Source organism: Nannobrachium achirus (assembly GCF_963921795.1).
Source record: "Nannobrachium achirus genome assembly, chromosome: 1".
In the NCBI taxonomy this organism is placed as follows: domain Eukaryota; kingdom Metazoa; phylum Chordata; class Actinopteri; order Myctophiformes; family Myctophidae; genus Nannobrachium; species Nannobrachium achirus.
The window spans coordinates 19,639,377-19,783,555 of record NC_137810.1 but is presented as its reverse complement, the minus strand read 5'-3'; the positions used below and the strand labels follow the sequence as shown (position 1 = coordinate 19,783,555).

The 144,179-nt window shown below is 41.5% G+C and overlaps 6 protein-coding genes across 7 annotated transcripts; 3 read left to right on the top strand and 3 right to left on the bottom strand.

The window, feature by feature from the left end:
* Window positions 1–33,504: 33,504 nt before the first annotated feature.
* Window positions 33,505–44,138, top strand: LOC308286570 (regulator of G-protein signaling 21-like; the record flags this gene model as incomplete). Its single annotated transcript, XM_080727645.1, has 4 exons — window positions 33,505–33,569; window positions 42,831–42,886; window positions 43,381–43,547; window positions 43,920–44,138. 4 exons carry the CDS (start codon window positions 33,505–33,507, stop codon window positions 44,136–44,138), a joined length of 507 nt encoding a protein of 168 aa, XP_080583771.1.
* Window positions 44,139–50,798: 6,660 nt separating this feature from the next.
* Window positions 50,799–52,613, top strand: LOC308285392 (regulator of G-protein signaling 13-like; the record flags this gene model as incomplete). The annotated part of the gene is made up of 5 exons (XM_080726127.1): window positions 50,799–50,878; window positions 51,360–51,419; window positions 51,722–51,786; window positions 51,956–52,122; window positions 52,370–52,613. 5 exons carry the CDS (start codon window positions 50,799–50,801, stop codon window positions 52,556–52,558), a joined length of 561 nt encoding a protein of 186 aa, XP_080582253.1. The 3' UTR covers window positions 52,559–52,613.
* Window positions 52,614–62,684: 10,071 nt separating this feature from the next.
* LOC308286563 (regulator of G-protein signaling 2-like) lies at window positions 62,685–64,196 on the top strand (the record flags this gene model as incomplete). The annotated part of the gene is made up of 4 exons (XM_080727637.1): window positions 62,685–62,743; window positions 63,236–63,297; window positions 63,535–63,701; window positions 63,993–64,196. The coding sequence occupies 4 exons, from the start codon at window positions 62,685–62,687 to the stop codon at window positions 64,194–64,196; spliced, it is 492 nt and encodes a 163-aa protein (XP_080583763.1).
* A 5,451-nt stretch (window positions 64,197–69,647) lies between these two features.
* On the bottom strand, window positions 69,648–84,646 carry uchl5 (ubiquitin carboxyl-terminal hydrolase L5). Its single transcript, XM_080738221.1, has 11 exons — window positions 84,436–84,646; window positions 83,086–83,149; window positions 82,893–82,998; window positions 79,820–79,945; window positions 79,519–79,584; window positions 78,433–78,559; window positions 77,520–77,583; window positions 76,667–76,769; window positions 73,158–73,271; window positions 71,583–71,681; window positions 69,648–70,323 (listed from the first exon to the last, which is right to left on the bottom strand). The coding sequence occupies exons 1-11, from the start codon at window positions 84,509–84,511 to the stop codon at window positions 70,279–70,281; spliced, it is 990 nt and encodes a 329-aa protein (XP_080594347.1). The 5' UTR covers window positions 84,512–84,646; the 3' UTR covers window positions 69,648–70,278.
* A 1,310-nt stretch (window positions 84,647–85,956) lies between these two features.
* On the bottom strand, window positions 85,957–89,175 carry glrx2 (glutaredoxin 2; the record flags this gene model as incomplete). Of its 2 annotated transcripts, none has more annotated exons than XM_080733199.1 (4): window positions 89,171–89,175; window positions 88,255–88,312; window positions 87,762–87,938; window positions 85,957–86,121 (listed from the first exon to the last, which is right to left on the bottom strand). In XM_080733199.1, the coding sequence occupies exons 2-4, from the start codon at window positions 88,309–88,311 to the stop codon at window positions 85,957–85,959; spliced, it is 399 nt and encodes a 132-aa protein (XP_080589325.1). In that variant the 5' UTR covers window position 88,312; window positions 89,171–89,175. The 2 variants fall into 2 exon arrangements, with proteins under 2 accessions (XP_080589325.1, XP_080589324.1); XM_080733198.1 differs by lacking the exon at window positions 89,171–89,175 and adding an exon at window positions 88,937–89,025.
* Window positions 89,176–121,897: 32,722 nt separating this feature from the next.
* b3galt2 (UDP-Gal:betaGlcNAc beta 1,3-galactosyltransferase, polypeptide 2) lies at window positions 121,898–123,241 on the bottom strand (the record flags this gene model as incomplete). Its single annotated transcript, XM_080726143.1, has 1 exon — window positions 121,898–123,241. The coding sequence occupies one exon, from the start codon at window positions 123,239–123,241 to the stop codon at window positions 121,898–121,900; it is 1,344 nt and encodes a 447-aa protein (XP_080582269.1).
* Between the last annotated feature and the right edge of the window lie 20,938 nt (window positions 123,242–144,179).

Genomic DNA, 144,179 nt, shown 5'->3' with positions numbered 1-144,179 from the left:
AACAAGAATAAAATATATAAAAATGCATCAACACTGGCCGTGGCAGTCCGTGCAGCCGAGACTGCAATGCTTGCCAGCCTGACGGCATGTCGCGGGTTCAAATTCAGATCCCGACGACCTTTGCTGTATGTCACTCCCCATCTCTTTCCCCAATTCCTGTCAGTCTACTGTCCTATCAACAATAAGACGCCTTAAGGGCGAGAAGCGACCGCAGGGCACCGGGAAACAACAGAATTAAAAAAAGAAATAGTTCCCAATGCCGCTCTAAGGGGCTTTTAGATGGGCTGTTGATGATGCTTTAATTGGGCAAAAATATTCATATCATCACATCTTTCACAACAACAGGAGCATGCACAATCCCCACCGGACCCGTGATTGAGTGCTGTGCATGGTGACTCTGCTTGGGGGCCGAGGGGTGGTCCGCGACTCTGTCCTCGGGGCCCGCAGAAGGTCTCCTCCTCCTCCTCGTTTCCTCAGCATTGTGGTCCGTGGCCACTAACGTTGAGGTTAATCTCCCTTGCCGGTGAGAGAGGGAACCGGAGGGTCCTTCGTCCCTGCTCATCATGCAGCAGGGAGGGAAAATATCATTTACCCTTCCCCCCGCAGCTGGACTTCACCCTCCCGGAATACTAGACAGCATGTCTGTTCATCAGAATGTTGAGCTGGACGAGCCGCTTCACTTCTGCCATTTGAGCGGAGTGGGCTTCTCACCTGCCTCTTGGAGCAGGACAGCAAGGGAGCCATGTAGCAGGCAGGCTGCATTAGACCTTCTCGAGGCCCTCTGACGCTGCCTTGTCTTTGCTGTCTACAAAATACGGTTTGGTTCCAAGGGCGAAGGGGGCCTCCCCAGTTCCCAGTGCCCTTGAACTGTCTCACAAAACTTTCTGCCAGCACTGGGTCCATCGGGCGCATAGCCGAAAGGCCGGTCTCGTGTGCCTTCCAGAAGTGGTGAAGCACCGCACTGAAGTCTTTGGCCAGCGGCAGCTTCTTAGCCCTGGCGGACGTGGGGGCGGCTGGTCCGAGCGCGGAGGTTCGAAGGCGGCGCCGAAGAAAATCCTCTGGCCAACGGAAGCAGATGGCAGATGGGACAGCTGTCCGGGTGTCCGGGAAAAAAGACTGTTGCTTGAGCGTGTAGTAATCCAAGGCAGGCGATGCAGACCGGGTGTTGGTCTGTGGCGGATAGAAATCTGCGTCAGAAGGGGGTACTGCATGACCTAGCCAGAAGAATGGTGCCCCCGTGTCCGTGCTGGGCGGGAGGTACCGGTTGTTGGAAATCCATGATGAGAAAAAAAGAGTGAGCGGCGGGTTAGACTGGGAAGCTAGGCTAGTAGCGGCTAGGCTCACCACGTGAAGAAGAAATCTTCAAACTTCACCGCAACTCTGAGGTGGAGAAAAACAGCAGATAAACGGCTGATTATCGAGAAACTTGTGGACGAAAAAAGGCGGTCCAACACTTAAAAGAGCTAAAGTTGTAAAACTCGAAAAACTAACTAACTAACTGGAGATGTGTTTTTTGCTGCTGTTCAACACGGAGAAGGAAGCGAAGAGGGAGTACATTACACGGGCCGTGGCTTTATACTCCTGGAAGGGGAAGATCCATAGGTCGTGATCGACAACACCCGCCACCAATGGAAAACTTGTCTAGGATTTTGTGTTGGCTTCTGTACATCGCCTGAGGGCGCTGTTATCCCATAGTGAGCCGTTCTAGCAAATGGCTTTTCGTTTTTTTTTGCAATGGCAAATTCGCCTTTTCATGTTCAGTTGTTTCCAAGCTAATTCCCTATTCAGATGAAAACTAAAAGAAAAAGAAAAATGTTAGCAGTAAAAGTTGTACACTCTCAGGGCAAGACAAAAGTTATAATGATGAAAATGCCAGTAGCAAATTACAACATGATTCACTGGAGTACATGAGAGGCTTTTTGACAGATGAGACAACCATGCTTGAGTCAGAAGAGAAAAGGAAAAAGAAGTAAAGCCTGATTAAAATGGCAACTGATTTCTATTGGGAAGGGGGGGTAGATGTGTCAAATATTTTTTTGTATAAACTGGAGGGCAACTTAACCCTTAAGTAACTTGAAAACTGGGACATACGTGTGTGTGTGTGTGTGCGTGTGTGTGTGTGTGTGTGTGTGTGTGTTAGGGCTGTCCTCGACTCAGGATTTTTGAAGTCGACTCGAGTCGAGGGGTTCATTCCGACGCGTCGACGAATCGTTTTATACTTTGTGTAAAAAAAGAAAAAAAAGAAAAAAGTGTTGCTTTAAACCACGTCAACATAATACAATAATACATTAAGATGAATTGAATACACAGTGTTTTCGGTGATATCGGTGCGCGAGCACACGCGTTATCTGCACAGCAGTGCACACCGATAACACCGTTAAAACAAATAAAACGTCTCCGCTGTTCAACTCTGCCCCGTCTCGCAGTAGAGATGAGACATTCGCGAACGATTCGGCTTTTAAATGAACGATGGGATCCAGTCTGCAGTCGCGAGACACAGAGCACCAGCTGAGTAATAAGTCAGTGTCGAGAACCGATTCAGAAAAAACGGATCATGCACAGGGGGAGGCACAGCTCATCCACGACATGTTCCAGCCTTCCATCTAAGAGCTAGCAGTGTGGACATGTCATGGACGCAAACATAGCGAAACACAAACAGCATGGATTACAAAAAAACACTGGAACAATTCAGAAGCACTTAATTAGAAAATGTAACAAGTAGCCTACACTTGTGTATGTTCATCTGACTTTAGTAGGCTAGATTGTTTACTTCTTGGACTTGGACCTGCGTTTGTGCTGTGGCAGGTTATTGTCTCCACCAGCCGAAGGCTGAGGGAGAGTATGTTTTCCCCTCCGTCCGTGTGTCCGTCCGTGCGTGCGTCCGTCCGTCCGTGCGTGCGTCCGTCCGTGCGTCCTCGCAGTTTGTGAGCACCTAATCTCAGTCGCCGTTGGCCCGGTTGCTGCCAAAGTGAGCACACACATTCCCTGGATGCCAATCTAGAACCTCTGCCCTAAATTTTTCAAATGGGCCTTTTCTAGCGCCACCTAGTGGCCGATGTTCGCAAAACACATTTCTGTGCACTACTCTTACAGATTTTGTCCAAAAATCCTACAAATCGGTAGGCAGTATCTCGACAGTCATGTGATCGACACAGATCTGTCCGATTTTGCATATTGCATCCTGATTGGCTAAGATTGGCTTCCAAAGTTTGTAGGATTGAGCCGTTTTGAACAAAATGCCTCAAATCACAAACGCAAAGTGCAATTATCATGAAATCGCGCACACACGTTCCCACTAGGCCGAGGAAGAAATGCCACTTAATTTTTTTTAAATCAGCCTCATGGTGGCGCTATAACAGGCCGATTTGTGGTTTTACCTATAACTCCACCGATCAGTTTCAAACTTTGTAAGCGCACTCCCTAGAGGCTAAGGATAAACCTTTGCCCTGCATTTTTCACATCAGCCTTTTATAGCGCCACCTTTGGGCCGACATATGTAAAACACATTTTTGGATATTACTCCTTGAGATTTTATGCAAAAATCACGCAAATCGGTACACAGTATCTCTATAGTCATGTGATCAAGTCCGATCAGTCTGATATTTCATATTTCATCCTGATTGGCTAATATTAGCTTCCAAATTCTGCAGGATTGCTCCACTTTTGAACAAAATGCCTCAAATCATCAACGCAGCTTGCGATTACCGTGAAATTTGCCACACATATTCCCACTAGGTCAAGGAACAAATGCTACCTTTTTCACATTGGCCTGTTATAGCGCCACCATTAGGTAGACTTTAGCAAAACACATTTTTGGAACACAATGCTTCAAATCATGCATGCAGCGTCCGATTGCCATGAAAGATCTACGGTGAGGAACATATGCCACCCTTTTTACATTGGCCTATTATACAGTAACACCACCAGTACGCACGGCCTGGTGGAGACCTGTGCTCGGAAGAGCACTGCTTCTAGTTTAATATGGGATTTTGACCGCTTGCTTCTCCTCCTCTTAACAGAACACCGTCCCGGCTCTGAATGTTTTAACGGAGCGGCGGTTGGCCGTTCCGTCTCACTTTCACCCCTGCGCTGGTGCGAGACAATAAATAACTGTTCGCCAATTGCTACTTCTCTCAATTGGAAGTACATGTCACCAGCCCAGCGCACCGCAGTAGTAGGCTAACTGGTGATATAAAAAATATATATTTTCGACTCCTCGACTCAAACAATTGGCGTCAATTCCCGGGGCTTAAAACGACGCGTCGATTCGTAGATTTTTAGAGGACAGCCCTAGTGTGTGTGTGTGTGTGTGTGTGTGTGTGTGTGTGTGTGTGTGTGTGTGTGTGTGTGTGAGTGTGTGTGATTCTTCATATACTGAAAAAAATCTGCTATTTTCACCACATTTGGAGACATATTTACATTTATTTTTAAATAAATAGTTTAATTGTTTTATTTGGAAAACATTTTGAAAATGTTTGCTTACAATACCAAAAATAGGAACATGAATGAAAGTAGCTATAAGGAATACCTGATAATTCGAAATGTTTTCTTTCCAGGCACCAAAGATCCATGAGGGGTTTGTCATAACACTTACACTGCATATTACTCATTCGCTTGCTAATGAAATTAATCTCTTTAATGCAGAGTTGAGCCTTTTCTCAAATGCATCCATCAAACATGGTGCTGTAGACTTGGTTGAATGTGGCCACTCTGTAAGGGGGACCAACCAACACACTCTCTCATTAACTCTACTTAGACATCTCTGACTAATATTTACATGTGGCACAGCTAGATAAACACCCAACTCATTTCAATTATTCCACACCTCATAAGGACCCACAGCGGGAATTAATGTAAGGTCATTAATCGTAATTTGCATCATTAAAGGGGGGAAAAAAACGAAAACACAAAGGCATCGTCATTAATGAATACTCAATCAGAGGATAATTACTGAGTCTTTTAAGCTAGAAAAGATTATGGGAAAATGAAATGTAAGGAAGAGTCTTTGGTGTTCTTCAGAACAAAGATCTGTTTCCTGTCTCTCTTTCTTTCCTGAGCTTCTCACCGAACATAACAGATCTACAGGCTTACAGTGCATTGCATCCATGACACACTGTGAGCTTTTAGATAGGCTATCTTTGACACATGACACTGTAATATGAAGTATGAATCTGACTTAAAACTGTTTTGTCACTCACACTGCAAATCTTCGGTCTGAACTAGGCTTACGTCTCGGTAGCGTGAACAAAATATACAGAGAAACAAGTTGTCATAAATTATAATCTGTGTGAGCAAAATGGCAGCCTCTCTGTTGATTGTGGAAGGTGAAGATCTTCATTACTGAGACCAAGTAATGAAGAGAGCAGTGGTATGGGAGTGCATGCAGTATCTGACCATAATGTATAATATGTACAGTACACATCTATAGTTATGGTTATGCATGTTTAATTAATCATACAAGACTGTTGCACAAAACTAGTGAAAATAGCAGATCTACAAGCAGTCAAGCACACAGCGAGGCATTGTCTGTTGTAGATCTGCTATTTTCACTATTTTAAATCATATTTAAAATTATAAATTCAAATGAACGGTTTGGGACATACAAGGTTTACACCGACAACGACGATATGATGTATGTTGTCATGATATCTTACAATAAATGCGAGAAGTCTCTGTGAGTCTGTCTGTCTGATCATAACTAGTAAGACGCCTCAGGGTGACACGTGACCTCGCGCCAATTCTTGGCCATCTGGCCATTGATGTATATCGGACCAGTTACCCATATATGGAGACCCCTGGTACCCATATATGGAGATCCATGTACTGTATATATAGTATATCCCTTTTATGCCCATACATGGAGATCCCTGTCTGAACCAGCCACACAGATATGGGCTGTCTTCCTCCATATAATGGGCATTCCCATATGAAGTCCTGTTAGATACCTCCACTCCATGATTGCCTGCCTAGGTACATTCCAAACCACCCCCTCAGGTCTTCTAATGCAGACCTGCTCGACGTGCCCAATATGAAAGTGAAGCAGCTTTCTGCTTCTACGGACCGACAGTCTGGAATAAACTCCCACTACACCTAAGACAGGCAGCCTCTGTGGATAGCTTTAAAGCACAGCTCAAGACCTATTTCTTTACTCTTGCTTTTAGCTGCATTTTTACATTTCTGTGCTATTGAGGTCCACACTGTTCTTAAAATGTTTTAAATGTTCTTCAATGTTTTATGTTTTTCTTTTTTTCCTCTGCTTTATTGTAATCATGTGTATTTTTTTCTGTTAAGCACTAGCTTGTGCTTCATTTTCTTCTCTGTAAAGCGCTTTGAGCTGCATTTCGTGTCATGAAAGGTGCTATACAAATAAAGTTTTATTATTATTAGATATGGGCAAAAAAGGGATTATGTTAGAGTGGTTCCCATGACATCACATTCACAACATACAATCCCTTTTATGCCCATACATGGAGATCCCTATCTGAATCAGCCACACAGATATGGGCCATGTCTTGGCCATCTGGCCAGTGATCGATGACATTAGAGATCTTCATATAGGCCTATGGGCATAGAAGGGATTCTGGGGATACAGACTTTTACATAGGTGATGTCACCTGTGATATCACCTGTGATGTCACAGTGATGTGTCAGGGGAACCACAGTGTCAGGCGCGACCTACAGACAGACAGACAGACAGACAGACAGACAGACAGACAGACAGACAGACAGACAGAGATATATGCGGACAAGATGTGCCGGTTTTCATGGTAAACTCGCAATAATAACACGTGTAAAGCACTTTTCATCTGACACAAATCTAAAAAGGTATAGGCTATTAGTACATGAATGTATTGTATAAGTGGTAAGATTAGGTTTGCTGATAGAGGCAAGAAACTGGCTGAGAGAGGTTGTTATGAACGCACAGCAACCTCCCACACACCTCAAACAGTCAAGGCTGTAAAACGCATTGTCACTTTAACACCCTTCAAAGAATTTACATAGCCTACTGCCCCCACATCATGAAGGTAAAAAAAAAGTACAAAAACATAAAATTACTTAAACTCATAAATGTGAAGAGTACACAGACCAAAACCAAACCAAGCCCCCCCACCTCTCTCTCTCTCCCTCCCTCCCTCCCTCACACGCACACACACACACACACACACACACACACACACACACACACACACACACACACACACACACACACACGCACACACACACACACACACACACACACACACACACACACACACACACACACAGCCCACCTCCTGCCATCCCAGCATAATCCAGATGGTCTGTCCAAGCTACGACTATGGAGCCAAACACTAAGGCCACAGAGCACTGGTCCAGGAGACTAAGACTTCCCAGCTGAGCTTTTAACATGAGCAACGTCTCAAAGCCACTGCATGTAATGCTCTATGCCAGAGAGGGCAAGGAGCAGGTAGAGAGACAGAGAGACACTGTGGGGGGAACTGTGGGAGGGAGAGACTGTGGAGACAGGGACACAGCTCCCCTTAGTGGACACATGTAGAACAACCTATACACTCTTAAAAATGTTGGGTCGAATGTTCAACCCTTTTGCTGGGTTGACACTGTTGGGTCAAAGGTTGGGTCAGTTTGACCAAACATTGGATTAAAAATACTTAAAATTAGTAAACCATCTGTTGGGCTATGGATGGCCCGCCCACATCATCAGATAAAATGCATTGAGTTCATAACCCAAGTGTTGGTATAGGCTTTTGAATTCGAGTTTACCCAACACATGGTTCACTGCATTGCACCAACTTGGGTTAAAATAGACCCGCCCTCTCTGTCTATCAACACATTGGTTTGTGAATTGCACCACTATTGGGTTAAACTAAGTGGGTGGGCAGTTACCCAGCATGCAACTGTGCTCCCATACAGATATTTTTTACAAACTTTTCCATTATTTTATGGTTTTAGATAGAGAAAACAACATTGTATTGTAGATGATCGCAGTGGATGTAGCCCAGTCATAATCCCTAATTAAAAATATATAAAAAAACATAGTTGCTTACAGAAACAGAAACCATGACTAAGATGGTCCAGACTGACACATACAAACATGTTTGCTGTTCTTTTAATGTGAAGCACCACATAATCTGTTGTGTTTAAAGTTGTGATATATTGCCACGACTAAATGCATAATTTACTCCGCATGCATTCTTCCTTGAGTAGATTAAGCATGAAAAATGTCATTGAAGAAAATGTTGTAAAAAAAATGAATAGATTTAATGTGAATGAGCGTACAATCCCAACAACAAGGTCACTTTTAAGCCATTTTTTGGTGTTAGATTCCAACCCATCAGCAGTATCACATTAACCCAACAGCAAAGTCACTTTTAACCCATTACTTGGTTGTACAATCCCAACCCAACATGCTGGGTCACAGCCTTAACCCAACCCTGTTGGTCTGCAATAACCCATGTTGGGCTGGTCCAAAACAGTGTTACGTGTTGGGTTACATAAATAACCAACTTGGGTTGTTTTTGACCCAACAATTTTAAGAGTGTACTAATAAAACTATAATGACCAGACTTTTTTTTTCACTGAACGAAACAAGATGTCAAATAACCAAATAAACCTACAACACAGTCAACACAGTAAAACAATATATAAAAGGGAGGGCTGAAGAGGCTATGCTATACATGCAATAGAACCACTTGTGAAGGCTAGCAAGGCTATATATGCTGTAATATTGTACATATAAGGTAGCCAAGATAGTAGTCTCTGTCATTACAAGCCATATAGTACATATTAATATTTCCCACTTCAGGTGGAACTGGTCTATTTTTCCCTTCATAGATATGCTGTCCAAGTTATGCCAATCTACGATTGATGGTAAATGAGCTGACTTCCATGGTTGGACTAGCAGTCTCCTATCCAGAATTATAGCTGTTTGGACCCAATCCACATTATGTAGACCTTGATCAACAATTATTTGAATACTCCCATAAGACAGGCCAGCATACCTTCATCCAAGATCCTTCTTAAGCTTTGCTTTTAAAGGGGACCACATTCTGTTGACAATCTTAAACTGAATTAACCTAGTGTGGATGTTGCCTGAAATAATGCTTTTTAATTGAGTAGTACTTCAGGGCACTGCGGTGATGTATTTCTGCTGTAACTTCGAGTAGTAAAGCAATGCTTCATGACGCCTACTATAACTTGCTAATTAACTAATAAAGAAGGTATCTCTACATTTTGAGGGGCCAATGAACTTTTCGACGTTGCTTTCAGCAAACTATGAATTTGTAAATAATGCCAATATTGTTGTTTATGAAACTTACATGTAGTCATTAAAAGATTCAACATCCTGTTCTCTGTGGAACACCAAGCACGGTTGCCCCCGTTTCCACTCATTTCTTCCGGAAGCAATTTAAAATGTATCCAGAACGACTTGGTAAACACATACATCAAATGCTTAGAGACAGTGTAGTGCATCAGTCTAACAGTATAATATAAAATAAACAAATCTATAAAATAAATCATACAAACTATAGGATGCCAGGTCAACTGATGAACCTAAATTACATGTACTGTAGGGATGGGACGATAAGCGATATTATCGTTTATAGTGATAAAAAACACTCACGATAATCGTATTGTGGAGATTTATTTTATCGTGATATCGTCCTCCGTCATGCACTGGGATCATTTCACCTTTTATTTGCCGAGCTGCATATCCAGTGCCACTTAAACCCTCTATAATTGCTAAAGGGTACTTACAATACGTAGTTGAATTTTTCACTCTCTATCAAATGTCTTGATCTACAAGCTCACAACGCGTCTCGTTGCGAGGCATTGTGAGCTTGTAGATCGGCTATTTTTTGGCAAATGTTCCACCTCAGGTTAATGGATTTTGATTATCGCGATAATATTGTAAATCGTGATTTCTTTTGTCGCAATAATCGTGATATGAAATGTTCATATCGTCCCATCCCTAATTACATGCTATCCAGATTACATTTTAACCTTTGTGTAACTGCATGTTTGTCAAGGCTAGGTTAAGTGCTACAGTATGTGGGTACCCACATACTGTAATTGGCTAAACACTAAGATTTTAACAATAACATAACATAATTCTTTTTTTCACACACACAGTTCTTTTTTTCCCCCCTTAAAACCCAAGGAAAAAAGAAAAAAAGGAAAAAGGAAAAAAGGAAACCCAAGGAAAAGGAAAGGAAAAGGAAAGGCACTTAAAGTATACTATGTTAGCTCCATTGATCCAAGCTGGAACCAACACTGGAACACAACAGATTGATTGATCATTAAACTAAACACGCTCTGACAATGTTTTTGACATTTTCAAGTGGGCCCTGATTCAGAAAAGGTTGAGAACCACTGATTTAGAATAAATAATCAACAAGCCAGGGTCTATAATAAGGGCTTGTTCTCGCTGTCCAATCTTTAGCTATCGAGTTGTCCTGTAAAAATCTGTTCACAGGCTGGATGCTTGTGTCCTCGTGGTGACAGTCTATGCCTCATTTGGACAAGTCAAAATGGAGAGCTTAATAAATACATCACCCGTAGCAAGAACACATTCTTCACAAGAAATCTAAGCACAAACTAATTATACCCAGTAAGACGCCTAACGCCGAAAGGGCGAGGTCGTGCAGGACGGAATTTGCACAGAACAGAATTAATTTGCAAGTGTGATTTGAGTTGCGGTTGGTTGTTTATTCATTTGGACAAAATGTGGACAAAATATTTTCCCAAATATGGATATGACTGATGTCTGACATCATAGATATAGACCACATGAGACTCACACAATATGTCCATATATTGGCATTCCAAGCTATGGCCTTTAACATTGATAACATCATGGATCTCCATATATGGGCATACAAGGGATTCTGTTAGTGCGATTCCCCTAACAGGACTTCATATGGGAATGCCCATATATGGAGGCCACGTCGGCCACATTCAATCCCTTTTATGCCCATATATGGAGATCCCTGTCTGAAGAACCAGCCACACTGGTTAGACTGACATGTATAGTATAGAGGTTAGAAAGGCGACATTTCCCTTTAGGACGAGGTCACTTTTCGCCCTTAGGCGTCTTACTAGTTATTAACTGCAACATATGATCGCAATAATAATTTGTTATATACATTGATATGATGTTCAGTGGTGATTGTCTGCATTTGAGCGAACACACTGCATAAAAATAGATTCACATACTGTACTTATATACATACATACATACATACATACATACATAAATACATACAGTTGTTCCCTATTGAGCGTGCAAGCTGCCCAGATCACACATGTCACATGTGTCTTTTTTTTCACTCTCAAAAAACGCCTGCAATGTAGTAGCATTTGAAACTACATTGCAGTGCACATCATGGGGTGATCACTGCTTGCCTCCTGTGAATTGTTTTATTTTTATTTTTGTTTATTTTCTGTTTATTTCTTTGCCGAGTGAGGTCAGCAGACACAGTGAAGTGAGTGAGATGAAAAAACCTGTGTGAAATGTGCCAATCTCAACAGGAAACAACAGTACATACATATATATATACATACGTACATACATACAATACATACAGATAGATGTACAGAAATACAGGCAAATTGGGTGGACAAGTGGAATTCAAAATCGCCAAGACATGCAAACAACACAAGACAAGAACACAAAAGAGTGATCGAGGGGGAAAACAAAGTAATAGAAACAGAGAGTTTGAATTACTTTACTTTGCCATTTATGTTTTAATATTTGATCCACGTATAGGCTGGTACTGCTCAGTATTGTTTGTCTTTCAATGGACCGTATACACGCTGTTTATTGCATTACAACAGAACTGCTGATTGGATTACAGTGAATAAAAAGAAAAAAAGAGCTTTTGTTTGTGTGACGTGTGGCCCCTGAGATGCTTTTTTTAGTCTGAAAAATAACTTGTTTTTATTACATTATACCCGTATATACAGACTTTTATGTTCTTTGTTTTGCTTTTCTCTCATGCACGCACGCACGCACGCACGCACGCACGCACGCACGCACGCACGCACGCACGCACGCACGCACGCACACACGCACACACACACACACACACACACACACACACACACACACACACACACACACACACACACCATTATTGCTCTTAATACATCATAAAGAGTTTACCTTTTTGGATTTAGTTGAACATACTTTTTTTTCAGAGGGGCGAGGTGTGGGTAAAATGGTGTTCATTATTGGAGGGTTTTTATACACATATCCAACATAATGTGGAGTTTGGAGGATCAACCTTTCCAATAACGCACATTTACAAAGGACATTCTAATAATTTTTTGCCTACTGCTATCGGTGTAAAGGGTTGTCAGAGGTGACCCCACCCTCTCCTTTGGTCAATTTTCATCAGTTGTCCATACAAGTACTTGACCTCTTGTAGTTTCCCCTCGTTTAAAAGAGATTTAAAGATAGAAATCTTTAATCATCTAATAAAAGAAAAAACATATAATACACTTGATTTGGGGGGCTTTGTTTTGTCACACACAAGTCATGATGAGTAATTTAACCAATGTACAGTGTTTATGATTAATACATGTGTAATTTGGCTACCGCGTCGATTGAGCTACAGTACTGACTGTGCCTGGGTATAGTTCAGTGGGTAAAGCACTCGTCTTTGGACCACAATGTCCTGGGTTCAGTCCAGGGCGCTGCCAGCTCTGCTCAGCACAGCAAGCTATGCTGTAGACACAGACTGACTGAAGATGGTACCATTGCTGTTGACAGTGAGGACACACACATGATCTGTGTCTGTATGGAGTGATATGGCATCCCAACACAACATTGAGCTACTGTAAATGCATGTGAAATAATTTGTGTCAGAGCCAGCCATGCATTTGGATGCAGAAATGAGCACCATGGTCGATGACTGAATATAAGCACAAATTGTCAAATTGGGCATATACCTCCGTAAAATGCTACACAAATTATGCTATGGGATTAGGACATGGGTTTACAATTATGTAGAGTATGCATAATGCATTATCCTCAATGTATATTGTATTTCAAGCTTGGTCTCATTTACGCCAATGTGGACATATAGACACACACAAACACACACACACACACACACACACACACGCGCGCGCACGCACGCACGCACGCACGCACGCACGCACGCACGCACGCACACAAGCACGCACGCGCACGCACACACACACACAGGCTGTGAAGTATGAAGGCTCTATGTCCTCGGATGCAACAGCAATGACAACACAGATACAGTATGTGTTTGGTGAGGAATTAATTGGCATAACAACTAAATTGGGGCAAACAAACTAAAAACTAATTAAAGTAATCAGTATTGCTTTTCCTTCTGTTGTCATCTTCATTTTTCTCCTTCTTAACTCAATACTTTGCTCAAAAACATTAGACACATCATGAATTTTAAGCATAATTATAATAGGCACAGTCTACCTCATTACATTTAAATCACATGCTTTGTAACAATTTATGGAACTGTTAATGGTGTTTCCAGTTAATATATGTTCTTGTATTTGTTTGCATGCAATAGCACATACAGTTGCACAATTTCTGACTGTCTGTGACTATACAATCTAGCTATATACTGTGGCAATATGTATGCACGCATAACAGTGCAACCAAATGACTTCAGACTTGGCATGTGTATCGATAAGGACAAGGGAGTGATGTGCCGGTAAATCTTTCTATAAATCCACAAATCTCTTGTCTGTCTGTCTGTGTCCCATTTAAGCTCATATCGTCCAAATGTGTATGTTTTTTTTTAAGTAAAGCCCTGCTTCATCATACAAGACTGTTGCACAAAACTAGTGAAAATAGCAGATCTACAAGCACACAACGCCTTGTGGTGGGTATTAAATGGGAGGGTATAAAATGGGTATTATTAACGGGTATAACCGGAGGGTGCCATGGCATTGGTCCGACATTTCAATGTTCCTACATCCCATTAGTCCGAATCTGGTGAATGTTAGTTAACCTGGTGAAAATACTATGCCTAAATGCCTAAACCTAAACCTAACCCTAACCCTAACCTCAGTAAAACTATGCCTAAACCTTACCTAACCCAAACCCTAACCCTAACCTCAGTAAAACTATGCCTAATAAATCTAACATTAAAACCTAACCCTAACCAAAGTAGGACTAATGAGATGTAGGACTAATGAGATGTAGGCCTTATGGGCAGTCCCCTAACCAGAGAGGCATGCGTTCCCAACAGGCTTTGCCCTAGTTAGTATCTAAAAACCTAAACATAATGTATTTTAAATTCTTTGGTCTTTGGTATTTTCTACTAGTAAACTAGTTTCATAATAGCATAATGATGTTGCACTAAAACCCTTCAATTAGTTATAAAGGAACATATTTTGAAATAAACTGATAATGATGCTATACATTCATACTTCAAGACTTGATCCTCACCCTGCAGTGGAAGACTGTATGTTTAATATCAGACAAGCATGACATGAGAAAATAAATCAATTCAATGTATTTAGCTGATCATCAATTACCAACACATTTTGAGAGGTATTGACTTAATGCAAATAAGAATTGCCTGTGGTGACAATTTAGCAATTATCCTGTTGTCAGGATTGTATGTTGCCAACAATTTTGTGTGTGCATCCTACCATCTCTTTAGGGCTCGTCTTAGTACCAGCTCCTATGCCTTAACTTAAAGGCCTGTCCATACTGTCTCCGACCACCAAACTTTTTGTCGGAAAGGTCCGGTTCAACTACAAAATGACGTCACTCGCATCTTCTGAAAAGCATTACCCCGAATTAGCGTTTGGAAAGCTGCACGTCGGAAAGTCGGAACTCTCCAATGAAAAGTTCAATGGTCGGAGACGTTGTGAACAGGCCTTTAAGTTAAGGCATAAGAGCTGGTACTTAAGACAATCAAAATACAGCCCTTTAATCACTTAAGGCTTTAGGCCCATTCCCACTGGGCCAGATAACAGATAAAACAAATCTCTTTCTCCAGATATTTTTCCATTCAAAGTGGATGGTAGATACAGATAAAAATAATATCTGTCACAGATATTTCTTTTATCTGTGACATATATTTTTTATCTGTATCTACCATCCACTTGAATGGAAAAATATCTGGAGAAAATGTTTTTTTTTATCTGTTATCTGGCCCAGTGGGAATGGGCCTTTAAGCCCTATAGCTTCATTTTGTATCTCCAAATTTGTATACTTAAAATAAATATTCCCATAATAATCACAGCGACGGGGGCAGGATTGATCTACAATGGAGCGTCCGACCTACAGACACCAGCTGTATTATGCACATTTTACCCTGGGGAAATGTTGCAGTGGTATATCGGAGTGTGGCCTTGTGTTTTCACCTTGTTCCAATGATTGACACACTGGAGTGATGTTGTCAAAAATGAACACTGTCATGTGTAGTATGAGGTATTAGAGGGCACACTGTAACAGTAGTATATGATCACTGTCATAAGGGAATCTACATCACTACCAACTGGAGACCTGAAGGATGTATCACTATAGATTCTGAAAACTGATAAACCTTTTTCCCATGCTCCACGATTTCCTATGCTCTGGGCGGGCGAAACAGAAAACAATATGTCACCACATTCTGCGCAACACTTCGAAGCGTAACAACTAGGGCTGCAAATCTTTGGGTATCCCACGATTCGATTCAGAATCGATTCTTGGGGTCACGATTCACGATTTTTTTTCTCTCGATTCTTTCAAATCAAACGATTCGAATTCAAAAACAATTATTTTACGATTTAAAAACGATTCTCTATTCAAAACGATTCTCTATTCAAAACGATTCTCTATTCAATTCATATATGAGGATCTACTCCAGCATGAAAGCTTCTGCTGGCATGAAAGCAGAGTACATTTACGTAGCTTTTATAATTGTAAAGGTTTTATCAACTTATTGCAATAATGTAAACACACAAAGGTAAATACAAGACATATACAACATGTCTGATTTATTCATGCTTGCCTTGCACACATTCTTTTAACTTGTACAAACACAACATAATGTCTAATAAATTATCGTAATAAAGAAAAAATCATAATAAAAAAAGCATAAAATAATAAATCATGAAAATCATGATCAATCGATTTTTGGAAAATGAGAATCGATTCTGAATCTTACCATGTTAGAAACACGATTCGAATTCGAATCGTTTTTTTCCTGCACCCCTAGTAACAACTTGTTCTTGGCTGTTCTCACCGATATATATCTGCCATTTTGGGGCTTTTTGGACAACATCGGCATTACTAGTTTTTCCACCGATGTGACCCGATGTTTTTTTATCATCATTAATTTACCCTACTCTTGTATTTTTTTTTTTTTTTTTAAAGTTGGAGCACTTCGTTTGTGACTTCACAGAGCAAATCTTACTTATTCCTGGACTACCAATATTGTACTTTACATTTATTTGAACACTTTAGTTACTAGTTACTTACTTGTAGATTTTGATTATTATTGCAGAACATACAATAACCACTTTAGCCCTATATACATTTCAGCCATTTGAAAATAGCCGATCTACAAGCTCACAATGTGTTGCGATCCAGGTTTAACAACATAGCAGGTCTAAATGGGTTCTGTCCATGGGCAGATAAATGCTCATCAGTTCTCGCTGGCAGCAAGCTAGCTAACTGTTAGATCATCCACTGTATGCAAGCTAATTACCTTAATTCCATAGTGGAAAAAGGCTGGCTCATGTTTATTGGCTGAGTCTATTGTTATCCAGGGTCATCATACAAAATGTTGGTCTCAAGACAACAACTACTGCACTATTGGCTATACAGAATGAGTTCCGGTCCAGCTGGCAGTGCATGAAACAGCGTGTGCACATCACTTCAAAGTCCTCAAACATACTGTACAAAGTCTTTGGCAATTCTGATAATGTCACCGATAAAACAAATGCATCTGCGGCAGCCTCTCTCATGAATCAAACAGGTTTGGATGCTGGTGGACCGGGGAGGTGAGCAATAAGGAAACCGAGAATTCAGTCGCTTTACTGCCACAAATAAGTTAGTTTTTTTCCTTGCTATGTAATCAGACACTGATTAAGACCTGGGAAAGCAGGTGTGAGCTCTTTCACGGTAGACATTGCTGTCGGCAAAACGCAGCAGGCCCACAAGGACAGAAAACAGCTACGGCAGATAGGTTGCAGCCCAGTTAGTGATGAATGCTGCTCAGAGCTCATATCTGACAGGTTTTTGTTTTGGAAATCACACTCTCAGCTTCTCTGGCGGGGTCATTACGAATGCAAATCCCAGTCGCAGCGGTGTTTTACGACACCTGTTCTTGTTTTCCAGGCCGTCCCTGGCGAGTGCCCCGTCGAGGGCTCACAAATCAAGCATAAAACGAGAGAGGGGCGGACAGGTAGACCCACTCAGCTGTCGTCGCCGTCCCCCCCCACCTCCCCCCGGTTGCCCCCTCGCCCCTCCTCCCTCTATCACAGCTCTGCCATTTGTTCTGTCATCAGTCATTTTCATAGGCCCATCTCTCTCTCCCCCATCTCTATCTATCACTTCATGCTTCCCTGTTTCCAAACTCCCCCTCCCTCTCTCTCTCCTTCTCTCTCTCTCTCTCTCTCTCTCTCTCTCTCAAAGTGAGATAAGGACACTCCCCAGTCTCCCACCCCAATCTGTTCTTTTTGTGTCTGGATTGTGATTGGAGGAGGAATTTGCCATCTAATAATCATTTTCTATATAAATTGAAATATTACAACTGTTGTAATTATTATTATACAAGGTTAATTATACAAGGTAACTTATGTTAGAGATTGTGTCGTTACAAAAACCAAAACGTTTCAGATTGTTTCAGATTGCACGCCGACTGTAGTTGTGGGCTCGCCTATAAGGCGAGCACACTTTAGATATTGTCATTATTTCTTTCTATACTATATCAAGTATCAAAAAACTTCGGTTCCTTTCTACTCCTACATACTTAGTGAGAAAATGAAAATAAAAACATCAATGTGTTCGGTTTACAGTGGCGAAGTGTGCTATTATTTTTTACAGCAATCGGCCAAATGGTGGCGCTGTAGGAAGCCTTCGAAAGTGCAAACTTTGAACAGGTATAGCTCATGCTCTGTTATACGTACAGCCATGAAACCTGTATACACGTATGCGTCTCCTCATGCCAAACAACTTTTACGCTCTGACTTTTGACCTTTGACCTTTAGATCCCCCAGAATTTTGAATTATATGAAAAACAGTAAAAATCTATCTCCTCCTGGGTTTTTTTCGTTACGCGCACGAAACTTTTTTCACATGAACTTTGGACCAATACGGTCAGATTGATCAACCAGATTTGTTTTAAAGTGAAATATAATTTTTTAATAATTCAATCAATATTGCGGTTTTATGCAAATTATTCTTCGGCCTCTAAATCATACATGCAAAGTTACACGTTCATGGCATTTGGCAAAGATGTAGAGGGTTAGTCAAAGAATCACTAAAACCAATTTTATTCCAATCGGCCAAAGGGGGGCGCTATACGAAGCGTTTGAAAATTCAAACTTCAAACGGGCATAAGTCATGACTTGTTTCGTTTTAAGACATGCAACTTGCTTACACGCGTGCTTTGACTCGAGCGGAAGACATCTGTGTCTTTGTTAAGTAAGCTCCGCCCTTAGATTTTCCGCCATTTTGAGCAGTTTGTAAAACGCTTAAACCCGCTTTTATTCAGGAATTTTCGCGTCACGTCCACAAAACTTTTTTTACATGAACTTTGGAGCAATATCTAAAGATCTGTCAGATCGGATTTAAAAAAAGAATTGAAACATGCTTTTTTAATAATTCAATGAATATTGTAGTTTTATGCAAATTATTCTTCTGCCTCTAAATCATACATGCAAAGTAACATGTTCATGGCATTTGGCAAAGATGTAGAGTGTTAGTCCAAATATCACTAAAACCAATCTTACTCCAATTGGCCAAAGGGGGGCGCTATATCATTTTGAGCAGTTTGTGAAACGCTTAAACCCGTTAGGATTTTTTTTTTTGCAATTTGCATGAAACATTCTACACACAGTCTAAGGACCTTTATCTAATATGCCTATGAAGTGCACACACAAAAAAAAAATATATATATATATAGCTGCAAGCAGCGATAAAGTGTCCAAAGCCAAAAACACCTCAAATCATGAACACAGCCTGCAATGTGCGTTAAATCTTGCAAGCACATTCCCAATAGGTCAAGGAACAGATAGCACCCTTCTCACATTGGCCTGTTATAGCGCCACCAGCGGGTCAACTTTTGCACAACATATTTTTGGAACAAAATGGACCAATCTTTGACGTCAGTAACGTCAAAGAGAGCACTGCCTGCGATCTTGACATTTTGTACTTTTATAGCGATTGTTTTCTGGCTTGAAGCGAGCCCACAATTGTTTCGAAGGAACAATATTTTCTAGTTACTGTTTCAGATTGGTGACTCTGCCTCTATAAGGTCACTGGTGGACGATCCATTCGTGTTTGTCTGAAAGTGTGCACTGCTGCTTACACCGTGGGACTTGTCTCTGGGATGTAATGGACTATAGAATGTCATGTACAAGGCTGCTGGTCCACAAGGCCATGATGGTTATTATATATCGTCATTGTCGTGTGGAAACCTTGTATGTCCAAAACCTTCCTTTTTTTGTTATTATTTAAAAAATAGTGAAAATAGCCGATCTAGCGTTGATGTGAGGCGTTGTAGCGCTGCTTGTAGATCTACTATTTTCACTACTTTTGTGTGACACTTTTGTGTTATGAAGTAGGGCTTTAATTTACGAAAAAAAAAACATGCAAGGTTTCTGCCCGACAGTGATGATATCATTGCTGTCTGGCAAAAAACCTTATCTATCTTTTTATGTTTTTGTAGGTTTTTGAGCGGTGGTCACAACGCTCCTATACGTGGCCGTGTGTGTGGGTCTGTCTGTCTGTCTCCGTGTCTCCGTGTCTGTCTGTAGCCTGCAGTAACCTTTTCTGACCACACATGTTAAGGGAGGGGCGCTGTTGCACACACACACACACACACACACACACACACACACACACACACACACACACACACACACACACACACACACACACACACACACTGCAAGGGTTCCCAAACTTTTTTGGCTCAGGGCACCCCTATAAATATTATTTTCATCTGAGGCACCCCTACAATATATTCATAATGTTCACTCCCAACACTTTATATTTATGCCTTATTTTAGTCATTTTGGACTCGAGTTTATAATGATACTAAATATGCTTTTAAGTGTCCAAATAGATTCCAAATATTATCAAATTATCTCGCGGCACCCCTGGACTGCCGTCACGGCACCCCAGGGTGCCCCGTCACCCACTTTGAAAACCCCTGGTCTACTGTATATGAGGTTTATATAAAGTATAAGCCTAATGAATTAAAAGTATTAATTAGAGCTTTTAACTAAATAATAACCCATTAGACCCATTAATTGGAACACAGGCTTTTCCCCAAACATTTTACATTCTTTTAAAATAACAAATGAAAATATATTTTATTAGTATTATTTAGTTTAGTATGAAAATGCACAGCTCATGTCCGTGAATGAGTCACGCCTCATGAGTCATGTCACGCTCATGTCCTGTCACGTCGGTGAAAGCCACAGGGAGGCAGCACAGAGCTATGTGAGTGAGTGTGAAAGCAGCAACACAAGAAGGACATCTTAAACCAGGGCAAGTACACCACGCGCCAACTGCGATGATGACAAGTTTGTGCTTCGTATTTAGAAGCTCTGCTGACCTGACAGTTGCTAATCGCCATTAGGGCGTTTTACTTGTCTCTAGAAGTTGTTAAAAAATTACAGTTTTTGTTACATTGTTACATTTGTTACATTGTTACATAACTAGAAGTTTGGGCGGCTTCTCCACGCTCATTCTAGTATTCGTGCGTGTTGCGCGCTCTCTGTGGAGCTACAAGACTGCAAGACTCGACCGAGAAAACAAACATCCACCAGCCCTGTTTCTGAATTGTAAGATACGATAATGCTGAGAGCGCCTCCCCTTTCTAAATATTCTTTGACAAATTCTGTAAAGATTTACATAGATATTGTATTACACAGCAGGATTATGTTTTGTTCCACTGTTCATTATTCAGACCCTGACACATCCTCAGACCCCTCACACAGCACTGTGTGACAGGGATGTCATGTGGTGGTCATTGTGTCTCTATGGTAATGGTTCTCATACTTTGCCAAGGGCACCCCTGTAAATAACCTTTTCATCCACGGCACTCCTGAATTACATTGTTACTTTATAGCACCTTAGATTTATGTGATATTAATAACATAAATACTTAAAATGTAAATCTTTCCCCCTAAAATACAGTATATTATGAGGTGAACTTGAGAGATTAGGACAGACTGTAACTTTATTTAAATAACCACTTGAACCCCAGCATCCCTATTCTGGGTGGAACATCAACCAAGAGCTTGTAGATTGGCTATTTTTGGCAAAGAGATATAACATAAATGTAAAAGAATGCACTAAGTACAGTGAAACTTTTCCATTTTCTAAATATATAGGTGGTTAAACTAAAGTGATATGATTGATTATTCCAAATATTATCAAAGTATTCTCTGTGACACCCCTGACTTGCGTCACGGCACCCACTTTGAGAAACTCTACTCAATGGTACTGGTCATTGTTTCTATGAGGTCATTGTATCTCCATATCATGGTCAGCATCACATCAGCACAGGTAGGCTAAAACCATTACAAACCCAAAGATTATACTGTAGCTGGCACTAGCTGCCCTCCATCGAATAAACAAAGTCTGTTTATTTCAGATTTAAAGAGCTCTTCCAGTGACCTCATCCTCCTATTCAAATGTGTGAGCTTGTCTGCTAATAGTCCATTTCGAAAGGTATGATTATCCACACCACTCACAATCCCAACCAAAATGTACAACAGGGGATTCAGGGCAGGCATACACAGCTGTGCCTGTTTCAGTTGGTCAGTCATGATCATTGCTTTTCTTCTGAATGCAAATGTTGAACAGTTTGATACTGCTTGTGGTCCAGCGATATAGGAGCATTCCAGACATGGAAATCCAATAATCGTATGCAAACATTGGCAGAAACTATAATAATACATATTATTATTATTGTTGTTGTTATTTGTGCGTGCGTGCGTGCGTGCGTGCGTGCGTGCGTGTGTATGTGCGAGGACTCCAACTTGCTGGACTGGCAAACAAAAGCAGCAAAACAGCTAGCTAAGTTCCGCTCTGTGTCTGCCATCATTGCTGTCACTTTATATGGAAAAGACGGTGCCATCTATACCCATATCCTAATGTTTTTTTTTTATTTATCTGCCCTATAGCCTAAGGACATTGTGAACATGATCTTTTGCACTGTATAGCATTGTCTCTTACCACTATTGGATTTTGATATGATTTATGTCTTTAATCGTAATCCAATAAAGAAATTAAAATGTGCATGTGTGTGTATGCATGTATGCATGTATGCATGCGTGCGTGCGTGGGTGCGTGCATGCGTGCGTGCTTGAGAGCAAAAACACTGGACCAATGGTTTGGGCACACTGCCAATAGGCAAACTTAGTACCTCCTCAAAGTTTTTCCCTCCACATGTGAGAGAAAAGTGGCATATGATGTCATCGATATACCAGAAATAAATAATAAGAGCTGCAAGTGCATGAGCCTTTTTATTGTCATTTTACTTACAACACAATGCCTTGCTACAAATCGAATCATGCAAAGCACAGAAAGTAAACAAAGGGCTTGCATGACAGAAACACCCACCGTATCTCATATTGACGTCATTTTCAATATGATGTCAGACAGGGGCGTGCAGAGAATGTTAGAGAGGCAGGGGCTGACATTTCTAAAAGGGCCCTTTGGTGAAAATATCAAAAATAGCCGACCTACAAATACTGGATATGTCAATACTGTCTGAATTGCCCTCTCTACACAGAGAGGGCAATTATTTCAACATAAGATGCTGCATTCAAGTTCAGGAGAGTTTGGTCAAGGCAATTCTCTTGAATACTGCCTTCAGGTATGTCATGGGAAGAGGGCATTTGCATTTCTTAGTAAAAACTGCATTCATGGTCTGGAGAGGACACTTTTTACAGACGGATAAAAGGGCAGGGGCTCAAGCCCCCTTTGATGTGTATGTATGTGTGCACGTGCCTGATGTCAGAGATCCACACCGTTATTAGCCCCTGTCTTATTATTGCACTTTGGAGACTGTCACTTGTTGTCCTACACAAGAACACACTGAAAACACACCTTTGTCAACCATGGGCTTGCCTGTACCACAGCCCAACATGCATGGGCTTGTATAGCCTGTAGGGTATGTCAGGTAAAAGCCTTTTCAGGAAAATAATCTGATCTAGCTAAGGGTGCCGTTGAACTGGTTTGTCACAACTCAAGTCTGCATTTGGGAATACAGTTCAAGTAATAAAACCGATGATAAAACCGATGTTGTAAGTATCTCCAAGTTCTTTTCTTCTTCTGATAAGTCAGAATTGTGATTGTGTTGGCCTTTCTAATGTCAGTTTCTTCTCCTTTTTCATCCTCCATCTGTAACAATTGGGTTTCCCTGGTCTTGTTCAACCAGAATGCATGTTCTTAAAATAGAATGCTTGTTTCTGGGGCGATTCTCTTGACTGTAAGTTTGGAGGCAGTTGTTTCTGACAGGGCTCCTAATCTATATCTACAGTAGTGTTTGTATTGTAAATTGTTCTCTCTGTGTGTTTATGTTTTCTGTCCACTGTTTGTCTCTGTTGCTTTACTTGAGTATTTCCAATTTCCAATACTTTTACTTCTACTCCACTACATCTCGGATCCAAATATTGTACATTTACTCCACTACTTTTATTTGAAAACTTTGTTACTAGTTACTTTGCAGAAATAAATTATAATATTATAAAACATACATAAACCACTTTAGCCATATTTTACACCTACAAGCATTCTACATTGCCGTATTGATACTTTTACTTAAAGGGGTACTGTCACCCAAAGGGGTTGAGGGGCAGAGTAACATGAGCTTCTCTGAAAACGGTCTGAAACAGTCTGAAGCTCATGTCACAGTGTAATCTGCCCCTCGCCCCCCAACAACAGCTGACCAGTACAGTAAGTAGTCATACAGTCAGGCTATACAGACAATTAATCTGTATAGCCTGACTGCGCATCCCCACAATGACATCATACAAATTATTTACTTGTTTTTAAGATGATTCTTAAAGTGAAAGAACCCTTTAGGTGACAGGCCCCCTTTAAGTAAAGAATCTGAATACTTTTTCCACAACTGGCTGCAATGAAAAAAGCATGTCTAGCTCCATGCACTCATGCAAACACCCCCTTTCCTCTATTCCTCTAACTTCTAAGGGACTTCTTGTTCTTTGTTATACCACTTAAATGTAATAGTTTGAATTACGTGCTCTTAGTTATCAGAACTTTCCAAAAGGTTTTTTGTTCTATCTTTTCAGTGAGTTTCTTTTAATGAGCTACTTTTAATGAGGAACTATAGCCTACTATTGGGAGCCGGTCGGGGGACTAAAGTATAAATTGATTTTCAGTAGGAATTGAATTTTAAAAATGTTTTTTTTAAATTCAATTCCTACTGAAAATCTAATTATACTTTAGTAAGACATTCTAATGATTGATGTTGTAAATACTTTTATAAAAAAGAAGACTGAATAATCAAGACATAAAATCAGAAGATTAAGATGATTAATTTGTGTTTTTCCTGGGTCACTTCTATAATTCTTCCCAATCTAATGTATCTTCAATTAACATTGGCACCTTAGTAACAGGGTAACCAAGAGGATAATAAAGGTATCTATCTAGGAAGCACCCTCTGGTGCACAAAATACGTGGATAGAGCGACGTACTGTGCACACAGACAGACGTGACTTTTACATGCACCTAATTTTCATGCTCCGTTTAGTCACAGTACCCAATGTATCACTGGATAGACTGGATGCTAATGGTTACACATCGGCACTCTGAAACATTGCTATTCCGACCACCTAACCCTAACCTCAGTAAAACTAACGCTGGTGAATGCTAACCTGGTGAAATGCTAACCTGCCGACGCTGGTGAATGCTATCCTGGTGTTCGAAATGGGGATGTTTCGGAAAGGAAGCCCCGCCTGCCCCCGGATGTAATATCAGCTTAATGTTGGTTATTTTGCAGGACTCCCATTGATCAGGTTGTGGCGTGGGGAGAGTCACTCGACAACCTTCTGGAGTGTAAAAGTAAGCCATTGTATTAAACTTCAGTGCTCTTCCTTCCTGAACCCTTGCAGTCGTCTCCAGCTCTGCCACACGCTTCACCTACAGGAGGACTGTCTTCAGGCTGCTGTCAGAGCTCTATAGGAGGCTATATAGAGCACAAACCCATCCCTCAAGTTCATCATATCTATTTAGAGAGATGGGAGGATGAGGGTGCTGTTGAGGTCGTCTAAACCAGTGGTTCCCAAACCTTTTAACGCCTGACCCAAAAGAGAGATTAGACGTTTGCCCGGGACCCAAAACTATTTAAATCTCCATATATGGGCATAAAAAGGATTTGTTCACCCTGGCATCACAGGGATCTCTCTAACAGGGCATCATTAATATTGATGACATCAGGGAATATATGGGCATAAAAGGGATTATTAGTGTGACATCACAGTGAAGCCAGAGCGTGATGTCAGAGCGGCAAACCCATTCTGTTAGAGTGGTTCCACTGACATCACAGTGACATCAGAGCATGTCCCATAGACCGTAGAAATTTACAAAAACGGACACGCTGTGGCGTTTCTCATAGTAAACTACGACGATCGGTCGCAGTAATAATAATATTTAAAAAAAAGTAGGAAATAAAAAACAAAGGGACCCATACAAATCTGTCTGTGACCCACAAAAGGGTTCCGATCCACTGTTTGGGAAACAGTGATCCAAACTAAGCTGCCAGAGTCGATAGGATGACTCCAGGCTTCTTCTATTCCACACACCTCTACTTGAAAATGTCTACTATGGAAGCCTCATGGTTCCATGCCTCTAGCAAGCCTCTTGGGGGGAGGGCGTCGTCGCTTTAAGCCAAGAGGCTTGCCAGAGGCATGGAACAATGAGGCTTCCGTAAGGAATGAATTGGACGACGCCCTCTCCCCCTCATCCCCCACAGAGAAGGAGAGGGCATATCAATCTAGTCTATGAATTCAGCCTAAAGGGGCAAATGAGTTTCTACTCTCTATCTCACTGCAACGCCCATCCCTCTCTCGTTCTCTTCCTCTCTCTCAACAGCTGCTCACTCCTCCTCCTTTCTTTCTCATAATTTCATGGAAATGGATTCAGCTGAGCAGTAATATTACCCATCGTCTCCTGTTTCTCATGAAAACTCATGAAAGCTGAATATTGTTTTACATTCCAGTATAACGTTTCCCATTACAGAAACATTACGTGTGACAAATAGCAAACAAACATTTACGGGGGGGAAAAAACATGTACCTTCACACATCTTTGGACTAGTGCCAGGCTTTCATACACTGCTGTTACTCATGGGTTTTGGTTCTCTGAAGTATTGTGTAAGTGAAGGTGGAGATATGGGTCAACACTCATTTGGAGAAGAAAACATGCTGCCAGTGGATACATTTTGTTTCCTGTTGATTACTGTCAGCTCAGCTGCAGTAACTTATTTAAAGCAATTTGTGTGAATAATGCTGGACATTGCAATTACAGTAGCTGTTTGTCTGTGCTCCCAAAAGACTTCCAAAGTATTTCACACCTGCTAGAATTACTGTTCCATGAATAGACTGGTAAATAGGCTGAGCTTGAGTGTAGATATACTCTAGGTCTAGTCAGTGTGTGTGTGTGTGTGTGTGTGTGTGTGTGTGTGTGTGTGTGTGTGTGTGTGTGTGTGTGTGTGTGTGTGCGCGCGTGCATGTGTGCATATGTATTACGTATGGTAATAGTAATACAAATTATTATGACATACAGTGAAACGTTTCACATTTGTGGCGCTCTAGTATGAGCAGAAGTGAAATTGCTTTTGGGCGTGCGTTAGAGGCCCCATAACATGCGCTTCCAATTACTAACTAAATACAGTTTCAGTTAGTTCTCATTCTTTTGTAGCTCGTTTGGATTTTTATTTACGTTTTATTTTTATTATTTTTTTTCAAAGAAATCTATTCTAATTTTAGTTATTTCATTAGTTTTAGTTACCTTGTTCTGTACTTAAAAAAACGATTTCAACGTGCCCTGTTCCCTATCCAGCAGGCAGGCTGGTGTTTGAAAACTTCTTGAGGACAGAGTATAGTGAGGAAAACCTTCTCTTCTGGCTGGCCTGTGAGGACTACAAGCAAATAACCAGTGAAGCAGATAGGACATCTGCTGCCAACACAATCTATGCTGAGTTTGTCCAAGTTGATGCTCCCAGACAGGTATTTGGAAGACCTGTATGTTCACATCAAGCTCAACCTCTTTTCCTGTGTTTGGAGTATGTGTCACTCCTATAACTGTATTTGTTGTTGGAAACCTTGCATGTCCAAAACCGTTTCGTATTCATCATTTTAAAAACTATTTAAAACTAGTGAAAATCGCCAATCTACAAGCACACACAGCCTTGTACCGCCTTGTAGATCTGCTATTATCACTAGTCTTGTGCGACAGTCTTGTATGATGAAGCAGGGCTTTACTTTATACGAAAAAACGTACACGTTTGAAACTTGGAGATACAAGGTTTCTGCGCCGACAGTGACGATATCTTATTCTCTCTCTTAATCACTCATTCTCTCACCCTTTCTTTATCAGTTCTGTAATTTCTCAGAGTAATGGTTGTAAAAGTTCTGGAACATGACATCTAATTACAATAAAGTCAAATCCAATTTTCTCCAAATGCAGATAAACATTGACTGCGGGACCAGAGAAGACATCAGCGAGAACATCTCTCAACCAAGCTCCAATTTCTTTGACAGAGCACAGAAACTAATATTTCGTCTGATGGAAAAGGATTGCTATCCTCGATTCTTAAAATCAGAAATCTACCAAGCTCTTCCAGAAAAATCAGAACACCAATAAAGTCATATGAGGTATAAAGTCCACCTAATTCCTTGCTAATTGATGGATTTGGCACATGCACTCCAAGTAATGGGACTGACCCCCAGGGCCACCTGCCATGGTAGCCTTACATTAAGACGCATTCTGCAGAGACTTTCGCATTGTGATGTTGGGGCGACGGCAGAAACGTCTTACCGACTTGTCAGACAGGTCGGGGGCATGGTCGGCAAAACTGCCATTGCGGCTCTACACATGCACAAATGCGAAATATAGCACACCGCCGAAGTTCTGCAAGATGTATGTGACTTCTTAGGAAGCCTTGTTTAATGTATTAGTCTGTATTTTTAAATGAAATTAGTTTTTACTAAGTGTGTGTCGATTCCAAATCGAGCATCACTGGTTTGGTTAAACATGGCTGCACTTATCACGTGACGTTCATCCATTCCCCCATTCGCTCATACAAGGACATGATGTGCCCTGTTGTGAAGTGCACAGAGACCCCTCGGGGTGATTTTGTACTATAAATAAAAATAAACTGAAAAACTGAAACTGACGTATACGGAAGAATGCACAATAATGCTTTCCAGCTACCAACAGGCGCTGTTGCAGCTAACATTGTAGCAAACGAGGAAAAGCAGTACACTTGGTAAAAACTAATTTTATTTAAAAATACGGACTAATACATTAAACAAGGCTTCCTAAGAAGTCGCATACATCTTGCAGAACTTCGGCGGTGTGCTTTATTTCGCATTTGTGCATGTGTACTTTTGTTTAGAGCCGCAATTGCAGTTTTGCCGACCATGCCCCCGACCTGTCTGACAAGTCGGTAAGACGCTTCTGCTGTCGCCCCAACGTCACAATGCGAAAGTCTCGGCAGAATGCGTCTTAATGTAAGGCTACTGCCATGGATACGCACGCAGTGATTAGCAACACGTGGTATAGACAACGTGTGTATGACGTTTCACGTGCCGATTTGGAGTTAACTCCGCCCACCTCGGCCGCCATTGCTGAGGGCGACCAGTTTGACAAGTCAAAAAAAAAAAGAAAAGAAAAGTTGCTTCTTGTCAGTGAGGTGGTGTGTAGGCTGGCTCTGTACATTGTGTACATGTGTACTGACTAAAGTATTCAATCAATCAAATAACAGATGGGCACAGCAGGTATCTAATACAAAACAATTAATTCAATTAACTAAAGACAAAACAGAGCAACAGGGCGACTGGAGAAAAATGACAACAGACGACAAGAATTGGAGATTTCCACAAGAGCTGAGTGTGTGTGGCTTAGAGATAGGAGAGTGAAGAGTGATCTAACTTGGGTGTCCGTGTCCGTCACTCTAATTTAGTAATAGGTGGACAGCGCTGCATTGTTGGTGATTTAACAAGTGCACTGAAGCATTAATATGTTCTCATTTCCAACTTGAGGCAACATTTTCCAGTGACTAAATATAAAGCACAATTAAAAAAAGTGTCCCCAACAACATTCGATTGTCGTTTAATAAATAGGCTTAGGCCTAAAGAGATTATATTTTAATCGGCAATGCAACACCATTGACAACAGGTCCCGTCTTACTCAAAATGAAGCTCACTCGACCATTTCTCTCTCTCTCTCTTTCTGATGGATAGTTACCATGGTTTTTGAATAGAATGTCTGTGTAACTGTGAGATGATTATGCTGGTCTAGGATCAGATTAACGGGGGGAAAAGACCTTCTGTGCGTAATGCATGGGTGATGCGTAGCTGCTGTCCGGCTGATGAGAAAGCACCAGCGTACAACTATGACAAACAAACCGAAAATGACTTACCTCTGTAGATAGAAAATAGCCTAAAAGCATTCCTTTCCCCCTGCTTTTGTTTCAGTGTTAATATTATAGATTCCTAGGCAACCAACCAGCAGCATTGGACAATAATAAGTCTACATTACATGAAAGAGTTTACACCTCCGCTCTGACTTCTGACAGTGCCTGTCAATCAGTTTACAGCGCACGGCTGCAGACAGTGAGTGAGACTGAGTAGACCTCGCCACATGAAAGGCAGAGGCACGCACAAGGGGCTTTTAATAGCCTAATCATAGGCTAAATGCTCGGGTCTCTCGGAACCTCGGAAATAAACGGATTTCGGGACAATGTTACGGGTTTTGGTCCGTAAAAAAAAAAAAAAAATCGGAATGGGACGGAATCGGACGAGACCGTTACGGGCCACTCGGGTTTGGTTTTGTAATTTGGCATAAAAATATATATTTCTATTGAATATATTATAGGCTATTAGCCTACAATGAGATTGAGAGAAAGGATATCTGGCGTGGCTGAACAAGGACGCTGTCTGTCAGACAGACCCATGATGTTTACCAGGATAAGAAATAACACAGAAAGGTTGTTATTTTGAGAGAGAAATGTCCCGCAGACTATTACATTTTGATATGGTTAATTTTGATGATACCTGTTGTAGCCTACAATCTATCACAATATTACATACAGTAATAGTATCATCATGAGTAGGTTATGTAAACGTTATGTAGTGCACTTGTTATTATTATCATAAGTGACGTCCCTCAAACATGGCAACCGGAAATACGTCATCTGGAGCAATACTCCGCCCTAACTCCGCCTTACGCACGCTGTCTATACTGTAAGCAACACTCATCCGTGGCCACTCCGATCCTTGATTTCCTCGAGCAGTAGCAGAAGTCTATGCATCTCTTGGCATTTGAGTGTTTTTGTTTAGCGTGTGGTTTAGCAACAGCTTACGTTTTGAGAAGGAGAGTTGTTCTACGGGGCTCCTCTCTGTATCACTCTATATTCTGATAGTTATCATTGCAACAGAGTGTTTGTTCAGTAAGGCTCTTCCTAGCCTTGCGTAGCCAGGCTTACTCATCTGCAAAGAGAAAAGCCTGGTCAAGATTTGAAGCAGATAGTTCTAGGAGGTGGGGCTGAATTTTCCTGAAACTTCTCCGCTCCGTCGGTTGGGCTCGCAATAAACAATACTACAAAAACATTGATTCGGACAATGTTACACCTATTAAAGGAGTGATACAGACCAAAATGAGAATGTTTCCACAGACCTTCTTACCTGGTTAGGTTGATATGCCTTATTTCTGCCCCTGTTTTGAGATTTGTAGATTAGTCCCCACAGCTAAAACGGGCTTATCGTCATTATCCAAAAGCGCCCATTTCGGCCGCTTCAAAACATATATATTTTCTTTTTTAATGAATCGTCCAGACATGCTTCCTACAGACACAACGCACGGTGTTTTAGCGTTTGAAGGGTTAATAGCTTGTTTACTGGGCTAAGGAAACCGGAGCAGAATGTAGATCTGCTATATTTGTCTTAAGTTCTCCTCGGAGGGTACAAGTTGATCATTTAAAATAATTATCCTATCACACAAAGATTTGGCAGCCCCCCTGTAGTAACTCAAAGGACCCTCTAGGGGTCCCGGACCTCCTGTTGAAGACCCCTGATGTATACAGTGAATCAAGCGGAGTGAGAGCTAAAGTGATATGAACTGAAGCTCATCTTTCTCTCGTTCAACTTCACTCTCACTCTCCTGAATTCACTAGTAATTTATTTCTCGATGTTCATTCATGTAAAATAAATCACATCACATCTCTCATTGTATTGTACATGAAAGTCATCAACAAAGTGAATATATCTGTGACTCAGACGGGCCAGGATATCTAGCAAAATTGAGGAATAGAATACATCCAACACCAACAGAAAGACTCATATAACATACTGTGAGATTTGCATAATACCCCCTGAGAGGGGTGGTGTAGAGATTAAGACTTCTACAACAATCTCCCCAGTACATTATGAAACATCTATTAATACATTGCTATTCCAAGGTGGGGATAATGCAAATGTAGCCCACCCCCCGCAAAGCAAAGAAAGAAAAAGTTACTGCAAACACTTTTCTTTGTCTCCTGGGAACAGAGTCCCATGAACTGCGAGAAAAGGGGGATTATGTTGCAAAGCAGGAAAGATATATAGAGAAGGGGTCTTGTACAAAGTTCTGAAGAATCCACAAACAGAAGTAACTTTATTTTAAAATATAAATGTACATAAGGAACATTTCCCAAATACACAACATATTTGAAGTGTGTGTGTGTGTGTGTGTGTGTGTGTGTGTGTGTGTGTGTGTGTGTGTGTGTGCGTGCGTGCGTGCGTGCGTGCGTGTGTGTGTGTATGTGTATGTGTATGTGTATGTGTAAGTGTATGCATGCGTGCGGGCGTGCATGCATGTGTGTGCGCGCGTGTGAGTACATGTGTATACACAAATGTCGTGCATAAGCGTGTCATGTGTGCAGAACTCAGTGGAAGTTACTTACTCTATCTGGTCTGATTGAATAGGCAGCATTATCTGCTCATATTTTGGTTTCCTGGAGGAACTCAGCATGAGGGGAGGACAGAATGGAAGTGAGGGAAGGGAGGGTCGGAGGGAAAATAAGAAAAGGGGCAAGGGCAGTACGAAGTGTTGGAGAGAAATGTTTGGACAGACGACTTGGAGGGGTGAAGAAAGGAAACGAGGATGTGAGAGAGGATTAGGATTGTGGAACACAGTGAACAGAGCAAGGAGACGGCTGGCATGGTCATGAGAACGGCTGCAGTTTGAAGAGACCGAGTGAATGACATGGGAAGGAGAAGGTGAGCTTTAAGGAGCGGGTGGTGAGAGAGGGATGGACACAGGCCAGTCTGGATGGAGGAGAGTGATAGAGAGATGGAGAGATGGCCCGGGAGGTTGGAGAGGAAGAAGGGACTTAAACAGAATACTAACAGGAGAGAAAGATAGAATGGAGAGCAGGGGTGTCGCACCAAATTCTGGGCCCTGGGTACAAGGATTTACTGTGAATGTTCTTCATAGGGGGAGGGGGTTTAACCCATTTAGACAGCTGGGAACACATTATTACGTGCTATTTTGTGCTTTAACTATTGAAAAATAGCATATATACAAGCTGGTGCCGCGCTGCAAGCTTGTAGATCTGTTAATTTTGAAAAATCTTGAAAATGTGTGCAAGTCTCTGAATATTTTTTTGAAAAAACTATGTTTCTATGTCAGTGGTGCTCAAAATCTTTCATGTGAAGGACACCCAAAATGATATGTATTTGGCCACAGACCCCCATCTCAAAATATTTAGTTCCAGGGACCCCCAGAAGCAAAATTTGATATACAGATGTTCGCTTAAAAAATACATGTACATTCAAAGATTTGCGCACATTTTCACGACTTTTCAAAAGTAGCAGATCTACAAGCTTGCAGTGCGGCACTCGGTGCCGCGCTGTGAGCTTGTATGTTTGCTATTTCTCAATAGATAAAGTATAAAATAATGAAGGCCCCTCCACCTTGGGCCCTAGTAACTCAGTCCCACTTTTACCCCCCTTGTGACGCCCCTGGAGGAGATGCAGGGAGGGATGAGAGTGGGGTGTTTTTGACAGCCAGTAGGCCTACTGTGAGCAGCGGAGGCAGAGATAATGGCCCAGGACTTTGAGTCTGGAGACCTCACCAGCAGCAGTGCTCACAGCAGGTGTGAGATAAGGTACCGTAGACTCTGCTGACTGCCACAAACTATTCTGTCTCTCCCGCGGGCGAGGTGGGAAGTTTACTCTGTCTGATGCACAACCCAGCGAAGATTAACTCCCACGGAATACTTCTGTTGCTGTAATGCCCTGGCTTTAAAGATTTGGGATACTTTTTTTCACCCCTTCCTCTATCTCAGGATCTCAGGGTGTCGACACTGTTTTATATGTGAAATGTACCCAAGAGCCTCACTCAGTATGCTGTGCATGTCCGCACGTGCGGATGTGTCTCTGCATGTGCTCCGGGCAAGAGAAACAAAGGGAGAGAGAGGGATAAAGTGAAGCAGAGCGAACACTGCTGACAAATTGATCGCAATTGAAGTGATTAAATGACAACCATGGTGAATTGCCCGTGACACTGATTTATATTGCATGTCAAAAAACTTCACGAGAACATTTATATGAATTTGACGAGGCTAACAATTTTTCAATGTTTCCGTCACTACAGCAATTGACAAACCACACTGACTCACCCATTACAGTAATGCTCTCTCAGGAATACATTAATTTATACGCCTGTACACTTTTTTCCAGTGGTGGAAAAGGTACTCACAATATAGAAATTCTCCGTTACAAGTAAAAGTCAGGTAAAAGTCAGCTATTTTCAAATAGCCAGGGTATAAAATAGGGCTAAAATGGTTTATTTTATAATATTATAATTTATATTGGCAAAGTAACTAGTAAGTAAAAGTATTGGAAATTGGAAACAGTCAAGTAAAGTACAAATACCTCAAAAGTGTACTTAAGTAGGCCTTCACTTGAGTAAATGTACTTATAGTTACTTTACACCACTGCTTTTTTCTAGCATGGTAGAGGTACATTTCTCTATATGGGCAGTGAGGAGTGGGCTAAAAAATGATGGGCAAGTTAGTTTAGAGCAGGAGTCTTTTTTCATGCCGTGACCCCACTTTGGGTTGTGACCCATAGTTTGAGAACCGCCAGTTTAGAGCAATAGGCTCCACGAAGGCCTTATTTGACCCTGTTTGTATGGATCTGATTGGTTGTATGCCTTAATTATGTATCTAATTATTTAATTGTTTGTACATTGATTGTATGACTTGTGGTCGTCTCAGTTTTATTAGGATAAACAAAAGATATATAGATAAAAGTATCATTTTTACTCTGCCTGTCTTTTAATCACTTTACAGGACCACAACGGAAATAAGTACTATGCACTTTTGTGAATGTATCTTCAATTTTCATTGCACAACCTCCATGATTATCTTACTTTATAATGAGTGTTGCCTAAACATGGCCACTAGGTGGAGGCATATGTCTGTTTTATATCATGTGGGTCCATAGACTACATTTATGTTAACCTCAATAAGCATACATTATAATGCTATGGGGGAATATGCAAGGACAAGGACACATGTACAGTCTGTATGGTGTCTATGACCTTCTTTAACCCTTACAAAAATTACATTCAGTCAAGCATGAGTCAAGTAAAACTCATTAGTAATTGAGCAGTGTTGCCTAAAGCTTGGCCTTCTTTCTTTGGGGGGATAGTAGATGACACAATGGAACATGTCAGTCTGCCTCTTTCTGGCTCTCTCCCTGGCTGCCTAAAGCTGTTTCACTTCTCTACGGCACAGTTTGAGACACATACTGTACTGTACTCGTACAGGCCTATGCCAACCCCACCCTGCGGATGTTGGAGGCACTGACACACACACACACACACACACACACACACACACACACACACGCGCACGCACACACACACACACACACACACACACACACACACACACACACACACACACACACACACACACACACACACACACACACACACACACACATACACACACACACACACACACACACACACACACACAAATAATTGACCCATAATTGAATTGTATTTATTTGTATCAAAATACCAGTTGATATATTATCTCTGTTATGATACCCGGGAACAGTCAACTAGCTTCACATTGGGATGGAAGTGCTTTTCTGAATGTCATTATACATCTGTTACAAGCCATGGCAAATGATTTGTACTCTGCTCAATACTACATCCCATAGCCTGGAGGGATGATTGATCTGGGAAGTGCTACTGTAGTTAGGCTAGTTGTTACAGTATGTCAACCGACGATAAACTACATCCCATAGCCTGGAGATAAGATTGTTCTGCAATTGGCTAGTCCGTTGTTAGGTAAACCCACTGATCAATGTCAATCACTCAGTCATCTCCATCACTCAGCGTCAGTGACATTCACAGATTTAAGGCTGTTCTACAATTAGAGATACAGTACTGATATACAGTATATACTGTAGAACATTTGTGTGTGTGTGTGTGTGTGCGTGCGTGTGTGCGTGCGTGCGTGCGTGCGTGCGTGTGCGTGTGCCTGTGCCTGTGCCTGTGCGTGTGCGTGTGCGTGCACAGGCGTGCGCGAGGGCTGCAATATCTCCAGACTACTATAAATAGTCTATGTCTCTACAGTATGGCTGTCTGTCACTGGCCTCTATCTTCTCTGCCTCTGCTGTTTCCCAATCTCTTTCCTTCTCTTCTGCTCTCTAGCCGTCAGTCTGCCTGCATGTCTTTCTTTCCATCTCCTCCCAACCAAATTAGAATTATAATTGCTCTCCCATAAAGAGCATTCTCCTGGTATTAGCCCTCTGTGTAACCTAGGCTTCAGTAGCACAGACTAATCAGATGACATATAGAGAAACTCTGGCCGTGAGATAATTGGATTCTACAGAAGCTGTGATTCTCAGCCTCATGTCCAGGGCCCAGCGTCAGTCTATGGCAGGGGTCTTCAACAGGGGGTCTGGGACCCCTAGAGGGTCCTCAGAGATACTAATGGGTTTTTTACATTAAGCACTTAACCCTAGATTCCCTATTTAGTCAGGAACCTTCAAGTAGATTTAACCATTTATTGCATAAATGGAATACAGTTAATCTTGGTGTTTAAAGGGCTCCGCGTTCGGAGCAATACCCCCCATAGGGATACATTAGCAGAACAATAGCAATACATTGACATGTAACATGTTTCCTGTGTAAATAAGCCAAGTGCTTTTCTAGGATCTCCTTTTAGTTGACCTTGTACCAGTGAACTGTACCGTCATAAAACTGTACCTTTTCCTATGCAAACTTATTCCAATAAAGTCTTCAATCAATCAAAACTTAGTCGAATCACAGTATTTGAGCTTAACAACATGGACATGTAACTTAATCAGACAATCACAAGTATTTGAGCTTAGCCATACTGATCGTGCAAAGGTGAAGGCTGGGGTGGAGGAGGCAGCTAGCAGCGAATGATTCCAAAGCTTTGGAACCAAGCATAGGCAAGCATAGGCAAGCCGTATTTAAAGGAGCCTTCTCTACTGATTGAGAGCCTTGATTGGAGTATGGCAGTCATGTGACGTAATGACCAGCAGATATGAGAGTGAGGAATGAAAACAGAGCTGACTGACATCTGACTATGGCTGGGCGGTGATTTGACTCCCATAAACTAACGCTGACCCTTCATTTCAGAGGGGAACATTACCAGAAAATAGAAGATCGAGGTTGTGAGCTTGTAGATGGCTATTTTCGGCAAAGAGGTTTGGTGTAGGCGTGAAAAAGGTCCAAGGAGCAGACCAAGTACACATTTTCTAAGTATTGAGGGTTTTAATTAGTTAACTGTCCTTTTCAGACCCTGGTCTGAAAAACATTGAAGACCCCTGGCCTATGGCATGCTGTAGACTAGAGCTTGGACCAGTAAATCCCAATAGCTGATCTACAAGCTAATAAAGATCTGCTATATTCACACCGGCGCACAACTAAGTGTTAAGAGCAACTATCACACTCTGGTATGAGTGCAGATGCTGATTTTACACAACGATGCCAACCATCATGTGTCCAGATACAATAGGTGATTATTGAGTGTGGGTGTGTGTACATGTGTGTACAGTATGTGTGCCCAAACACATACTGTAGAACTGTGTCAGTACCTCTGGTATGACAGGAAACGTAGCTTGTTGTGAAATAACCAAGGTGTACTGTATCGGCCCCACCTTTAATGTGGTGCTTAAAAAAGCTATTTTAGAAAAATGTACTCCAAAAAAACTCCGGATGCTCTTGTTGATTCATGTCAAAATGTCATCAATGCTTAGGTCCAATAATCTAAAAACAGACACATTATATGGTCTAATCCAAAACCAATACATCAAAATACAATACAGTTTCTGCAACCCATATCTGAGATCTGTATCTCATTGTGTCAGTATGAAGACATTTTCTGATCTCACTGCGATGACATCAACTTTTTGTCTTCCTGCCAGCACAGAACAATAAGGCCTGTCTGTCACCAGTACATGCCATTCATGAATATGCAGTCACAGACTGCTGCCTCTCCTCTTCAATCTCTCAATAAACAGTCATCATTATAACACACCTTTATCTCCCTTTATGCGATCAGAAACAGCGTGCAATCAGGTGAAATTTACACATGAGTTCATCAGCAAAAATGATGCAGCCTAAATGTTAATTTGTGGAGGTGGCCTTAAAGGCCATGGCTGGGCAGAAAACTGTGACACAACACATTAGTTAAACAAAGATTTTATTTGTGAAGAAGCTGCAATCTAAAGGGCTACAAAAATATCCTTCACGGTGGGTTACAGTATGTTGATTTAAATTCACCATTGTAAAAATAACTAATTCAATAAAAGATTTCTCACAAGCGATACCTTTTCTAGTATCAGTGGTTACAATCATCAGCTATTTTCCCACTCCTACAGAAACAAAGAACTCATGACTCAGCTATTCCTTCTTGCTCAGAGCCTCAGACCCAATTAGCCAGTAGCTATGCCCCTCCCAAAAAGCTTTTGTACAATGCTAGCTTAGAATAACTTCCTGCTTGCCAAGGTTTGCCTTGGCAACAGCCTTGGCAAGCTGCCGGTTGCTAAGCTAGCATTGGACAAAAGCTTTTAGGGGAGGGGCATAGCTACTGGCTAATTCAACAAGACAAGTCTCTAAAGACACGCCTCTATCTATTGAAGGTACTCAACCTAAGGTGGTTGGAAATGTTTTAAAAAATAGAAAAGTGCTCTTCGGAGCACAGGTCTCCGCCAGGTCAGGTAGGTTGTTGGCCAGCAATGTTGGAAATTCACCAATCAGGATTGAATATGAAAAATGGGACGTGAGAAATGTGTTTTGCAAAAATTGTCCTCCTGGCGGCTGATGTGAAAAATGCAGGACAGAGGTTTTTCCTTGGCCTCTAGGTGTGTGCAAAGTTTCACATCAATCAGTCTGGTTATAGGTAAAACTGTGAATTGGCCTGTTATAGTGCCTCCATAAGGCAGACTTGAAAAATGTAGGGTGGCATTTCTTCCTCTAGTGGGAATGTGCACGTAAAGTTTCACTGAAATCACTCTCTGTGTTCATTATTTGAGGCATTTTGTTCAAAAGGACGGCTCCTGGAAAATGCAGGCATACCTCTGCTACTGTATTTTTGCTGAATATCACCTACTTACTGTAGGGATGCTAGGTTCATGTGAGTTGAATTCGACTATAAACTCTACAACAAATCTCTTTGCTGAATATATCCCATCAAGCTCACGAGTTGCAGAATGACACATTGTGAGGTTGTTCGCCTGATTTTCACCCCAGCATAAGGGGTTTCAAGTGGTTAACTTTGAAAATGTAGAAACGGAAAATTGTCCAATTTTTATGTCCGCAAAGTGAAATGAACACAGGATTATACCGTGTATACACACAGTGTACTGTAGATGGAAACCACTATCCAGCTATGGCCATTCACTTATAGCAGTGTTGTGCTTTCAAAGCAAATCCTCTTGAGATTAGAGCAACCAGCACAACAACATGGATGCCTGCAGGACAGGACATTAAGCATCTTTGCTATAAAGAAATTGATGATGTGATATGATAGTTTTGATGAGTGATAGTTAAGCAATAGTGCCGGTTTGAGTGCATAAATAAATCACATTGCATGATGCTGCTGTACCTGTAGATGCCTTATAAATGTTTTGCGATGCATTGATGCCACAGTCATAGAAGTGTAGTGAATGTGTGTAGAGTGCCTATGTGCTATACGCAACTACATTTTGTTTTAATTTTATTTGACGTAGAGCTGCTTGTTTTGCACAGTGGACTTAGCATTCGGTGTGGAAAGTTTCATATACCCTCTCTTCAGCTGTTGTTCTCTGCAGTCACCCCCAACCACAAACACACCACTTAGACTATACACATTAGTGTAGCCCTGAGGGAATCTTCAGAAGTTCCACGAGCAGATAAGCATTATGTTTTGCTTTTCATAAAATTTCCATTCTATTTCACTCAGTCTATGTCTGGAGCTAGCTATGGCACTGCTGAAAAGATCAATTTCAAATCAATAAAAAATAACAGTGAGGGTTGTTGCAGGTGTGTGTGTGTGTGTGTGTGTGTGTGTGTGTGTGTGCGTGCGCGCGCGTGCGTGCGTGCGTGGGCGAGCGAGCGAGCGTGTGTACACATGCTCAATTGTGACTATAAATCAATGGGCAAAATGGGTTAATATAGCACCAAAATCAGTTTATCCACTTTAACCCTATCAGGGCCTAATCAGCAATCATTAGAATATAGCTGATTTACAAGCTCACATCACGTCGCAATGTGTTGTGAGCTTGTAGATATGCTATTTTTAAACAAATATTGAAATATGTAAAAAATAAAATAAAATAAAATAAAAATAAATAAAAATAAAAACACAAAACTTATATTGGGTCCAAATATTTTCAAGTGGATGCATCAAATACATATTAATTTGGGGGTCCTTGACATGAAATACTTTGAGAAGCACTACTATACAGAAAGTATAGTTTGTAGTTACAGGTAGGAGGCGTTCTAATAGCACAGATATTCTGATAAGGGACTTTGTAAACGTAGTGAGTGTGTTGTGTAGCAACCCGTTTTTCACTTGAAAATGTGTTATTTGTGTACAGTATACAACATGAGTTCTTACTCTGCAACGCCAGATGACACTGTGACACCAGTGGACTCTACGTGACACCAGGTGGAATGTTTTTACCTTGTGCTGTCTCTACCATTTTGCTGGATAAGGCATTTTCGAAGTGAAGTCATAAAGTCTGACAAAAATTGATGCACACACACATTTTAATATACTGTACTGGACATGAAGGCAAATGAGGGCAGTGACACATTTGTCAGTTGGAAATCTGTTATTTTTGTTGAGTGACACGGTTGTTTGAAGAAGTATAATTAGCCATTAATTAATGTGTGACACCAGATGGCATGTTATATGAATAGATACAGAACTTCATGTGCTCCTGCTTCGCTTAATGCCCTCATTTGGCTGCATGTGCTGTACGTGTGCATTAGGGCTGTCACAATTATTACATAATCGTCTAATCGTGATTATTTGACATTATCGCAATTATTTTGTCATAATCGTCATAATCGTGAATGTTGAAAAATGTCAGAAATAGTGGAAATAGCAGATCTACAAGCTCACAACGTGTCGCATCGCGATGCGTTGTGAGCTTGTAGATCGGCTATTTCCACTATCAAATGTTATTTTTTAAGTAGTAAGTTGTCAAATATGTCAGTAATGTATTTGTATATTTAGGTTATGTGTCATATCTACCATATGCAACTTCAAAGCCTAAAAGTCTAAAAGAAATGTAATTATCAACGACAAATACACAATTAAATCGTTAATCGCCAATTATTTGAGTGACAATTAATCGTCATGTAAAATATCATATCGTGACAGCCCTAGTGAGCATGCATTTTTTTATCAGACATGAATATGAGTTTCGATCCAATCTATGATTGATACAATGAAATTAACTACATGAATCCTAGTGTCCCTATCTGGGAGGAACTACTATGTGAAAATAGCTGATCTAGCTATAGGTCGTATAGCTTGTAGACCACTTTCAGCGAAGATAATTTAGTGTATAGTGAAAACAGGAGGGGTAGTAGAGTCCTTGGGAATCTGGTCAAATAAGTATAGTATAGGGTTTAAATGGTGAAAGTGAAATCAAATGTTAAAACAGTAAATTACCTTTACTTGTACCCACCTTATAAAGGAGGGTAGTAACTTAAGGCATCAGAAATCATAATAAATCACAAATTACAAATATAATGTGCCAGTTTACCACAATATAATTATAAATGAATGAATGAATGAATGAATGAATGAATGAATGAATGAATGTACTTCACAATAATAAACAATGAATTAATAAAATAAAATATCTTCCTGTATAAATATGTCCCAACCATATTGGCTAGCCATCACAGAATGTCAAAGAAGGTACTGTTGGAATTCTACTGTGAACTGCTCACAGCTGTGGTATTCCATCAACCTGTAGCAGCAGGCCCTCAGCGTCACATAGCACACCTTGCCTGCCAGGTTAAATATAAAAGGGGTTTGCGATTTACCAGAGATGTTAGTAACTCTGTGGAAGGTGGAAGGAATTACCAGCTATGTCAAAATGCCCAAACTTTTGTTTTCAAAGATTCGGCTCTATGAATTTAAGGATCTAATTCAGAATGGGAGACAGTCTAGAAGGTGAGCCAATACACGGTATCATCTCTGAGTGATAAAGAATACCAATAATAATGACAATGGCAATAATGGTTATAATATGGACACATTTCTGCTTTTGTCTATATAGTATTTATTTGTTATAAATGTGTCATCATACCACTTCATTGTACAGTTCTATAGGTGCTTACCTTGTTTAACTAATTTGATAAAGTTTAAATAAATAAACTGTCGCACCAGCTGTTAACTATTTATGTTATTTGACATTGTTGTCTGTTCACATATATTTCTTGATGTTATAGTGACGAGCTCTGGTCTTGTTTTACAGGATTGATATTGTTGTGAGCCGTAAAACACTGAAGAGGGACATTCAGAGTATTTTGCACAATAAAACAAAGGATGACACATACCCCTCAAAGATCAGGTATTGTACAGTATGTGCCTGGAATAGGCCTAAAGCAAAGATACAATCTCATGACTGAACCATTATTTTAGGCCAAGTCCCAATCTGTGATTTGTGAAACTAACAGCGTGAACGGAGCATGTTTACTAAACAGTATGTAAAATGATCTGAGTAAAATGTAAAATGAGCTCTTTAGATATTATCATTCTAGACCTAACCTATCCTGCTGCTGTTCTGCATACAGCCCACCTGTTGAATAAATCACAGATTGAGGCGTGTTTAATATGGTCATTAAATGTTATTTTCTGTCATCATTACAGCTCTCTGGATAACATCAAACACCACCCGAATCTGGAAAGACTGTTAAGGGATAAAAGTAAGAGAAGCTACTTGCACTACTATGCGTGTCATGGTAAAGTGTCTGAAACTAGTTCCAAGAGGAGTGTGCACATCAACCAGCCTTTAGATGCCAAAAGACTGCTTATTTGATAGTTTGGGAATTTTAGCTTATTATGAGTGTCATAAACAGCATCTCAAATGTATGAACTGTAGGCAACTCTTTGTCGATTAAATTTAATGGTCATTAAATAGAGTTTGTGTGTGTGTGTGTGTGTGTGTGTGTGTGTGTGTGTGTGTGTGTGTGTGTGTGTGTGTGTGTGTGTGTGTGTGTGTGTGTGTGTGTGGTCTTAACCTGCTCTACAAAGACCTGTAGAGTTGGCCTATAAGGCCTAGATTTCCTTGAGAATACTTTGTGATTTGGCAAAACAGTACCTGAATAATGTAAAAAAATAAAATTCAAGTATGATCATTTGCATAAAGCTATATAAACTAAGTGTATAATTCCTCATTCTAAATGCTCTCTCCATACAGAGTGTTTATCAGCATTCCGCTCCTTTCTGCAATCAGAGTTCAGCGAAGAGAATATTGAGTTCTGGCTAGCATGTGAGGACTTCAGAAAGTCCCCCTCAACGGATGGGCTTTCCTCTAAAGCAGAGGAGATCTACCAAGACTTCCTCCACCCTAGCGCCCACCGAGAGGTCAGTTCCAGATCCATATTTCATGATTTGTGGAAAGATTTAAGTGCATAATGAGAGCTCTTTTTACACAAACAAGACACTTAGAGGCCAGCCTTAGAGGCCAGTAGAGTACTCCAGTACAAACACCAGCATGAAAAGGCACTCAGCTTTCCTGAATCAGTGGGGAATTTGAAATAGTTGCTTTGGTTGGGGGGTAACTGGGGAGCCTTACGCTCTTTGGGGTTTGAAACCAGCTAGGTTCTACTCACAACAAGCCCAGATATGTATGCTTATTTCATAATTGATCATTGTTACACAGGTAAACGTATAGACCGTTTGAGACAGGTTAGCCTGTGGTATGTTTATTCAAGTTCTGTCCCCGTCCCCCCACAGATCAATGTTGATCATTATATTCGAGAGAAGATTCAGAAGTCCTTAATGAAACCCAGCCTCTCATGCTTCGATGATGCCCAGAGACATGTGTATCAGCTAATGGAAAGAGACTCCTGCACCAGGTTCCTCCGCTCTGATGCTTATCAGAGTCTGAGACACAAAAACTGGACCTCCAACGGAAACAAGGCCGCAAGGGCTTTTTTGGGGTGTTCCTTTTAGGCAGTGTTTGACTACTTGTCAAACAAGTACAGTCTGTACTGTCTGTATTTGTCAAACAAGTTTTTTTTTTACTGTACTTGGACTGTTCTAGATACATTTTTGTCTAATAAAAGATTCAATCAATCAATCAAACACAAAAACAGCTAAGAGAAACTATCATTCAATACCATTAACAGTTTTTTCTTTCTTTCTTTTTCTACTTTCTGTAAACTTCAGTGAAGATCACAGGGGCACCTGTGAATATTTTTAGTCATGTGCTATATTGTTACTTTAGCTTCATAAAATGACTGTCATTTCACATTGTTTATTTTGTATTCATACATTTAGAATAATTGAGCCGACCTCTAAATTTTGCTATGATTGCAGCAATGACTATTCACTTTGTTGTGTTAGTTTTATGGGTTTGCAAAGAAAGAGCTGGAATAATAGGATCAATAAGAACGTTGAAGAAGTGAAGACGTTATGAGGAGATGAAGATATAGTATTTGACAAGAATGTGAAGCAGATGATTGTGCAGAGTTTTTATACCGTTATATCCTACACAAATCACGATAAGTGTCATACATGATGTAACTGATTTAAAAACATACTGTATGAGGCGCAGTGTGCTGGCTGACTATTGAATTAGAAATGGCTACAGGAATGTGAAATGAAACGACCTTGGAAATGTTCATTAAAAGTGAATCTGGCAAAAGGTGTTTTCACAAAATTCTTCACAACATATATATATATATATATATACTACTTATATACATATACTGTATAATGGAGATATGCTGTGAGAGCCCAAAACATGCTTACTCAGTTATTCGTTACGTGAAAGTTCTATGACGTCTATGACATCTGACATCATACCCTTTTATGCCCATACATGGAGATCCCTGTCTGTAACCAGCCACACAGATATGGGCTGTCTTGGCCATATATGGATTATGATAGTGTGGTATGTGGCCGATGTGGCCTCCATATATGGGCATACCCATATGAAGTCCTGTTAGATATGTGCTTATATTGATGACATCAGGGAACTCCATATATGGGCATAAAAGTGATTCTGTAAGTGTGACATCACAGTGTAGCCATTGCGTGATGTCAGTGCAGCAAACCCATTCTGTTCAGAGTGGTTCCCCTGACATCACAGTGATGTCAGAGTGACAAACCCATAGAACCACAGTGTCAGGCGTGACAGACAGATAGACAGAGATACACACATACAGACAAGCTCTGACCGTTCACATACTATCTGTGACCTACGGTCGCAATAAAACATATCAATGTGCACCCTCTAGATATATATGACTATGCCACTTTAATTAATTCACACCTCCTATTGTCATGGATAAATCATGTCAATTCAAAAACTGCTATTTGTATTTACACACAGTAATTCAGAATGCCATGACGACCACTTATTTTTATCCCATTCTATGACACTGACTAATGTTGGCAAGCAGAGGACTGGCATCATCCAGAGAGAAGGAGTTTCCATAGATTAGCCAGCAGCACAGTAACGCTTTTGGTCTCATATCTGCTGTCTTCCACTAATTAGGTGCAGAGATGATTCCCTAAGCCAGTGAGGGTGTCACTGAGTCGGAAAAAAAATACTGCCACCCTTGACCTCATTCTGTAAATGGCCTTATTCCTGCACGTTGTGCCTTAAAAAGGCTTTCCAAGAATCTAAGAATAACGCCAGAGTCTGCCCTAGAACACATGTCGGTGAATTGGAGTCATCAGACAACCTGATGTGTGACAAATCAGCCTGGATGCGTTCCCTTCTTAGAAGAATAATCTCATCACCCGCAGACAGTGCTGTAGGAAATATCTAACTTAAACATAAAATAGTCGAAAATAGCCTGATAAGACAATCTGTCAGCATAAAAACGATTAGTCTGTTTATCTACTGTCTTTTTGGTATTTCGTGCTGTATGTCTTATGTTTGTCTTAACTTCAAAACAAAGCAGTAAATGCAGTAGCCTACATGTACATCAAATCGAGTAATTAAGATGAACACAGAAGATGCAAAGGCAGTATTTAGGTTTACATACTGCTGTATAGGCATGAGCTCTGTTGAATGGCTACTTACAGTAAGATGTTCATTTATTCACTAACTTTTCTGGAAAACAACATCAAAGCAACATGACCATAACATTACTGTCAGGCAGAAACCTCGTACTGTATCTCCAAGTTTCAAATGTGTATGTTCTTCTTTTTTTAAATTAAAGCCCTACTTCATCGTACAAGTGTCGCACAAAAGTAGTGAAAATAGCAGATCTACAAGCACACAAAGCCTCGCGACGAGAGGCGTTGTGTGCTTGTAGATCATTTTTTAAACGATAAATACAAAACGAAAGGTTTCCACTCGACAACAACGATATGCACTGCTTGTTGTATACTTGAATTTCAATCACATAATGTATGGTAACTACAGGAACCCTATCTTTCTTATTCTGGGCATATCATAATAAGCAAACAATTGGCCAAAATAGCCACAAACTTGCGAGTCGTTGTGAGCGTGCAGATTGCCTGTTTTCGGCAAGATTTTGAAGAGATTTGATTTAGAGGGGGGAAAGGAAAGGACCAAGTACAGACCCCTGCGGAGACCCCGGTCAACAAAGTATACTGGGGTTTAAGTGGTTAAAGTGATGTTGAGTTGAATTGATGTGGAAGTTGTTAAGCAGCAGTATTTCATGGGTCAGATGAGGTATTACAATGTTTTTTCACAGTATGAGAAGTTACTTTGTTACCAAACATCACTGGGGGTGTGACTGTCCTCAGAAATTTGATTTGATTTAATTGGATCAAAAATGTTGAATCATCATTGATTGTGCTTCAATTGAATGGGATTATTTTAATACGTCACTCCATTCCAGTACAGAATCATCAGATTTCACAGATATGTGAAACCCTTATAAGGAATATATCGGGGCATGATGAACAAAGGTCGCAGCCTTAGTGTCACATGGTGCAATACACTTCACTCAGACTGACACTGTTTTCCCATAACCCAAAGAGGTTACCATGGCAGCAAAGCGGAAGTGAGTAATATGGTGCATTTCTGCTTTGTACAGTATCTATCTGCGACATGCACCTTTTGAAACTTCTCTAATCTTAGCAGATACAATGTGGCCTGAGCCTCGAAGAACCCCAAAGGGTCAGGGTGATCTAGTACAGTGGTTCCCAAACGTTTTAGCTCGTGACCCAAAAGAAAAATTAGACTTTTGCCCGGTACCCAAGCAAGAGAAAACAGCAGATCTACAATCTACAACACTTCAGTCACATCGCTTTGCACTGCTTGTAAATTGGCTATTTTCACTACTTAATTTGTTTTCTGATGTATGTAATTTCTTCGATTTTTTTCTTTGATTTCTTAATGAATTTACTGAAGATTTACCTATTTGGAGTATTACTTTTATTCTGCAAGCTCACGACTTTCACTAACATTTGAAAAAGAAATATTGTACTTTCTGAGCTTGTAAATCTTCTATTTATTATTTTATGTTAAAAATGTAGTACAGCAATGCATTCATATCAAAATAAATAATAGACTTTGTACTTTTGAATACTTGAGTATTTACTTGAGTACCTTGTCTGTCACTGGTCATGAGAGATGTGATGTTGCATTGAGAACACTTTTTAATTTTAAGTACTGTCCAAGAGGTGTTCCATGTGTTGCTTCAGTGCCCAGAGAGCACTGAAGCACAGTGAGGAACCAGTAGTTGCAATTCCATTGACTCTTATTGTATGGTGAAACAGGTGGGAGCATAGCGTTATTGCGACGTTCGATAGTTTGACGTCACATTCGTCTGACGCTGGTGAATGCTAACCTGGTGAATGCTAACCTGGTGAATGCTACTATGCCTAAACCTAACCCTAACCCTTACCCTAACCTCAGTAAAACTATGCCTAAACATAACCCTAAAACCTAACCCTAACCCTTAGTCGTATTAATGGGATGTAGAAATATTGAGATTCTACCGAAACATGTCTCAAAATAAAGATTTTGACACATGGAAAATGAATGGAATTTCCTTGGTCACAGAGTGCAGAGGCATCAGATAACAATTATTAACAATATTAAGACTTAGTCATATCTCTGCTGTATTAACTTTTCAGGAAATTAAAAATGCCATCAAAGGTATGGTGACTACAGTATAGGCCTAGAGTATACAATACACACACACACACACACACACACACACACACACACACACACACACACACACACACACACACACACACACTGTATGAAAAATGGAGATAGCTGGTTTCGCCTTACTGTATACAGTATGAGATACATAAAGGTTTCCTGTGTAAATAAGCTGAAGAGCTTACTAGGATCTCCTTTTAGTTGACCTTGTACCAGGGGACTGTACCGTCATGGAACTTTACCTTTCCTATGCAAACTACTAATAAAGTCTTCAATCTGCCCGACAGTGATAATATGGTAACGAAATGCTAAAACCAAAATTCAACATCACTTTAACCACTACTGTATAAGCTACCATATACTCTACAAGGGTCCCCCAGGGCTCTATGTGTGGTTCGCTCCTTTTATTCCTCTACACAAAATCTCCAACAAAAATAGCCGATCTAAAAGCTCACAACGCCCCTGAATAGGGACGATAGGATTCATGGGGTTAAGTTCACACTGTATGTGGTGACTCCTCGTTCTGCTTTACAGCTCATATCCGTCTTTGGTCAAAAGGTAGAGCTACATCAATGGAGCCAATCCGATGGCTGCATGGGTGACCAGCCAGCCTGTATGGGTGATCCATGGTTGCCTAGCACGTACAGTGGTCCTCGGACACCACTTTGAGGACCACTTTCCCCAGCAAAATGTGTTAATAATATAACATTAGTTTAACCACTTTAAACCTAGATAAATTGACTATTCGAAAATAGCCGATCTACAGACTCACAACAGGATGCGATGTGAGCCTGTAGATCTGCTATTTAAAAATAATTCTGTGGGAAAATAATTTTACAAATTTTGAATATTTTTTAAACAACACAAATCTATGTGGGCCTCCGGTTCTCTTGTTGCTAAGAGGCCAGTGGCCTCCTATTACATATTAATCTTGGGCTTCTTGACATGAAAAATAAGTCACATTCTGATGAAGGCAAAGGCCAAGACATAAAGATGCGATGATATTATTCCAATAAGTGTGCAGTCTTGATGTTGTTACTCCATATTATTTTTTACTTAGGACCTGCACCTCTTTTTGGGGTGTACATTCTGTTCCTCGCTGCATAGAATTGTATAACCAAAGAAAAATATTATTGATATTATTGCTCTTCAGGGGTGCTAAGGGAAGTTTAAGTACCAGAGAATTTACGGACTGATCTCCTGTCTCCTATTGCTCAAACCTGAGCTTGATTTACTCTGGAAACTATTCAAAAAAGATCACAGGTCAGCCTCTGAGGGAGGAAGAGCTAATATTAGTGCTCATTTGATACAAGTTCTATGGGTTATCACGTACCGACAAGTTTCCTTGACAATATATGTGTCTGTTCGGTGAATTAAGACTGCCACTACAGGACCAGAATCAATGTTTGGACAAAGCAGGCACAATGGTCTCATAAAGTAGTGTCTCTTATTCATCAGGATAATCTGACCTCTGTTATTGGCCTTCATTTTCATAGCACAAACGTTATTTAACAAACCTCTTCTGTGTAATTACACAAACAGCTATCAAAGATATTCATATATTACATGCAGGAGTGTCTTTCTTTCTATTCCTCTCTCTCTGTCTCACTGTCTCTCTGACACACGCATGCATGCACACACACGCAGTCACACGCGCACACACACAGTCACACGCACGCACGCACACACACACACACGCACGCACAGACGCACGCATGCACGCACGCACGCACGCACGCACACACACACGCACACACACACACAGAATATGTGGGTATCTGTCATTGGGCAATAACGTAATGGCTGAAACAAGGGAATGGAGCAATGGACACAATGTTATATCCTGACAATCTTGCTAACTTCCTGTAGCCGCAATGAAGTGTTGCAATTGTGGTTTCCCTTTTCTCATGAAGCGAGAATTCAAAGGAATCGTGGAGGGGCTTTATAGTTATTAGTACCTTTAATAGAAGGATAAACCCCTTGAGATGCACCGTCTCATTTCCGAGGAGGCCCTAGCAAAGGTCACAATTTGCGTATCACAGTCACCGTTACTGGCATTTGCATCTGCGCTCCCAAATTTAAAAAGAATGATTTGAATACAGCATGAATCTGCCAAACACAACTTACCAGCACAGTGTATTTGGCTTGTCCAGCTGACAGAGGGAGGGCAGAGAAGGAATGAAGGAAGCACGGCGAGAGGGATCTAGAGACATAATAGGGAGTGAAAGAGCAGGGGGTGGGGAGGGGGGGTATACTGTGTATGAGTTGTTGTTTCTTAACAGGGAAGCAGGAGGGAGAGGAAAAGTACAAGGAGGAGGTTTAGGAAGGGGGGCTTCCTCTGTAGCGGCAGCACTCTGTTTGGGCTGGGCTGAGCTGGTGATGTATGCCACTGGCCTCTTAGCAACAAGAGAACCGGGTATAAAAAGCCTTGTCACAGGGGGAACCCTCCTGAGTGTCTCTCAGCTGCAGTATGATCAGGACCAGGAGCCTGAGAGTGTGGACTTAATAAAACAATGCACAACCTAATCGTCGCACCACTCAACACACAGCACTTCATCATGGATAGAGATGACAGGAACAGAAACAAGAACATGTGAGTGAAAGTTTAACATTTAACACTATATGTCAGCAACCGTACAGCAGACGGTGTTGTTGGGCTCGTGGTACTTTGTGACAACGTATTGTGTTCACTCTAGTTAACATCTGTTTATCTTTGTATACTGTTGATACTGTTGAGAACGTTCCGGAAAAATTGGTTCATCTGATGTCATTAAGAAACAAGCCCAAGCAAAGACATGATCTGCACACATACTGTACTGTACAGACACAAGTCAATTCATCATTAACATGGTTGTGTTATACTCCAGAAATAAAGCGTCTGGCTATGGATGCTTGATATTAATATCCTCTGAAAAGAGTATGAATGCAATCATTATCTAACTTTATTCTGCCGCATAATCTTTTCTAATTGCTAGATTCCTGACATACTTTGACATCTCCACTTGCAACTGAATATACAGTAAACCCAGGATGGATATCAATATACTCATAATGTAATTCTTATCTCTACACAGTGGGAAGAACTTTATGTGCCGACTTCAGTGCATGTTCTCGCACTCGTCAAGCTCTGAGAGGTAAGGAGACTTATTGAGTGTTTTGCATACATTTCAGTGTTAAAATAGCCTGCTCCTATCATTTCCATCTATGGCATTTTGAGAGGATTCAAATGAACTAGGGACACCATGTTTGCTTTGGCACTGAGCATGCACTTGCAGACATACCCAAGGACTTAACATTTTTAAAGGAATATGATAAGTACATCAGCAATATATTCTTGATTAGACTGTTTCTGCATCCTCACATCACATATATTGCTGGTTTTATTTTTTCCCAAATTTGATTCTGGTTAAGTAATCACACTTGCATTCTCTCCCAGCAGGCTAAGTTTAGAGGATATCCAACAATGGTCACAGTCACTGGAAAGGCTTCTCGAGTCTAAATGTAGGTTGCTTTTCCCAGGGAATGGAAACACTCAAAAGTAATGAGAATAACTGTTTTCATGTTTAATAAAATATGTGTTCTTTAATATAAGAAATGTCAATGTGACTTGTCATACAGTGTGACTTGTTAATATATTTCTAACTGTTTTTTTTTTCCACAACAACTTCAGATGGACTGGCAACTTTCCGCACCTTTCTGAAATCGGAATTCAGTGATGAGAATATTGAATTCTGGCTCACCTGTGAAGACTACAAGAAAATCAAGTCTTCATTCAGAATGTCCTCAAGGGCCAAGAAAATATATGAGCAATTCATCAAGCCAGAATCTCCAAAAGAGGTAACTTTGATATTACTTTCTCATCATGATAAAATCACAGATCACAAAGACGCAGGGTAAAGCGTTTGCCCCCTCTCTCACACACACACACACGTGCTCCATTAGTAGGCCTACACATTGTTCAGCGACATAAAATGTACTATGATACTAATTGACTGAAGCAAATGTTTGGGTGGTATACAATCTTAAAATGTTTTGTTAAGTTGCAACTTACTCCTCTTATTCCTCTCTGTCAATCTTGTTTCAGATCAACATCGACCATCCCACCCGAGAGCAGATCAAGAGGAGCATCAAGACACCCACGTTACTCTGTTTTGACGACGCTCAGAAGATCGTTTACGGGCTGATGGAGAGGGACTCATATCCGCGCTTTCTCCGATCAGACATTTATAGAACCCTTATGGAAAACCTTGCTGCTGATGCCAACAAGGGATGAAAGCGCAATGGAGCGTTGAGGAACAGAGCATGGATAAACCTAACTGGAATGTTTGGGGTCCTTCAGGGAGAGAGGAGCGCGAATGCCCCCCCACCCTTACCCCCTGACAATAACTGCAAAAAGTAGGGTCAACTCACGTGGCACAGAGATGGACACAGAGACACTGATCACAGGATACAGAACAAAACTATGCCAGGCCATAGTTCCACAATGGCAGGACCCCCCACACTGACCACTAAGGCACTTGACTGTCAGCCAAGACAAGCAAAAACAAAACAAAACAAAAAAAAAAGGACTGACAATAACTACAAAGATTATATAGTGTGTGTTTTTGTTTGCACCAGATGATAAGTTTGTGTACATAGTTGAGCTGAATCTATTAGACAATGAATGAATCACTGGGTGACTGATGCCTCCTCTGACCATTGAGCTGCGTCAGCAGACTGCACAGCAGCCCTCCCTCTCTGCGGAGGTGTTTCCTGTTGTGCAGATAAAGATGGAGGATGTTAGATGGGTGGCATGGGTGTGTGTGTATGCATGTGCATGTGCATGTGCATGTGCGTGTGCGTGTGTGTGTATGTGTGTGTGTGACAGAAAGTTTCTAATTTGGATCCTTCAACTGCCACCGGATGGATCACCACTGGGAGAATTTAGCATTGGGGACTCAATAGTGATATGACCTCTTTAGCGTTGGGAGTGCAAAAGGTCACATAGTTCTACAATGAGCGTTTTGAGACACTCTCAAAATAAATTTCAAGCTTTTGTACTGAAATTTTCAGTGATAACTTATTTGACTTATTTACAGAGTCCATTTTGGATCCTGAAAAAAATATTTTTATCGCTTCCAAAGCATATGGTTTGAATGTATTGTTAGGTTAATACTTAAGTTAAATTAAGAGTCCAACAATGTAATATTTATTTTGCGCTTGAGTACAAAGTTTGTTGTAGACTTTTTCAGTGCTTGTAAAGATAATATTAAATAGGATGCCATTGAATTCTTGAAATCCGTGGAACAACAACATAGTATTTCCTCTGATGAATTACCATAAAAACTCATAAGTCTTTTACTAAGCATGTGGTTGTAAATGCAATCTGACACTCCATTTTAAGAGAGCATTACAGTTAACTTGAAGTAGCACAAAATATAGTCTTAAATAAGCTATTGAGATAACTACAGTGTACTGTATTAAGTGTCAGTTGCTAGTTTACCAGCATGTAAAGGTTGTGGTGAGTTGCCGTCTGATAGAAACTTATTTTCAGATTTCATGAAATATAAGTTATATAATTAGTGACCATGCAACCACCACTATGAATACTCTGCCGATCCATTGGCCAGAGAAGCTGTGCTCTGAATGCTCAGACAGGGTAGCATTCTGAATGAAATCAACAAGAATTTTGATCTGAAAACATATTTATTTACAAGTCGTCCATTTGGTCGACAGAGCATTCTCTGACGCTCAAAAGTGCTATTGTGTGTATATCATATATACTCTAAGTTTAAAAGGACCATGGACTGTTACACCTGCATTATGGACCAGTCAATCTGCCTAAGGAAAACATTCCCTGGCCATGTCTCCCTAGGCCAGAGTGACAAACTAATGCTGTTTTAGCTCTCTCAAATGAGAAAGTGTCCTCGATTAGTAGAACTAAGTTAATCAATTTGATGAGTCCCGGTTTCTTGCGTATAGAAGGATCTTAGAATACAATTAGATTGTGCACAAGGAACAAATTTTTTTTTTATCATCTTTTAAGTTGATGCCCATTTTATAGTAGCACTTCTGTGAGGATAATAGCTACTGTGAACCAACAACACCCTGTTTTGTTGTGTACTAAGCCAATAAAGTTGAGTTGTTTTTATTTATTTATTTATTTATTTGGCATGATTGTCATGTCATGTCTCTCATGTCTCAACGCAATCTCTCTCTCTCTCTCTCTCTCTCTCTCTCTCTCTCTCTCTGTCTATTTATGATACTAATGCAGTTCTTCATCATACCCAATTGATATACTGTAAATTGCAGCAAATGTTCATCTGATAAAAAATGCCTATTTGAAAAAAAGGTTTACGAACAGATCTGTTGATTCTGACATCTACAAATAAGCCCCCTTACAATAGTGATCTTGGTAACGCTCTATGAGGTAGATTAGACAATAGATTAGACAGGCTTTCCAAGCTCTCAGGTCAGGTGTTCCCAAACAGAAGTATGTGAAATCATGTCTTAAGAGATTTAGTTTTTGGCCTTAAGCTTGATACTTTTTATGGGCAACTGTCTCAGCATAAAACTGGCCTCTGATATCTGACAAAATACTTTGTTTTATCCTGGTATTTCAACAGACATCTTACAGCAGTTACGTAAACAGCACGTGGAATTGTATGTGAAACTGTTGAAACAGGAAGACCGGGAAGTTCCATTTTTGTGTGAAATCATCATCATTTGTGAAACTTGTGACACAAGTAGAGCTTTACAGGGAAATTCAGAGCAGAACAAAATATACAATTTATGATTACGATCAAGCATCGATTTATGTGTGAGATTTATAAAATATAACTCAATTCTAGCAATTGTCTTCGCCTATGTGATGTGGAACCAAATTGGAATGTTAAGTGACTTCTATTATAGAGCGCACCTCCAGAAGTGTTCACGTATGCCCATAGTGGGCGCCACGCCACAAATGTGAAAAGTTGCACCATGTCATAAACCATGTCATAATCCTTGCGTCCTGCCAGCTTCCAGTCAATCACCTGATATACAGTAGACTGAGTGTCTATATGACTCCATATTTGGGCAAGGTTTCAGCCCAATCCAAATATAAGAGGAATATTTAGTAGGAAATTAATTTACAACACTGATTCTTGCTGTTTATGACTCATCAACGCAGAAAAGCGTTTCTGTACACATTTGTGCCTTTAATAAATAGCACAATAAAAAGGGAACTGCATTCATAGGCTATGCTTTTCAAAAACAGACTGGCTTAAATAGAAGGATACATTTTTATTCGTTCAGTTTTCAACGCGCAACCCCACCATCACTTAACCCCACTTAGGGTCCTATTCCATAGTTTGAGAATCTCTGAGCTATTGATAAAAATACATAATAATAATAATATTGGCAATTTCAATACATTTCAAGTAGGCCTATACATTTTCAAATGTCACTGCCTAAACCTTTGGTGTTTTGCATTTCCTCTGTCAGGTGGAAACCTCATTATGTCTAAAACAGTTACTTTTCAGGATTCAAAATAGCAAATTAGCAGTTCTACAAGCTTCATACCGCATTTCGAGGTTGTGGATCTGCAACTTTAATGTTTTGGAGTGACGCTGTATGATCAAATTCATTTAAGAAAAAAAAAAGAAGAAAAGTTTAAATGGTGAGATAAGAGGTTTCTGCCTGACATCAACGATTTACACAAGTAATAGTGCTACCAGGACCACTGGTATGATGGTGCCGGTCTCACTTGCAACATTACTGTGTTGCATCGCGATGTATCGTTTGTGAGCTTGCAGATCAGCTATTTTCAGCGAGTGACACAGTCATAGGGCAAAGTATAAATCAGGCTCAAACAACCACTGGCAGTGTGTCCCATTTCTAAGAGAGCAGTGTGCTCTCTGTGTCCTTCATGGAGCTGTCCTGCAATGCAGAACTGAAAATGAACATTGTCTTTAACCACTTAAACCCCATATGGTTGTAGTATAGACTCTATACTAGTGTTTTATCTGTTTTCTGCTATTGTGGGGATGGCTTTCGTTGAAAATAGCTGATCGACAAAATCACAACGCACCACAAACGGTTTAACCCTTTTAAAATCACTTCATGAACATTTATGATTAAAATGATTAGTGTGTGTTAGGGATGGGACGATAAGCGATATTATCATTTATTGTGATAAAAAACACTCATGATAATCGTATCGTGAAGATTTAATTTATCGTGATATCGTCCTCCGTCATGCACTGGGATCAATTTTCCTATTTGCTGAGCTGCATATCCGGTACCACTTAAACCCTCTATAATTGATAAAAGGTACTTATAATATACTACTTCATACAGTCTTTTTTTTCACTCTATCAAATGTCTTTGCCAAAAGATAGCCGATCTACAAGCTCACAACATGTCGCGTTGCGACACGTTCTGAGCTTGTAGATCTGATATTTTTTGGCAAATGTTCCGCCCCAGGATAATGGATGTTGATTATCGCAATAATATCATAAATCACGATTTCTTTTGTCACAATAATCGTGATGACATTTTCATATCGTCCCATCCCTAGTGTGTATGTGCGCGTGCATGTGCGCGTGTGTTAAAAAAAGCATTAGTGCTCAGCACCATCCCTGGGTAAATAAAGGTTACAATATCCCCTTTTTAGGAATTGCCATGATTTGTGGGATGTGCTTCATGAATCATGAACAATAAATGTCAGCCAAATTAAAGTACTGTCCTAATATCTGGGAAGCACAGAAGCTCTGAAACAAGTTCTTGAAAACGAGATGCTACATCTCAAGGGGTTATTCCTAATAAAGAATTTCAGAGCAAGGTACAACATCTCCATCTTTGACAGGTTACACAATTGTAATTTCTTCGATAAAAAAACAATTAAAGGACCAACGAGAGGTTGGATTCTCATCATAAAAGTCCTACCATGTGTACGAGTGCAGCAGTGTTTCAGATCAAAGGATTGCCTTCTGTAATAATATGTATTAAATCCATTTGTATTTTATGCCAAATCTATGAATAATGATATGTGTAAATATTGACAATGTACTGTAGCAATAGTGTACATTTTGAGCCCTTACTATGATGTCAGACCAATACACTTACTGGTACAGACCAGTCTCCTCCAACTCGTTTGGAATGGGATACAGTACTTTGGTATATCATAACACGCTGGACGGGTTGGTCAAATCATAACATTCAGTTTCAGTTCTTGGCACTTGAGAAGTGTGTTGTTTTTGTCCTCCACTAGATGTACTGTACACCATGTATTTTCCCTTTCTTTCTCCCTCTCTCCTATCTCTTGATGTCTCATCATGATGATGAAACAGATACAGATCCTTAAAAGTATAGTCTACTTGCAACAGCCAGTGGTGGAAAAAGTACTCAAATGTTTTACGTAGGTAAAAGTATCAATACTGCAATGTAGAAATACTCTGTTACAAGTAAAAGTCTGTACTTAGTTACTTTACACAACTGGCCACAGCCTAACCATAAGACTTTCTGTGGCTTTATCAGCCTTGCAGTAGGATGAAGACATTCAAGAGGAAAACCTTGGAATCAGAGTGTATAGTTGGGCATCGTCTTATGGGCAAGCTATTAAGTCTCAAAGTATTATCAAAGGTTCGGTTTAATTTCGCACACCATCAGCGAGGTTTGTTGTGGAGCAGTGCTTGTATAAATGATTTGCTGGAACACCGTGAAATTGTGCTCTGAAAGTCCATGAATACTCACTTTATAATTGTTTGAGTGAAGTTATATTTAACTCATCCCCTTGGGCAAACCTGTGCACTGCATTTGGCCCATCCTAACTATGGGCAGCAAGTGAGCAGCACCGGGGCACCAGCTATGCCTCTAAGGCTTTAGTCAAGGACACGTTGCTATTAGGTGGAAACCGTGGATGTCCAAATGCATTCCTTTTGCATTATTATTATTATTTTTAAAGCATTTTAAAATAGTGATAATTGCCGATCTACAAGTCTTAACACGTCGCGAGGTGCCATGTTGTGAGCTTGTAGATCAGCTATGTTCACCACTTTTGTGCAAGAGTCTTGCACAAAAGTAGTGAAATGAAGTAGGGCATTAATTTACGGGGGGAAAAACTGTTGAACTATGGAGATTGGAGCTTTCTGCAAGACAGTGACAAGCATGCAGGCTACCTAACTTGGTGGGAGATGAAACTGTGCCACTTGAACGCGGGTTTGGGGAGAACATACAACGTCCACACGGAATGGTGCCAGTCGGTTTCGAACCCGCGGGGCCTTCTTGCCATGAGAGAACAGCACCACTCACTGAGCCAACCGTGCCACCCACAGTGGCTTGGCTTTTACTAAACAAACCACTAAGATTTCCAAGTACAAACTGTTAGGGAATGTTGCGCCGCTTTCTCTGTCTGGAACTCAAGGCATCCACAAGGACAAACTTTATAACCAATGCTGGGAATCACCTTACTGTATATGCGTAAGGTTGTGTGGGACGGAACGCCAGCCTTAGTGGAAACTTGGCACGAATCCTCATCCACTTCCAAACAGACAGCTGCTTACACACAGTCTGCACATCATAATAAACACACGAGCCGGACACCATGTTTTCACCCTGCAGAGTACTAAGCTGCTCTGGCAGAGAGAAGGATCCAAGTGGAATGACAACACACCCAGCATGTGACGCATATGTACCACTGGCACTGATAGTCTTAAACAATCTGCGATAAGTCTCGAGGTACTGTATTGTGTGTTTCCAGTGTCAATCCTATTCTCCACTAGGACACACTATGTGCTTCTGGTGTTTCTGGGATATGATGAAGGCAATCATCAGCATCCATGCGACGCCTGGAACTAAAATTGCCCAAATGCTTAATTATATCAACCAGACCAAGCTGTTATGAACTACATGATATGTTGTGCTCACCACACAATTGAACATTCTTCAAACTTGTAGTGTCTTGTCAAATATTTTTCATCCATTCTTTTGCAGTAATGACAGTTCTGTATAACTATTGAAGTTTGAATACTAAATTAATTAATCAACATTATAATCACAAACATTATGAGAACATTTTTATAGAGCTAGAATTAGAAATATATCTTATATCCCAGTAGTTTTATGTAGCTACATATTCAAACTAGTCAATTTGCATGCCAACAAAGACTGAACACAATGAGGCATATCAAAACAACATGAGACCTAGCATCCTAATTCTGAGCACATCATAGTGTGTGTTCAGGTTTCAAGTCCAGCAAATTAACAAAATGGGTTTGGTTTTGGATTTGTCTTGTTTATCCTTTTTTTCCCCATATTATCCAAGAGTGTTTGTTTGAGAACCTTATCATGTAAACTAATATCCGTTTTAGAATCATTAAATAGCTTAAATTAGTATGTGAACAGAGCTGTTTTTTTGTGTTTCCTTACACCTTCTGGAGGGTGGAGATTTCATTGAATTCAAATAATAACAAAATGGGTCTATGTTCTCATAGTAGTTACTAGAGTGTTAGGTCCATATTTGGTCCATATTTTCAGCCCTTATCCCCTGTGAGGAGAAAAAGGCAGTTTAAATGTTGGTGTAGGAGACAGGTTTTTCTCCAATCAGGATAGAGTGGGGCCTTCCTCCAGTCATGGTCGAGTGGGGGCGGGCCGTACGTGCACCAAGTGTGCCTGTCACATACATGAACACTAAAACTGAAACTTAAATGAAATCACTTACCCTACCTTTACCATGTCAAAGCCAACATTTACATCAGAAGTTTCTGTTAGCTACTGTAATGTGTGGCTATTGTTCTCAGGTTTCATCTGCAGATCATCACCAATAGGTTATAGGGCTGGTGAGGGGTGGAGTAAAAAATCCATTGTTCACACCCTTACCTGAATGCCAGTACTGTGAAAAACTTTGAGAGCCTTTTACTCAGATTCATGGTTAGAATAACTAAGCATATTTTCATCAAATATCTTCATATTTCAATGATTGACACATTAAAAAAAGACTAATGATCCCACTGTACTTGGTCAATGCTAATCAACATTAAAATTACTAATGAGAAAATACAGCCAATAGTCTGTTAGAGGGCTCAGACTGTTTGTAGAGCTAGCATTAGAAATTGTACCATTGTTTAGACCCCCTTATATGTTTAGTTATTAGTTATTATGTACCTACCGTACCAGTAGCTTTTATGTAGCTACATATTCAAAACTAGTCAATTTGCATGCCATCAAAGACCGAACACAATGAGGCATATTAAAATAACATAACCTAGCATCCTTATTTTGAGCACATCATAATAGGTGAACATTTGATAAAAATGGATGAACATTCAGGGTTGCCAACCCTCCTGAATCAAGCAGGAGTCTCCTGAATTTTCAACCCATTTCCTGCGGTGCTCCTGAATTGTCATTTCGTATCAAACTCCCAAAATTCACCAGCAAACAAGAAATGACCTCTACTATTTTCACATTTGTCTGGGGGAGAACCCCCAGACCCCCACTTAGGGGGTGTGGGAAGTGCATGCAATCATAGAGATATTCACTTAAGTAGTGAATGGTTATTATTACACAGGTACATTGCTTCAGTTATCAAATCAATTTCAGTACGCCTACTTTTTGCGTTTGAAATTGTACTCATCATTTTCCAATGCGAGTAAGCAACAAAAAAATCACCTAAACACATGCAGGAAAATACATCTATCTAGGCCTACTCGGTAAAAAGGGCCTCCAGACCCCCCCTGGATTCTGACTGTCCAATGTTGGCAACCCTGATGAACATTCAGGAAAAAATAGTTCACACATTCAGTGAAAATAAGTGAGCATTCAGCAAACAGTAAAAATAGCAGATCTACAAGCTCACAATGTGTCATGTTGCATCACGTGATTAGCTTGTAGATCGTCTAATTTTGCTATCAGACGTGCAATAAAGCATAATAGGGTTTAGGTGGTTAATCTTCCTTGTGAGAAGTGGTAGTACAGGTTTGACCAAAACGGCCTCTGATTACACATTCAACCCATTTGCTATCCTATTCCTATCCCACCTGAGTGGAGGGACATAAAGGGCCTCTGTGTTCTGTGCACACATCCTGCGTGTGTGGGAGGCAGACAATCAAGCTGATCTTCTGCAATGAACGCACAACTGCGTATGTTCCGCAGGACTGCCATCCCTCCACTTCATTTTCATTACATTTGAATGAAATGTAAATCATAGTATTTGCTCTACAACATTGAAACATGATGAAGTAACTTGTCTGGAAAAATAATAGTCAAATATATGTCACGGTGGCAGAGACATGAATGCTCATGCTCATACAGTATGCAATGTATTCTCTCAGACATCAAATAAGACACTTTGACATACTGTACTTACAGTGACGTGGAGTACAGTTCTATTTGGGACCGGACTGATTCTAATTATAGAGCAGCAGCGAATTGATGGAAAAAGGAATGTCAGATTAATGCTTTCACTGCTGCCAACATTCATGCATTTGAAAGTAGTGTTTCAAGGAGTTCAGAGGATGTTACATCACACCACACAGTCATATCTGAACAGTTCATCATCAACTAAATAAATACCACACCGACAACACACCCTGCGTGATTAATTAAATAAATAATAGCATCAATGGGAACTATAGAACATGTAGGCTACCGCAAATACGCAGAATACCTCCTTAACAGAGAATGACACTGATGTGGTAAAATCACAACGGAAACATCGCGGCTGTGAAGACGTGACATTTTAGCAAAAGGACCTTTTTAGAAAAAGGCTGATGCACACCTTAAAGGTTGGTGACAGGTGCGTAGGACATTGACATCAAAGATGACCCGCACAGTCAGGAAGTCACTGTACAGGTCCTTTTCTTTGATGTCACTATCAGAGCTCTCCTTCTGAGCAAAAGGAGCTTCCTCCATGACCATAAAGATTAGACCATAAAGATAAAGACAGGTAAGGTCCCGTTATCATACCAAGTTGTTCTTGCTCATGTTATTATTATTTTATGACGACAGCAGAAATCCTGGGAAATACAGTTCAACGACTCAAAGACATTAAGCAAATTTAGACACAAAAACAAATCCCTTAATGGAACTTTTTTCTTTTTTCTTGAGTAGGCGTTCAGCCGGCCCAAACGTCATTCCCCCGACCTTAAAAATGGAAGAACACAGAAGATTCAGGGAGGGAATGTTTATGCAGTGACAGCCTATCGCAGGCTTGAGCTCTGAGAGTCATACCAGGGGAAGAAGTGTTTACACAGCAAAGGCCAATCACTTTCAAGATCTTTCATTCCAGTCCCGCCTACTGTCTGTCACACACTGGAACATACTCAGTGGGAAACTATAAAGTTGCCTGACAGGTCACGAGGGAGTAGGAGACTTGCGTATATTGACTTGAGAGAGATTAAACCATGAGAGAGAGCCTGGTCAGTGTATCACCCAGAAGAAGCATGGCATTCACTAACTGTATGGAAACCTTGGATCTAACGGCAGAGAAAAAAGAAATCAAGTAAGTTGGAAATGTTTAGTAGGCCTAATTGACAGTGGTTTTGATGACCTTGAAAGGCATTATGTTGAATATCATATTGAAATGTTTTCTTTCTTTCTTTCTTTCTTTACAGGAGAAAAACCTGGAAAATGAGAATACAGTTTTTATTTAAGGTGAAGTCTTCGCCCTCAAAATCCAAAGCGAGGAAACACAGAGCATACAGGTAAGATAACCCATATACAGTACAATGAAATATAAGTGAGTACATCTGCAAAGCCATCACATTTCAACTCGAGCCGTGATTTTTACAATATCATTGACTGTATGCTAGTAGAGTGAAACTCATAATCAAATCACAAAGTTATTTAAGACTTTCTTAAGAACTGAAATCATTGCATTGTTTTTCTTTTCTTCAAATGATACCTATGGTGTGAAAACCTAGCTTTTAATTTGACAGGAATAACTCTTTGTAGAAGCTATTCTAATGTGATTATATTCTTTTTTCTCCCTCAGGCCAACTGTGGATGATGTGAAGCAATGGGGACAGTCACTTGACAAACTACTCACTCACAAATGTAAGAGTTACTCAGTGCCATACAGTATCTTGGAGGGGGGAATTATATAATAAATGGTCTCAAAGGTTACATAGTAAAGGGTAATGGAATGATGTTTATGACCAACAATAAAATGAGGGCTATAATGGGTTGGGCAGTGACAGATTAGCTTACGTAAGTGTATACTGTAAGCAAATATGTCCCTATGCTAGTTATTGCTGGGTTTTCCTTAACAGTTTCTTTCTTGCTGTCCCTTAGATGGAAAAGCTGCATTTTGTGTCTTCTTGAAGTCTGAGTTCTGCGAGGAAAACATCGAATTTTGGTTGGCCTGTGAGGATTACAGGAGCACCACATCGCAAACAGAGCTTGCATTGAAGGCCAACAGCATTTATGAAGAGTTCATCAGGAGCGAAGCTCCCAAAGAGGTAACAATTCCACTGCTTTATAGATTGTGTGCACAGTATGTAGGATGTGTATAATTATTAGTGCGTGTGTGTATGTTTAGTACTGTACTGTATATTAGAGCAGTTGCACACACACCATAGATGTTCTTTTTATGTCAGATGTGTTGGAGCAGGTGATGCAGACACAAAAGTTAAAACAAGCAATATTGTTCTATCTTATCTTATAATCATTGAAGCTATTGGTTTACACCGTAGCTCTCGTGTTAGACTGTAGTTCTCAGGCTTATGCTGATCGTTTCTCTTTCATCACAGATCAATTTGGATTTCCGCACCAAGAATGCCATCACCCAGAGTCTCAGCAAGCCAAGTCAGACCACTTTCCTGTCCGCACAGAAGAGGATCTACAGTCTGATGGAGAATAACTGCTATCCCAGGTTCATCTACTCTGACCTCTACAAAGAACTGTGTACAGCTGCTGAGGCAAAGAGCAAACACCAGAAAGCCACTAAGGACTAATTTGTTTACCACTGTGACCAGAGACCTGATGATGTGCATGCCGTGCACCGGGTAGTATTGTACGCCCTGATGCAAATACTTATAACACAAGCAGGAACAAGGGTGGAAATATGCAAACCAGAAACCACTGCAGAAATTAGGAGTGACTTTTCTGTCCTTTCCGTCCTGAAAGCTAGTAAGCCCAATGGAGCTACAGTATGGGCCCATTAGGCTGAATTCAGTATTACAGTATTGGATTTCAAATTCTTTGGGAAAGTATCATATTGATGTGCACTAGAAAACAGCAAAGAATGTACTGTAAATATGTGAATATGCATACATCGTTATTCGTTACTGCACGTGCTGGCACTACCACTGCTTATATTTATTATCCATAGAGTACTGTGTGAAATGTTACGTTTCTTTCATGCCCTCTCGTTTATTACATGCACAATTATCACATTCAGAATACATTTCGGAGGCAAGCTGAATTCTTAAAGGTTTACACAAATGGCAGCACAATATTCAAACCATTCCACTGAGGACTCGACTTGTGTGTTGTTATTATAATGGCATGATCTATTTGTAAATAATGTGAGGTTGAATGTGGGGCAGCTGGATTGCTCCAAGAATAAAGCTAATGTTTGTGCAGCTATGAATCAACGGACTGTTTTATTTCCAATTGTTCCATTTTGTTACTGACCGTAAAATGCTAATTTATACATTTCATATAAAAGGTCATACGTTGTTTAGACAGTTTAACAAGTTTTTACAAACAGAGAGAGAGAGAGAGAGAGAGAGAGAGAGAGAGAGAGAGAGAGAGAGTTTCCTGTAATATATACAGTACAGTGTTGCTGGCATTCAGAAGTTATCCAAAACAAAACCATGCATTTTGATGAACATTACTCTCCTTTTTTTGTACAGCTGGCTGGCTCTGCGGTATTGCAGATGAGTTCCTGTAAAAAATGTCTTATGTGCTGCTGACTGTACTGTAAATGCAGAAAAGGCACACCGTGACTAACAGTAGCCCATGTTCAGTTCAGTCTGGTGCATATCTCTCCTGAATACAGTGGTTGTTCCAAACCATGAGCTCATTATAAGCACTGACAGTACCCAGACACCTCCCCCTGATGCTCTGCCAGAAACATGCTCTGTAGTCACACCGCTGGCCTGCTGTTGTGACATTTCACAGGTGTAATGACACCACTTCACATGCTGCCATCTCTCTAGCATGGGTCCTGCACCATATGGCAAGACCTTAGAGCTGCACAGTGTGCTCTGGCTGTTTGCCTACGCCTTCAAACTATTTAAACTTGTTGTACTGTAAGTATCATTACAAATGATGGTAATAGCCTTAGTGTCAAAATGGTACTGTTCGTGTATAAATAATACAAATCACTGCCATGATATTTTGAACAAATACTACAGGTCAGCATTGTGTAATCCCATGAAAACCAAAGGATAGAGTGCAAAAACTAAATTATTCATGCAATATGCACAGGAATACAAAACAAGGGAGAAGTTGTTTTGACTGATAAAGACCGATTTTCTGATAAAGAATACACATTGTTCTCAGGCTAGTAGTAAAACCTGTGAGTTTCATTTGTTGCCATGATGGAACTTGGCATAAGAATAGTGGAATCAGATCCAAGCCGTACGTAAGTGTTATGTAAACAGTGACGTCTGAAGAAGCCGTCTTTGCTGATGTAAACAGTGACGGCAAAAATAGAGAAGGCCATGTTCCACATTCAGGCAGCAGATATACTGTACGTCAGACTATGCAAGCCGACAAATGCCCGCTACTTTCTAAACAAAGTGGCGTGAAGTTAGAGTGTGGTCTATTTGTATATGAAGCTTATTAGAAACGAAATATTTAACAGAATTTAAAGGGTAAATCGAGCTTCAAACAGTTCAAAGGTTTTATTAAAGGACAACTTTAGTTTTTTACAACAAGGGTTCATATTTTAGATTGTAATTAAATAATATAAAAGATGATATATTGTTTTAGAGATTCTTATTTCAGTGGTTGGGGGCATGCATACAAGTGGCTAAATACACTGCTCAAAAAAATAAAGGGAACGCATAATCATTGCAATGTAACTCCAAGTCAATCACACTTTTGGGATATCAACCTGGCCAGTTAGGAAGCAACACTGATTATGAATCAGTTTCATCTGCTGTTGTGCAAATGCAAAAGACAACAGGTGAAAATGAGGCAATTTGCAAGACAACCCCTAAAAAAGGAATGGTTTTGCAGGTGGTGGCCACAGACCATTTGCCTGTCCTCATCCTTTCTGGCAGATTTTTGGTTAGTTTTGGATTTTGCCAGTGCCCAGAAGTTGCTCAGGTAGTGCTGCTCATCCAGGATGGCACATCAATGCGCACTGTGGCAAGAAGGTTTGCTGTGTCTCCCAGCACAGTGTCCAGAGCATGGAGGCAATACCAGGAGACAGGCCAGTACACCAGGAGACGTGGAGGGGGCCGTAGGAGGACAACAACCCAGCCGCAGGACCGCTATCTGGTCTTTTGTGCAAGGAGAAACAGGAGGAGCACTGCCAGAGCCCTACAAAACGACCTTCAGCAGGCCACTAATGTGAATGTTTCTGCTCAAACTGTGAGAAACAGACTCCATGATGGTGGTATGAGGGCCCGACGTCCACAAGTGGGGCCTGTGCTCACAGCCCAACACCGTGGAGCCCGATTGACATTTGCCAGAGTACAAATGGACTGGGCTGTTCCCTTTATTTTTTTGAGCAGTGTATGTCATTTTACACAGAATAAGCCCATTCCCAAGATACAACGCAACCTTTCATGCTTGGATGTTACTTATGGGGGCTAGAAGTGTTACTGTAAATAGCAATAAAGAAACTGCAAGCTTATTGTGTCTAAAAATTCATATTTAGTCACGTGTACGCATGCCCCCATGCGTACTCATGCCCCACATTTTAGCACGGTAAACGCAATAAAACAATAGAACGAAGCAAATGAAAACATTTTAACACTCACTTTTTCTTTTCTCTAATTACAATCTAAAATATGAACCCTTGTTGTAAAAAAACAAAGTTGTCCTTTAATGTTCCATTTTCTATAAGTGAAATCTGTATAATACAATTACTGCTTCAAATATAGACACAGTGCTTTGGACAGGAGACATAAATGGCAATTCATTCAGTACTATTATCCTGGTATATGGAGCAGGGATGCACGATTATTCTGTCATCATATTGGAATCAGCAATATCAGGTATCGAACCTATATCAAAATAATTTAGCGGTTTTAGCCTATACATTATTTTATAATATTCATAATGGATTGCATTTCTATAGTGCTTTTCCAAGTGCTTTACAATGGTCCATTCATTCATACATTGGGATGTGAAGCGGCAAACTGTTAACACCAGCGTCCTCACTTCCCACATTCACACACCAATGGTGGCAAGTAGGGCTGTCACGATATGACATTTTACATGACGATTAATTGTCACTCAAATAATTGGCGATTAACAATTTAATTGTGTTTTTGTCATTGACAATTACATTTCTGTTTGGCTTTTAGGCTTTGAAGTTGCACATGGCAGATATGACACAAAACCTAAATACACGAAGAAATTACTGACATATTTGACAACTTACTACTTAAAAAATAACATTGATAGTGGAAATAGCCGATCTACAAGCTCACAACGCGACGCGATGCGACGCGTTGTGAGCTTGTAGATCTGCTATTTCCACTATTTCTGACATTTTTCAACATTCACGATTATGACGATTATGACAAAAATAATTGCGATAATGTCAAATAATCACGATTAGACGATTATGTAATAATTGTGACAGCCCTAGTGGCAAGCCAACACCGACCAACTCATTGGAGGCAATGTGGGGTTCAGTGTTTTGCCCAACGACACTTTGACATGTGGACAGGAGACGGGATTGGAACCACCGACCCACGCATCATTGGACAACCTGCTATACCCCTTGAGCCCTAGCCACCCTGGATGGGTGCTGTCAATTTATGTGTGAAAATGAAGCTTAAACACCCTTTGGGATTTCTGGAGAAGCTTTCAAGGAGTTGGATTTTTTTTAAATAAGAAATGTACATTTACATTGTTTGAAAATATGTGCATCATTATACATAATCAGTATGCATGCATCAGTAAATTAGGTCATACGAATGCACTTAGAATTCTGCATATGCACCCAGAATCAATGTTTAATAATAATGTCAACTTAAAGGGATTGTTCACCCAAAAACAGTGTTAATTTTGTCAACTAAGAAGACTAAGACTAAAAGATTTTGATGTTTAGTCGATAAGACTAAACAATTTCAGAAGACTAAATCGAAGTCTAAGACTAATTGCTGTAAAAATTAACACTACTATGCAACTGTGCAATGGAAATAAAGCCAAATACATCTTTTATCTTTGCATTTTAGAAAGGCACTTATCTGTTCTTTGTTGATTTTGCACAGAGAGCGGACAGTGTCAGATGTGATTGATATTGTTACTGTATTGCAGAGCAGAGATATTGTAACTGGCAGTGGCACTATGTGGCACACACTACGCATTGCAGCCTAGCCCTTTTTCAGAGTAACTTGAACACTAGGTTCAATGGCATTACAGCCAAGATAGTGATTTGTTTATTATTTTTTGAGAACTCAAAATTACTATGTATTTTTCGTAATCTTTTTTTAATTTATTTTGCACTGACAGAGTAACAGACAGTAGAAGACAATGACTTGTTCAGTTATGTGGCTATTTTTACCCTAAAACACCAAGACTATTCCCAAAAGACAAAGATTAGACTATTAAAGAATATTTGTATATTTAGTCGACTAAGACTATACAAAACAATATACAAAAACATGGCTGTCATTTTGGGGGTGAACTATCCCTTTAACCATGTACAGAATAATTGTCAGTGAAGTTCAACGTAAAGCAAGCGGTAAAATGATCTTTGATCATAACCTTATTCACACGGTAGCCAGGCCCATTTTGCTCTTATATCACAAGGTTGGGGTTTCTCAAACCCCAACCTTTGGCGTGTTATGGTTTATGGCAAGTGAATTCTAACCCTAACAGCTTAGCCAGCCGTTCTCAACTACATTGGCTCTTTGCTGTTGAATAACATTAACAACTTAAAGGACAATTTCACCTCTGAGACAACAAGATCTTATTTTACTGTTGTTTGGGACATACATATCTAAAAACACATATTGAACACAAAAAATAACTCAGGATTGTGTTGATCGTGTCCCAAACAACAGTAAAATAAGATCTGGTTGTCCCAGAGGTGAAATGGTCCTTTAACCCCTATATACTTTGATGTACTTCAAAGATACTTCATTTATTTGTGGTGCGACCACTGAAAACTGGGCCGGCTGAATCTACCATAAATTGCAGCAAAAATATCGAAATAAATTGATCATGTAAAAAATATGGGCCCAACCTTCTTCAAACATCTAGATATTTTATTATGAAAATAAGACAGAACATACTTTGATCACATTGTTCCTTCAATCATGCAGTACAGATGATGGACATATATATGCATATATATGCAGGTGGGGGAGGGGTCTTTCAGTTGCTTCTGCTGCACCAGAAGCTCTCATGCGTATCTGTGTGGTTCACTGCAGTGGCTCTCAAAGTGTGGTCCGGGGACTCCTAGGGGTCCCTGAGGAGGTTCCAGGGGTTCCCAGGCAAAATCAGCTAATATAGCATAAAAATAATAACTACTTTAACCTTATTTTACACTTAAAATAGCCAATCTACAAGCTCACTATGCATGCGCTCTACAAGCTCACTATGCATGCACTGTGAGCTTGTAGATCTGCTATTTTCAGGGAGGGGGGTATCTTGAAGAATTGTGGAACGTTTCGTAATAACTATAAAAGATTTTAATTTAAATCTTATCTTTTATGGGGGGTCTCAGGCACCACATCTTTACAGGTGGGAGTCTGCAGCATAATGTTTGAGAACCACTGGTTCACTGGATACCAAGGCAAGTTGGAAGTGGAACTGAAGACAATCCATGACCCATTACGTGAATATGACAATTGATGCAACTTTGCATGTGTGGTTGACGAAATGTGTGAGCTTCTGTTGTCACTTTGCCTCTTGGGCTTTTTTGGCACTCTGTTTCTCCTTAGCCTTGGGACACAGAAAAAGAAAAATGTAATACATTCATGTTCGATCAATAAAAGTAAAATATTGACAAGCGTGTTAGAGATGTTTTGATTTGAAATGTGCCATGCCAAACATGGCTAAAGTGTCATTCATCAACTCAACGAGACAATGCCAGATTGGAGAGAAGAAAGGGATGTCCGCACACTGTCTAAAAGCTCCCAGGAACAACTTTTGACCCGTTTCCGCAATACTTTACTGTAGCATTATCTGCGGGAAAATTATCCGCCGGAAATGCTGCTCGCCTTCTGCGCAATGCACAATGGGATGTTGGAAAGTTGTGGATAGGACAACATTTCAACCACTTCTCTTAAGAGAACATATTGTTGGCCAGCATCTGTCATTTTCTTATTTTGGATGTGCATATTTCACCTTTTAAGATAACTGAGGGCGAGACGAAGCAGGGACTCCTTCTACATGTTGTATAAATGCAGATTTTCATCGACTTGTTTGAAAGCACTGTCATCATGTTGGATTTGTGTTAGTGTTTTTTCAGACATTTAGCCACTTCAATCGTCGATACGTAGCAAACTTGACCTTTCACTCTGTACTTGGTCTGCTCTTTTTGACCTCTACACCAAACCTCTTTGCTGAAAATAGCCGATCTACAAGCTCTCAACGCCTCGCATTTTTTGGCTAAAGTTCTCTGCCAAATAGAGATGCGAGGGTTCAACGTTTTTAATTAAAAATAATGATCCTATCACACAAGGATTTGGTAGCCCCCCTGTACTAACTCTGAGGACCCCCTAGGGGTCCCGGACCCCCTGTTGAGGATCCCTGCACTAGATGAATGATGTGTTTGAGATATCTATTTTGCCCTCTAGTGGACACAGAGGTGCCCAAGTTGACAACATCACCCTAGGAACAAGGGTGTGAAAAAAGATATACGTACATCTATGTATTTTCTAAAACAAAACGGCCAAGGGGCACCAATAGCAGCAGGTTAGCCAATTCCAACAAAGACAACCAGCTTAAATTGAAAATGTTGTGTTCCTGTAATGCTTCTGTATTCTGCGAACATTTCATATTATAGAAAGTTCCCAAGAACATGTTAATATTTGTATTTGCATACTCAACATGTGTCATACAATGAGCGGCAATTGCAGGTTAGCCGTTTGAAGACAAGCATTTTTTTCCCTCCAACATGTCATGTTGCAATGCCTCTCTAGTCTACATCAACCACTGGACATTATAAAATGTTTGAGAAAAAGCAGCCAAATGCTTACCTTCTCCACCAGAGGTATTAACTGCTGGTACTCTGCTAGTGTCTTCAGTAGTTCCATGATAAAAGGTAGGTAGTTGTGCTTTCGTCGAATGTTTTCAACCTATAAGAAGAGAGACAATGTGCTGCTTTACAATTCTCTGCAAAAGTACATGTGCATGTTCATGTTTCTCAAAGTCAGGTCTGGGGACCGCCAGGGTTCCATGGGGTCCTGGACAAAGTTAGTTCATAACGTATTAAAATCACTTTAACAACTTAGATACTGTACTATAAACCATCGGCTAATCAGAAATAGCCGATCTACACGCTCAGAATGTATCGCCACGTAGTGAGCTTGTAGATCTGTTCTTGTCAAAAGGTTTGGACACAGCTTCTCATTCAATGTATTTCCTTTATTTTCATCACTATTTACATTGTAGATCCTCTCTGAAGGCATCAAGACAATGCATGAACACATATGGAATTATGTAGTAAACAAACTAAAAAGTGTGAAATAACTAAATAAGTTTTATATTTGGTCTGATGAGTCAAAATTTGTGATCTTTGGTTCCACGTGCCTTGTCTTTGTGCGACGCAGAAAAGGTGAATAGATTTTTTTCTAAATGCATTGTTCCCACCGTGAAGCATGGAGGATTGGAGGAGGTGGTGTGACGGTGTGGGGGTGCTTTGCTGGTGACACCGGTTTGCGTTTAGTTGGACCATCACTTATTTTTCAACAGGACAATAACCCCAAACACACCTCCAGGCTGTGTGTGTAAGGGCTATCTGACCAAGAAGGAGAGTGATGGAGTGCTGCGCCAGATGACCTGGAATCCACAGTCACCTGACCTAAGCCAAAATCGAGATGGTTTGGGATGAGATCGACCGCAGAGTGAAGGCAAAAGGGCCAACAAGTGCTAAGCATCTCTGGGAACTCCTTCAAGACTGTTGGAAAACCATTTCAGGTGACCACCTCGTGAATCGAGAGAATGACAAGAGTGTGCAAAGCAGTAATCAAAGCAAAGGGTGGCTACTTTGAAGAATCTAAAATCTAAAGCATGTTTAAGAGTTATTTCACACTTTTTTGTTTGTTTACTACATAATTGTCTCCACCAGCCGAAGGCTGAGGGAGAGTATGTTTTCCCCTCCGTCCGTCCGTCCGTGCGTGCGTGCGTCCGTCCGTCCGTCCGTCCGTCCGTGCGTGCGTCCGTGCGTCCTCGCAGTTTGTGAGCAGCTAATCTCAGTCACCGTTGGCCCGATCGCTGCCAAACTGAGCACACACACTCCCTGGATGCCAATCTAGAACCTCTGCCCCACATTTTTCAAATCAGCCTCATGGTGGCGCTATAACAGGCCGATTTGTGTGGCCTGGTTGTTACCAGCTAATCTCCGGCGCCGTTGGCCCGATCGCTGCCAAACTGAGCACACACACTCCCTGGATGCTAATTCAGAACCTCTGCCCCACATTTTTTAAATCAGCCTCATGGTGGCGCTATAACAGGCCGATTTGTGTGGCCTGGTGGAGACCTGTGCTCGGAAGAGCACTGCTTCTAGTTCCATATGTGCCATTCACCATGAATGCTGAATATAAAAACCCTACCTTGTATCTTTTGAGTTTCTGGTTTTCCTCCTCAATAAGGAGCTGGTACTTGGCTATTTCTGACTGGATGGAGCTGAGAAGGGTGCTGCTCTGGTCTGTGTCCATTGGTTCATCCTGGAAATAGAGAGAGAAAAAGAAATAAAACAAACTGTTGTTATTGCTACAGAAAAATGTTTTGAACATAAAATGCATTAGATGCAGTGTAGCTACTAATGATTAATAACTAGAAGCAGTGCTCTTCCGAGCACAGGTCTCCACCAGACCGTGCGTCCTGTTGAACTGATCGGTGGAGTTATAGGTAAAACCACAAATCAGGCTGTTATAGCGCCACCATGAGGCTGATTAAAAAAAAAACGTGACATTTCTTCCTCGGCCTAGTGATAACGTGTGTGCGCGATTTCATGATAATTGCACTTTGCGTTTGTGATTTGAGGCATTTTGTTCAAAACGGCTCAATCCTACAAACTTTGGAAGCCAATCTTAGCCAATCAGGATGGAATATGCCAAATCGGACAGATCCGTGTCGATCACATGACTGTCGAAATACTGCCTACCGATTTGTAGGATTTTTGGACAAAATCTGTAAGAATAGTGCACAGAAATGTGTTTTGCAAACATCGGCCACTAGGTGGCACTAGAAAAGGCCCATTTGAAAGATTTAGGGCAGAGGTTCTAGATTGGCATCCAGGGAATGTGTGTGCTCACTTTGGCAGCGACCGGGCCAACGGCGACTGAGATTAGCTGCTCACAAACTGCGAGGACGCACGCAATCCTACAAACTTTGGAAGCCAATCTTAGCCAATCAGGATGGAATATGCAAAATCGGACAGATCCGTGTCGATCACATGACTGTCGAGATACTGCCTACCGATTTGTAGGATTTTTGGACAAAATCTGTAAGAATAGTGCACAGAAATGTGTTTTGCAAACATCGGCCACTAGGTGGCGCTAGAAAAGGCCCATTTGAAAAATTTAGGGCAGAGGTTCTAGATTGGCATCCAGGGAATGTGTGTGCTCACTTTGGCAGCGACCGGGCCAACGGCGACTGAGATTAGCTGCTCACAAACTGCGAGGACGCACGGACGCGAAACATCGGCCACTAGGTGGCGCTAGAAAAGGCCCATTTGAAAAATGTAGGGCAGAGGTTCTAGATTGGCATCCAGGGAGTGTGTGTGCTCACTTTGGCAGCGCCCGGGCCAACGGCGACTGAGATTAGGCGCTCACAAACTGCGAGGACGCACGGACGCACGGACGCACGGACGGACGGACGGACGGACGCACGGACACACGGACGGAGGGGAAAACATACTCTCCCCTCAGCCTTCGGCTGGTGGAGACAATTACAAATATTTAGAGCATATTAACCAGTTGAGAAGTAGTCATTACTAAAAGTTAAGGTTAATGAAAATGACAGGATTAAGGACGGGCATAACTGAGCAAAATCAAATTTAAACTAGAAGCAGTGCTCTTCCGAGCACAGGTCTCCACCAGGCCGTGCGTCCTGGTGGTGCTACTGTATAATAGGCCAATGTAAAAAGGGTGGCATATGTTCTTCACCTTAGATCTTTCATGGCAGTCGGACGCTGCATGCATGATTTCAAGCATTGTGTTCCAAAAATGTGTTTTTCTAAAGTCTACCTGCTGGTGGCGCTATAACAGGACAATGTTAAAAAGGTAGCATTTGTTCCTTGACCTAGTGGGAATATGTGTGGCAAATGTCACGGTAATCGCAAGCTGCGTTGATGATTTGAGGCATTTTGTTCAAAAACGGAGCAATCCTGCAAACTTTGGAAGCTAATATTAGCCAATCAGGATGGAATGTGAAATATCAGACGGATTGGACTTGATCACATGACTATAGAGATACTGTGTACCGATTTGCATGATTTTTGGATAAAATCTCAAGGAGTAATATCCAAAAATGTGTTTTACATAAGTCAGGCCAAAGGTGGCGCTATAAAAGGCTGATGTGAAAAATGCAGGGCAAAGGTTTATCCTTAGCCTCTAGGGAGTGCGCTTACAAAGTTTGAAACTGATCGGTGGAGTTATAGGTAAAACCACAAATCGGGCTGTTATAGCGCCACCATGAGGCTGATTAAAAAAAAATTAAGTGGCATTTCTTCCTCGGCCTAGTGGGAACGTGTGTGCGCGATTTCATGATAATTGCACTTTGCGTTTGTGATTTGAGGCATTTTGTTCAAAACGGCTCAATCCCACAAACTTTGGAAGCCAATCTTAGCCAATCAGGATGGAATATGCAAAATCGGACAGATCCGTGTCGATCACATGACTGTCGAGATATTGCCTACCGATTTGTAGGATTTTTGGACAAAATCTGTAAGAGTAGTGCACAGAAATGTGTTTAGCAAACATTGGCCACTAGTTGGCGCTAGAAAAGGCCCATTTGAAAAATTTAGGGCAGAGGTTCTAGATTGGCATCCAGGGAATGTGTGTGCTCACTTTGGCAGCGACCGGGCCAACGGTGACTGAGATTTGGCGCTCACAAACTGCGAGGACGCACGGACGGACGGACGGACGGACGCACGGACGCACGCACGGACGGACACACGGACGGAGGGGAAAACATACTCTCCCTCAGCCTTCGGCTGGTGGAGACAATAATTGTACTGTCCTTGTGAATATTCAACCTCCCACCCACCCCTTCGGAGGAAAGGACATAATGCACAAAAACAGAACCCTCAAAATGGTAATTTGCTTAGTTGGCCGGCAATAAATAAAAACATACTCACAGATCATGGCGACATCAGATTTAGCCTCGACTTGTGAGTGCCATTCATGGGTCTGTGGTTAGAGGCAGCTTTTAAGCTTTTGCGGAGATCTTGAACAGTCTCCTTCAATTTTTTCTCCAAATTTCGTTTTACTGGACGGGGCGTTTAATCAGTCTATCCGTCTTTGTGATTAGCACCATGGTCTCAAATGCACTCTTGTCAACAAGATGATACGATCCCACAGTGAACTAGTAGTAATGGATGGTTGGATGCTTAATTTTCAAAGCCAATTTGTCATCACATCACACAGTTTGCATTTGACATTGTTTTCATTGATAATGCTGTCTATTGCCCTCATGTGTGTAAGTTTGTCTCCAGTGTTCCATCTCTTTCTGTGTGATCTCGCCATGTGTTATAATTCTCATATGAAGCATTTTATCAAGTTTGAGAACCAGCTCAAATGAAAGGTGTGCGTGCGTGTCAAGAGAGTGTAGGGCTTCATATTGAAAACCGTATTTGGAAACGCACAAATATTCCAAAAGTTCATGCCCAGCCCTATGTAACAGATTTACATAGAATTTAAGCTTTAGATTAAATATTACCAACTACCAATCAATTTTTTATGATTTGCATGAACATTAAGAATGCTTAAAGGCCTACACAGTTAAGGTTTACTTTTCGTCAATACATTTATGGGGCAAAGAATTTGTGGCCACAAACGTATGCAATGGCAGACTAAGATTTCCTTCTTTGGAATATTGCTCTGTTGACACAACTCACCTCTGTAAGCTGAGTCTGCAGCTCTGCGATTTTCCTCTCGTAGATCATCTTTCTGTCTGACACAATGGCCATCAGGTTAAATCGAATCTCGCCTTCACTGTACCTGATAAAAAGGGTAGAAAAACGTACTTAAACTATGGAGTGATATATTGATTGTATATGGTTAAACTAGAGAAGCCATTCTTAGGTTTATTAGCAGGAAAACAAAATTATATACAGAAATAGAAAAATAAATAAATTGCCCCATGGAAAGTATTAAGCACAGAAACAACTTTAAATCACAACCCATTAAGCCTCCTCTTACCACATTTGGTGTCAAAGACTGTCAGAAATGCAAAAATAATAATCTTCCATAAACTTGGAAGCCTACCAAACATCTCTCACATCTAAGAGTCTCCTGCATTTAAAACATATTGAGGAAACACCCAATAAAAATGTTTAAACTGAAAGTAAAGGAGACAGATTAGAGGAGGGCTGAGGTTTTCCCAGATGTTTTTAAGTGATCTCCTAGGTATCTCTTACCAAAAATATCTAAAAGAGCTAAAAATCTATTTTAGGTCTGTCGCCAAAAAAGGTAAGTGTAAACACACTCCCGGAGGGCCAGATATTATCACAGTCACGGTTAGGTTATGCCTTAAATACTTCAGGTGCACACAGTAGTTAATAAAACTGTCCATGTCCAATGCAAATTTACAGTAAGGGGAATTATTCTGGATAGTTATATAATCCATGTTTTAAAATCAAACGAGTAAGAGAAATAGAAAGAAAGAAAGAAAGAAAGAAAGAAAGAAAGAAAGAAAGAAAGAGTCATTCAAAAGATCTTGGAAACAAATAAAATCATTAAGATATTCACTTCTGTATTCTCTTCTCAATCACTGGACGTACAGCATTGATCCAGTCATCCTGGTTGCACACACCTGGAGGAAAATATACATTTCACTACCATGTGTGTATAAGACAGATTCAGCCACCTCTTTGCAACAAACCATTTGTGGAACAATAATGGGCAAGTTTGCCAAAGTTTTAATTAATTCTACTTCAGTCGGTTACAAGTAACATAAAATAATGCAATATAGACTTCAAAATGCATGACAGGCCTTTATGCAATATGCTTGGGCCAGGATTATTTGTTTGGCTGCCTTAAGACGTTTGGGGACGTCTTTAACTCTGGCTGGCATTTATGTTTACCAGTTAAATAATAATAAGGCTTTTTTAGCGCCAGGTGAGCAAAAACACTACATTTCGCATCGGCCTTAGCGGCCGGATCGGCCACAAGCACTTCCTGGTCAGCCCACGTGCACAGGACTCAGCTTAGCGCAGCCTTCATAAGCCCCCATAGAGAATGCATGTAAAATGGCAGATGTTATGAGCGAATGGAGCTCCGTGATCACGCCGCTGTTGGAACATTACGTCACCACGCTACCGTTCGCATGTGCGCCCGTCACGCACGCCGATGTCTGCACACACAACGCACGCGCGCCGGTAAGTTGAATGCAGCCAATGATGGCATTTGATTTAATAGGCTACACATTGACTCTGAATGTTTACAATTCTGTTTTGTGACAAGGGCTATGATTACCTTTGAGGCGACAGATAAACAAACCCTGTACTAAACAGCTTGGCCTATGGCCATGTGGTAAAAAAGATTTCCCATTCTCTTCCTTGGAAACAGCAATCTTCTGAGGAATATATGCAGGGAACCTGCTTAATAAGCAGAAAATCTAATAAATGCAAGAGTAATCCAATAATAGATAACCCATGCTTACCGAGGTCAATTGGTCCCTCTCTGAGTCCATCCAGCTCATATAGTCTACCGTTTACAGGAACATAGCTCACAAAGTGGAAGGCGTCCTCATCCTTCGCTGAAGACTTTGCATCAAACTCAAACATCTGCTGCCTGGAAATGGACACAAACACACACTGCATTATGCATTTCACCTGTTGACAGTGGAGTTATTAACAGTGTAGATGGCCTCCCACCCTAGAGCTTGGTTCTGCTCTAGCCTATTCAGAACGGGTACACATTATTGTGTGTCATTATTTTATGCTTTAACTATTGAAAAATAGCAGATATACAAGCTCACAGTGCGGCACCGAGTGCCGCACTGCGAGCTTGTAGATCTGCTATTTTTGAAAAATTGTGAAAATTTGAATTTTGACCCGATTCTATAAGTATCTTTTGAATCCTTCAAAGGTTTTTTGAAAAACACATGTTTCTATGTCAGCAATCTGGCTAGCCATCGTCAAAGAAAAGGTGTTTTTCATTTATCTGGAGCTCAGTTAGTCTGTTCTTGAGAGACTACTATGTCAGTGGTTCTCAAACCTTTTCATGTGAAGGACCCCCAAAATGATATGTATTTGGCCACGGACCCGCATCTCAAAATATGTAGTTCCAGGGACCCCCCAGAAGCAAAATTTGAGTTACAAACGTTCGCTTTGAAAATACATATTCAAAGATTTGCACGCATTTTCACGACTTTTTCAAAAATATCAGATCTACAAGCTCGCAGCGCGGCACTCGGTGCCGCGCTGTGAGCTTGAGCTAGAAAGATGCAATCGGAAATTGCAAGTGTGGTTGCCGTGACGTTTTTGTTGAACAGAGCTCGTGTTACCAAGCTTTACATATGAAGACATGAGTTGAAATGTTGAGATTCTGAAATGTTTAGTGTTAGAGTGCCACCATCTGGTGGAAAGCAATACAACACTGCATGCTGACCAAAGGTTGCAAGAAGCTCACATTTCCTACTTCATTAAATTCAAGTTGTGACTAACAAACGGGCCAAACTCTATGAATGTTTACCAGGAACAATAAGCAGCCAAGCAATTAAAGGGAGCTTGATATGAGGATCAACTTGCCTGGCAAAACCGTTGTGGACTTGTCGGATAACTTCAGAGTTGCTGAGAGCCAAACCTTTCATCTAAGGAGAGAGACATAATCCATAAACCATGCATGGAATGGTGTCAGGGGGCTTAGCTTGGTCAACGTAATAGGCTACTATATGTGTCATATTCACAAATACTCTCTAAAGAAAATAGCAAATGTTAAGCCCTAGAGACAGTACCAAATGTTAAGCCAATACCTTAATGTCAAGGCTGTCTAGACTAAAAAATATAGATACTATTTGACACCAAAGAAAAACAACATGAACTTACAGCAGCATCAAAACTGTGCGAAAACTCCCTGAACTCTGTCAAGGTGTCTCCAAGCAACATATCGGAATGGGTACAGTTGAGCAGCACACTGACTATTGCTTGGGTAGCACAAGCATTGTTTATGACCTGGAAATAAACAAGAGGTATATTAGTTACATGTACATTTATTTCATGCATACTGTTACGAATTACGCAAATAACTATACACATGACACGTCAGACTCATTACATAACTTAATATAAACTTTGAAAATTGCATATCCCAGGACAATGAATGACTAATGCATGTTATCACATTTCCAGCCTGTAGGGGTAATCAAGACTAAGAGAGTAATATTTGTGTGCTCATCTGCCGTATAAGCCCAAATTGCATGGCAGTTGACCATTCATCAGCACAGCTGAAATGAGAAGGCAGGCAGGATTGATAATTGTGAGCGATATCTGGTTAAACTAGAGCTTCAGCTGCTGAGCACAAGATTAGATTAAGGAACTCACTAGAGATGGGAATCTAGTGCCATTTAGAAGTTGTGTGGTAAAAAAAGGGGGAAAAGTGCATGAAATCTATATTGTGCGTTGTTCATTACCTAGGAACAATGACTCTTTATTGGTTATGGCTCACACTGAGTTGTCAAGTTCCACAAAATCACTTGTGATGTGAGCAGATGCCACACACAGTAGAATGGTAGCCTTGGATCAAGACGCTCATTCATTATAATTATATGACCTCCTTGGGGTTTGTTCAAAATAGTCTAACACAGATCGGATTAAAATACTACAACAATATGGAATATACAGGCAATTATGAGGTACTGTACATTAGAGTTCTCAAATTCTGCCCGAGCTCGACCTGGCCCGATGTTGTCGGGTAAGGCCGAGCCTAAAATATAATTGATCGGGCCGGGCCGAGCCTCGGGCTCTGTCACTCAAGCAACAGAGAACAGGCGCATCCCTGTCTGTCTGTTTGCACGCACTGAAGCCTGACCAAAGGACCAAGGATAATCGGTGACGCGTACGGAAGTATTGCCTACTAGCAGCTTGGTTGTTGTGATGACGTCATTTACATAACCTTTGGATATACGGTAATCTGTCTCAGAGCGTTAGCAGCATGAGCTCTGTGTTGGAGAGGCTGGTTGTGATTAGGGGTGGGGCGTTATCGACATTTTGTTATCGCGGTTACCGTCTTCCCATTTACCGCCGGTATCGCGGTAATTACCGCACCCCCGTATCTATCAATTAAGGTTCGCGATAAGCCAAAATATTCCAATCATCTGTCCAGAATTTGCCGCTCCACAGCCCGAGTTATACATCCCCGTACAGCACAGCGGGTCTGGCTTTGAAAGGAGCAGATCTACAAGCTCACAACACGTCACATCCGCAACGCGTTCTGAGCTTGTAGATCTGTGCACTGTCGGGTTACTAATAGTAACGTAGGCTACTGGGGCTTTTCAGACACTGTACGCTGTGCGTGAACAACCAGAAGAGAGACGGGTAGTCAGATCGTGTACAGTGATTCTGTAAACTGTGCTGAGTGCTGATATTATATACAGGTTTTAGTTACAAGACTTGACAGTAAAGGTTATAAAATCGCCGACGGTGCACAACGCGGTGGAAAAAGTAAACGCTAGTTTCATTTTCGGTTTTAGTCCATGCGGCCCGTGCTCCGCCCGTAATCCGTATGAATAAAAAAGAAACTGCCAAGGTACTGCCACAACACAAGGTATGCATTAACATACTTGTGTTGTGTGGATTACAGAGAAAGTTTACGCTGCTCCGTACTCCACTACTACGAGGCTGCTGCTGCCCTCTGTGTCTCCGAGTGACGTATGTGGCTTCCAAACATGTGGTACACGGCACAGAGCAGAGCGGCATGGAGCGCATGTGGTCCTCGCTTCTCCCCTGTTTTAAAACTCGCTTGTTTTCAATAAAAAATTTACTATTTTTTTGTCTTTTTACACCGCGGTAGGCCTCGGTATACCGGTACGGCAGTACGGTGGTTACCGCCCCCAACCCTAGTTGTGATGTTAAAAGACAGCTCGGAGTTCCACAAGTTTGTTATAAGTTATATAAATCCAAGAAAAGACAAGGACTTGAGGAGGAGGAGGATTGTATTCAACAGTAACAACACCAACTTAAGCACTACAAGTTGACAACCTTACCTTGCTACAGACGATCAGCTCATCTGGTAAGATATTATTTCCATATGCTTTCTGGTTAATTAAGTGTCCCTGTGATGCTGTGTGCATTTATATTACTTTACAGCCGCCGCCGCCGCGGCGCTTAGACTTGCAGAAGGCACACAAGCCTGATTTGTATTGCATGTTGAAGCATGGTGTGGTGTCACGCAGCGATCATAACAGATCTGCAAGCCCAGAATGCGAGCGAAATGAACACATTTTGGGTTTACAGATCTACCCTGTCTGCTGCGGCTGTGTTTGGTGCATCACCGTTGGAAGGACGAAATATAAATCACAGGCAGCGAGAATGTCAGGGAGAGAGAGAATGAGTGATGTACTGTATGACAACAGGGATTTAACTTTAGCCTATTTTGTGCAGAAATGGTCATGTTTTATGAACAAATGAACACGTGAAGTTGCCATTTTGGCAACTATTATAGGCCTATGTCCGTTCTCTCACTCTGCTGTAATTTGAGACACTGGTGCAGCCTACTGGCGATCTTTATATATTTTTTTCTCTATCTCTGGTTTTCAGGCTTTCGGGTCCTAAATTATGATTATTGATAGGGTCGGGCCAGGCTTCGGGCCAGTCCAGTGAGCCCACAGGGCCCAGTTAGGGCCGGGCCTTAATTTTCAGGCCCGTTGAGAACTCTACTGTACATAACTGTAACATACGTAGGCACGTAGTGAGCACTTAATATTTTAAATTTGAACGTGTATGTACAATATGTAAACGTACGGACCCCAAGAGCAGAACCCCAAAGACTATTTTGAATGAACTCCAAGATAGTCTAGACACTAGTAGACAGTATGACAGTCTGACAGTCTGTATGATAGTATGACAGTCTTTCAAGGCTTAGTAAAATGGCATTGTTTTGGACTTGAAGTTGGAGACATACCTGTTTGGCAAAAAATATATTGTCAAGTCTTGAATCCTGGACAATCGATCCTGCTGGCTCCTCACCTGGCTGCCACTTAAACAGGAAAATCAACCCATGAACTGGTCTGTGAAAATAACATTTAAAACAAAAACGTTTTATTGACGATGCTAAATTAGTATTAAAATGGATGTGCGAGCTGTGTGAAACCTACTTCAAATTGTCAAAGTTCTCTGGCTCCATACTCCATATCTCCTCAACCTGGGCTCCTTTGCAACCTGGAATAAAACAGACACATAAACAGGCCAGTAAATTAAAGGGCAGTTAATAGCACAACTTATTGAATAGGGAATCTGCTACCTGTAAGCTGTAACAATGTAATGCAGAAGCAATGCTGATAAACAGCAGTGGTGGAAAGTAACTACAGTAAGTACATTTGGAGGTATTTGTACTTTACTTGAGTATTTCCAATACTTTTACTTCTACTACACATTACATCTTGGATCAAAATATTGTACTTTTACTAACCTAAATGTATTTGACAACTTTAGTTACTAGTTACTTTGTAGATTTTGATTATTATTACAAAATATTCATTGGTTGATTGATTGATTGATTGATTGATTGATTGGTTGATTGATTGAAGACTTTATTTGAAGGTACAGTCAGTTTCGTGACAGTACAGTTCACTGGTACAAGGTCAACTAAAAGGATACTGAAAAAAGCCTATGGCTTGTTTCAATTGAGTTATTTTTTAACTCATAAAACATTGAATGACAAAACACAGTACTATGCAGAAGACATCAGGAAAACACTCGTAAAACACAATGCACATTACTTCAGCCCGTGATATAGATCTAAGTCCATAATAAAATAGCAGATCTACAAGTTCACAATGCTTTGCGACGCATTGTGAGCTTGTAGATCTGCTATTTTCAAAAGATAATTGTACATTTGACAACTTCTTGAAATGGGACATTCTGCAATCTGCATACTCGAGTACTTCTACTTTTGGTAGTTTGAGAACATTTTGAATTCCGGACTCTTACTTGTAACAGTATTTCTACATTGCAGTATATTGGTACTTTTTCCACTACTGCATACCTTCATTCAGTGAGGAGGATTTGTTTCACCCGCCCTTGCGCTGAGTAATGCTAGCTAGCTAGCACGTCTGTCAATATCAGCCATATTATGCATCATCACACATGCAACTTTTCATAAGATTGGAGTTTGACAGGCCACGTTTAGGAATTGGCTCTGGAATGACGCCTTCTACCGTCACGGAATTATTCTTTATTCATTTGACCATTTAAAGACAGGCTGCAAGAAGCTTCTCTGCTAGTTGCTGCTAGCTAACAAGCCCCACGTTACTTTGAATAAGCATACATGCCCACGTATTATACTTCCGTCGCACCAGCATTTCGCTGGACACATAATTGTCTTCAAGTGAGAATGTGTTCACGCTTTCTTTCAGTTGGAAAGGCATATTCTTTTGCAGAACAGTCATAATCTCAGCGCGATCTAAATGAGCATTTGAGCTAACCTCCTGTCCTCCTCCACTCACCGAAACCTTTGATCAGCTCTGTGAACACTCCAGGATCACTCTCCATCAGACACCATTCTCCTGCGCTTCCAGACATGCTCGTCAAGAGTGTTGATCAAAACCAAGTTGTTGTAAACAAACCAGTGACAACTAGACTAGCAGATGAGGTGTTGTTGAGACTTTGGCAGGCAATGTTGATGTGTGGATTGTGCGCACGTTCTGTTCTGTGCGATTTACTTCGTGGTACAACGGTGTGTGTCGAAAACAGACGATCTACAAGCCCACAGCGCGTTGCGTCCGAATCGTCGCGAGGCTTGTACATCGGCTACATTCGGGGCGCAACACCGCCGTACGACGGATCATCGGGCTTCGCAGCGCAACAAAGATGGTGCTGGACCTGGGAAAGATATTCCACAGTGACTGACTAGACGTCAATTTTGCCAGCAGATGGCAATGAAAAGCACGAAACGGAATGAAGTTCAATGAACGCAAGAGAATAACTTATTTTCTTTTATATACTTTCATTTGACCAACTTAATAAGTGGCCACGATGCAAACTGGATGGCAGCCTGATTTTTGTCACACCTCTTTAACAATTGAATAACATTCCATAGTAATTAGCAATTTAGCAAGAGAATAACTTATTTTCTTATATACTTTAATTTTACCAAATTAATGTGTGGCCATGATGCAAACTTCTAGAACAGGATGGCAGCCAGATTTACGTCACACCTCTTAACCAATTGAATAAAATTCCATAGTAATTATTACAAAGAAAACGGGCTGGTAGTTTAATCTCTGAATACCAATAGCATAGATAGTATTGTTTTATTAATGTGATGTTAGTTTAGTCAGAGAATTTAAGAAACCATGTACAAAATGCTGAAGAATCCTGAGCTCAATTCAGATAGGTCTGCTTTGAAATGCAAAGACCACCTTGAGAAGGGTGCAGGTTAGATTGGGCATCATTGTGCATTACATTCACCCACACACACATTTGTACACCGGTGGCGGAGGAAACCTTGCAAGGCACCAACCTGCTCACCGTGAGCAACTAGGGCTTCAGAGTCTTGCTCAAGGACTCTTATTCAACACTAACTCTGAAACCCTATGGGAACCCTCTGTGTTCTAATGACGGTTTCTCTACCCCTGAGCCAATGCCATCCGTGGATATCACTGCATTAAAAATATTGCAACATAGAAGGAAAAAGAAAAAATGGCACCAATGGCCCAATGGCACTAAAACACCTGTGTTTCTTCCAAATATTTATGGAATTCCATGTAGGTGTTGCATTTTATTTCATCATTATGTACCAAAATCAACCATGCAGAAGAAATGTCAGCACCAATTAAAATACTTAAAATATGGCAGCTTTAATCATACTGAAAACCACGAAGAGGTACTGTAGCACTGAATAACATTCAACGCATTTGATAAATAAACAACATAGTAGTTTTCAAGAAATGTACAATTAATAGCACAAAATCAAGCAAACTTTCAATAAATACGGGTTGATGACAAAGAAATACAAGAACGGTTAGTCATTTAGTCGACTCAAATTGGCCACTGCCCGAGCCCTCTGAGTTGGTCGCTGCACAGCAAGGAGCACACTGTTCGATCAGGGGCAATAGCTTCCCCTGCTGATGAAGCTGCTTGGTGTCAGAGCCGCCCCCAATGCAGTTGCCATTAATGAAGACTCTTGGCACCTGCAGTGAACCAGAGACATGTATTATATGATTTATGTCACACTGTTGCATGCCTGTCAGGTTAGACCCAAGCACATACTGTACATCAGGCATGTGAATGTTCAAATTATGAATATGTTAAATATAAAATGTGTTAAAACAATGTTAGATGTACGCTTATGGAAGACAAACAGTGTGCTTTATTGGCAGGGCACTGACTGGCCAAGTTACAATTACAATGAAATACTTTTTGACCAAGTATTTCTGGAGACGGTTCTCTTGTGCATTACACTATCACCTGATATGGTATGCTTGGAATGGAATCAAATGGTACTGTATGTCTGACCAATAATATGTGGTTTTATTAAAAAGATACAACTGGCTCTAGTCTTGGTTTTTCTTGACCTAAATTGGTCTTGTCTCATACCTGCTTTACTAATAATAATTAAGTCAACAAACAGTTATTACATAACTTCCATAGTTTAGTAGACACATTAACCACTTAAACCCTAGGACCCTCTTCTGGGTATGTCAAATTAGGCAAACATTCACCAAAAAGTATATATTTACAAGCTCACAATGCGAGATTTCGGCTCACAACATTGTTGCAATGCAAAGTTGTGAGCTTGTAGATTGGCTGTTTTTGGCAAAGGTTTTTGTAATAGAGGAAAATAGGAGGGGACCATGTATAGTTTTCAATTTTGTCTCTGTAACCGGTTTGTTTGATTTTTTACTAAAGGTGGTGTGGCATAATTACTTATATTCCCTTTTAGGGAATGCCCAACTGTCTTGTTTTTAAGGTTATTGGCTCTTGGCTTTAGGATTATGTTCTCAAAAATCGTTCTGAATATAGAATCAAGACAACATGCTGCACAAGCCTGGTATTTATTATTTTACAGTTTGAGTACACATTGGTCCTATGGCACAAGCTTCTCTTACCTCTGTGTATAATATCCCTGTTTTTGTCATGCAACTTTACCACTAACCAGTGTGTTTAAAGTATCCATATCATGTAATAAACTTCTGTTAAAAATATAACAGGACTCAAAATCCTCAACAGTGGGTTACATAACTTTGACCATGAACCCTGCCATAACTGGCCTGGGGTCAACATTCTGCAAATCTACTAACTCACAACACATTGTGAGCAACAGTGGTGTAGACCAGTGGTTCTCAACCTGTGGGTTGGGACCCCCAGGTGACAGTGAAGTGACAATTTAAGGAATTTTAAAACCTTTTTAATAAATTAATAAAAAAAAGGAAAGGAAATAAAAAGACCATTGGTGCATCAAAAGTAATGAACAAACTATACTATAAAAAACTGGTCAAATATTGGTCAAATATTAAAAGAACGAGGCACACCTTGTGAAAATTGCGATCTACAAGCTTGTAGATCTGCTATTTTCACAACATTTGGAACAACATGTGGAACCGAGTCAATCAAAATGTAATGTCTCAATTCTGACAAGTGCTTATCAGGGTGGGGTGTCCCCAGTTAATGAGGGGTCACAGTCTGAAAAGGGTTGAGAACCATTAGTGTAGACTGTAGTAGTATAGGGGGTAAAAAAAAGATGAGGACCCCTGGGGGGGTAAACAATGTAGGGTTTAAGTGGTTAAACATCAGTGAATGTAGTTGATCCTGAAATATAAAAGTAAATTACCGTTCTAGCACCAGTCATCTGAGCTAAAGCCTCTTGCAACCTCCTCCCATCGTTGTGCTCGTCCAGTTCAATCACTTTGTAAGTTGCACCAATTTCATTGAAAACATTCTTTGCCATTTTACAGTAGGGGCACGTCGTCTTGGAGAATATTACAACACAGTTATGTGACACCACCTCCTGAAAGGTCAGAAAAAGAAGATAAAGCAGTAATAAACCAACAGAACACAAAACATGGTATGCACTAATGCACATACTGTACACTAGCCTTGAAAAGGATGATTAGCACAGATGTTCACGAATTTTAAGTGCATTATAATAATCCATTATTATTATTATTATTATTGATGCAAAAGGGAGCATTAAGAGTCACACACACACACACACACACACACACACACACACACACACACACACACACACACACACACACACACACACTTTTCATTGAATTGCTCCACCACTGTTCAAAATGTTAAACCTCTCATCAACTTACCTGAACATACTGTGTGCATGATGAACTGGACAGACCAGATGATGTGAAATTTCCCATTCTGAACAACAACAAAAAAACAATAATTAGCTGTCTGTCATCATAGTTCCAGTGTGATAGCTTTCACTCACAAGAAGAGTTTAACATTCCCATTTAGCTCTCTCTCTCTACTTGTACATTCAAACAATGACCTTGTAAATTTGAAGACGACAAAAGAAGAAACAAAAAAGTTGCCTACGACCAGAGTAAACAAGACTATGCATTGGAAAATGCCAGGACATCTAGAAATCAACTCCATCGTCAGCAATATCTTCGTCGTTGTGCTGTCTGACCTGTAGCTTCCTCACCACAACTCACTCACACACCAGCCAGGATTAACGTCAGTGCTAATCTAGGATTTGACAATCCCATTAATAATCTGCTCTTGATCATCAACAACACCATGTAATGCCAATGCATTCTGTTGATGTGCATGGGAGCAGCCGCCTTGCACAGGTCTGTCAGCACCGTGAACGAGCCAGACAATTTTGCACAAAGATACAGTAAGTACACCAGTAATTAACGTTACCACGATTGTAAGTAACATGATTTAGTGGTGTGTTATTCAAAATGGGTAAATGTCGATATGTCCATGAGCTAAAGAGAGGTGGTCAAGTAATAAGTATATATTAATGCAGGGAATGACCTTCGGCAACCGTTCCATGCCAGTCTAGTCAGACATCCTCCTGGAATAATCATGGTCAAGAAGAACGAACCAGCAAATAAAAAAGAATCCCACCACAGCCGATCTAAATGAAACATGCGGTTATGTTACAGTAATAGACATGGGCGGACGCTCGTCCCTGCGGTCTCACGTTTGAATGACTGCCAGTTTGCCACCGCGTTTTGTTCTGTTTACAAAGTAAAGCACAATGCCTACCTTACGTAGAGGGTACCCGGAAGTAGTTTCTTACGCAAGCTCTCTGCGTAAAAAAAAAGAAAAAGAAAAAAACATGGAAGCTGTCAAGTAGGCTGTCCTCCTATGGCTATACATACTGAAGAAGTACAGTTCTTTAGCCGCATTAAGCATCTTGATTTTCCTGAGGGTACAGTTATTTTATTCAGTGATGTGTAACTAAGTACAATTTTGAGGTATTTGCACTTTAGGCCATAGGATAGGCCTGAGTAGACCTATTTCCAATTTCCAACATTTCTACTTCAACTCAACTCCACCACATCTGATCTAGCTCGGATTCAAACATTGTACTTTTACACTACATTTATTTTATTTACACCACTTCAGCCCTAGCCCCATTCAATAGATGTTGGGTGCTGGCCTTTTGAAAATAGCCGATCTACAAGTTCACAATTTGTCGCCACTTGTAGATCTATTTTCAAAATATTTTCATAGCCTTCATTTGAAAAGTTGAAATGGGGCATCCTTCATAATGAGTGCTTTCTACTTTTGGTGCCTTAATTACATTGTGATACCATTACCAATACTTTTGTACTTTTACTCAAGTACATTTTGAATTCTGGACTTTTACTTATAGAGTAAATTGCAGTATTGATTTGTGTGTTTGAGTAGGGTACTTTTACTTTTTCCACCACTGTGAGAGAGTGAAGGATGACAGGGAGAAGAGGAAGAGACTCACTTCTGCACCAAACTGAAATGACCGCAAGATGTCGCTGTTTGTCATTTAATTTGCATAATAGTCCGGGCTCTTAAACATTCTTAACCCTTTGAAGTTCGCACCAAGAAAGAAGCTGTCAAAAAAATCTTTCTTTGCATTTTCTATTCCCTTTAGGCATTAATCACAACAATCAATTGTTTTTTTACAATACACCCACCAGTTTTTAAAATATAAGCCTCTACCAAACGGTAGAGATGTACGTTAATGTTAAGGGTGCATTTGATACAATGAAACTTCTCCAGTTGATTACTTAAAACAAACAAAAAATGTATTACAAGTTTTCTGAAACTTTATTTTCAAATATGCAAACTATGCATTATATGCGCAGAAATGCCTAATTTTCATGTATTTTGGGGACATATATCTGAAGATTGGATAATGGCAAATTCAAAAATATTGTTTAATTTTCTTGACACATTAGTGACAAAACAAATATCAGACGATGAACTTAAGATAATATGTTGAACTTTGATAATTAGGGTTGAATAGGTGAACAGGTGTACTGTGTATGTTGATTGGACACTACTCTTTTACCACTAACAGACATCTCAACCGTTTGGTAGAGCATATTTTTTAAACAAGAATAAAATCTTACTTTTAGAACTATTTCAGCATATATTATAATGACAAAACCCACTAAGCAATTTGGTGGTTAAATCGCGTTCAAATGACGTCTTCGCCCTAACCGGACCTCTAGCTAGATCCGGTCTGTGACGAGTTTAAATTTTAAAGTTTTTTCACCGTCTAGTATAGACTAGACATTGTATCACCGGCATTTAAACGACTACATTTCGCCACTAGAGGCCGCCGAAAGTAGTGAAAATTATGGCAGCCGGCAGGTTTAAAAACACAATTTCTTGGTTTTGAGATGCTGTAACCTTCATGTGGTACCGCAGCTGATCGAATTTATACCGCATTTCATTGCTGTCCATATTTGACATAGGTAGCCACCCAGTTTCGAACTCACGTACTTCTACATACCAGACCCAAACACTAACCGCTAGACTACGACCACTGTTAAAAGTGAGGAAGTATCTTGCACTATTTGTATGTGATATTGCCTCCCGCTGTTCGTTGTAGGTCGGTGCATTTTGCTTGACAAGGCAAACTAACTTTATATTGATACATATTACAAAACGATTTTATTTAATCATTATCATTGAATGGTGGGGTACGTGGGGATGTGGGGAGAGTCGAACAGCCGTACGTGTATGTGTTTATATTGCTGTCAGAATGAATGTAACTCAGAGAAGTAATAGGCTATGCTGTCAGCACCACGGCATTATTTATTACACTTTTTTATTTATTACAGAATTTTTCAAAGGACTTATTGCCCAGCTTTTTATAGACGGATAAACGTGCAATGACCAGAAAACTGCTCGTGGATGCAAACTACAACTATTAAGTTAGAACCGGGAGATCTAATCATTTCAAGCTATACTGTTAGCATCCGATAATGAACAACCTGATAAAAATGTATTTAAAAAAAATATGGTCTAACACACGTTTGCCCTAAACCGGTTATATATCGTTCAGATGAAGCGTTCAGATGACGGCTACAACTAAACTAGACTATATAGTGAAATTGGCTCTTAAAATTACTTTATTCCAATATTTGAAACCCAGGTGTGCATATTAAAGCTGTTTTGTAATCAACAAGTATGGAATAATGGATTAAATGTAATCAGCTACAATCGTTCTATAGACAGACTGACGATAGACGGTTCAAATGAGGGCTAAACATAACCATTGGGCTAAATGACGGCTAGTGTTTACTGGGAACATTCAATGTATCATAATAACAACAATGAATGAGTAGAAGTTGTAATTATTCATAGTAAATACTAAATAGTATGTTTTTAATACATACTATTACTTGCACTACCTTTACCATCAACGGACACATCTACCGTTTGGTAAAGCATGTTTTCAAAAAGTTATTTGACCATTATTAGATTTATTTTTATTGCATTTTGTTACATATGCATGTTCAGTAACATCTCTGAGATGATAATATGTAAAAAGAATCATCCTAGCTTTACAATTCCTGCAGGAGAGAGCCAAGCTGTCAGGAGTGTTTTTCTTCAGATTTCCTCTGTGTCACATGACTTGGAAAGCATGGTGTGTGATGTCACTGCACCCTCAGGTGGATATTATTGGCCATCAAACACCCCAACCAAATGGTAGAGATGGCTGAATGAGGTTGAGTTAACTTCAGCAATGTTTCAATGAGAAATATGGACTTAAAATGTGCTCTACCATTTGGTTGAGAGAACCATCAAAGGGGTTTACAAGTGGAAAAACAAAAATGATGACATTGCTTAATATGTAATTTGGCAGGTGGAAACGACAAAGACACCTCTAAGAACTGACTAGGAAGCGAACTAATGGACATTGAAGGCATTTAGTTTGAAGAAACCGGGCCAAAGTGAGTGATACTGACTGTAATAACAAGAAAAAAATTACTACCAAGCAGGGTTTCCTGCAGGAAAAAGTCTTGACCAGGGGGGGATCTCGCGCCCGCGCAAAGCGCGGGCGCCACATTTTTTTGATAATTAATTAATTAATTCCAGTAATTAATTCACTTAATTTTTAATATTAATTCTTATTTTTGCCCTCAAAATAATAAGAGAACATTTATCATTCTACCACTTTTTCGAGTCACGTGTTCAAATACTGGATTCTGATTGGCTAAATTCCGGAGGTTATGAGAGGACAACTGCCGCAAAGACTTGTCCGAGATCAATGCGCCTCAGTGTACATCCGGGGACTTCAGGAGGTAGTCGGAACACCTTTCCCCCAACCAACAAATGAAGGTCGCAGCGGTCCTATGTTTACTAACGTGCGTACTATCGTCGCCGATTTATTTGGATCCAATGCAATCCGCCAACTTTAAAGCCCCTTTTCTCTGAACCTATGCCTTTCTGGAAGCGAACAGCCTCTATTTACGGCCGGAACGGTGCTTTTAACTGACGTTAGCTTAGCTGTAAGCTAGACGCATGGATTAGTATGGAGTTGGCGCCATCTGTTGGTGAGTAGAAGATGTTGTTGGTGGAACTATCTGCTGTCTCGCGGAAGTTTTATAGGCAATAATGATTGTAACTTAAGATCCTTGCAAGTTACAACTATGTGTTTTCTTTCATGTATAAGGGAAAAAGTGGTAGAAAAGCTATTTACCACTCGGGGTCGGACATTATGCTCTGATAATGTCCTGTGTTAGGGTGTTATCGGACTCGGCTTCGCCTCGTCCGATAACACCCTAACACAGGACATTATCAGAGCATAATGTCCTCTCACTCGGGGTAAATTGCTTACTTTTTGGCCTAAAGAAGTAAAGAGAAGTGTATTAATTATTTTCAAGGTATTTGTACTTTACTTGTCTATTTCCAGTTTTCAGTATTTTGATTCCTTCTACTCCACCACAATTTCGGATCCAAATATTGTACCTTTACTCCACTACAAAAACATACATTTTATTTGCATAGACCTGATTGCTTGTTTCTCTCACAAACAAAACATGGCAACGCTGAGCAAAGTTAGACGGTCGGAGTTGGAGATGTGTTTATCTTAACACACAAACACTTGCAAGCAGGCTGGACACACATGCAGCTCAGTAACGTGTGGATATGTGTCGCTGTTGGGAGGAAACGTCGGAAAAGCAGTGTTGATCACCAGCCCAGGAGTTTGTTCTGACTCTTTGAAAACAAAGACACACACGCGCCTCTCTACCTAGCGCTACTCCTGTGCCTGTTTTGGGGGATTGAGAAAACTCACAGCTAAAGACTAGTTTCTCCATAACAGTCACTTCATGTTCGCACAATGAGGCATGTCGCTTTACGGGTTGCATTGCGCGATTTTGAATTAGTTGCAGGCAGTTGAGCGCTCATCGCGTCCGGATGCACGTCTTTTTTTTGCATAATGTGAGCCTGTAGATTAGCGGTTTTCATCAAGCTCACACGCCAGCAAGCCTGCACTGCACAACGTTCGTACGGGAGGGACTGGGGGGGGAGAGAGAGAGAGAGCGAGAGAGAGAAACAGAACACTATTGCCCCGTTCAAGTAGGCTAAAGAAACATATCCAATGTTAATGCAGGCAGCATGTAGGATCCGCATTTGCAAACTGTTGACTCGCTGGGAGGTGAAGATGATGAAAACTTTTTGTTGTGGTTCTCATCTGGCATCGCGTCCCATCGGACACATAGCGGCACTGTTAGCATGTCGGCTAATAATATAGCTCTCCCTCTCTCTGCAAGTGTGTGTGTGTGTGTGTGTGTGTGTGTGTCTAATGACGACGACGTGAAGTCTCTTTGCAAAAAAGGGGTATGGTGTATGCTCTGCACGCTGCAGCCATACAGCACAGCACAAAAGAATAAAAAATAACAACTATGTAACACAAATCTATCTGGTGTTAATGTGCGCTGATAGACAGCGCAGCGAGGCAGGATGCATGGACATTCTTGAACACATTCCAGAGCCGTGTCGCCTGCCTGTACGCTTTTAGGAGGAATTTTGCATCATTTTCCCTGGACGTCTGGCCGGGCGGGGGCGATATCAGACCGGGCGGGGCGCCCGGCCTATATAACGGTGGCGGAAACCCTGCCAAGGTAATAAAAAAGAATCGCTTCTTATGATTGTCCCGCTGTTCAATAAAAATACACAGAAGACTCTAAGCAGGGGTGGGCAACTTTGATGATGGAGAGGGCCACTATATTTTCACATAAACTCCAGAGGGCCACTAGCCTCGTACCCGCCCTCTTCCGGAAACCATTTCGGAAGTTGGTCGTTTACTAGGCTAGAGGGCCACAATGCATATAGGCCCAGGGTTTCCGCCACCGTTATATAGGCCGGGCGCCCCGCCCGGTCTGATATCGCCCCCGCCCGGCCAGACGTCCAGGGAAAATGATGCAAAATTCCTCCTAAAAGCGTACAGGCAGGCGACACGGCTCTGGAATGTGTTCAAGAATGTCCATGCATCCTGCCTCGCTGCGCTGTCTATCAGCGCACATTAACACCAGATAGATTTGTGTTACATAGTTGTTATTTTTTATTCTTTTGTGCTGTGCTGTATGGCTGCAGCGTGCAGAGCATACACCATACCCCTTTTTTGCAAAGAGACTTCACGTCGTCGTCATTAGACACACACACACACACACACACACACACACACACACACTTGCAGAGAGAGGGAGAGCTATATTATTAGCCGACATGCTAACAGTGCCGCTATGTGTCCGATGGGACGCGATGCCAGATGAGAACCACAACAAAAAGTTTTCATCATCTTCACCTCCCAGCGAGTCAACAGTTTGCAAATGCGGATCCTACATGCTGCCTGCATTAACATTGGATATGTTTCTTTAGCCTACTTGAACGTGGCAATAGTGTTCCGTTTCTCTCTCTCGCTCTCTCTCTCTCTCCCCCCCCAGTCCCTCCCGTACGAACGTTGTGCAGTGCAGGCTTGCTGGCGTGTGAGCTTGATGAAAACCGCTAATCTACAGGCTCACATTATGCAAAAAAAAGACGTGCATCCGGACGCGATGAGCGCTCAACTGCCTGCAACTAATTCAAAATCGCGCAATGCAACCCGTAAAGCGACATGCCTCATTGTGCGAACATGAAGTGACTGTTATGGAGAAACTAGTCTTTAGCTGTGAGTTTTCTCAATCCCCCAAAACAGGCACAGGAGTAGCGCTAGGTAGAGAGGCGCGTGTGTGTCTTTGTTTTCAAAGAGTCAGAACAAACTCCTGGGCTGGTGATCAACACTGCTTTTCCGACGTTTCCTCCCAACAGCGACACATATCCACACGTTACTGAGCTGCATGTGTGTCCAGCCTGCTTGCAAGTGTTTGTGTGTTAAGATAAACACATCTCCAACTCCGACCGTCTAACTTTGCTCAGCGTTGCCATGTTTTGTTTGTGAGAGAAACAAGCAATCAGGTCTATGCAAATAAAATGTATGTTTTTGTAGTGGAGTAAAGGTACAATATTTGGATCCGAAATTGTGGTGGAGTAGAAGGAATCAAAATACTGAAAACTGGAAATAGACAAGTAAAGTACAAATACCTTGAAAATAATTAAGACACTTCTCTTTACTTCTTTAGGCCAAAAATGATAAATGTTCTCTTATTATTTTGAGGGCAAAAATAAGAATTAATATTAAAAATTAAGTGAATTAATTACTGGAATTAATTAATTAATTATCAAAAAAATTCGGCGCCCGCGCTTCGCGCGGGCGCGAGATCCCCCCCTGGTCAAGACTTTTTCCTGCAGGAAACCCTGAGGCCTACAGTCAAAAACAGCAACAACAAAAAAGAAATAGCTGATCTACAAGCAGTGCAACGTGTTTTTTGAATTGGAATGAAATATATTTTTAATTTAATATCAAATGCATGTATGTTCTTATGTTAACTTAATGAATTTAAATACATTTAATAGACATAAAAAGACTAGTGCTAAGTAATTAAGCTACTAACTAAAGTAATTAAAGTGAGTCGTGTTTGAATGTTTAGAATTGTAACAGCTGAAATCAATCAATATATCAGTATTCCAATATTAACCAGCAGGCCGCATTAAGTGAAGGTGGGGGCCGCATGTGGCCCCGGGCTGCCAGTTGCCCTTGTATATAGGAGGTGCACTCATTAAAAAAGGCTTCCTATGTAAACAAGCTGTAATAAGGCTTTCTTAGATTTCCTTTTAGTTGACCTTGTAGGCCTACCAGTGAACTGTTCTATCAGTAAACTGTACCTTTTCCTATGCAAACTTGATTTCTAATAAAGTCTTAAATCTTCAATCAATCAAAGCCCAGGTAGCCTGGCGTTGCCAGACACTCATCCTAAGCCCATATACTTACCTTTTCCACTGTAAATATCTTCCTTTTCTTTTTCTTTTCTTTTCCTTTTTTCTTCCTTTTGAATGCTTTTTTCCCTTTTGTTATTGATGATATCATATGCAACGTACTGTGTTCTATCCGTCTGTCTTTCAATGTAATATGAGATATTGGTTCCTATGTAAATAAGCCGAAAAGCTTACTAGAATCTCCTTTTAGTTGACCTTGTACCAGTGATTTGTACTGTCATGAAACTGTACTTTTTCCCTATGCAACCCTGTAATTCTTCAATCAATTAACCCCCTGTGATAGAGCCTGGCAATGCCAGGCTAGGGCCAAAGGCTACTGTACTGCTGTACTGCATGCATTCTGATATGTGAACACATGGGGGCATAATAAGCATAAGTTAAGCTGTGTCTGACTGGTCAACGTTTTTCATGAACAGAGTTGACCATGCCTATATTTTTACAGTCTATGCCTATGAGTCAGTCAGTGTGTTTAGACTTTATTTAGATTTTTCTTCTGCCTATCAGAATAATTAATGCATTTTGTTAAAATGATCAAAGAACAAACAGTTGTATTTTAGTTTTAAACCATGTCTGGTTTATCTTCATGCCAGTACCACCTCGCCAATGGTGCCAGAATTAATACATTGTCCTTATAAAACCTTTTGTTTTAATGAAATGAAATTGAAGTTGCTTGTTCTCAAGATGTCACATTTTTTAACAGGTATGTGTAACTGTTTTTCATCTCATGGAGTGTTGTTATTTAGTCAAATAAATTCATAAATAAAATGTTAACAGATATCTGTTAACATTTTGTAGGACAAAAGTGATGAGTTTCATTGGTTTGTTTTCCCAATTTCTCCACCCAGACCCATTTATTTCATTACATTTTCTTGACATAAGCCACTTTGCTTTAGGCCGGGTAGAAAAATCTCAGTTGTGGTCTGCATTGATCAAAGTATAGCTCTTGGTCAGGACTTGATCGAGTGCTGGGGAGATTCTGCTAAATGGGCAATTGGCAAAGTGCATAATCATTCATTTTTAGTCAGTTCATCAATAAACTAACACTAAAATCTATAGCACTTACCATGCGAATAAGTAAAGTGCGTGTCACTGTGATTTTTCACTCTGTAACTTTCAGTCACAACATGAGCTGTGCTGTAGCCAGATTCCTTATGCCTAATTTAGGCCTAGGATATTCAAGATGGTGCATGCCGAAAAGAACAGATCTACAAGCTAATTAGGCTCAAGTGATTTGTTGTATTTCTGTTCTTTTTGCCTAGCCACACTATCATGCAATTAGGTGTAAATTGAATTTATATTATGTTTTGCATGTGCTACCAACAAGATTCTGCACTCCAAAGACTCCTTCATTTGGCAGGTAAAAGTCAAGTTGACTGGAAAAGAGCAAACAGGATTAACATTAGATGAGGTGAAAGTGTGATCAAATTTCTCATAGTGTTGTTTCCAACGGCTCTGTCCGGAGGGTATCAAATTCAGTGCTTGATAATTTATGAGCACTTGTGATGGATCCCACCTAATAATCCCATTTGGTGGGTTAGATGTGAACGAGTGCTTATTTTGCTGTCTCATTCGATTGCCGACTGCTTATCTAAGTACTGACCTCAAAGGCAGAGTGGCCTCACTGTGCAAAACAACAGATACTATGGTAGCAATATATTTCTCAGGCAGCACAATTTATGGGGCCATCACTATTAATCATTACCACAGGCAGTAAGATTGCCTAATTCATCTAGAGTGCCCATAGAAATGTGATCCCCCCACCCCCTCAAGTGCTTATAGGAGTGAGTTGCAGACACATTTCACCCACACCCAGGCTTGGACTCCTGCAGCAGCATAGCAATAAGCTGTGTTGATTTAATATGGGTTTGGTGCATGCATTTGCCTAGCAGTGCCAGCAGTGTAATCAGCCCACAAGATGAAGCAAGATCTCCTTGTGAAAATTGTAAGCTGCCTCCAGCCTCACTGCCTCCAGTGGACAATCATGCCTCACCACTGAGTTATGGCAGATTTAGCACCATTCCTGATTACACTTATGACACAGGTTGAATTGCGTATAGGCCTGGAAGGTTATTAAAATACATAAAGGTTAACTGCACATTGCGGCGTATTCATGTTACCAATTTTCAATTGCAATATAAAAGAGAACGATCAGGCTGACTGTTGTTATTGATATACAGTATATTGCATTACACCCGCCGGAAAAGCAACCACATTCACATTCCACACTGTATGCCACTACATTGTGGTAGTTCCAAGAATGTGCCATCCAAGTATTTTATACTTAGGTGCGTGTGTGTGTGTGTGCGTGCGTGCGTGCGTGCGTGCGTGCGTGCGTGCGTGCTTGCGTCCGCATTCTAAATCATTACAAGGTGACTAGTTTACTGCCAAATTCTGTCCCACTTTTCTAAACTACAAGCAACTAGCAAGCTCAACAGCTGCCCACTGTTAAATATATTTGAATACATACCCTGTAGGTGTTGTCATATTGTTTTTGATCTGGTTTGAATTTTAACGTTATGCATGTTTTTTTAACTTCCCAGATCCAAATCTAAGGCAACGCTTATATTCTGTGTAATTTATGGTTTATATCTGAAGAGGGCAGGGTTGCTTTGTTCTGGTTACTTGATTCATATACAACCATTATCTACTATGATTTCTTTTACAAATTAGCTGTTAGTTTGGGCTCATGACTCCATAAATGCAATTTCAAAATATTACTTAATGACTGTGGAAATAACAATTATGTGTATCAATAGTAATAACTAATAATAATAATTAATTGTGTTGCGTGCGAGTGTGTGTGTGTGTGTGTGTGTGTGTGTGTGTGTGTGTGTGTGTGTGTGTGTGTGTGTGTGCGCGCGAGTGTGTGTGTGTGTGTGTGTGTGTGTGTGTGTGTGTGTGTGTGTGTGTGTGCGTGCGCATGTGCGCGCGCGCGTGTGTGTGCATACAGTATGCGTGAGAGAGAAAGAGTATTTGATTTGATTTATTTAGACATGAAAAGTACATGCATACATGCTTTTCACAGCAAATAACGCTTCAGGGATAAAAACACAATAAAATCAAAGACTTGTTTCACTGTGGTTCTTGTTCTTGGACAAACAAAATGCAATAAAGAGCTGGCATTGTACGGTAATAGCTAACACAGAAGGTAAAAATGCATTATTTTTAGGCTATCTAATCATCCCATGCCCTTAAGACTCAGTAGGCCAAGGTAGATAAGTAGATGGCTTGTCCCTGTCCTTGTTTGCGGGTGAGTTGCCTGCAGCAATCACACATGATGTCCTGTTAGCCAGGGATGCCGCATGGTGCTTCATCTTTCCCATCCTCCACCCCTCTGCTTCTTCTCGCTTATCATTTTCAAGAATCCTTCCCCCAAATGCAATTTTATCAGCAGGCTTCAGAGCCCCCAAGTAGAGTACCAGCAGGTCTGTCTCCTCTCCTTTATCTGAAGCAGGAATTACGTTGACCTTGCGGCAACTTAAACTCTTTATCAGAAGCACAATAATCTTTTTTCTCGTGAAAGCACATCAGCAAGAAAAAAAGAAATGGAACAAAATCGTAAGGCCCAGCAGGCTAGGGAGGAGTTCTCAGGTTGTCTATGTGGGGGTGCAGTACCACAGGCCTGCTGAGAGCTGGCAGGGTTTTAACATACCCAGGTACCAGCCACACAGAATAAGTACAGGATGAGTACAGGATAAGGCCATAATTCCTTCCTTACAGAGAGGATAAAATAAGATAAAATTAGATTAGATAAGATGAGATGAGACAAAATAAGATAATAGATAAGATAACCCTTTAGTGATCCCCGTGAGGAAAGTCTGTTGTCATAGCAACAGCAGTAAGAGTGAAATACAGGAAAAGGTAAGTAAGACTAATTGTTTGGCTTGCATACAAGACATCTGCACTGGGTCACCGAATGACTGAGTTAACATACCCTGTACAGTCTGTCAATAATATTGAATATATGAATGACTATGAATATACATCTATAGCCAATGAATTCTTCTGCCTAGTCGTCCTCAGCAGGACTTTAAAAGGGGGAAGTTTCCCTGGCTGGATCTAGCTCATGGAAGGAACACGTTATTCCAACCAATCCTTTCCCGTCCATCAGGCACCCCAGCTGGCCAGGGGGAGGCAGTATAGAGACCAGGATTACTGCATGATTTTTTTGTGAGGGCCACACAGAAAGGCCCTTTCGCCAACCCCAACTAGGGTATGGTCACTGACGCGGAGGAGAGAACACACCCCCAGCGGGAATCAAACCCAGGACCCTCTAGCTGTGTGTGAGGCAACAGCGCTACCGACTGCACCACGGATGGAGACACATCCGGAATCAATGTGGGTACATTTATTAAAAACGAATTATTGGCTTAGGGATGCAACAAATACAAAACATTTCTATTGAACTCAGGTCTCCATAGGGTGAGTAATCGATAGCAATTTTTGGGGTGAACTACTCCTTTAAGTGTCCCGCAAAGCTTGGCCAATGAGCCAAGTGTGGGACGGACATGCATACAGACAAAGCCAGATGTAGGAACGGTTAGCATCGCTCAAAAAGGCTGATCCACACACTCACTGGTCTTTTCCTTTGGCTTAGGCATATGAGGTCTTCTGCCTCCCTCGCCTCTTCTTGCCATTATTTTAGTTCCCACAGGAGAACTTGATGGGCCCTGAGCTCCAGATGCCTCTGGCAATGACCTGCCAGCAGCATTCTGCGTGCAATGAATACAGTATGTGAATGGATACAGTATGTAAAAGACTATGTCGTGCCTTCAAAATCTGAGGGGGGAAAAAAAGAATTACTTTTTATTTTGAGCCGTGGTTGTGGAACAAACGGCAGACCAGACTTGAATTGGTTTCCTTGATCCCTCTAATGAGTTTTAAAAGGATTACCAGGGACATACTTACCAGTTCTGCAAAACAAATTAAAGACATTTTGTTTCATATTGGTCTCTCCCTGCCAATCTGTTATTTTATGTTAAAATTAAAATTTCTTGAGCTTTGTAAGTAGTCTGTGTGTTGTATGGATGTTATACGGTATGTCTGTCATTGCCATTGGTATTGCCCTGTATTTGTTATAGCTGGCAAAGCTGTGTAATATTTATGCATCTTGTCCAGTTAACACTTGTATAATAGGCCTAGAGATTAGTCTCAAAGTGGTTTTATAGCCTACTGGTTAAGGTTAAATTAGAAAAAGTGCTCCTCAGACCATAGGTCTCCGCCAGGTCAGGCAGGTTATTGTGGGCCAACAATGTACGGAATTCGCCAATAAGGATGGAATATAAAAGTTGAAGGAGTAATATGGGAAAAACATGTTTTACATAACTCGGCCTCCTGGTGGCGCTATAAAAGGCAGATGTGACAAATGCAGGCCAAAGGTTTTCCCTTGGCGTCTAGGGAGTGCCCTTTCAAAGTTTTACACAGATCGGTGCAGTCATAGGTAAAAACACAAATCGCCCTGTTATAGCGCCACCATAAGGCTGATTTGAAAATGTTCTATTGGCATTTCTTTCTCAGCCTAGTGGAAAATTCACAGAAATTGTACGCTATGTTAATGATTTGAGGCATTTAGTTCAAAACTGAGCACTCTTTGGAAGCAAAGCTTAGCCAATCAGGATGGAATCTTAAAAATCGGACTGAAAGACCTGTTTCATTTAATGACTATAGATATTGTGTACCGATGTGCGTGATGTTTGGACAAAGTCTGTAGGAGTACTGTAAAAATCTGTTTTGCACAAATCTGCCTCCAATGCGGAGTGTGTGTGCACAGTTTTACTGTGATCAAGCCAGCGGTGCCGGAGATTAGCTGTTCACAGACGGACATATACGGACACACACACGGACGGACGGATGGATAGACAGGCAGAGAGGTTGCAAAACATAGTCTCAGCCAAGCCTTTGGCCTGGCGGACAAAAAGTATGTAAATTGTAACAATGAATATGTGAATATATTCACATCCTATTGACAATGGATATATATATGAGTGAATATTAAGTAAGTCTCGACTCTCATCAGTACAACTGTACATCAGTAGTCCATGAACTAATGCACCAGATTCAAAGCCGGAATCGGGAGCAAATCTAGCAATGCAAAAGAACAGAAAGACTGATAAGGACTGACAGAAATGTTGCCCCAGAAATGTTCTGATGTTTTTCTGCATGGCGCTGAGATGATTGATTTTCTGCAATGGGATTACTGTATTTGATCAGAATGAATAGTTGACTGTGTCTCCCCCTTGACAGATTGATGATTCATATATATTTATTCCAACATATTTAAAGCTTGTTGCAATGACTCTCTGTTAGCCTTTCCCTAATGACACGTCTTCCAGGGAATCCCTCTGAAAACATGGAAAATCCTCTTGTCGCTTCTTCTTCATGCATTGTCCCCTCTTCTTCTTCATCTTTGTATCTTCTTATATCGTCGTTGTCGGGTGGAAACCTCGTATCTCCCAAGTTTCAAATGTGTATGTTCTTTCGCAAAGTAAAGCCCTGCTCCATCATACAAGGCCATCGCGCAAAAGTAGTGAAAACAGCAGATCTACAAGCACACAACGCCTCGCGGTGCGAGGCATTGTGTGCTTGTTTTCACTAGTTTAAATCATTTTTAAAATGATAAATGCAAAACAAACGGTTTTGGACATACAAGGTTTTCACCCGACAACGACGATATGCTTCTCCCACTTTCTATCTGACTTTTTCTTGCCTCAAACATTGGAAGGATCTCAATTCATGCATCTCTCTTTCAATATTTGTATTATCCTTTTTTTTTATTATCTTTGAATCCATGCAGCCCCAAACCCGTCCCTTGTATGTTCATTTCCTGTTTGGTCTTTTAGCTGCATGTTCAGCGACTGTTCTTCTCTCTTTACATAGATTTTATTTTTGTATTTCGTGCTCATTTGGGTTTCACTGTCTATCTATCTCCTGCTCCACTTTGCTGCCACTATTATTCCCGCTCACTCCACTACAGTGGGAATCAATCAGTGGTTACCATGGAAATGAAAGAGCCTGTACCAGCAGTGTAGCGTATATGTGTGCATGGCGCATGCACGGTTTTCTTTTCTCGGTTTTGTTTCACTGGCCATGTACATTTGCACATACCTGGAATGTGTGCATGATTTAACCCATTAAAACAGAGAAAGCGTTTGTGTCATTTTAGATTTCAGCTATGTACTGTATAGGATTTAGAGCAGCGGTTTAGAACAGTGGTTCTCACATATCATTTTGACAAGAAAAAGTTTGAGAACAACTGATTTAGATAGACAGACAGACAGACAGACAGACAATCAGATAGATATAGTGTGCGTGCGTGCGTGCGTGCGTGCGTGCGTGCGTGCGTGTGTGCGTGCGTACGTACGTGTGTGCGTGCGTACGTACGTGCGCGTGCGTATGTGTGTGTGCGTTCGCCCGCATGGGCTGCTCAACTGCGCCACTGGTCACCCAGCGGTAACAAGATGAACGTCGTGACCAAGGAGGTCACAGATGTTTTTTTCACGTTGATAATCTTCACACGTGCATCCAAATTGAGGCAACAGTTCATATTATCTTCGCACGTGTTTCCAAAAATCGTGGCAAATAGTTCATTCAGAGAGTTTGCTGTTGTTGATGTCATACTTCAGTCCCTCAATAATCCCATGTCACTGTTGCTTTGCAAGGCCATCTTGTTGTATAGATGGAGGAAGAGGCAGAGGCTGGCAGACAGTTCTTAGATAGTATAACTTTGACATTAAATCATACAGTACAATACAGGTCTCAAATTGACCCTATCAAGCCACTGCTCAAAAGGTACTGTTGTATACAGCGAAAAAAAAAAAAAAATCACACTTGTGTGAACTGAGCGGTGGTGTGTGTGTGTGTGTGTGTGTGTGTGTGTGTGTGTGTGTGTGTGTGTGTGTGTGTGTGTGTGTGTGTGTGTGTGTGCAACAGCGCCCCTCCCTTAACATGTGTGGTCAGAAAAGGTTACTGCAGGCTACAGACAGACAGACAGACACGGAGACACCGAGACAGACAGACAGACAGACCCACACACACGGCCACGTATAGGAGCGTTGTGACCACCGCTCAAAAAAAAAAGCAAAAGAGAAGAATCAGCAATACAGAGCAGCCGTAAACATAGGTAAAATTAAGTGATTTAGAAGGGTTTCCGAACTATTTGGAGCAGTGGGCAGCTATTGAACAGTGCCAGGGGAGCAGTTAGGGGTTCAGTGTCTTGCTCAAGGACATTTTGACACAATGCAGAGAAGAGCTGGGATCGAACTGGGAAACTTAAGGTTTCCTGAGACACTGCTGTGTGTTGGTGTTGTAGGTGTTTCTGTCTAGCTGCCTGCCTATGTGTCTCTCTTGAATGTTTCACACTGTCTCTCGCCAGTCGCTGCAGTGTGGCCTCCAGTGGCGAGGCTGCCCTCTCTGACTGCCCATGTATTCAGAATGGTTTTGACAGCTGTCTCTGCACATCGCTCCCTCTCAGCACTGTGCACCATAAGGACGAAAATAAATACTTTCCCAGTCAGTTTAATTATTTGGAATATCTCAAAAAATGTAATGACAATAGCTGAGTGTGATATATATTGTCGTTGTCGGGTGGAAACCTTATATGTCCAAAACCGTTTGTTTTGTATTTATCATTTTTAAAATGGTTTAGGTGCGAGGCGTTGTGTGCTTATAGATCAGCTGTTTTCACTACTTTTGTGCGATGGCCTTGTATGATGAAGCAGTGCGTTACTTTGCGAAAGAATTTACAAATTTGAAACTTGGAGATACAAGGTTTCTGAACAACAGTGACGATATATTTGAGTGAGGAAAAATAAAGCTAATCATTGAAAAGCGTCATCATAAAAGTTTAAATTTTGCATTTTAATACAGTTTTAAATGTCTGGAGTGTAGTTTGTAAACTGGAAAAAAGAGAGGGAAAAAACAGCTTGAAGCTGGTAGAACAGTCTTCCCAGAGGGACCAGCTATGCACAACTGCTCATACTCTCTAATCACTGTCACCTTTATACCGTACGTTTCAACAGGGGCGTCACACCAAATTCTGGGCCCTGGGTACAAGGATTCACTGCGGGCCCCCCATGAATGTTAACTATTGAAAAATAGCAGATATACAAGCTCACGGCGCGGCACCGAGTGCTGCGCTGCGAGCATGTATATCTGCTATTTTTGAAAAATCGTGAAAATGTGTGCAAGAAACCTATGTCAAGGACCCCCAAGATGATATGTATTTGGCCACGGACCCCGATCTCAAAATATTTAGTTCCAGGGACCCCCAGAAGCTAAATTTGAGTTAGAAATGTTCGCTTAAAAAATACATATATTCAAAGATTTTTTTCAAAAATAGCAGATCTACAAGCTCGCAGCGCGGCACTCGGTGCCGTGCTGTGAGCTTGTATATCTGCTATTTTTCAATAGCTAAAATTACTAGGGCCCCTCCACCTTGGGCCCTGGTAACTCAGTCCCACTTTCCTACCCCTTGTGACGCCCCTGCATTTCAACATGGCAATAGCTAGCTAGTGCTTTGCACAAAACATTAAGTGCACTGAGACAAAAGAAACACATAACATGAAAGGATATTTTATTTTAGAATGAATAGTTATCATAGAGTTAGTAAATAATTCAGAATACTGTTTTTCACTGGCATCTAGTAGAACATTGTACAGTATACTGTACAGTGTACAGGGGTAGGGCTTTCCTGGGACATCACATTTTCAGTAATGGGATTCTCAGTTTTTCTCTTATGGCGCCTTCGCCTGAATTTCACACCTTACTTACCACCCCAACGTGCACGTACACATGCACACTAGGCCTGCTTCGCTATTCTCTTCCACTTTGTCTCTTCTCACGCTCATGCTGTCGATCTTTCTCTCTCTGTCTCCTTCGCTGTTTCCACTGCCTTCCTCAGTTTCTACATTCTGACGATTGATCAGGTTTATTTAATGGATGACATATTAGCTAATTACAATAAAGCAAGAAGGATGGTGTTCCTCTTGCGAACAGCGGACTTTATTATCTGCCAAAGTAGAAATGGTAAACTGTAGCTCCAATAGTACATCACGTCCGAAAGGCTGACCTTGTGAAAGAAAGGTTGTTGTGCATAATAATGAGAATTGCTGAACAATGGACAGAGGAGTGGGGAGAGGGTTAGAGGGAATCTGGCTGAGACAGACTGCATCATATTCATCTGGCCGCTGAATGTGCTACACTGAATGATTCCCCGGTAAATTAATCATGTTTTGTAATTGCAAAGTGCGCTGGAGGAAGGTCTATAGGCCGTCGTGCTGTCAGGTGATGTGAGAGGTGGAGCACGTCTCAGAAAAAGAAGTGGAAGAGTAAAGCCCAGTGGGAGGAACACACACAAATACAGGATGCAGGCAGCTGAGACCTTGGGCTTTGAGAGGCGGAAAGGATTTTGTCTTCAAGGAAACATTATGTTGAACTTGGCAGCTTGAGCTGATTTCTTAATCTATCCCAGCTGTTTGTCAATTGACTGAATTTTAGCAAATAATCGCCCGAAGCATCAATTGATCTGATAAATCAAAGACTAAGACACTGAGGCCAATCTCCACTTGACTCAACTTTTTTTTACTCATTTATTCATTTCATATTTTTTCTTATTTTTTCTCATTTACTTTCAACATTTACTGATACTGTGAATTAATTTTGACATACTGTAGATGTTAGTTCTATTTAGTTTCCGGCTCATTTTCTTGAATATGTGAAATTGTCCTTTTTGATTTCTTTCCCTGCATGGTTCTCTCTGGTGGTTCTCTGTGACACTGGAGAAGAAGCCACAAAAACAAAACAGAAACACCCTCAGTAAACTCCTAGACACAGAACAGGCTTTTGTGCTGAAAGACAGGCTAGATTGATGCCCTCATCCTCCAGAGGGTAATATAGGCTCGACCAGGAACCAGCCAACCTTGAATCCCTGCATCAGTTCTTAAAGTTGTGCCTTTGGTGTAGCAGGACCAGCAGCAGTAGCACTTCATGAAGCGTTACAGTGGGTGGATATTCAGTGAAGGATGTATACCGAATCTTTAGAGGTTGCCCATGCTGTTCTCCAGTATCCATCACAAATCTTTCAAAACCATCTCAGCCAATGTCTGGAAAGTGTAGATTCATCCCTCCACGTGGAGGAAACGTGCGTAAAGATAGATAGTTTGAAGGCTTTTGTTCCCCGAATCCATGAAGATTGCACACACTGAATAAAATGCCACATTAGAATAAATTAAATTGCCCGTTTGAGTAAAATAAAACTGCACATCACAGGTCAAAAGCGGTCACTAGACCGGCACTGTGTGTGTGTGTGTGTGTGTGTGTGTGTGTGTGTGTGTGTGTGTGTGTGTGTGTGTGTGTGTGCGTGTGCGTGCGCGCGTGTGCGTGTGAGACTATAGGAATTTGATGGCTTGGGGGAAGAAGCTTTTGCCAAACAAGGCAGTTCTGCTCCGTATGCTGTGGTAACTTGCCGGAGGGCAAACATTACACTGTATAATAACCTAGCATGCAACCCAATGAGTTCCAATACAAAACTTCATTCTCCATTCTTAGATATGTTTTTGCTCAAGAGTTATAGGCTATATCTAATCATCCTGAAAACATTAACAGAGATACGTACTGAATGGTGGTCGCCAGTTGGGTGGCACAGTGGTTAAAGGTCTCCATCCATCCATCCATCCATCTTCAACCGCTTATCCGGAATCGGGTCGCGGGGGTAACAGTTCCAACTGAGACTTCCAGATTTCCTTATCCTGCGCAACTTCCTCCACTCCCTCTGGGAGTATACCAAGACGTTCCCAGGCCAGTCTGGAGATATAATCCTTCCATCTGGTCTTAGGTCTGCCACAGGGTCTCCTCCCAGTGGGACGTGCATCGAGGACCTTCCTAGGAAGGCGCTCGGGGGGCATCCGTACTAGATGCCCGAACCACCTAAGCTGACTCCTTTCCAAGTGAAGGAGCAGCGGTTCTACTCCAAGTCTCTCTCGGGTGATTGAACTTCTCACCCTATCTCTAAGGGAGATACCAGCCACCCTTCTGAGAAAACTCAAAGGTCTTATGACATCAAATATATATATTTTTTTATTCTAGGCATTCTTTCATGTTTCCTGACCTCAATTACACCAAAAAAACGGACCTTTCAACATTCAGTGTTTTTTCTGTAATCTGTAGTTTTTTGAATTATCAGGCTCAGAAAGGTGAGTTCAGAAAGTAGACAATCCGCCTGCCAACATAGAAAGTAGACAATCCTCATGCCTGGTCACGTGCATGCAAATTATTTGTTATTCTTGGGATTTGTCATACATCTGTAACAATTAAAAGTTTTAGTTTGCTGTTGTTTTGTTCTTAGACCTTTTAATCTTCTAATATAATTTCCCTTTTTTCCCTCCAAAACAAAGAAATATTCAAAAGTAATTGACTCACTGTGGCGTAAAAGGCATTGGTTAACAAATGGAAATAGTAGGGAATTTAAGGAAACCGTTTCTACTACCGTGGCGTGAGGCGGGATTACGGCTATGACGGAATCGCCGTTGCGGTCCAAATCGTTAAGCAAAGATCCGTCGGCGACGAGGTCCCACCTCTTTCACTGAACGCTTTGGTTCCCATGGCGACAAAGGGACCTTCTGGCGTAGTACAGACAGACGGCTGCTATGGCGGCAGGTTGGTCTATCGAGCGCTGATCATTTCCTGTCGCCGTACAAAGCTTAAATAGCCCAATAATTCTCTAGGGAGGAGGTGCTAACTGTATTTCTTTGACAAACAGGCCTATACTGGCAAGAACAACTAATCCTTGGTAACATCAACGCACATGAAGGTGTCATATTTGCTTCCAGTTCAAATCTCCAGCTGAGCACAAGTATGTCATGCACATAAGAGTGAATCAGTACATGTACCAGTCAAACAGATCATGGTTAAGCGGGTCAAGCATAAGATATATCATAACACATACTCTCACATCAAGGCAGCGCAGTTGTTGTTCTTCTTTATATTGCCCTTTTTGTGTTTGAATAATACTAATATCTAAAAAAGAAGAAGTGTTGCTCCAGTACACATGCTAGGAATGATGAATTTCCTTATAGGAATGACAATGTGTTGGCCTTCTATTACTGGATCAAGGCTTAGGGAAAAGACATGCAGTGACACGAAGAAGAGTTTAACACAGTTCATTACACAAAACTGGAAATTGCTTCTTCTAAGTCTAAGGATGACATTTGTTTTTCACCAAGCAACCAGTGCTGGGAGCAATCCTTTCTTGGCGTAAAAAACTAAGCACAATCCTGTTGGTGACCCATTCTTTCCATTCTCATAATGATGGCCTCAGCTTTGAAACAGAGGTGTTTTATCAGCTTTGAGCCAGTCCCCCTGTTTGTCTATGTCGAAGTCTTTTGAAAGTTCAGTTTTCCCCCCAAACACGTCTCATGGGCTGACTAATGCGACAGCTTGTCTATAGTTCAAACAGAGTTGTTTATTCACTGTACACCAAGAAATCCAAATACGTTTTTATTTACATGCTGTAATCCCCAGGCACAGTAAAGGCCATGATTTATTTGCTTTATTTATTTATATTGTTGTGTGGCCTCAATCACCCCTTGCCTGAGTCTATCACGCTTGATTATCCCCCTGGGAATTTGTCTTCATTAGTTGGCTACACATTTTCTGGCCCAATAATATACTGCCAATTTAAGCCTGATTTATACTTTGTTGTGCGTCGGTGTCGCACCACAAAAATAGCAGCTCTACGAGCTTACTGTACATCACAAATAATAACCTGTTCTAACACAACACAAAACCATGCAGTGATTTAATCCATCCACATTACAATCATTTACTTTATTATTTACTATTGTAAATACCTTTTTGTTCAGCTAAAATGTATGCCAATAGCATTCTGATTAACATTTGCTACTGTACTAATTATAGCCAAAGCAAAGGCAATAGCTGTTACAATAGATATAGGTTTGCACAACACCTTGTTTGTTCTAGTCAAAATATTTCATTTTGATGATCGTAGTCATGGTTGCGTGAACTTGTGAAGTGACAACATATTCTCATAAGACGTGCCGTCAAGCTTGTTTCACAGCAGAATAGGAGACAAGGATCTTCCTCCTTTTCCCTGCCATCGATAATACCAAACTAATTATAATGGAAAGCGAGGAGAGCCTCAAAATGTAGCTTGTCTCAAATTGTCTGTTTTAGGCATTAAGTGCGAAGTGGGTTTATATCTGCTGCAATTTCAGGACTGTCACTTTTATTTAGGCCTCCATTCCCTTTATCTTGATTCCTGCATTTTGTTTTAATGAAACTTGGACATTACAAGTTAGTACTTCATCAATCACCTCAATTAGCCAACTAAAACTGGGGGCTTTGAATCTGTGTCTGTGTCTGTGCACGCACGCACGCACGCACGCACGCACGCACGCACGCACGCACGCACGCACGCACACACACACACACACACACACACACACACACACACACACACACCCACACACACACACACACACACACGTAAACACACGCACACACGCACACAAGCACACTTTTCAGTGTGTGAGTCCTATATGTCAAACATGTGTGCATGCATGCCTGCCAAAGGGGTGACATCTCAGTTGAGATCCCATGAGACAGAGTTGGAGTACAATTTAATTAACACTTTGCCGTCCGAAATAGAATGGTGGTTGGTAGATTAGCCGTGAAATTTCTATTATTGTATTGTGATCTGAGACATAATATTATGTTTATAAACATGAGCCCGCCGCCCCTCCTTCTTGGACAGCGCCGTTGTTTTTTCTTTTTTTTTTTTTCCCAGGTCATTAGCTCACCGTGATTTTCTCGATCTCCGTTGGGATAGAATGGGGGTTTTGGCCGATCATCGATCTCCCCGTGCGTTTCGCGTGCGCGATCCGTTCACGTAAATGTCCCTGCAAATAATCCATGTGTGACTCAAGAACAGACCTGAAAATCTTCACTAGCATAGCCCCAAGCATGGCTGCAGTAGGAGCACCAGTGTACAGACAGCAAACGGATGGCTGGGAGTAGCCTTGGAGAAGGAAAGGAGCTGACGTCACCTCTGCTTCATGTCAGACCGTGCATGAGCTATCAATGCACGAGTGGTGACTAGGGAAGGTTAGACGATCGCCGATTTTCGGATCAAAATCATTTATTCCGGTTTTAATGACAAAGTCCGGGAAAGTACGGCGTGGCTGAGACTCCTTGCTGGGATGTGCGATATACTACGGTTTTAACATTAAGGGGCTCCCCGTGGCTTACAAAGGGTTAAAGCATTTTTGTGGATCTAAGTAGCCTATAGTGCAAATTCCCTCAATAACCAGGATATACAGTATATGTGATCCATATGTATATACAAAGAGAATCATGTGACACAATGAGATCCAGCCCACAGCTATTTGGAATGCAACTGTTTCTCTTGTATGTTGCTATTGTTGTATAAGTGCATTGATGGTTGCAGAATCCTCTCTGCTGTTTTACTCAGCTGTGTTAAAACGATTCTACACATATGTGTATCTGGGGGTATGCATGGATGAGTCCGCCATTGTCTTTTAGGCGCAAACAAGTATCAGCATTGAGTTTTTGAGACGGAGCGTATACAATTATAGATTCTTCTGCCATAGCGCAAATTTATGGTTAAGTATCGTAGCGCAGGGGCCTGAAACATGAAAAATGAAGACGGGATGTCCATATATTAGTTTTCCAAGCTCCAAAGCCACAAAAAGGAGCCAAGTCCATGCAAGAAGCACCTTTGTTTGCCTCTCCATAACATTCCCTCCCCCTATGCGCACGTATAGGGCTTGATGTTACTGTAGCTAAAAGAACTGTTATACTCAGTCTGCTGTCAGCTCTGTTATACTATAGCAGTATTATGCTCAGCTGTGGTTTGCAGTGATAAACTCATTCTGCTGTTTTATACACATCTGTTATACTCTGCTGTCTTAACTGAGACCAGGATACCGCATAAATATACTGCCACTGGGTCAACATCCTCTGTGCATGCACACAGTTGATATTGTGATTACATGGATGAATAGAGTTCATAGATTTCGTTGTTATGTCATTGTGATGTCTCTCAGATAATGTATATGTTGTAGCCTGCCTGTTGTCCCTCCATAACAGAGCTATCCAGTTTACTATTTCTTAATACATCTGTCTGGACTGATGTTACACACACACACACACACACACACACACACACACACACACACACACACACACACACACACACACACACACACACACACACACACACACACACACACACACACACACACACACACACACACACACACATAACAATCCCCACCTTTCTTTCTTCTGGTCTCCCATTCTTTCTCTCCCCCAGATGTTAACCAAAGTGAAGGGACTCACTCACACATTGTGACATTGTCAAACCTGTCTGCCATCGTCAGCAGAGAGAGTCTTGTCACATTCCCTTCTCTCGGCGATATATCTGGACCCCCACAGATGACTGCGACCTCTCCTCGGTTCAATCAAGCAATCAGTGTCCACCAGCAAGGCTTTGTGAAGGAGCCAGCATTGCAATATGAATTCTACCGTCGGGGTCATGTACGTGAACAGTCAAGTAGAAGAGGGGTTAAGGTCTATGTGAGTGTGGGTATGTGTGTGTGTGTGTGTGTGTGTGTGTGTGTGTGTGTGTGTGTGTGTGTGCGTGCGTGCGTGCGTGCGTGCGTGCGTGCGTGCGTGCGTGCGTGCGTGCGTGCGTGCGTGCGTGTGTGCGTGCTTTCGTGTGTGCGTGAGCACACATAATTTGTATTTGTGTGAGGTGAATTTGTGTTCTATACACATTCTCAGTTGTAATGTAACTCTGACTGAAAGTGTACAAAATGTAACCCATTGTTACCTGTAAGGGTTCTTTTTGTGTCATCCGAACGTTGGAGTTCAATGGATAAATTAACACTGAGGATTTGTGCAGAGAAAGAGAAGAGAGGATTGGCGCCAAAGGAATGTCAGCATTAAGACTTAATCTATACAGCTAATAGCAGTGGCGGCTGACAACACTTCTGATCACTATATGATTATGTTCATTTGACATGAATGAAGCTTCAAGCTTATGTATATAAGGTATGCATATGCTGAAACACCATTAACTTTGTGTTCATTGCATGCTGCACTGTCCCTTCACAATTCCAACCTATAAAATGTATTCCACCACAAAGAGTTCATTATACAGAGTGAACATTATTTTTTATCCAGTTATAACATACAGTAGATGTAGATAGAGAGTGTACAAATGGGAGCCAAATGGACCCTTACAGCATTTGGTTCCATTTGTATATGCTTGTTAAATTAACAAGAGGATTCGACTGTGCAGGGCAATACAATTCTGTTTAAGGATGTGTCTTAGTTTGACCACTTAGTCAGTCCAGTCAGCATTTCCTGCGGACTTAAACCTATATGTGATGTCATGTAAATTAGATGAACAAGGGTGAGCTTCTCCATATATAATGAACTAGTATAGATTGAAAAAGGTAGATAAAAGCTGGACAATAGATATACGGTAATGTCGAGTCAGCAATGTTTCTGGGCATGAGGATAGGCATTATATCCAATGTTTGTTCATTCCAAACTGATAACGGCTATGGAATGACGTTTTTTTCTTTTGACTTTTTCCACCTTTAAGAAAAAAATAAAGGTTATGTGATCCTGTGAAATTAATATTTCATTTGTTTTGCGACGAGCAGCTCAATACTTTATTTACTGATGACATCAAAGAATTCAATCATTATTTCTCTGACTTCTGGTTGAGACTTTGTTAAGTTTAGTAAAATTAATGTTTGTTGAATGAATATTTCAACAAACTGAACAAATTAATATTGTTTATTTATAAGTGCCAGTGGGGCAATAACACCTATACTTAAACTGAGATGTTTTCAAGTTTAAATTATGGTTTGGTTTTATTAAATACGTGACAGCAGTACTATATAGTTTTGTAAGCCCACGGAATCCCAAGCTGAGATTTATTACTTTTTGTCTCTTGCTGAAAAGATTTAAGAACACAACTGGTAAAAACCTAGCCCAACCCTACCCTCCCTGCCCCTTCCTTGTATATACTGTACATACTGATTGTTTAGACTTACTGTTACCTGCCCCTTCCTTGTATATATTGTATATACTGTACTTACTGATTGTATAGACCTACTGTTTTCTTTTTCTTTCTTTTTTTCTTTACATGTCTACTGCATAGTACTGTGTTCTATTTGTCTGTCATTCAATGTTATATGAGATACTTAAATGGTTTCCTGTTGAAATAAGCTTAGTCTTTTCATGGATCTCCTTTTAGTAGACCTTGTACCAGTGAACTGTACCGTCATGAATCTGTACATTTTCCTATGCAAACTTCTAATAAAGCCTTCAATCAATCAATCAAACCATTGCAACAGCTAATTAGAATGGATACCAAACCATACTGTAAGTCCCCAAGGCTCAACAACAGACATTTGCCTGAAGCAATATGAGACATTGCAACATAGCAGGTGCTCTGTTTTCCACTCGTGACACCTCTGAGATTCACCAGGATAAAGCATTTTGTCAGGCTTATGTTTTGCTAACACAATAACACAACTAATGCATCTTCAGCTTGAGATTTGTTCTTTTGTCAGCCTTGGTGAAGCTACGATAAACGCAGAACTAAAACCTGTGTCGAGCGGAACGGACAAGCTATCGGCTGTTGCCGTCCCCACACAGTAAAACCCTCAGTGTTAATCTAACTCTATGCACCTACCGGTACAAACAGGAAAGTAGTCCAGCTCATTGATTTGTTTAATTCGTTTTATTTCTGCGTCCTGATAATGAGAACTGTCTTCAACCTGTTCATCTGCAAATGAACTGGATCAAATAGGATGCTGTAAACCAGCCAATTGGCTTGCTTGCTTCAAAACACAAACATATAAGTTATGCCTGAGCTGCTGGCACAGCGGTCCAGGCATCTAGGCTCAGTGTAGCCCGACAGCGTCGCAGGTTTGAGTCCCGATCCCGACGGCCTTTGCTGCATGTCACTCCCCGTCTCACTCAAACACACACAAAAAAACATAAATTGTATTTTATTACACTTACTTGGATTACTTAAGTAGACCTATGCATAACTGTATTTCATATCGTCGTTGTCGGGTGGAAACCTTGTATGTCCAAAACCGTTTGTTTTGTATTTATCATTTTAAAATGATTCAAGCACACAACGCCTCGCGGTGCGAGGCGTTGTGTGCTTGTGGATCGGCTGTTTTCACTACTTTTGTGCGATGGCCTTGTATGATGAAGCAGGGCTTTACTTTACGAAAAAAATAACAAATTTGAAACTTGGAGATACGAGGTTTCTGCCCGACAGTGACGATATATTCATAGACTTTATTACACTTTTTTATCCTCAGTTTTGCATTGGATTTACCATAATATGGCTATACCTTCACCCAGCTGCGCTTGTGGCCTCACTGGCCTGATTGCCATATGACACATTAACCATACTGCTCATGTCTTTAAAGCACCTCTCTAAATGCTGATAGGGTTGGACTTGTTTTATCTCAGTCCTGGCAGGCCTGGGTGTCCAACAGTCCGCTTGCATTGTGGATTGTCACCGTCAAATTACATTTATAAATAGACGTTGGCCCAGTGCTGCATGGCAGCACCCCCCCCATCGTTGAGTCCTTGAGTCCTGGCTGGTATCTGCCATCTGTCTGAAGGCGTTAGTGAATTCTGCTGTGGCTGATAGGACAGGGATCAGGCCAGGACATATTACTTCCAAAACTACGGACAATGGGAAAGGATGCTGTAGAGGCCATGAATTAGTGTTGAAAAGAGCCGATCTACAAGCTCACAACGTTGTGAGCTTAGTCCTATTTTTTTGTCATCATATAGCTTAGTTTTTGTTTCGTTTTCGTCCGTGAAAAAGGCAGTCGACGAACATTTTTCGCCTTAGGGTCGTTTCATACCGTTATAAGGAGCCTAACTAATTTCGGTTCGGGAGGACGCCCCGACCCGAAATTATTTAGGTTCGGGGGGAGTTCATCCATACTTTCTTAACGGCTAGTGCCCAAGTCGCTTGTAAATATTGGAGGTCCGTGGCATGACGACGTTTGTGGCCGATGAATGAGCGTTGCAGGGCGGATATACATATCTGACTTGCCCTCGCGCTGCACACTGAATGACTGGAGGTCCAGTGAGTAGCAGCTCCAGCAGGCAGCAGCACCAGCGGGGTCTCTTCTCTCTCTCTCATTCACACTCACAAACGCTCGGCTCGAGCTCTGTCAAAAACATTTAATCTACAAGCTCACATTATAGACGTGCCGCCTCCCTTGCTGCATGCATGTCATCACGCAGTCACACAACTCGTCGTGGAAAAAAAAACATATCAACACGGAACACTAGCAATTAGCAAAGTTGTGTTTAAGCTCTTCTTTTCTCTTTAAAACGGTCGGCGACGCGTTAGCAGCGATACACGCAGCAAAGGCGTGTGTGTGTGTGTGTGTGTGTGTGTGTGTGTGTGTGTGTGTGTGTCAGTGTGTGTGTGTGTGTGTGTGTCGCGCGCGCGCCTCCCAGTCCACCACTCTTCGTCTCCAGTATCCGCTCTCTGATGCCCAATACACGGCCACACAAGCATTTGGAAGTCGGCGTGTCTCCCACACAAACGACGGCTGTTTCCTTGGATTCACAGCCGAGAATATGAACGTGAAGCCGGGATGAATGAATGAGAAGACACCGCTGAGTACCGAAATTAAGTCGGGAGGTCACAACATTTCGTCAGCACCGTAGAGCCGAATTTAGTCGGTTGACGCCCCCCCGAACCGGGGGATGCGAACCATATTTGGGTTCGCCTACTGCCGAACCGAAATTAGTTAGGCTCCTTATAACGGTATGGATCGACCCTTAGTTTTAGTTGACGAAATCAACACTACAGTGAATTAGGTAGATTTTAAAACAAGAGTGCTGCCTTCACTTACAGTAGGTCTATTTTATAGGATACGGTTCTATTTTCTGGAGATACACATTCTCTCCGCTTTCTAAGGCTATTTTTCCTACTGAGGAAATTAACTACCGGTATGTTGCAGCCAATGACATTTACGGTGCACTTTGTTTATCTTTGTCTTGTTTTTTTTTTCTTCGAATTTTGTTATTCTCTGTAGGCTACAGAACTTTCATTAGAATTCGTCTTACTGCATTGGAGCCCATAGTGAGGTATTAGTCAGGTTCACTGCCTGGCTGGAACAGAAAGGTCACGATATTTGTCTTCTCCTCAAGTGTATTTTCACGTCCGTGCTTCCCGAGGAACAGTGAGCTGCGGTGTTAAGCCCAGGCCACAGCCCGCACTCCATCATGACAGACATCTCAATCCGTTTCCCCCGCTCGCCTTTTACACCACGTTTACAGCAGCACAGGTTTTCAATACTGATCAGTCACAGCCCCTTTCCTCTTCATTCATCACTACCTCTTTCCCTCCGTTTTTTTCTTTCTCTCTCCTCCTCCTTCTACTCTACGTCTCCTCTATGGTTGCCTACCTTCACTTCCTCCTCCTTTACGACACTTACTCACCGTCTCTCTCTCTCTCTCTCTCTCTCTCTCTCTCTCTCTCACTCTCTCTCTCTCTCTCTCTCAGTGGCGTCAGTTCAGCAAAAGCTAAGGTATGGCAACATGACTGGTGTCTTGCACGTGCGCGAAGGCGCGTGTGCAATACACCAGTCATGTTGCATAGCAACAGGCATTTAAGAAGTACATTTTTCCCCCTGTAGCCAAGGTATATCAGCTGCCATACCTTGCCATACCCAATTGACGCCTCTGCTCTCTCTCTCCCTCCCTCTCTTTCCCTCTCTCTCTCTCACTTAGAAAAGGATAGTATATCTATCTCTGTCTTAGTTTTCCCTCTCTTATTTTCCTCGCTCTCATTCCAAGGGCTGAGTGCAACCAGATGCTGGTACTGATCTTATTCTTAACCTGCACGAACGGAACCAGCCTTGCCCCTGTTTTGTCTTGTACAGGTATTATCATTGTAATTACGGGAGGGTGACCAGTTGAGGGTTCCACGAACACATACAGTAACAATGTTGAAATGCCATAGAATAGATTCTATGACAGGAAATTGATTCTCTTGCTCTCTTTTGTGGTCGCTACAATAAAAGAGAGTTGCACATAAGCCCATGCATTACTATTCTGGGGGTCAACATTTTGGCAAAAATAACAGATCTACAAGCTCACAACGTGTCACAAACTCACAAACCATTCAACTATGGGCTGCCAAAGCTGAATGGGTAGAAAAGCAGCCTGGGAAGCAGAAGGTCCTGTGGTTCGATTCCCGGCCCTGGCTGTGTGTCAAGGTGTCCCTTGAGCAAGCCACTTAGCCTTAACTACTCCCCTGAGTGCTTAAAAACTGAAACTGAAACTGAATTTCCCCAGCGGGATTAATAAGGTCTACAATTCTTATGACATAATTAACAAGCTTGTACATTGGCTATTTTCACCAAAGATATTTGATGAAGGGGAGAAAAAGGAGGGCGCCTATAGAACCCTGGGGAACTAAGGATATAGGATTTAAGTGGTTAATTGGCCTGTCCATATGGTAGGCATTTGAAAGTAATATTTCATATACAGTAGGCTACATCATGTTTACATGATGTACACCTCCCAAGAATATTAATGAAAACTGTAGCCCATCGTATTTCTTGCCTCTGGCATCAGCGTGAAAAATAATTCCCTGCCTCTACTGCGTTATTTACAGCATCTGAAACAAATATCTACGTTTGTAGATGTTTGTCTAAGATATTGTATACTGTACAATCAGTGGTCTTCAACAGGGGGTCCGGGACCCCTAGGGGGTCCTAAGAGTTACTACAGGGGGTCCTCCAAATCTTTGTGTGATAGAAACTTGTTTTTTCCTCCCTTTTTTATATTAACCATAACCATTGAACCCTAGCATCCATATTCTGAGAACTTTAGACAAAAATAGCAGATCTACAAGCTCACAACGTTGTGAGCTTGTAGATCTGCTATTTTTGTAGATCGGCTATTTTTGGCAAAGAGCTTTGTAGGGGAAAAAGAGCAGACTAAGTACAGTGAAAAGTCAAGGTTATTAAGTATTGATGGTTCAAGTGGTTATATATCTGAAAACCCACATTAACATGAATCCAGAATACACTGATGATCGTGCTGTCAAACAATGAAACTATATGGAATCTATGATAAGGTTGTGGGGGTCCCTGCATGCTTCATCTTTCTCTCAACTAAGGGTTCCTTGGCCTGAAAACGTTGAAGACCCTGCTGTACATGCGTTCTACCAAACCCGTCTTCACTGGTTTTCAGTTTCCTGTTTCTAAGTGATTAGCGGCTTAAAATATACCATTATGTGAACTTTACCCTTTTAACAGCTCTCTAAACAGAATTACCCAAACGAATAGGTGATTAAAATGAGACTGACAGATGTGCTGTGAAGTCTGCAGATAAAGCACATGAACCCCACTCTCCATTAACTTAATTAGATTACTTTAATCTGATATAGGCTATTCCAAGTCGTTGCCCAATTACGTATGCACTTTTTTTTTTTATTGCTGACCCTGAGCACTGAAGTGTGTAAGCATTTACCCCACCTCCCCCGCTTGCACTTGCGCACACACACCCAATCCGCACACTCATATACGCACGATCACAGCCATACACACACAGTGGCTGTGCAGTTCCATCTGGAGTAAACATTAACAGCCTTTGAAATTCATGAGCGTTCATTTTTAATTAAAATCTAAGCTGAGGTGTTTTGGTGTGAAATATTTCATATTCTGTCAAGATGTTTTCGTATTTCCTTTTGTCACTGCACACATCTTTTAAGATGTCTTGCCTGCACAGTATGTTTTTTTTACTACTCTTTGAAAACGAAGAAATGTGCTTTCTATTTAGAGTTTAATGAGTTGCTCAAGGGTATATATTACACAATAAATTAATTTTACTGACTGCCATGGGTTATTTATATACTTTATGTAATACCATAAAATATGTTTTATTCTCCCATTTTGTTCAGTGATATTTGTTTCTGACTTGTATTGTAGAATAACAATACCACCACCAATTACTGTATCATACAACGTAATAGTGGAATCACCATAGCTTTGTCCAAAGTTATGCAACACTGGTATACATTACGTGATCTGATTCACAGATTCAACTCATCATGAAAGGCTCTAGTAGGATCATACCGACACTGACACCGACACACACACACACACCCACACACACACACCCACACACACACACACACACACACACACACACACACACACACACACACACACACACACACACACAGGCGCACGCAGGTCATACACATACATACATACATACATACACACACACAAATGCAAACCAGATTAATTCAGTACATTTAATTGTTCATTATTCATTGCACACATTGCTGAAGTGCACATACCCACTCAATGTAAAGCTTTAAAAAATACAATCTCAGTCATCTCTGACATGGGATTCTGAGTGCTTTCACATCATTTGTAAATAAAATACAGAATATGACAGATAAACCCTGTGCTTCTCTTCATAGACTTTTTCTTTTTTGTTTAGATATAATTCTGTAAAGTAAACATTGAGAAACAGGGCAGCATAACTGGTCCACGTCAAAGATATTTTCATTCATATTTAGGTAGTGTAACTTTCAACATAATACATTTACATTTCCCTTTGTCTGTGTAAACACAATTTGTGTCCTAAGAAAAGTGTCAGAGTTGGCCCCACTATTAGTGTAAGATACCCAGTATTAGTGTCACCGCACGTAACACTTGTGTAGAGAGCAGAGACCCCACATTAACCTCTACCAAATCACAGCACCATCTTTCCATTGGCACCTTACATCAATCACGGCTCTTTAGTACGTTTTTTGTGCATGCTTATTGCACAGAGACATGTAATCCTTTGCCCCTTTAAGAAACAGTTTAACAGGTTTACAATACATAACATCTCTCTCAAATTAAAAAAATAGTTTTAATCATCGACTGTACACAATACCAAAAACACTGTGCTCTTTGCCAGATATAGTATATGGTGCTTAGCTCCCTCAACACAGCCATCATCTGGCTATAGCTGTCATTAGTGGCAAGGTGGTAGCTACAGCATGTGTCATTGAGGCCGATCTCCGTGAAACTTACGGTGTCTGTATCGCATGTTCCTTTCCTTGGCCATATTGTTACATGCATTGTGCTTGTTGGTCTGCAAGTGGTTCCAGTACTTGATGAGTTCGCTGGGCTGGAACTGGTGGGATGTTATCAGGTGGCTGTACTTACAGCTGGAGTAAGACACCCGCCAGTGGTTGAAGAGGAACTCGTTGGGAGGCGGCATGGGGTCAATGCGTAGCTTTGCCAGGCAGATCCCCACATACACGTCCTCCAGGTGCAGTCTGCGTATACCGAGAGAGGCCTGGTAGATCAGCTCGGCCATGTCCCCTGAGAACACGTACCCTGTCCCCGAGCAGAACGTGGGATATCGCTCGCTGGGGTACATTTCCGGCGGCATGTACCACTTGCTGTCATTGTGTCGGTTTGGTGCATATCCCCTCATAAGGTAGCCTGTGAAGTACCTCTGCCTGGGAGGCAGGTCAGGTTTCAGCAGCTTCTGGATGAGATACTCGGTGTTGACAAACATGTCGCTATCTGTCTTCATCACATAGTGGGCATGCGGACAGTGGGTGGCCACCCAGTTCATGCCCATCAGGGTTTTGATGGTCAAATTGTAGTAGGTGTCCTGATAGTCCTGTTGGATGATGTCATGGTACACGTGGCTCTCCTCCTCGATGCAGCTCTGCAGGTAGCTGTCCGGACTCTTCAGCGTGCCCAGCAGGAAGAGGCGCACGAACACCAGCCCCATGGCCACGCTCTCGTTCCCCCATGTCTGGCGGATGGCGTTACGGGCGGCCACCTGGCCTGGCTCGGCCGCGATGAGCAGGATGAGGAAGGGCGTGCTGTCTCTGCACTTGAGGGGCTCGTTTAGGATGTAGCGGTAGGGCTGGGCACTAAGCCTGCCGCCCACGCCCATTTCCTTCTGTAAACTGTTGTTAGCGCCCATGGAATCCTCGAGCCCCATCACACCTGTCCTGCCTCCCCCTCCTGTTCCTCCCACACCTCCCGCACCTCCCGCACCTCCTGCACCTCCTGCACCTCCCCTCTCCCCCGCCCCCTCTGCCAGCTGAGAGCTGAGGTTGAGCGGGGGTTTGGGCGCCAGGTTCCCCGTCTCCCTCCAGACGCCCCTGAGAGACGTGCTCTGGTTGGCCTCTACCTTGGCGCTGCGGAAGCCCCTGACGGTGTAGGCCAGCGGGTTGTCCCGGGGGCCGCCGTGCCCCGGCAGCCAGTCCTGCTGACTGAAGAACAGGAAGAGGGTGAAGAGCAGGGCCAGTGACAGGAGGCCCGCCACGTGGGTCCGGAACAGCGAGCGCTTGACGGGGCACCAGTGCCGCCGTCTCCACTGCATGGTGCAGAGCGGGGGTGCAGGAGGCTGCTGCAGCTGCGGCGGCTCAGGGACGGGCGGCGGCGGCGGCGGCAATCACACACGATCCCGTCAAACATGTGTTTGCCAACAGCCAGAGGGTTATCTGAGCTGGCGGATGAGTTGGAGTGAGCCTCCCGCTGGAGACGGGAGTGGGGTGGCGTGATCCCCTGGCGCAGCTCGGAGAGAGGGGTGATTAGGGCTCCTAGTGGAGCTAAGAGGGCAATGATTCTGTTGCCATAGAGGCTATTCCCGCGCTCTTCTTTGACACGGCAGACAAATACGGGGTCATGCTCTCTGGCTTGGCTCCTTCAAAATGATACGGGTCACCTCTCCTCAGGGGCTGTTTTCTCTCATCTGAAAAAGAAGAAAAAGAAAGAAACAGGCTTGGCAAAGGTCCAATATGCGCCTCCTACACTCTGGCAATGAGCCATTTGTTAATCACTTGAGTTGCTGAATTCCTTTTACTATTGCAGGCATAACCTCCAACCACCATTCTATTTTTGGTCTGGCACACTCATAATGATTCTGTATTGATCTCCTCGTTGCAAAAACCCAACACACACACACACTCGCGTGCAAACACGCACGCACGCACGCATGCACGCACGCACGCACGCACGCACGCACGCACACACACACACACACACACACACACACACACACACACACACACACACACACACACACACACACACACGGTGTCCTCTGTTATATGATGCAAGCTGACTTAACATTTTTAATGAAGGAGACCAAATCAATAGATCAGCCTCGTGGTAGCTTTGATTAGATAGGGACTTATAACAGAGCAGATATGTAGAGTAGAGAAAACATAGATTTAGAGATTTCGAAAATCAATCTGTGACAGAATCAAAGGATTGCATGCTATGAAGGATGAGTGCATACTGTACATTAATGTGACTGAAGACAGATGCATCCAGATGTGTTATTTAGTTGGCGGAGTTACAATATAACACATATTTTTGTAGCGATCTGTTGCAGCAAACTCAAAACGTCAAGCACATTCTCGTGAAATATCACACAGTAGAGACCTGGAACAGGGAGAACGATGAAATAATGTCTTCTTTCAAACACAACACCGTAAAATTCTGAGTGTTCATGTGTCCACTTGGGATTCAGAGAGTTTACAACCGTAATCAAATCACGATCCTCTCTCTCACGTGGCTCTGCTCTGGATCCTGAAAGAGTCAGGGTGGGGTTCAATTCTTTAAATAGGTTTGCCAGGAATTGGGGGCCAAATTGGGCCAAACCATCTCCTTGTCTCTGGACAAGGTTTTGTGTCAAAGAGCGACACTGTGGACACTGAAAACAATGTTAAAAGTCTAAAATAAAAATGAGAACGTTTATTTCATAAGAACCGGAAGGACACAGTATTATAAATCACCCTGATTATTTGGTCTGTCTGGTGGGAGGGCCATGGAGTATTTAAGGTGTGAGCTGCTGTATTTCTGCTGTCTGTTTGTTGTATGCTGAGTGAAGTGCACTAATGCTCAGGAGCTGTATCCAATGGGTGAAGTGTTCTGTAATTGTATTCAGTTAAATCCATGGTTAGAATACCTTTGTTTATTATTATAGAATTTTGTTTGCTTAATTATTTATTATATATAAGTATTTATTTTTATTATAATAATATTTGATTTATTTTACATTATTTTGATTTGAGGTATTTGCTTTTTGCATTTTGATTTTGTTTTATTTTCTATTTACAGATAGTTTCCTTTGTAATTTGTCATTTCATGTTGACACTTGGGGAAATACAACACTGTTAAAACCTGCCCTTAACCGCCTGCCTTGCCATCTTTAATGTGAATGTCATCTTTAATATACTGTAGATGGCTGGTCGTAAGAGTACCAAGGAGTACCAAGAGTACCTTCACCTGAGACAGGGGTGTGACATGGACCCATTTGGTACATCTGATCTGTACACTCTGAGTTAAATGAACACTCTCACATTGTAGAAACTGGCAGTCTAATATTGGGCTTGGCAGAATCGTGGGTTAGCTCTTGCATGTCTATCAGCCAGCGTAATGCCTCGGGCAGATGTATGAATTGCGGGTTCGCACAACATGGTGCTGGCTAACGCTACTCTGAGCTGCTTGGGCGAGTGTGTGCCATCAGCCCCCCACTGTGGCCCCGACAGCCAGGCAAGAGATGCATCTGTCAAAAGGAATTTTCAGGGTCCAGCAAGCAGTAGACGTGCTGGAGCCTCACACCCAGCCTCTGGCGATAGAGCCTTCACCCAGCATCCCACCTTCCACCTGCAGCTTATCAATGCTGTCTGTACTCTGTACTACCCATGGAGAGACCACCTAGACAGATGCATTTCCTGACCACACACACGAGCGCATGCACGCACGCACACATAACCACAGGGGTAAATGTGTACACACGTACGCATACACTACAGTAAATAAACTTGCATAAATATGCGCGCACACACACACACGCGCGCACGCATTCTTCTCAGAGTTACATTTACAATGAGGAGTGCACACATTGATTTAGTCACTCAACAAATGCAAACACTCTGTTTGAACAACCACAAAATACACTGCCTATACACTAATTATATATACACCAGACACTGCACAGTCATTATGTGCTTGCTTCCATGCATACGCACACTTGACCCCCTACCACACGGACGCATGTACGCACAAAATATGCTGCATACATGTATATTATATTTTGTACATACACGCACACGTGCACGCGTGCACGCAAGCACGCACACACACACACACACACACACACACACACACACACACACACACACACACACACACACACACACACACACACACACACACACACACACACAGAATATGTCAGCAGAAATGGGCCTTAGTGAATATTAATGTACTAACAGTGCAACTCTTGAATACCTTCTCTGGTGTGTATTTGTTTACTGGTTGCCAGTGTTGCTACTTTGCCTTTCTTTATAGTATTCATCATACAATACATAACACTGCATTATCGTGTGCAGATTCTACATGGCAGCCCTGTGTGGGGCCCAATTTTCATTTCCTGCTGGTGGTTGCATATTCGTCAAGACAACTGGCTGGGAACACGCTAACCTTTTCAGCTAAATGTGTTTACTGGGCATAGGCAATTACTGGCGAATGAGAGGGTGGAAGGACATCTTTGTTTTAAAGGTTAACATACTTTACATCAGAGCTGGAAAGACTTCCGATGTCGTCAATATGAACATCTAATTACATGAATTTGACTGTATGTACTGTACATATGCACATAAATCCACGGGCAACGCGCACACAATACATGCATGCACATGTATGTCTTACAGCTGTTGATAAGTGTGTGATTATATGTTACAATTTCAGGGCCTTTTTCTTTTTTTTAAGTTACAATTATTCCGCTGACGCCTTCCCTCGTTAATTAATTTCCTTGCCTCCAATCATTGTCACTTCTATGCAATCCAATCAGTTACACTAGCACTAATTGAGGCCGAACAGTTCCACAGCGGTCAGTAATCAGCAAGAAGGCGAAAGGAGTGACGGGGACATACGACATACACATGGTACAGCCCTACATTCAAATGTTATCAATTAATTACTGTTAATAAATGTGTGTTTCACACGTGCATAATGCCAGCTAGCTTAGCAATCAAAACAATTGTACATTTCACAGTGACAGTGTGCACTCCATAGCTAGCTTTGCAATCACAATATAATAATGCAAATACAACCATGCTAATTCACTCCACGGTTGTGAGACATTTTGGCACTGCTTCAGTGAACACATCCATTCAGGGGCTGTTCTCTTTAAGTTGTATGAGTAGGCCTACACCTATTTATTTGTATATTTTTTCTGAAAGGACTAGTAAACAAAATAATAATTTGATGAAACATTCCTTGCTATTATGCTAGGTATTATGTCTAATACCTAGAAGCCTCAGTCCGCGCTTTGTGACTGCAGGTTGCTGTCTCATCACAGCAGTTTGAGGAGGATGTGGTGTTATTGCATTCAATGAATACAACTGACACATAGCATAGCATTTGCGCGGTGCACTAAGACTGTGGCTCTCATGTTGAGCTTCTTTGTGACTTTGGCAATGTGCCACCATTATTATGGGCTTAGTTTAGAGCCAAAGGTAACCTGCACCTGTTCTACACGTCTGTCTGTCTGTCTTTCTTTAATTAAGAAAGGCTGTGTGCATATGGTATTTTTCTTTTTCTCTTTTCAAACATATGAGCTCATTTGGTGAGTATCTAAGTATCAATTACTGAAGCACCAACTAGCACAGGAACACAGGATTGTGTTCTTAAGAGATTTAGAGAGTCAGCTATAGTGTCACAGCATATATTATACGGCTGTGGTTTATCTAGACACACACCATCATCCAGGGTCAGGTCAGATCGTGTCCACTGTCCAGGCCACCACAGCCCACACACCTGCTCTTTAAAATGAGTCACAACCACATAGTGTGAAGCTGTTTTATTGTAGCCTTTTGGACCAATTCGTCCTATTAAGGCATATTGAAGAGGGTGGACAGGCATGGGATTCTTGCTTATTGTAAATATTCTATGACGGTGATATTAGTTCTGCCTAATCTGAGAATTTAAAACCGCTTGCTTTTTTTGCTGCTTTTTTATATTGAGCTGGGCAAATACTGAATTGGCATTGCATGCATGCCAGTGAAGCCACAGCAATACATTATGGGTGGTTCGAAAATTAGACCCTATTAAAGTTTCATAGTCTGGTGGGCAGACTGAACACCCAGATGGTGAGTCTAAACCGCTGTTTTCTAAATGTCCACCTCAGCAGTTAGCCGTTATCCCTAAGCATGTGTGCGCTTAAGTGCCAACAAGCACAGATGGATGTGATAAATTGGATAAAATCTGTGTTAATTGAATTGAATCAATCATGGTTCGCCACTGTGAATCACAGGACTTGACAGGTAATGTTTTGTGAGCAGTCTAAGGTTTTCTGGATGGAGAGGAGCAAGGGAGCATGTGCAATACGAGACGTGCCCTGTGGTGCAGGGTAGTGGGACGAATGGGATGGGATGGGCAGACAGATGGATGGCTGGATGGATGGATAGATGGATTGATGGATGGATGGAATGGTGGAGTTCTGGATTAAAACCGGAGGGGTAGAGCAGAGGAGTGGCAGAGATAAATGAATGATGAGAAGACGGTAGGTGTGTGAGCTCTGGATCTGATGAGAGATGTAGGCATTGCATACCTCCTCTTCATGCTGCTGCTGTAGGTACGGCTGGCGGACAGAGTGTGTGAGCGAGTGTGCCTTGTGTCGACACACTCGGCACGCCATCACCGCCTCCTCCAAAAATCTGGGGTAGTGTCCTCTTCCAGACCCTCTCGTCTAATCACACAATGAACATCCCCCTCACTGGATATCTGGAGCTATTACAATTGGCATAGCAGCTGTCCATCTGTTCTCAACAGCTCCACACACAGTCATCCAGATCCTGCTAGCCTGCAACAAACCTTTGGATGTTTTGACTCCTCTCTTGCTATGACACCCTTTCTCCCTCTCTTGATTTTGTGGTTCCGTTACACACAGCAGCTCCTCTCAGTATGTTCTCTCTCTGTCTCTGTCTCTCTGTGTGTCTCTCTCTCTATCTCTCCATCCCTATCTCTCTCTCTCTCTCTCTCTCTCTCTCTGCCTCTATCTCTGCTTCAATAGCTTTCCCTTCTTAGTTTCCTTTCTGAAGATCTTATTTAATGTAGTATCAAAACAAGAATCAGGGTCCAGGCGTGTTTCCTCCTCTCCTCCATGCATCAGTTTATCCAGAGTCACAGCCCCTCTACGGAAAGGAGGCAGCAGAGGAGAAAGAGTGCGGCTACAGTCCCTCACATTGCTAGGCAGGCTGCTGAGGTGCAGGGAGGGAGAGGGAACCCAGATACAGGAGAGAAAACAAAATCCACTCCCTCGCAGGGCTCAATCTGTTTTCCAAGTCAGTGTAAAAGCATGGTCCCCCGAGTCCTGACAGGATGGAAAAAAACACCCACCAGGTCTTTTTCTTTCTCCCCCCACTCTTTCTTTGTGTCAAAGTCCCGCTCCTTTCTGATCTCCTCTTTCTCTCTATAGTCCCAGCTCTCTGTTGTTCTTAGAAGCAGCTGCTGGGCTGTGGTGGCTGCCTGTCAGGCACCGCTACACTGACGGAGCTCTCCCACGTCACTGCATACTTAGCAGGATATCCCACGTGACCCAGTTAGATTCTCACTCCCTCAGCCCAGCCTCCCTCCTCCTGCTCTGTTCTCTAACCCCAGCCTATCACCCACCCCCCTCCATGTGGGAGGAAAAGAAGAAGGGATTTAAGTCCATATGAGCGTGGTGGCCACTGGCCAGTTGTTGTCTGACTGCAGCTGGATTCTTCACCCTTGTGTGATTTGCTTACCGCTGCTTTAACAGTTGAACAATTTAAGATGAAAAATGTTTTTCCATTTAAGAAATAACAATCACAGTTATTTATGCATGATTGCCATAGCATGTATTATATTATTATATCGAGAGGTATAATTAAAAATGACACGCCGTGTGAAATTAGCATATTTATGAGTTAATTTCATTCAGCATCCCGAGAAGATTGGCAAATGTGGGATGGGGCGGGACATACATACAAACAGACAAAGCCAGATGTAGGAGCGGTTAGCACCGCTCTAAAAAAGAAGATAATACTGTATATGTGAAGCTTTCTCCTGCCATTCTTGAATTTAATTATTTCAATTCAGTCAGAATTTATATGATTGACTTTGAGAATACCTCCAAAGCCTGCTTTGGCCTATAGGCCCTGCTATCCTATCAGTTGTACAGGGATGGATGACACACTACCTAGCTCATTAATGACTTAGACACAACACAACACAAATCCTGCATCGGCTTTCACGCACCTTTGCACACATGGGTGTTTCTTGATATGGGATTAAATAACATTGTCTCTTCGCTTATGCTGGAGCTCCATGGCGCCGCAGGGAGAGGATGGAACACGGAGCAAATGAAATCTTAGTTTGTGTAAAGGAACTCACCACGCCAGGAACATCAAGCGAGATGGAAAGTGGCCTCTTGTAATGCCAGTAGCAGAGGCAGCACAGTAAATATTGTAAGGTATCACCACCACTGCATAGGAGCATGGGTGACTGAATAATTAATAGGAGCTCTGGCTTTGACAGAAATACTTTGGAGGCCATTAGCTCCGCTACCTGGCTGGTGAGAGCATATTTGTCAGAAGAAAGTAATGCTGGGGCGGTGATTGATTTCCTGTGGCTGCCAGGTTAGAGGCAGTGCCTCTGCACATTAATATCATGTGGCATCTATTAGCTAGGTGACTTCCTCAACTCGTCTGGCCTGGCTGCCTGGGTGAAGATTGCCGTATCAAAATTTAAATTGTCATCATTAATTGTTTGTGCTGTGGGAGTATCTTCTAACACATTGTCAGTGTCTCCTCGACCAGGACACATGCCTTGTGCAGCCAGCACGTTGTGGTGTGTGTGGTGTGTGGACACACCCCCAACCCCACAAAAGGGCAGTTTTACAGATAGATGTCAGTGGGGTGTAGGCAAGCACATTCACTGTGATTTAAATCATATGTTGCAATATTAGTTTCAGTGGATGGATTTATAATATGAAGCGTTTTAGCACATGTTGCAGTAAAAACAAAACAAAAAGTTCAATAAACTTCACCATGAGCAGTCAAAAATGGAACAGAAACATTGTTTCTTTTCCTTTTTTTCTTTTTGTACGTTCAAATAAAAATGGCCCCCACATTAGCATAGCAATCTGGAAACCTTTCCTATTTGAATAATTTCTAATTTCTATGCTTTCAGTCATGGTCAGTTCACCATAATGGCAAATTCTAAAACATAATTGCCAAATGACAATGCAAATAATGCAGGGTATTGTATTATTATTATTATTTATTTATTTATACATTTTTGCATTCTCAATCTACACATTTTGATAAGTCATTTGATGTCCTTGTTCTAAAATCCCAAAGAACATTTGCTGCGGAATGTCCTCTGCGACATTGTTTTTCTCTCTCCTTCACAGACAATGGTGGAAGATGGAAAGCAGTTATCTCATTGCCACACCTTCCAAGACAGGCTTCAGATGAAATGTGAGTTGTTATTGCTTTTCTTAAAGAGAGGAGTTGCAATATCCTGTGGCAGAGCCTCAAGTGGAGACAGGGATGCTTGCGTGAATATCTTTTCCTGGTCTTCTGTTCACTCAGCAAAGCTACACAGTGAAATCCTGAGTATTAATATAACTCTCAGTGTGCAGACATGTAAGGTCCATTCGGATTCCAAAAAATCCTGTGCCTCCTCCTCAGGCGCGTTCAGTGGTGTAAAGTAACTAAGTACATTTCAGTACTGTACCTAAGAGCCCGTACACATTGAGCCGATCCCGGGGCCGAGGACCCACGATCAGATTTCGGGATGACCCCCCGGGAAAATCGTTTGGTCGGCCCCGGGATCGGTCTTGGGCTTGAACAGTACCCCGACACGATCGGATTATGTTAATTAGCTTTTTTATGACCTCGGGACTCGTCGGGAGCGCTCACGATAATATCAAAAAAGCTTGATATTCTCGGGTCATCGGGTAGGAATCCTTTACAATTATTGTCGTCTGAATGAGCTCACGGGATTGCTTCAGATTATATGAAGCCAGCTCCTCCCTTTTTAGGCTGCGCAGAGTGTAGGCTATTCTGTCACCTCACAATAGAACAGCCTACACTTTTATTATTATTATTAGCCTACTTACTTTTTACTTTAGCCTACTCTCTCCCTAAAATGTTGTAATCACTTGTTCAAAAACGTTATAGCCTATATTCTTTTTTTTCCCCCTTTTTTTCTTCTGCGCAGTCATTTGGCCACAAGGCATGCATTGTATTCTATCACCTCACGAAAGCCTTTCCCCACGACAACACATGATGGGGATATATAATATCTTATTCATATAATGTAATACTCAAAGTCATAGACATTCCATTGCATTCCTTTTTTTTTTACTTTTACGCGCGGGCTGCAGGCACATCATTGCGCCTCTCGTTCTGTCAGTTTGTTCATTGGTCCTCAAAGAGGACCGCCAGTCCTTGGGGAGTTCCAGGGACCATGATATTGAGGAACCTAGGCCTGTCCCTATTCTATATGCTTGGATGTTGGTGGGACAGTAAAAAAAAAAAAAGCGAGAGGTTAAACTTTTTTTTTTTCTGCGACTGCACGCCCACAACGGCGAGGTTTGGACATTCATAATTGCTATTAGCTGATTAAGCTCATGTCTGTTTAATGTCTGGCTGGTTGCCGTTAAAATGCTGGTTGATGCTTTTTAGTGGACACTGGTCAATCAATGATACTAGCCCTTACCCGTTCAAAGATATGAGCTCCGAAATGATGTGCAGTGTGTGGGTTATGGGATGTGCACTGTGCACACAGTATATGAGGGATGGAAAGTAACTTTAACTGGTGCTTGCATGCTAATATGTAGGAGCATCAATGTAAGAAATACCCGTTCCATTTAACGGCTACAGAGATACTGTGTACCGATCTGCATGATTTTTGGACAACATCTGTAACAGGGCCAGAACCCCCCCCCCCCCCTGCCTGCCCGCCTGCACACACACACACACTCCCCCCCCCCCCCCCCCCGTGTGTGTGTGTGTGTGGGTTTGTGTGTGATTGTGCATGGCCTGAACAACAGCGCCCCTCCCTTAACATGTGTGGTCACAAAAGGTACTGTAGGCTAAATAGATATAGATACACCATAAAAATGCTATTATACAGCATGCGATTTGTGAAAGTGACAAACGGGCTTCACAGTTATGTCAGGTGTGTTCATATGCTGATGGTGATGCGATTTCAGGTCAATTGCTCCAGCCACCGAGGAGAAACGCTGTTTCATACAGACAGACACTCACTCAGACAGACATTCGCAAAATTATAGTATAGATTGGAGATGCGACACTCTCAGCCGTGTCTTGCTGGATGCGCATCACATCTCGCGTCTCGCTTGCCAAAAACATAACTGAATATATAATTATAATATCTATAAAGTGAGCAGCGGCCAGTGTGCGCACAGTAGCCTACCTAGAAGACTACCAACCTACCTTTGTTTTTATAATGTTTTGTCATGATGGCGCAGTTATCACTTGTGTGCAAAGGACGATGATACACGAAAGAAGAATGTAACACCAACTTCTACCAATTAATCCATTGCTGTGACAGACAGACAGACAGACAGACAGACAGACAGACAGGGTGAGACAGCCAACGTGCTTCCTTGTAGACTACATAATCCACTGGGTCCAGCTTGGTTCAGATCAATCATATCAACATAACAGTAATAACACCAACCAAAGTCAGAATAAAAAGAGTCCACGAATAGGCCTGCACACTCGCTCATAATGTCCTCCTCCTCCGGCTGCCAGCAGCGTCAGTTCTGCAAATGCTAAGGTATGGTAACATGGCTGTTGTCTTGCACGTGTGAAGGCATGCATGCAATACACTAGTCATGTTGCCAATACCTACTTTTTAGCAACAAGCACAAGCATGATGAATTCATTTTAAGAAGTACATTTTATTATTTTCTCCTGTAATCAAGGTACGTTATACCATACCCATGTGCGCCTCTGTAGTCTAATTTGCGCAGTGATGGAAAAAGTATACTCCCATTCTTTACTTAAGTAAAAGTATCAATACTGCATTATTAGCTACAAATATGGCACAGACAGAGAGAGAGAGAGAGAGAGACTCTTTGTTATAGACTATAGCGAATATATTTGTTTAATTTCGCTGTTTTAATATTTAATTAGGTAATAAAATGGATTTTGGAGCATAGCGAGTCAGAACACCGCAGCTGCAGGACTTCTGCGCTAATTGGGTCGTTGGCTCGTTGACTTTGCTGGCATGCGGTAGGCCTAATTGATTATTTTGGAGAAAGATTCCCTTTAGTATAAATAATAATCCTTTTGGTTACCATTTGGTCTCCATCATTAAGCTGGGGATCACCTGGAACACCCTCATTGTCAAAACATTAAACAAATGGCAATTAAACTGACGTGAAGAGAGAGAGAGAAAAACACTCTTGATTTTATCCCTCTTGAGGGGGCGGAATCTTCATCTAGTCACGTCTCTCATGGCACCACCCCCCCGAGATCGTGGGTGGCTAGAATCGCGAGACGTCGGTCTCATTTGTAATGGTCTGAGATATTTCACTTGGCACAGCGGGATATACCGGGCCCGGTCGCAAGACAGAGGATCGCTGTCGTTTGAAATGAACACCGATAAACCCCGGGCACGAGATCTGATCTGACCCAACATCGGCCTCTCATCTGTGAGGCCCTTATCCTATCTATATTTTACAAACCTTCTTCACCACAAAGCATAGCAGCAGTAGGCCTATGATAATATTCAAAATCAAATGCTATGATGTATATCGGGACATCATGACTCATGACCTATTTGCGCAGTGCACGTATCAATTAATTAATTATTATTTGGACGCACCTGATTCCAAAGCTCTAATCTGTATGTCAGACTGTCCATGTTTGCATATTATCCCTTTGTCATTTAAATATTATATTGATTGTGACAGGTGTTACCTGTCAAACGGTGACCATTACACACGGCTATGCACTCCATAGTAATCACATCAATACAGATAGTTATTGGAATCAGGTGCGTCCAAATAATTAATTAATTGATACACGACCTAATAAGCGGATTGAAAGACCGGCAAAAAAGGGAGTCACAGAGTTTTTGGATTGATTGTAGGCTTAAGCGAAGGAGCGCCGACACAAAATAAACAGTGACTGACGGGGGCTGTAGGTGGGTAAAACGGCATTCATTAGCTTTTATCAAACTACAATACAAGCCCAGCATTTGTTCTGTCTCTGCTGCGTGAGTGGTGCGCTCTTCAGAGGCGTCAATTGGGTATGGCAAGCTATGGCAGCTGCCATACCTTGGCTACAGGGGACATAATAAAATGTACTTTTCATCGTGCCTGTTGCTAAGGTATGGCAACATGACTGGTGTCACACCAGTCATGTTGCCATACCTTAGCTTGAGCTGCCCAGTCTGTGCTCTCTGCATGAGCCTCAGAGAGGACGCATCAGAGAGAAATAACATTGTGCTTTAGGAGGACCGGACTGTGGACTTTTTGCCCTGTGCATTGCAAAGCCCTAAATGATTCCAATAGTTTTAACTTCTAATCTGTATTAATGTGATTTCTATGGAGTGGCATTGCATAGGATAGCCGTCACCGTTGTTTGACAGGTAACACCACTGAAGCAAACATGGACAGTCTGAGGGTAGGCAAAATGGCTCTTCAACAGCGGTGAATCGACCAGACAGGCCTGGTGAAAAGGCTCTCCTCCACGGTGAAAAAGCCACGCGAAAAGACCAAATGCGTGTAGGCGAATATGTTATAGGCGAAAGTGCTGGTGACCCATACTGTATGTTGTCGTTTAAATGGCCTGTCTTGGTTTAAAGCCCACTCACCACGACAAGGTTCAGGCCGAGAGTGGGGGACACACGGGGGAGGGGGGGACACAGGACAGAACACATGGGGAGGGGTGACAAGACAAGACAAGACAACTCTGACGAGACTACATGAAACAGATAATATAAATATAGATATGTATACAACATGATTACAATAAGATACATATTTACACATATCCATCCAAACATTCATGTACATGAGATTTCAAGGAAGGTGCATGAGACAAACAATATAAACAATTAACTTAAGTGGCTGTCTCACAGATGAGGCACAGCTTGTCAACGGATCTTTCCAGTGTGGTTTGTCTTTGTATTATCCTGCAGACATCTGACACGCCCCTTTGCATCAGGTATCATCTGTTTGACTACTCTGTCTCTTCCAAAACAAGTCAGCAAGACACTTCACTTGGTTCCAACTTTAGCGCGCATCCTTCGTGAACATTCCAAGTGGCGTGACTGTCTGTTCCTTCATTAGCAATAGTTGTTTGAAGTCAATGGCTCAAGATCTGTTGGATCATCTGTTGACTTGGTAAGTAGTCTGTCATTTCATAACAATGTTCATAAACGTTCATTGTCGACGGTTTGCTCCTTCAGAAAATACTGTTATTTTCCTCTCAGAACAAATCTGTCTCTCCCAGATCCCTCCAAAGTGATACCTGGCAGGTGGATTTAACACAGTGAGACCTGGCAGGAGGATTGAACAGCCACTGTATTGCTTTTTGCATCATAAGTGCGTCCCGTATCTTCCGCTGGTTCCACTGATGAAGAGTTTTTCGCAGCTCACACTCGGCCGTGTTCGATTAGTTTGATTATCAGAAAGCATGATGGATACTTACCTCGCCTGCACAGAAAGTGACGGATAGCGCTCAGGCAAGAATCAGTGTGCAATGTGTGCACTACTTCTAGATGTCCTGCTCTGGCCGAGAGGCATGTGAAAAGAACTCTGCAGCCCTTCACAGTACCGTGACGCTGCTTCACATCTAATAGTCCTCCATGTGTGTGAACGGTGACATGCAGGTAATAATGTGTCTTCTTGAGGTATGTTTGCCATTTTCAATCCTAGTGCCTTGCCTTTGATTATTCTCCAGGTAATACATCCTGGTTGGCGGAACCTCCTCACTACAGAGTTTGCTGAGGGGGACATATATCTCTGACAGTTGTTAGAGCATATAGTTAGTTCCTTACCTAAAGTCTGATCTTCTCATGGATGTCTTGCAGAATCAGCATTGTGATGTGCAAGTCTTTCAGAATGATAGCTGGATGCTTTCCATGTTGGCATGGCATATGCATGGAAACGGTCTCCAACTCTCAATACTCCAACTTGTATTATTAGACCAAGCTCCGTCAATAGATGACTCGCTGCATGACTTCCTCTTTTCGAACTTGAGTCAAACACTCAGTGTAAGAGCATTTCTTCAGGGCTGACTGGTCACGTCTTTTCTCCATCAGAGTTGTCTTTTGAAAGCTGGGATCTGTCTGAACATCTCCCTGATTCTGCAGCATTGTAGAAGTAGACCCTAGACATAGAATCCAGGCCACCGCTCTCAACAGGCACCAACTGGAGTAATGTTTGATGAGCTTGCTCATAACATCCGTCTTCAGCTGCATGTGTGACATGTACGTAGGTAGGCCTATTGTCTCACCTCGGGGTCATCTTCAATTTGAACTTGTCAGGTCTATTTGGCCACCAACTCTCTGGTTCCTGCAGGAGAGGTGGACGTTGGAATCAGCTCAGGATATTCATTGACTTAGAAGGTCCTCTTGGTGCACAGTCAGATGGATTTTCTGAGGTAATGACGTATTTCCATCTTGGTTGGTATGGGTGTTACATCGTGCCGTGAAGAAGCTTGGGGGCTCTTTTGGGTCAAACAGCCTCTAGAAGCCCATTGGCTCTGTGTCTCTACATTTGCTGATGTTTGGCTGAAACACAAATCCTTGTGTTTGCAGTTGAAATCCACTGCATAGGAGTGGCGAGTTCACATTGTCATGAGTCTTCTACAGACCATATTCCTCCACCTCCTTTTAAGACCTCATGGAAAGAGGAGTTAGGAGTTGTTAGGAGGTGGTGTTAGAAGGTGGTGTTAGAAAGAGGTGTTAGATGGAGGTGGTGTTAGAAAGAGGTGTTAGAAGGAGGTGGTGTTAGAAGGTGGTGGTGGAAGCTGATCTGTAGAAGACATGACAATGACAATTTCAGCCAATCATCAGCAAATGTAGAGAAAACAAAATAACAGCATTATCTATTCAATCTTCTTTTGCGTAACGTCCAACGAGGTCCAACTCTGTGTTGCGTAGCCATGCCCGCATCTCGGGTCCTAAGTCGGTGAGGCTTGCTTCCGAGGGTGGTTGTGTAAGGGGCTTGTGGTGATTATATGGTCGGCAGTTTGCTCAGGGTCACCGCACTTGCATGCCACACTCTCCTCCAGGCCCCACTTCTTCACTGATGTTTTAAAGCGACCGACACCAGTTCGTAGGCGGTTCCATTGCCGGTGTGGTAGGTCGTCTCCTCCTATGGTGCCACCTACTGCGTCCCGGATGTATCGATGGACGCGGGAGGGCCCGGCTGGCTCCCACTCCTGCAGATGACGTGCTGTCAATATTGGGCACAAGCCACAGCTGATTGGGGTAGGTTCTGCCAGGTATTCTGGACTGCATTTTCCAGTAGGTGGGACCTTGTGTGCACTGATCCACAGCTGCATGTATCATGTTGTGTAGTTCCAGACTTTTATGCGTTGCACCTCCCTTGTTCACACACAGTCTATTAAGTGACTTCCAGACTGTCCAGCCAAGGTTGTGGCCACTATAGTGAGAATTTCCGTTGGTGTGATTCCCCTGTCCAACCATTCAGGAGCTTGTGTGTCGTTGCTTTGCCATTCATCTTCCCAGATGTTGGCCCTTGCTTCTTCTTTGATTGTCTTGAGGGCAGGACTGTCTGCATAAAACTGAGCCTGCGTGGGGGTGCTACCCGGTAATGCAAGGGGTGTATAATGTTCCTCTCCTTTGTTGTTCCTTCATCTTGAGCATATGCATTCTTCTGATGTGTGGGGGAGAGATGCCGGATATTCCCAACCGGCCCTTCTTCACGCAAAATGCCAAAAAAATAAAAAAGAATAATTTGTTCAGATTGCATGGGGGGGCTGAATTCATAGGGCCGGATGACTCTTGAGGTCCACTGTGTGTACAATGTATTCTTCCAGTCAGTACATGCAATTCTGCAAGATCAAAAAGGCAAACAAGCGGCAATCATATGCCCTACTTCAACTTCATCTCCATCTTGGTTGTTGTTCTCATAACCCGATGATGTTATCTGGGCATTGAAGTCGCCGATGCTAATGTGAAATCTTTCTGGTAGTTCTGTGTACAGAAAGGGGATTGCGGGTGATGTGAGACATTTGGGAGGGCAACCGTGATAGTTTCCATGTGCATTTCCAAGGTGTGGGTCCAGACTTCCTCAAGCTTGAGGTTTGGTTTGCTGAGAACAGCAGATCCATACTAGCCTGATTTCAAGACTCTACGCTGGGGCTTAAGAGTCTGAGCCTGTCTGCATACCATTTGTTTGAAAAGGGGAGGGGATTTCAAATTTGAAATCCCCAATCACAAGAAACCTGTAAGTGGGATGGTGTTTTGATCCCCACCCCGCAGACCCGTAGAGCCCGCCCCCATCCAACGTCATCTGAAGCGACACGGTGCACACAGTGGTGCGCTGTGCGCATGCGCGAGTCCACATGTTTTGATTCTCTGTATGTCAGTGTCAGTCAGAGAAATCGACAGTCAACATTTAACGGAGAAACAGACAGTAAGAAAACTATAACTCAAAATAGACACAATGGCAAACAACAACACGCCAGAAGAGGATATAGCGAACACATGCCGTCTTTGTCAGAAATGTTTGCTTGTCAAGGGCGTTATTACAAATTCACGAACATTATTTTGTAGCAAAGAGAAAGGGAAACCTTTAAGCGAACGTTTCAAAGATCTTGGAGTTGTTCTCCCGTGTAGACCCGGCGTCTTCTCTGCGAGGATTTGCAAGCCTTGTTTTAATATACTTGTCAGAGCTGAGGAGTCCATAAGTATTATAAACAGATGGAAGTGTGACGCTGTGGTGGATGTGGAAACAGCTGATGGAGGAGGAACGGGCAGAGAGAAGAGGGAACGTGAAACGCCAACGAAGAGAACGCCACGCAAAAAGAAACTTTGTAGACGTCTCCCACCGAACCCAGATGCTCGTGTCAGTACTACAGAGGTAAAAAGAACACACTGTCAAGCTGAAACGTTTCCATGACCCAACATAATTGCCTGTAGGCCTACTAGTTTATTTGTTATGAAGCTACAGTGAGCTGTGTGAAAGGTTGTACTGTAATGTATTATTATTTTTAATATTCTAACAATGAAACACATTTGTTTAGTAATTATCTACTATTGTTAATTTTTAACTTTGTTCAGGACCTGTAAGAAGTTAAGTTTGATCATTAATTATATGATTAAATATTCTCTATATAAACTTAACACATATAATTCATCTCTTATACCATTTTAGTTGGTCCAGGCCCACCAGTAGATTAAAGGGGAAGACCACCCATTTTCAATATTGAACTGTGTCATTAATATACCTTAGAGGAGTTTTGTGAAATCTCAATGAAATAACAAGTCAGTCTGATATTAGCCTATGAAACAACACATTTTGTCAAAGACACTCTGCTTTATTTACATTGCAAGACAGTCTTACCATATCATATGCCATTATGTTGGTGCAAAACAACTGTGAGTATGATCCTGTCTGTCTGTCTGTCTGTCTGTCTGTCTGTCTGTCTGTCTGTCCTTCTTTCATCCTTTAGGTGTACATCAATTACCCCAGTAAGATCTACCCAGAGAAGTATACATGTGACTCAGACATCAGTGGAGTCATAAATAATCTGGCAAAGAGAAACTTCCCCAGAGCAGCCAATCTGATGGTGCATCATGCAGGTAAATCATGGCTTCATCTCAAAACTGGTCATGTTTCTTTTCTTTTTTGTTGGCTTTTTATTTTATTTGACTATACTTGTACTCTTCTTTGTGTTTGTCTAATACAATATTCAGCCAATCAATCAATAGTTAGATAATTTTCCTTGATAGCCATCACCTCTGGCTGCATCATAGATATTAATTCCAAGTAGTTACAAGGAGTTGCATTGGAGTGGAGTCTGTGGACTGGCCTATAGTTTACCTTTTGTCCTGTATTGTTCCTATTCCTATCGTTATATACTGTTTATGCAGTTTGTTGCATGTATGTTTTTTACAATTGATATTGTTGTGATTTTAAAATGTCAATAAAAGTATTCTCTTAAGGTCTTATGGATGCCCTCAAACCTGTGATGGTGGGAGTTATTGACCAGGAGTGCAAGAGTCTCTGCCATCAAAGAAACGGTTTCGTATTGTGGAAGAGTTCCCCTGAGGAATTGAAGAAATTCTCCTTACACAGCCTTAAGGAGGATTTGGAGCAGAAGGCACCATTCATGTTCTCTGTGATCTGCACCATATCCGGAATGCAAACAAACCATGCATGTGCTGCTGCTGCCATTGCCCTTCGAGGTAGAGATAGTCATCTGTCAGCCTTTGCGTACTATGTCAATAGTGTACTGCAGTACGGTGGTGCCAAGAAGGCAGTATTCGAGCGTTTGAGCAAGTTTGGGATCACAACCGTACATTCCAATGCTGTCCTCAAACAACAAGCCATGTCAGCACTCTGTGGAGAAGACCTAAAAAAGCTGAAAGCTACAAGAGAAAGACCTCCCACAGCACAGGAGAGCATTGAAGAGCCGGTTACTGTCAGTTTCCAGAGTCACTCAGAATACAAAGATTTTCAGAGCTTGCAGTCTTGGGAAGACACTGATTTTTCTGACCTGGGTCTTGCTTTTCTGGCAATAGATGATGACGACTTTACACCATCCCTCCCATTGTCTCCTCCACAACCTACACCCCTTCCTGGTACAGTACCAACTCCAACCCTCCTCTCTCCTCCACATCCTACTCCAGCCGCTGCTTGTATTGAGGGCACAGTGCCAACTACAACCTTCCTGTCTCCTCTCCATCCTACTCCACCCGCTGCTTGCATTGAGGGCACAGTGCCAACTCCAACCCTCCTCTCTTCTCCACATCCTACTCCTGCTGTGTTTGAAGAGGCATCATCTAGTCTCCCAGATAGCATACCCCCCTCTTACTCTGTCATATTTGACAATCTGGATTTCTTTTCACGTGTACACCACCAATCTACTTCTAACCAGAATAAATCCATTCACTGGACCCACCATGTTGTAGTGGAGGACAGAGTCGCATTGGATCACCTCAGTGATGAAAAGCCACTAGCCAATCTTGAGAACTATGACCTTGCCAACTCTCTGCCAGATGAAGACACCCAGAAAATAATGCGTCGGGACTTTATTGTTTTAGCCAGCAGGGTTGTCTGTAAACATTTGGCAGCATTCAAGCCTTTCTCCTCAGTGGTGGTTAAGCACATACCCCATGAGTATTCTGACCAGATGTCAAAGCCATCCACCTCAGTAAGTTGAAACACTTACACTTCCCTTACATACTTTCTTAATTATCCATCCAAAAACGTTGCTGATTCCAGACCTTTGGATCTCTTCTCAAGTCTGATATCAGGCAACCACCATGCCTGGATTGTTTCTCTCCATAGCTTCCGCCTCACCTCTTCAGACTGCACCTAGGCCCATAGCACTTACTGTAGCTCCGGACCCCTCAATGACCATACATGACAGCTACATAGAATTTTGTCTTGGGTTTTTCCATAAAGCTCTTTTACTGACTAGGTGATCGGTCTACCTATGTTATTTTTGTCTAGCTTGATATTACTATGCATTTGATGTACTGATGTTGATGTGTTACCTAGCTTATTGTATTGATGTATGGTATTGATGTATTACCTTGCTTATTTTATTTATGTATTAACTTATTTTAAGTCTGCTAATTGCTTAAATTGTAAATTGTTAAGACCATGAACTCAAAGCACTCCACTGAGTGGACCGATTGGAAATAACAATTCAGTCTGATATTAGCCTATGAAACACTTTTAGTCAAAGACACAAATATATATATATGAACAAAAAAAGGGTTTCAATGAAGTACTGCTAAGTTCCAAGGTATAGACAGCAGACTTACAGAGAAGGAATTTCCAAGGCACTCCGTCGTTGGTGAAAAAATATATAATTTATTTGAGCTCAAATAAATTATATATTTTTTCACCAACGACGGAGTGCCTTGGAAATTCCTTCTCTGTAAGTCTGCTGTCTATACCTTGGAACTTAGCAGTACTTCATTGAAACCCTTGTTTTGTTCATATATTCCTACCTGTATCACCAAAGAGCACCTGTCTCTGAGAGCCTATACTGATCCCTGCAGCGCTTCTTCTTTTTCTTTTTTTACAAATATATATATATCATGTTACAGTATCTCACTGTGTGTTGTTGTCCCCCTCTCTGATTTCAGCATCCAATGGGACTGATTTTAAAGAACGAGAACGTCAACACAGAGCTTGTTGAAATTCTGCGTCACATACAGAAAGAGTAAGTTGTTAAACACACTGCTTCTAACTGTTTATTCCAAATGGACCTCTACAGGTCTTTAACATCAAGATTGTCCAATGGAACCAATTTGAACTAAATTTGAGTACAGTTATTGAAGTTAATATTTGCTCAACCATTTAAATTACAAACACCTCAGGTATATATTTATAAGGCCACAGACCACATTTTATAATCTCTGAGACCCTAATCTAAACATAAAACTATAAAGTGCTGAGTGTTACTTTCACTGAGTAGTAACTGACTTGCCTGGCTCCAGCCAATAGACCCGCCCACTCTCTTAGTGGACTGAATTCAGGCTAGTAACTGACCAAGGGTAAGGACTCAAAGGTCCTTGGTGGTCATTCTCTCTCTCCACTCACTCACTCACTCACACACACACACACACACACACACACACACACACACACACACACACACACACACACACACACACACACACACACACACAGTGTTTGTATTATATTATTGGATATAGTTTTCTAATTGTCCAAATAGATATGTGTGATTAAGAACAAGCTGTTGTTTATACTGCTGTAAATGACTGAAAACATGTGTTGTGAGCTTTTATATTTGCTTGCTATTTATTATTATTCTATATATTTGTTAAAATGTTTGCCTTAAAAATTAATTAACTGTATTATTGGATTGATTTACCTATATCAGAATCAGTTTATTTTCACTTGCATAATACACACTAGGCAAACAGGGGAGTGAAATACCATTTGAAAACATTTAGAGACTATTCAAAAGTTCTATTCATTTCTGTTAGTTTTAGGGACAGTTTATATGTTATGACTATCTTTATTGATTGTTTTATCATTGAGCTGAAGCATTTTACAA

Coding starts and splice junctions, on each gene's coding strand:
- uchl5 (XM_080738221.1), bottom strand. CDS start 84,511: ATGTCTGGAAGCGCAGGAGAATGGTGTCTGATGGAGAGTGATCCTGGA. Junction 73,272..76,666: donor TGCAGACTCAGCTTACAGAG/GTGAGTTGTGTC, acceptor CTCTATTTCCAG/GATGAACCAATGGACACAGA. Junction 71,682..73,157: donor AGAAACTCAAAAGATACAAG/GTAGGGTTTTTA, acceptor CTCTTCTTATAG/GTTGAAAACATTCGACGAAA.